A 127861-nucleotide genomic window follows, 5' to 3' on the forward strand; every position below is an offset into this window, starting at 1 on the left:
GGCAGGAATCCGACAACGACGCTCGACGCCATGCTGCCCCACGTCAGTGACGAGGAAAATCTTGACGTCGCTAGCTATCTACAGCGCGCCGAAGAAGCCCGACAGCTCGCCCGCCTGCGGATCAAGAACCAGCAGAGGACCGACAGCCGACACTACAACCTCCGACGACGCTTTGTCGAGTACCAGCCCGGTGACCGTGTTTGGACCCCTATACGCCGACGAGGACTGAGCGAGAAGCTTTTGCGTCGCTATTTTGGACCGTACAAGATCATCCGATGTATTGGTGCACTGGACTACGAGGTCGTGCCAGACGGCATTTCGCTGTCACAGCGGCGCCGCTCACGACCTGAAATTGTCCACGTTGTGCGGCTCAAGCCGTACCACCAGCGTTGACGAACTTTGGGACTTCGCGTAACTGACCTTTGGACTTTATTTCTTTTCGTTGTTTTGTTACTTATGTTTAATAAATGTCCCTTTGTGTTTCGCTCTCTTTGTAGCATCGGGACGATGCTTTTTAAGAGGGGGGTATTGACACGTGTATTTATATTTATCGGGCGACCAGGTTTCGCCGCCTAACAAATCTTATCGCACATCGCGGGACGCGCTTGCATGTATCCGAAGTTTCCGGAAAGTTATCGATGCTTCTATCCGCAGTCTGTTGTCGCCGAACCTTGTGCTATCTGATTTATTCGCCTGACGCGAATGATGTAGAACTTTATGGAAAGCACGCGGGTCCCAACGATTAGTCTGGAACATTCGACGATTGTGTAGAAAAGCCGACGCGCTTAAACCGCTGATCCGATTTTCGACGATCGCCGACCGTGTTCGCCGCTATCGTTGTGCTATAAGTGTAGCCTGTTTTGTGGGCACAGGTTCGCCCAATAAAAGATAGTTTTGTCCATCACAGTATTGCTACTGTGTTCTTAACGTCACCACCACGTGACAATATAATTGGAAAATATTTGTTTGCAGAGCTCTTTCCGAAAGAATGTTTAATGACAATGTCTTCGCTCGGCTAGATATTCTCGAGCACGGGCTCCAAACTAATCATTTTTTTTAGCCCTTTAAAATCAATACTTGAAATTATCATTAACGTAGCTTAGTTAAAGACGCACACAGCGTCTCAACTTATCCGTATCTAGAGGTTCACAATATGAACATTCGAATGTTAAAATGATCTCACCAAGACCTATATTTGTTGGTATTTTTATTGGGTACAGTTACAAACAACCGGCATATTGATAGTGTAGTAGGCTTCCTATGAAGCAAGTGTGAAAGCATGGACAGGTTTTCTTGTGGAAATCAGGTTCGTGAGCTTAAAGCACGTGCCCAGCCATGCACTTCTGCCTTTACAATGTATTTTTCTACATTATGCAAGAAGCACCTCAGCGCTACGGTATATCACAAAAGGTGTGCGAGAACATTGTGTGCACTCCCAATTGCATTTCTGAGCGTTGTTGGCATCAGGATTGATTTCCTGGTGTCATTAGGAATAAAAAGTTAGTGCACGCTTAAGCTTTACCTTTAAGAGTGGAAGGCGATATCATTCTAAGATCCCCGATGGCTTCGGACGCTTCCCGGCAGCTGTAGCTTATGTAACTGTAATGTTCACCGGGAAACGCTGGCGGCGAACGCTATCCACGAAGGCGAGCGTTCTGGTAGAAACGCGGCCTCATGCGTGGGCCGATCCCGGAGGCCGTGCACAGCCGCGCCAAGAAAATTACATCATTTTCAGTTTTAGAAGAAAGGAACGATGAAGGAAGGAAAAGGAGAGGCAGAAGGCAGAAAGGTTTACCACAATAATATCCGGTTCGCTACCCTTCACCACGGGAATGGGAAAGGGGAAAACAAAGATGACAGGGCGAGAGAGGAGGGAAAGAAAGAAGAAAATTAGCGGTGAGTTTGCTGATGCCTGTGATCTAATAGTAATTGCACTAATAGTACCAGCAGACGTTCACACAAGCCCGTCGTCCACCTGCATGGATAGCGCCTGGTTGTCCAGTTTTTGGAGAGCGTTAGCAAGTTCTTGTCTTTATAAGGCATATCGTCGACAGTGGCACAGTACTTGTTGCTGGGCGAGTTGGTCGATATCTAATGAACACATTGTTGCGCCAAAAAAGGAAAATGAAGACGTGGGAAGGAAGAGTACGAAACGACAGTTTGAGCGCTGAACTTCAATTAATTTTATTCTTACAGCAGGGCAGGGAGAATGAACAAATGCGTTTGTGTACATCAGTGCTGCCTAGAGCGATTACAGTGAAGTTTTAACACTTGCAACTCATTTTCGAACAGAAAACCAGGCGTGTCACTAGTAGAACTCGTGCCTCTCTCTTTTATGTGATATGCCTCCAAAAGTTCTCTTGTTAACGTATCACCACTCCTGCCAAGTATCTTTATCTCACGCAGTAATCACTAGCATGTTCCTTCCAGGCAAACGTGGAATGCGCTGGTAAATGCGCATTACCTTTGTTGATTACAGACAATTCATGCTCCCGGGCCCGGTCATTAACACATCTCCCCGTTTGTCCAACTTGGGCGTTCCCACATTTTAGTGGTATCTCGTACATGACGCCCGTCTCACATTTCACGTACATTCGAGTGTGCTTTTTCTGGCATCCTGACTTCTTGTCAACGCGGATTATGCGCGGACACAGTCCAGCCAACTTGCGTGGTGCCGAGAAAACAACTGGCACACCAAATCTAGTGGCGACTTTCTTCATGTTGTGCGAAAGCTTGTGGACGTATGGCACCACTACCATACGTCTACAAGCTTTCCCACGATTTGAAGAAAGTCGCTGCTAGGTTCAGTGTGCCAGTTGTTTGCCACACTAAGGAAGTGGTCGCACGTCTAATCAACGCTTCAGTGCGTGCCGCTGTAGCTGTGCATCTATGGCATCGCTCGACGTCGTGGTTTCGATTCATCATCATCATCATCCTGGTTACGCACACTGCAGGGCAAAGGCCTCTCCCATACTTCTCCAAATACCCCGGTCATGTGCTAATTGTGGCCATGTTCTCCCTGAAAACATTTTAATCTCATCCGCCCACCTAACTTTCTGCCACCCCCTGCTACGCTTCGCTTCCCTTGGAATCCAGACCGTAACCCTTAATGACCATCGGTTATCTTCACACCTCATTACATGTCCTGGCCATGCCCATTTCTTTTTCTTGATTTCAACTAAGATGTCATTTACTCACCTTTGTTCCCTCACCCAATCTGCTCTTTTATTATTCCTTAACGTTGCACAAATAATTCTTCTTTCCATAGCTCGTTGCGTTGTCCTCAATTTAAGTAGAGCCCTTTTCATAAGCCTCCAGGTTTCTGCCCTGTACGTGAGTACTTGTAAGCCACAGCTGTTATACACTTTTCTCTTGAGGGATAATGACAACCTGCTGTTCATGATCTGAGAATGCATTCCAAACGCATCCCAACCAATTCTTATTCTTCTGATTATTTCAGTCTCATGATCGGGATGGGCGGTCACAACTTGCCCTAAGTAGATATATTCCCTCACCACATACAGTGCCTCGCTACTTATCGTAAACCCCTATTCTCTTCCAAAATTGTTAAACATTAGTTTAGATTTCTGCAGATTAATTTTTAGACCCACCCTCCTGCTTTGCCTCTCCAGGTCAGTGAGCTTGCATTGCAATTTGTCCCCCGAGTTACTCAGCAAGGCAATGTCATTGGCGAATCGCCAGTTACTGATTTTTTCTCCATTAACCCTTAACCCCAATTGTTCCCAACCCGGCCTTCTGAATACTTCCTGTACACACGCTGTCAATAGCATAGGAGCGATCGTATCTCGCTGCCTGACGCCTTTCTTTATTAGGATTTCGTTGCTTTCTGTATGTAGGACTATTCTGGCTGTGGAGCCGCTATAGATATCTTCCAGTATTTTTACATATGGCTCATCTACACCCTCATTCCGTAAAGCCTCCATGACTGCTTAGGTTTCGACTCAAACGCTTTCTCGTAATCAATGTAAGCTATATACAAGGGCTTGTTATATTCCGCACATTTCTCTATACCCTGACTGACAGTCTGAATATGGTCTATTGTTAAATAGCCTGGACGAAATCCTGCCTGGTTCTTTGGTTGACAGAAATCTAAGGTGTTGCTGATTCTATTTGTGATTACCTTAGTAAATCCTTTGTAGGCAACAGACAGAAGCTGATCGGTCTATAATTTTTCAAGTCTTTGGCATCCTCTTTCTTAACCCGCCGTGCTTGCTCAGTGGCTATGGTGTTAGGCTGCTCAGCACGAGGTCGCGGGAATGAATCCCGGCCACGGCGGCCGCATTTAGATGGGCGCGAAATGCGAAAACACCCATGTACTTAGATTTAGGTGCACGTTAAGGAACCCCAGATGGTCGAAATTTCGGAGTCCTCCACTATGACGTGCCTCGTAATCAGAAAGTGGTTTTGGCACGTAAAACCCCGTAATTTTCCCCCCTTCCTATGGATTAGGATTAGGTTGGCGTTCTTCCAGGATTCCGGTATGCTCGTGGTCATGAGGCATTGCGTATACAGGGTGGCCAGTTTTTCTAGAACAACCTTCCCACCATCCTTCAACAAATCTGCTATTACCTGATCCTCCCCAGCGGCCTTCTACCTCTGCATAGCTCCCAAAGTTTTCTTTACTTATTCCAGCGTTATTTGTGGGATTTCGAATTCCTCTAGACTATTCTCTCTTCCATTATCATCGTGGGTGCCACTGGTACTGTATAAATCACTATAGAACTGCTGAACCACTTGAACTATCTGATTCTAATTAGTAATGATATTGCCGGCTTTGTCTCTTAACGCAGACATCTGATCCTTGCCTATGCCTAGTTTCTTCTTCACTGCTTATAGGCTTCCTGCGTTCCTGAGAGCACGCTCAATTCTATCCATATCATACCTCCTTACTTTAGCTGCCTTACGCTTGTTGATTGACTTGGAAAGTTCTGCCAGTTCTATTCTAGGTGTAGAGTTTGAGGCTTTCATGTGTTGGCGTTTCTTAATCAGATATTTCGTCTCCTGCGGTAGCTTACTGCTACTGCTATAGTTACCACCGACATCTATTGCACACTCCTTAATGATGCCCATATGATTGTCGTTCATTGCTTCGACACTAAGGTCCTCTTCCCGAGTAAAAGCCGAATATCTGTTCTGTAGCTTGATCCCGAATTGCTCTATTCTCCCTCTTACCGCTAACTCATCGATTCTCTTATGTATCAGTCTCTTCCGTTCCCTCCTAAAGTCTAGACTAATTCGACATCTTACCATCTTATGGTCAGTGCAGCGCACCTTGCCGATCACGTCCACATCTTGTAGGATGCCAGGGTTAGCCCAGAATATGAAGTCTTTCATTTCTAATGTCGCCATTTGGGCTCCTCCACGTCCACTTTCCGCTATCACGCTTCCAGGATAAGGTATTCATTATCCGCATATTATTCTGTTTTGCAAACTCTACTAACAACTCTCCCCTGCTATAACCTATGCCATATTCCCCCACTGACTTGTCTCTATCCTGCTTCTTGACTACCCTGGCATTGAAGTCGCCCTTCAGTACAGTGTAGTTTTTTTTTTTACTTTACCCATCGCCGATTCGACGTCTTCATAGAAGCTTTCGACATCCTGGTCATCATGACTAGATGTAGGGGCGTAGACCTGTACAACCTTCAATTTGTAGCTCTTAATAAGTTTCACAACAAGACCTGCCACCCTCTCGTTATTGCTATAGAATTGCTCTATGTTACCAGCTATATCGTTATTAATCAGGAATCCGACTCCTAGTTCTCGTCTCTCCGCTAAGCCCCGGTAGCACAGAACGTGCCCGCTCTTTAGCACTGTATATGCTTCCTTTGTCCTCCTAACCTCACTGGGCCCCATTATATCCCATTTACTGCCCGCTAATTCGTCCAATAGCACTTCTAGACTCGCCTCACTAGATAACGTTCTAGCATTGAACTTGGCCAGGTTCAGGTTCCAATGGCGGCCTGTCCGGACCCAGAAATTCTTAGCACCCTCTTCTGCGTCACAGGTCTCACCGCCGCCGTGGTCAGTTGCTTCGCAGCTGCTGGGGACTGAGGGCCGGGGTTTGATTGTTGTATTCACATTCACTTTCACAATTCATATTTCACTTTCACAATTGCCAATTCATATTCACTTAGATTTAGGTCAACGTTAAAGAACACCAGGGTGTGAAAATTATCAGGAGTCCGCCACTACGACGTGCCTCGTAGTTTAATTATGGTTTTAGCCCGTAGAGCCTTATAGTTCTGCCAACACGTCTGCGGCGATGCGATGTGCTAGGTGAAGGAATGACAATGCTCAACCCTCTCATAAGTTATAAACAATGGCACACAACAACGCCTCAAGCAAACGCGTATCGGTCTGTAACGCTTACTACGCAGACAAAAAGCAGTGGTGCACGCAAGGTAACATTTGCCATCAACTCGCTACTCTCCTATTGCACTAAACGCTGAATAAATTATACATTCGCAGTCAGCATTACCACTAATTATCGTCAATAATAGCAAACAACACAAACGCTCCCCTTACATCAATTTCCACCATGCGTGGGATCCGCATAATTTTTTAAGCTGTGGATTTATATGCTTAAGATTGGCGCTCATTAATACAATATTTTCATTCGCAGTGAGCAAAAGCGGCTGTCGAGTCCACGGTTGAACGGCTTCAATCCCATCACCATTACATCATTACAAACTTCTGTGGGGTCGTAGTCGTCAAAATGGGGTAACTGGGGTTTGGACAGGGAAATCGGGAAGTTGATGAATGGCAAGAAGACAAAAGCTTGCGCAACACTTCAAGAAAAAAAGAATGACCTCTTGAGCAGCATGGTCAGGTGACCCTGCAATTTTTTCAACGTGTTTTAAAAGTCCCCCAAAATATGAACAGAGGTCGACAGAGCTGCAGGCATTTTGGGAAACCTGAACCCGCTGGAAATTTCAGGACAGTTCTAGCTTAAATATAAAAGATGATTTAAAGATGAAAAAACCATAAAATTGGTAGCCAAAATTCCAGACAAATAAATCGGCTTTTGAAGGAGTTCAGCCGAAACCCGATAGTGCGAAATAAGGCGAGAATGTCGCCGAGTGTTGTAAAAAGGTCAAGTAGGTCCTGTGGCCGACGCCAGCGCCCGGCAACTGCAAGGCGACTGCACATATTAACGAGATGCCTGGTCGTCAGCCTTCAGAGGATGATTCGGGTATAAAAGTTTGGGCGCGGACTCCATCACGTTAAATAGAATGCACTCTATGGTCATTCTTCGGCGCCTCGTACCGATTCTCGCGCCATGACGATGCAAACAAATTGTCTCACGTGATGACTATCACCTTCCTCGAACTGCCAACATTCCTTACCCGCTGCTAATCACGAGGTCGCTGGGTTGAATCGCAGCCACGGCAGCCGTATTTTGATGCGGGCGAAATACGAAAAGACTCGTGTACTTAGATTTAGGTGCACGTTAAAGAACCCCAGCTGGTCCAAATTATAAAGGAATCCTCCTCTATCGCGTGCCTCATAATCAGATTATGGTTTTAGCAAGTAAAACCCCATAGTTTATTATTTACCATTCCTTAAGGATGTACTTGGGAGTCGTGCAACGCTTTAATAAAAGTAAGTATCAGGAGTTGTATGCGAGGTCTTTGAGTATGCTGGCAGCCATTTTGGCGTTCGATATCTGCTAGCCTACATTGCAGCTATATTATATAGGCGGGACGGAAACATGGTAAACAGTATGGAGAGAAGACAAATCCCGCATATATTACTGCACATAACCTTAATTAATGGTCTTCTATTACGTATGTGGATAACCGTGAAAGGACAGTACTTTCACAACTAACTGTAAGTACTGTATATGTAATGCGCAAAGGTGTATCTGCAGCCCGGTGGCCAGTAACTGGGACGTAGTATTGTGAGCAACTACGGCCATAGTGTGTTAACGGACCACCACAAAGGCAGTTTCTGTAGTTCTTGAGTCGTGCTTTTTGCTTCAAGGTGCAAGACCAACTTATCCATGTGTTCATCTAAATAGCTGTGCACATCTCGATTTGAAGCTGCTGTGGTAGCTTATGAGTGTGGACAGCAAAGTCGCTAGGGAAATAATTAGGGGCCCCTTAAGGAAAACGATAAGTCAAAATCAAAAGCCGTCCACGATAGCATGTCTCGTAGACGCTGTGCGATGTTCGGACGTGAATAATATGTGCCGACTGAAAAAAGGCTGCTACGGGGTGCTTCCGACGATAACCCTAGCTTGCTTACTGCTTAGTATAAAAAGAAAAAAAAGAAAAAGAAGAACCGCATCAAAAGCCCAGAATCAATCGTCGCTCGTCTCGACTAAACGCTCTTAGGATCATAATTCATCTCCACGCGACGAGCGGCTACGCTTTGTCAAGAACACTGATAACGCCCGCGATACAAGCACTGTGGCGAAGTTCAATGCGCAGGGATAGCTTTTAATTATTTTATTTTTGTTTTGTTGGCGTCATCGCGCGTCACCGCGGGAAGTTTGAAAAGCTTAACGTCAGTACGCGACGTGGTGGCACTCGCGTGAACTAAACCCTCGTGTGCGGAAAAGCTGGATACGTCACGCACACGCGTCACCTACGCGCTGCATCTCGCAATGTTGCGATTAGCGAGGCAGTCGCGCCACACTTCGCTCCGTTTGCAACATGCTGCACGAGTGAGATTGTCCGCGCCTGCCAATATATCGCGCAATGAAAACACGCATAGAGCTGCGCTCAAATTTAACCTTAGGGAGTATCGCAATGGTCAGTGTTTTTTTTTCATTCTAGCATTTTTGTATACATCTTCTTAATCACCTTTTTCTTCCTCAAGCCGTGTCTATCTACCTTGTACCATGACCCATGGAGCTGCTACATGGCGTGCCACCAGGTGTTATAAAAATGTGGAGGACGCTTGAGCTTCACTTTAAGATTGGAACCCGATAGCATTCAGATTGCAACGCGACAGCCTGACTGCTTCCCACGCGTCACGACAACTGCAGCTTATGTAACCATAATATTTACCGTGAAACGCTGGCCGCGAACGCTATGCACGAAGGCGAGCTTTGTCGTGTAGCGCGGCCTCTTGCGTGGGCCGCGATTCGGCGGAGGTGAGCGCCATTAGGAGGTGTTGCAAGGAACCGGGCGCACCGCTTTATCGCGTTCGAAATTTGAACGCCGTCGGAGGTCATGGCAGCTTTGTGAATGATAGAAACGCTGGAAAAAGGTTTCATGTTGTTCGAGTTTCCGCTTAACAGAATTATGTACATTTATTTATTTCCACTCAGTGGCTATTGTGTTGGGCTGCTGAGCACGAGGTCGCGGGATCGAATCGCGGCCGCGGCGGCCGCATTTTGATGGGGGCGAAATGCGAACACACCCGTGTGCTTAGATTTAGGTGCACGTTAAAGAAGCCCAGGTGGTCAAAATTTCCGGACTCCACCACTACGGCATGCCTCATAATCAGAAAGTGGTTTTGGCATGTAAAACCTTATAATTTAATTAACATTTTAATTTATTTCCAATACTGTTCGCTCTTGCTGGCTGTTACAGTGGTGGGAGAAAAAGAATTTTCAACAAACAAGTGACGCCAGTTCTGCAATAAACAAACAATGTATTCAGCAAACATATAATGACAGTTTACGCTCAAATGATTCAGTTGTGTGCGTTCGAATAAATACATCTGCGTCAAGGCTGTTCCAATCGACTACAGTTTTCAAAAGAAAGGAAAATTTGAAGGCATCAACTCGCGGCACATAAGGCATTACAGCACGAGGGTGACCTGTACGTGGGGACACTCATCCAGGGGGACGCAAGTATAGTCTGGAGTCCAAATTGAATTTGTTGGTATACAGTTGGTACAAGAATTTCAACCTGGCTATTTTTCTGCGCGTTGCGAGTTCGGGCAAACCGGCATGAGAATAACGCAGTTGCAGACTGCGTTCTTTGGTAAGCGTTTAAGATAAACCGTGCGGCATGTCTTTGAATCCATTCAAGTTTATTTATCAAGCCTACTTGCTGCGGATTCCAGAGTATAGATGCGTATCCTAGTGTGGACCGTACAGTTGTTTTGTACTCTTTGAGCTTTACCTCGGGTGTAGCGTTTTCCAACTTTCGCCTTAACAGACCGAGTTTGCGTTGAGCAGAACCACAATTATTTTCAATGTGTTCATTCCAATTCAAAGTGTGCTTGATTGTGACCCTGAGATACTTAAGCTTACTAAGATGTTGAAGTGGGCTGTTAATTATTTTCTAAGTAAGAAGCAATGGGGTTTTCTTGCTAGATACAGTCATGTAAGCTGATTTATTCTAGTCGAACAACGAACATAGCACACCAGTCATAAATTATGTGCAAGCATTCGTTCAACAACACTTGATCCTAGACATTCTTAACGCGACCGTAAATAAGGCAATCATCCGCAAACAGTCGCACTTCAATGTTAGGATTCCAGTCATTAGCAATGACATTTATATATAATAGAAACAAAATTGGTCCTAAAACCTAACCTTGCGGTACACCAGATAAAACAGGTAAGGAGGATGATCGTTCGCCTGCTATTTGAACATATTGCTTTCTATTTGTAAGATAGGCATGAATTAATTTCAATATTTGTGTATTAACTCCAAGTTTATACAATTTCTCAATAAGTTTTGTGTGACAATCGATGAAAGCCCTCGAAAAATCGGTTGCTATAGCATTGATTTGCTCCTTGTTGTTAATTGCGACACCGACAGCATGAGACACCACAAAAAGCTGCGTCACTCTTGACGAACGTTGGTGAAAGCCATGCTGCTTCCTGTTAGAATAAGTTATTTTCTATATATTCAACCAGATGTTTCGATATTATGTACTTCAACATTTTACACGCCCTGCATGTAATGAAAATTGTCCGATAGTTTTGCCCCAATAACTTATTGCCCGCTTTACAAATAGGTACAATGCGTGCAAGGAGCCAATCTTCCAGCACACCTTCCATAGACAATGACATTTCAAAAATTCTAGGCGAAAAATGGGATATCCATTCACAAGAACGCCTCAAAAACTCATTGGGTGTATCATCGGGGCCACAATATTTTTGGTATCCAGTTTTAACAGTTCTACAATGCCTTTTCGAGAAATGAAAATGTCATTTGTATCTTCACACGGCAACAAACGATCGCTCGCATTTATGGGGTGCCTATTAATGCCCGGTTTAAATAAAAGTTAAACATACGGTTAAAAGCCTGCGTGATCAATACTGGTTTACTGCAGACATTTCCGTCTACCTTAATTTCATTAATGTTGCACGCAGAACAAGATAATAATTCCAGAATTTTCGAGGCGTGTTTTGCAAATAATCCACCAGCGTTGTTGAAAAAAATGCCGCCTTCGCATCTTTTAATTCCTTTCCGATTTCCATACTGAGACTGGCTATTTCTGCCCATCGCCTTGGCACCCTTCTACATGCACGATTGAGTCACCACTGCAAATTAATAATGTTTCTAATAACCCATAGACTGGCTTTTCTTATGGGTTTCATTTTCTTGGGCATATATTTTTCTAAACAGGCACGAACTGATACAAAGTATGCCCAAACCCTATTTATGTCATTATTGACCAGCATATTATCAAGAGCACGTTCTATGTAGTCGATAACCGACATTTCGTCAGCCCGATTAAAATTATACATATATACAGAGGGATTTTTTTCTAATTGCAGGTTGCCTATGCCTAAAATTGCTACAACTATTTTATGACCTGAAATGCCATCCTCTATGTCGACATTATAATTAAATGTCACGTTAGTCAAAAATAACAAATCGAGCGTAGATTTATTTTGCCGCTGTGTCCTGGTCAGCTCGTTGACGATCTGAACAAAGCTATACCTAATCATGATCTCTAACATTACATCAGCACTAGGCGTTTCCGCTGGCCCCGTAATTCTCGCATCCCAATCGACACCTGGTGAATTAACATCCCCTGCTAAAACAGTTCTCCTTCTGGTATTACTTATATTATTTAAGTGCTGGTCAAGCACGTACAAAAATTCAACAGGGCTTACTGGGGCTCCATAGGTAACACCCACTATCAAAATGCTACTGTCAAAAGATAGTTTGCACCACACACTTTCATACTCGTTCATGGATGGCACAGTTCTGAGTGGTTCATTCGCTTAAAACGCCACGCGACCGCCTCGTGCGGCTCTATCTTTGCGGATTACATTGTAAGTGCTTAGAAATACCTCATCGTACTTCACGTGCAACGACGTTTCTGTTATAGCAATTAGCTCTGCGTCATGAAGCGATGACAAGTGTTCCAACTTTTCTCTTATTCAATATGCTCCGGGCATTTATGTTCAGTAACGTTATTTCGGGCTGCCTTGTGGGTCACAGGGTAATTAATATCTGGCAATGGAACTGTAGGGGATTCCATCGTAAAACGAATGTCCTCCAACAGTTCATTCGGACCCACCAGGAAAAGCCACATGTAATCCTATTACAAGAAACGCTCACGGATACGGTCAGCCTACCGGGCTATAAATCGCATACCCAATATGGCGATGGGAAGAGGGAATCAGCACATTAGTCACCAACAAATGTGCGTTCGTAGCCCACGATCTGAATCTTGAATCCAATAAGGTTGAGCACTCGCTCGTTGAAATCATCTCCAGCGGACAGTTCAAGACAAGTACATTTATACTTAACATATATAGTAGACCCAAAGACCTCAGGCAAAGATTCGCGGCACTTATAAACAAGGCTACAAGCAAGGCCAAGACATTCCCACTACTGGTGGCCGGAGACTTTAACGCTCCGCATCAAGCATGGGGGTACCAACAAGCTAACCACAAGGGCGTTGACCTATGGCAAACTACAGTCAATAATAACCTCACGCTTATAACAGATCCGGCTTTTCCGACCAGGATCGGCAACTCCTGCTCCAGGGATACCACACCTGACCTCTTTTTCATACGGAATGTGGAATCGGCATCTTGGTCCAACCTCCAAGTGGACCTTGGCAGTGATCACAACATCCTGGCCACCTCCGTCAACGTGAGAAGCGGGGACCTCAAAGAGTTCACTATTACAGATTGGGATTACTTTCGCAAGGTTAGGGAAGAGCGAGCACAAACACATGACTCAGCACTTAGCCTAGAGCAGTGGGCTGAACAGTTAAAGGAAGATATCAGCGCGGCGACAAAGAAAATCCAGACTGAATTGGAGGTAGACAGGATGGATAGCCGCCTCGCTCATCTTCTAGAAGCTAAAACGTCACTGCTGAACAGATGGAAAGGGCAGAAACTCAACCGAAGGCTCTGAAAAAAGATCGCGGAGCTCAACAAAGCGATAGAAGATCACTGCCAAACCTTGAGCAGACAACAGTGGGATGAGGTCTGCAATTCCGTGGATGACCAGATGAGAGTTGGAGCTAAATGGAACCTCCTCGAGCATCTGCTCGATGATACCAACACCAAGTCCAACCAAAGACACGTGATAGCGAAGGTTCTACACCAGGCATCACAATCAGAGACATTGCAGACCGTACTCGACAGACTCGCTCGCAAGTATCTGCCACTGGGCAACTAGAGTGACGAAGACTATCCCCCCTGCAAAGGTTCATCTTGCCCCGAGCTAGATAACCCCTTCAAGGCATGCGAAGTAAGGGAAGCTCTCCAGAATCTAAATGGCAGGTCGGCCCCTGGTCCTGATGGCATCCCCAATCGGGCCCCCTCAGAAACCTGGACGACTGCTCTATAGAATGGTTGACAGAGGAGATTAATGGGATATGGGAACGAGGGCTTGTTCCGGAGTCCTGGAAAATGGCCTCGGTCATCCTCATTCCAAAGCCTGGAAGGCCCCCGAGTCTCTCAAACCTCAGACCTATTTCACTCACGTCCTGCGTGGGGAAAGTAGCGGAACATGTTATACACGATCGAATTTCCAAGCACATCGAGAAGCAAGGATTGTTTCCGTACAACATGATTGGCTTTCGTCCGGCCCTGTCAACGCAAGACGTGATGAAGCTTATCAAGTGTCCAATCATTGACAACACCATAAGAGATGTAAGAGGCATCTTAGGCTTAGACCTGGAGAAGGCCTTTGACAATGTATCCCATGCTCACATTCTTAACTCCATCTCCTAGCTCAATTTGGGAGACTCCTTTCACAGATACATTAGCTCGTTCCTACGGGATCGCAAGGCCACCCTCAAAATCGGTAACCTCAAGTCCGACAATTTCATTTTGGGCCCCAGAGGCACGCCACAAGGAGCGGTAGTCTCACCACTGCTTTTTAACATCGCCATGAAGAAACTATCGGAAAGGCTCTCCAACATAGAAGGGATCAATCATACGCTCTAAGCTGATGATATCACAATATGGTGCACCGGAGGAAGCGAAGGAGCTGTTGAATCAGGCTTACAGGAGGCCGTAGATCAAACAGAGATGTACCTGGAAAATACGGGGCTTAGATGCTCCCCGAGCAAGTCTGAGCTCCTCCTCTACAGGCCAGTCAGGAGAGGTCCCAAACCTAGAGGCTGGAAACCATTGTCAGAAATAAACATCAAACTCCACACTAAAAGCGGCTGTACCATCCCCAGAGTAGACACCATTCGGGTGCTTGGCATGTTCATCGAATCCAATGGCAGTAACAATACGACGCTCAACAAGCTCACAGCCAAGACTGAGAACATGATCAGACTTATCAACAGAGTCTCGAATAGGCGTGGAGGTTTAAAGGAAGACAACCTCCTCAGGTTGTTCCACGCCTTCCTCATGAGTCATATAGTTTATGTGGCAGCCACGCACAACTGGTATAACTCCGAGAAGAAACGATTAAACACGTTTATCAGAAAAAGTATAAAAAAAGTACTAGGCATTCCGTTACGGGCGAGTACGGATCTCCTTATGCAACTAAGAGTGCACAACACATTGGACGAGATAATTGAGGCCCAGGAGTGAGCCCAACTGGCCCGTCTATCCTGTACCCCGGCTGGAAAGAAGATCCTGGCGGTTCTTGGGATCAACCCTATCCTCATGGAAGAGCGGAAATATGAAATTTCAGAAGATCAAAGGAACAACATACGAGTTGCACCGTTTCCTCGCAACGTTAATCCTCAACACAACGTAGGCAGACGCAGGGCAAGAGCCCTCGCCCTCCTCAAGCGTACCAAGGACGATCTCTACTCGGCATGTTTTGTCGACGCCGCCCAATATAGACAGTCGTCTAACTTCGCTATTGCCCTCGTTGACCGCAACGGACAGATAGTGAATGCGGCTTCCCTGAAGTGCTCAACACCAACCAGAGCGGAGCAGGTCGCAGTTGCTATAGCACACCTAGATAACAGCAGATCACAAATCTTCACTGATTCGAGATCGGCGGTCAGGGCTTTCGCTTCAGGATCCATCGCTGAGGAGGCTCACAAGATTCTCAAGAACAAGATCATCTCTCCGCACACCATCACGTTTTTTCCGGCTCACCTCGAAGCCCCGCTTGACTCGTTTCCCAATCTTAATGACACTGCCCACTCCCAAGCGCGCGCACTAACCCACCGCGCGGGAGCAGGATCGAGCTCAGACTCCGGGGTCTTCGAGTTTCGGGACACTCTCACTACTTTCAGCGAAATTACTACGCACTATCACCTGGGTAGGAGGACTTATCCTCCCCCTCACAGCAAACTGGCTAGACCTCTGGCGTCCACTTTACGCATGCTTCAGACTAAGTGCTTTCCAAACCTGGCCCTTTTCCACACGATCACTCCAGAGGCTTTTAGCTCTACTTGCCCCGACTGTGAGGCTGTTAGCAATCTCGCACACAAGCTCTGGCGATGCCCCTCGTTACAGGGACCCAATCGCATCACAGAAGACGAATGGAGCTCTGCCATCCAGAGCTCAGACCTTTCACGTCAAACCTGGGCTGTCCAGAGAGCCCACGATGCGGCGGTTAGGCTCGGCCTACCCGTCCCCACGTGGGAGCGGCCCGCAGCTCTGCCCTAGGGCAAAGCTTCTCAGGACCTTGTAATTAAAGTTCTTTGTCTGTCTGTCTGTCTGTCTGTCTGTCTGTCTGTCTGTCTGTCTGTCTGTCTGTCTGTCTGTCTGTCTGTCTGTGCGTCAGTCAACTTTTTCGGCGGCAAGTAATCGTTCATTGCGCAGTCTCACGCGCCCACTCTGCTCAAAGTCCCATGTATAAGCAGTGCTATTGATAAAACGCTTATCGAGATCAAGACGGACCTTTGCGCCATCGCGTTTATTAGTCGGAGCCGATTACCAAAGTAGTCTTCCTTCTGCGTCTGTTTCCGGCGAATAGCCGTCGAAACATTCATTTTTGTTCATTTGAGTTTCTTGAAGGTCTTCAAGATTGACACATTTTCATTGTAGTCGTACAATTTTAGGATAACAGGTCTATCGCGCGATGGTTTCTCTAGACCAAGCCGATAAATTATTTCACCTGATGAAACCTTGACGCCAAGTTTGTCAGAAAAAATTTTTGTACAACTTGCTGCTCGATATTTCCTGCGTTTCGTTTCCAGTCTCAGGAACATCAAATGCAATAGCGTTATTACGTCGTGCCTGGTCTTCCAAATCAATTAGTCGGTGCTGTTGACACTGAACTGTTCGCTGAACGTCTTCAACCGTTCTTTCTAGAAATCCCACCCGAGCACATTGACTCGTAATTTTAACTAGGCTCTCTTCCAAATACGCGAGCCTGTTGTCAATTTGAATTTGCTTATCCAAAATTTGTTTCAGTATTTCTTCCACAGTTGGGCCAGGGTTCGGACCAGGGTTCGCAACGGGCCATTGCCGTTGCGGTGCTGCCACCTCCAGTGAAGGAAGCGGAGTGCAGTGTTCACTTTATATGCCCGCTGCCCGTTGCTGATGTCACTGCTGCTTGACAATCCATTTGCATCATTCAGGAGACGTCCACCGTTACTGAACCGGGCTCCACACTACTGACAATAAGCGGCAGAATCTGTAAGATAAGCCATGCGCGGTTATGCGCCATTGCCGCTTCCGTGACGCCACCTCCAGTGAAGGAAGCGGAGTGCAGTGTTGGCTTTAAATATCCGCTGTCCGTTGCTGATGTCACTGCTGCTTGACAATCCAATTGCATCATTCAGGAGACGTCCACCGTTGCTGAACTGGGCTCTGCACTGCGAACAATAAGAGGAAGAATCTGTAAAACAAGCCATGTGTGGTTATGCGCCATTGCCGCTGCCGTGCTGCCACCCCTCCTCGTATATTCAAATTGCAATCCGATGCTACCATGTCTGTAGTTTGTGTGTAAGTCGTACTTTACGATTTTTCTGAGATATCTTACCTTGTGAAATTCAATTAGCTCAGTAACTTTTCTGCAAGTTTGGGTATGCGTGGTTCGAAATGATTTTTGCCGATACGATGGACGATCCTAAATGCCGACGCCGGATTTTCTGCGACACGGGGCCCTTTCGACCGCTCTGGAAGTGGAATATGTCGAATATACACACACACAGCACGCACAAAGCCCACACAAACAGCCACCGACGCACGCAGACTGCCCGCAATGCAGATCACTCTCAAGATACGGCCGGGCAACCTCGTGTAGCTGCCACATGCGCAGTTGCAGCAAGAGTTGAACGCCGCTCCCCGTCTCTCTCCTACCCCCCACCCCCTGCACTTCCCAACTTTGAGTGCCTCGCGCACAACCCAATAGCGCACCGCCTCCGGCCTGCTTTTCTTTTTCTCGCTCGGGCGAGATTAAGCCGCCATCGTCGGCTCCCCTCGCAAGCTTTCACTCGCACTTACAGCGTATGGCGTGCTCGACGATGTTATTGCCCTTAGACTTTACACGGAACTTCACGGCGATGGCGCCGGCGGAAATACACTTCGAGTGTCCATGTATTTGCTATCGCAATAAAAATCGAGTGTGTAATGACTTGATCTTTTGTAAGCGAAATTCCGTATCGTGTTATTACATTATTGCACTTCAGTATAGGATCAAGCCTGTCTTTCTCACACCCTAAAATGACCCTAGCTTCCTACAGCAGATTACACCGATGTTGCAAATACTCGTCCACAGCTGCCGACGAGTAGCCACTGTAGTTAATATCACTTTAAATGTACACGTGTGAGGAGGTTCACAACCACATCGCACACAGCGGTACAGGAAAAGTCTTGCCTTCTGAATGAAATCCACCATGTGCAAGACCTAGAAGTCTTTCGTACTGTTTGTATTCAATTAAAGGAAAGTACAACATAATATTTACCGTTGTGCATGTCATGCATATATGTATATTGTTATGTCACTTTGATGATCCACATATAAGCGAAACCCATTCTTTTCTTACACTTTTAGTGGCATGTGAACGGGCGGTCTTTTCGTCGCACATCTTAGTGACCGCCTGTTATTGCTTCTGGATACTCCAGAATGTGCGATAAAGTCGCAGTTACGCCCTAATGGTGAAACATGAATTGCGATAGCAAATTAGCAGACAGCTATACGAAGTAAGGATAGTAGTGTTATCCACCATATAGACTTGTAAACATTCGCTTACTAACTAATTAACAAGCATGATGTCAGCGCGCGCAAGCAAACATGAACACATAGCGATGAGCGCGGACACTCGCTGTCCAAACGCTGGTGGGAGCAAGCGCGGCAACAGCAGCGAGTGAAGTAGCCTTCCTGGGGTCTGTCGCTTCAACGCAAGAGCGGCCAGAACACAGGGTGCACACCGGTATGAGCCGTCTGTAGATCCCTTTCAAAACACGGTGTGCGCGACCGTGCAAAATACGGCGTTGTCGATAGCCGTCGCCGCCCCTCCCCCAAACTCCCTCCCGGCCTGCCTACCCGCTTTCCTCAATATATGGGTTGTGCCGCCATCGTTAGTTCCCCAATTGAGGCCAGTCACGAGATGTGCAGTTGCTGCCGGAGCGCAATGCCTCGCCCCTCCGTCCTTCCTATACCAACTTGCCCAAATGTAGATTCTTCTACAGTGCATTTCTATTACATCAGGCTCAGCCCTGTCCTTTGTCTTTCTGCTTTTAGTCGCCTTGCGCGGCCCCTTCAAGGTGATCAACGAATACCGACTCCCCCACCCCCCGCCCATATGCCGATTCCTCTACAGTACCTTTCTATTTGACCTTGTTCAGCGCGGTCGTGTTTCTTTCCTGCTTTTTATCTTAGTCGTCTTGCGCCGTACGGTTGTCGCATGGTTGTCGAAATCGCACCCCTGCAGAGAAGATACTTTCTTTGGAGGCCGACGAAAGCTTTAGGTGTAGAGTGCTGATCCTATTGTCGGATGCCAAGCCCGTGGGCCAGCGCAGTCGCACGAATACAACGACACAATTATCTGGCGGTCGTAACTCTCTACTTTCGACTGAACAGATTAAGAAGCGATGAAGCTACCCACGTCACCAAATTCAGACAAACCTCGGCAAGCAAGAAAGCACAACCTGTGAGGGGGGCATATTTCAACAGGTGAACTTTACGAGTGCGCCTTTCTGCCCATTTCAAGACGAACATTGCATTGTGAGTGATAGTGGCGTCAACACCCCCTGTAACGATGGGCGCTAAAATGAAATGCAGTTATAATAATAACAATAATAAAATTAAATAAACTTGTATTTTCTGCACTCGTCACGAATATATAAAATTGACCAGGAATTTTATTTTCGTTGAATGAATCTAACTGTGTCTCGTTGAATAAAAAAAAAAAACGCTTTTTTCTTTCCCAATGTTTGTTCCATCCAAACATAGTCGCGCTTCAATCGCTGCTCCCATGATCCGCCTTGCTGATGTTGCTGACAATCAGTACTGAAGCGCTTTTCACCCGAAGCTTCACAACCTGTTAGGATCGACCTTGAAGCGAGGGTTAAATGACGCAGATGGTTTATATACAGTAGAACACTAGCTCCATCAGCGTGTACAATGTTGGTAGACGAAATGGCGAATAGAAATAGTACAGAACCGCAGCCGAAACTAACTATATAGGAGCCTCATTCGTTGTTATTGCGTATATTACTAAATTAAAACCCCAGCCCACCGTGCCGATAAATTTACTTTTTATTCCTCATCTGCACAGATACAAGACAAACGCTTCGTTAGATGATATGCTCAACGTTGTCTTTTGTTATACAGGGTGGTTCAGCTAACTTTAGCCAGAGTTAAAAAATATGCCAATGCACTCTAAGACGGCACGACCAAATGCATGTTTCTCACTTTTGTATGTAGTGTGCCACGCTATTTTTTTATATTTTGCTTAATTCGATAATTGGTCAAGATTAATTAACGAACTTCTGAAGCAACGAAGGTAGGAAAAAATTTCAATTAGAAAGTTGCAGAATGGTTTGCAAAACGTCTGAATAAACAGTTTCTGTCTTTCCATCTATTAAGTATCAGTATATTTTAGTTTACTGCGGTTGCCCACGAAATACCAACAAAGCACCACGCGGCATGCCCGCTTGCGCGTCGTGATTGCACTGCTCCCAAGCGTTCCGCGCACAAACGAACACAGCACTTAACAGGGCGTGCTGCCGCTGCGTCTGCTTATCGCTTTCATGAACCGGCGCAAGGGGAGCACATCGATGGCGTCAATCGCACAGCCCACGCGTTCGCCACTGCGCTGTCGCCTCCTAAGCGGCAGCACGCCCTGCGGGATGCCGTGTTCGTTTGTGCGCGGAACGCTTGGGAGCACTGCAATCACGAAGGGCAAGCGTGGTGATTCCACTGTCAAGTGATGTTGCTTTTTGTATTTCGCGGGCATCCGCAGTAAGCTGCAAAACACTAATACCTAATAGATAGAAACACAGCAACTGTTTATTCAGACGTTTTGCAAACCACTCTGGAACATTCCAATTTGAATTTTTTGCCTATCTTCGTAGCTTCAGAAGTTGGTTACGTTCCTTGACTAATTCTCTAATTAGGCGAAATACAATAATAACGTGACATACTACATACAAAAGTGAGCAACATGCATTTGGTCGCTTCTCCTTAGAGTGCATCGGCAAATTTTTAAACTGTTGCTAAAGTTAGCTGAAACACCCTGCATATTGTTTCAAAACGCCTGTTATTTTAAATGCGTTCGACAATTTTAGTGACATTGAATCATAATTATGCGCAAATTTAGCAAGTTCTTGGTTTAAATTTAGCGACACGCGAAAGAATAGTATGGCAGCAGTGGGATTTTAGTATCCAAGTGATGAAGGCACGGCACTAAGCCGCAAGAACTTGGTAGGCTTTTCTCTTGAAAACATCTTCAAGACCCATTGTGAATGAAGGCACTATCGTCACTGGGGGGGAGGGGGGAGGCGGGGGAGGTAGACACAGAAAGTACTAATAAATCTGCCATATACAACGCAATGCGGTATCGATCGCAATGGAAGGGAAGCAAGCAGACGAGCTGTACCTGCTGGTGCCTTCTTTGCGCTCTCAAGTATTGCACGCCGTCTATAACTCACCGGAAAGTGGACATCGGACAGCGAGCCACTTTGCGCAAGGCTCAAGAGAGCTTTTGGCGGACGAAGATGAATGGCAGCGTTCGCTACTTCCACGGCTCCCCTTGCTCACACCCACGCTCGGAATCGGCCACCCCGGACTATCCCCCCATGCAAGACTTCCGTTTGCGTTTACTACCTTTTCTGTTTCTTTCTTTCCGCCCCGTTCCTACCAATCTGTTATTAATTACACCTTTTCAAGTTGCCACGCGCCGCACTACCACCCTATCTTTATCTGTAAGTCGAATCGGTTTACGGGTATAAACACGAATTTAATAACTTTTAGGAAACAGCTCTGATTTTCTCAAGTTAGAGCTTCGTCATTCTTCTACGAGTCTGCTTCAAGTGGAGGCGCGAGCTCACGAGAGAAGTTTGATCCAATCGAGAAACCATTTTTCGCTGCCGCGAACTTTGCACTTATGCGCCCCAGCCAGCACCGAAGCACTACGCCAAGTCAGCCTTGCACTCTCAAGCCAACGATCTCACCGATAAATTCTAGGAAATTATGATAAACTGCCACCTTGCAAACCTGCAATGTTCTTTATTCATTTACGTCACTTAGTCCTCTTCTGCTGTCGACTTAATTCAGTTTCATTTTAAATGCAGTCTGTTACTGAAAATAGTTACCTGAGCCCGTACTAAAAAAAAAACATTTCGCAAGAAGTGTTCGCAAGGGCAGGTAGCAGAAATTAGTCATGTTGGATATGTCATAGCATAACAATTATATGAACATTTAGAGTGAAACCTTGCGGCCGACCAATAGAAAAGCTTTGTGGAATGAGCCGCCTGTTGTACGGGCTAAATCCAGTTTTTCCTCTCATGACATTAGTCATGTGGCCATTACTTTCACGCCCATCCCTTTGTCACTCGCTGCGAAATCCTGAGCCCGAGGTTGCATTGTTGCAGCCATGCGTGTAGCTCTATCATTTGTTTATTAAAAAGTGGTTGGTACTTTGCGAGGAGGGGCGATAACATGTACCGAAGTGTAAGGAAAGGTATGTATGTCGCATCCCCTCACACCTGGCACGATACAATGCAACTACTACATGTCATGACACCTGGTGGAATTCAGCGCAACTGCAATGCGAAATGTGCACGTGTCGAGACTACGTGGCACGCAGATCACATCACGTGACACCTCGAGCGCGGGAACGCGTGCATAAGGCATGTTTCCGCAGCAGCTAGCAAGTGCTGTCATGGCGCAGCGGCAGAGCAGCCGACTCCCGCGCACAGGGCCTGCGTTTGATCGCGGCGGGAACTTCGTATTTGTATTCTAACAACCCCAGCGTTTCCGGGCATCACCTTTAGCTGACAGCTTTTACACCACGTGACGCACGGACCTTCAAGATTCAAATTTCGCGCCATGACATACGCCGTGTACTGACGAAACAAGAATCATGATGATGATGATGATCATCACCATCATCATCAGCCTATGCATATCCACTGCAGGACGAAGGCGTCTCCCTGCGATCTCCAATTACCTCTGCTTTGCGCCAACCGACTCCAAATAGCACCAGCAAAGTTCCTAATTTTGTCACTCCATCTAGTCGTCTGCCGTCCTCTACTGCGCTTCCCTTCTCTTGGTACCCATTCTGTTACCCTAATGGTCCGACGGTTATCTAGTCTGCGCATTACATGACCTGCCTAGCGCCATTTTTTTCTCTTAATGTCTATTAGAATATCTTCTATGCCCGTTTGTTCTCTGATCCAAACTGCTCTCTTTCTTTCTCTTGAAGTTATGCCTAGCATTCTTTGTTCCATCGCCCTTTGTGCGATCCTTAACTTGTTCTCAATATTCTTCGTCAGCCTCCAAGTCCCTGCGCTGTATGTCAGCACCGGTAAAATGCACTGATTGTATACCTTCTGTTTCAATGATCACGGTATTGATGATGATATTAAATATCAATGATAATGAGACAAGAATACAAATAATGAAAAAAAAACTGGACCCCACCAACAGCTTTCCCCGCCGACCGTGAGTCTGGAATGGCTGATCGGATAACCACTGCAAGTATACAAGATGAGCGGCCGGATAGTCGACTGTGAATCAGCAGTTTTGCTCCAATTGATAGGCGTTTAGAGGCTCCGTCGCACTTCAAGGAAGCGGGGGCAGAAAAATTTGTTTATCTGATCAGAATGTCATGCGGCTTCCCCGGGCGTCTTATAAAATCAAAAACTTTCTTTTGTCGCTACACTTCTCGTGCACTCTAAGAAAAATTCCTAATTTTGCGGCAAATCTGCTGGTAATGCGAAACCGAACGCTTTTCCGTAAATAAAGAACGGTCATTTCCGTAGAACGGACAGCCGCAAAAGAGAGACTGTAATACAAAATACGAGTACTTTCGTATCTAGAAAATGGAAGACTGTATCCTGAATCTGTACTATAACCGTTAAAGTGCAGGTGCTTCTTGTATTCAGAAAACGAAAGACTCCATATGCTAAATCTGTACCATATCGGTTAAAGTACAGGCACTTCGCGTATTTCGTCTCACAGAACATATTCAGTGTTTGAAGAATGTCCCATCGGAAACAAAATTGCCCAGGATGCACCAGCATCGACCGAATTTTATTGCAGCACTATCTGCAGGGATCCGCCACGCTAACATCTGCGTTCGGAATGTGCATACGTGACCCATTGAAGTTTCCTGTGGTCTTGAACACAGAGATGCAATTTGGACAAGGCTCGAACTTCCAGGGTTCTTTTGTCCTCGACAGCACATACCCTTTAATGCAAATGTCATGAAGGCAGCTGATAGCCGAAGCAACAGGTCACCATTGAGAAAATTGTCTTGCCAACATGCTGACATAGCTGAAAAATAAAATAACTTGCACGTCGTGATATCAATGCATTGCACAGCATATATACAAAAAGGTGCAAAATTTCAGTCCTCAAGTTCTTTACATCACAGAAGCAACTTTTTTTTTTTTTGTCGATGACACGCCTTGCACTTTTTCCTGGTGAAAGTTGTTCTTGACCCCAAACGCCTTGCAAGGATAAACTTGCTGCTGTTAGGAGAAAAAAATATTTGTGAATTTCCATCCTTAAGAAAGCGGCAAAAGAGGATAATTACAGGAAACAACAAAGCACTAACTTCTGTGTTAAAAAATATGCACGTAGACCAACATTGTTGGCACAAGGAATGGTGCTGTAGGCAACATTTCCATAAAGGTGCTTGTCATCATGGTAGCAAATGTTTTCCTTGGCAGCATTTTTTTGTGCATACCTCACTGGCCGCTACCCTCATTGGGGGAGAAGCTAGGGCATATGAGAGCTAAAGCGAAGCCAAAGATTTAAAGTAAAGGCAGGAAGGGTGCGCTTAGCAGTGGTTATCGTGATGGAGCGGGTAGGGGCACTGCTCTCAGTTCTTGCAAAGAGTAGGGATTACCAAAACAGAAAAAGATTGTACACATGTAATCAATCATTAATCCAGTAGACTTAGCCTCTTAGCCTTCCCAGAAGTTAAAATAGGAATTAAGATAAACTGTTTGTGCATTTGAAAAAAAAAACAACGAAGAATTAAGGAAAATAAATTTTGTATCAAGATGCATGTGGCCACGGTCAGTGTAAATAATAAGTGAAGGCACATTATAAATACACCTTTTGTTGAAAGCCGATGAAAAAAGATATATTGACCTAATATTAAAAATGAGGACTAGAAGTTAAACTGGCTATAACCATAAGATAGTTAAGAACAACGTGTGAAAACATAGGATGGGCAAGATGATAACCTTGTGCAAGATTGCGAAACGTTGAGCGCTGTTCATATTCGTGTCACTGTTGATGGCTTCTAATTTCTATCTTCCTCTCTAACCTTTGTCTTACTTGAACAAGGAAATTCATCATTTCTTAAACAATTCTAAGTTCAAATGCTGTTCAAAGCTTTAGAGTTATTATAATGGAAGAACATGTTATGGGCAGTTCTCTTGGGTGGGCATTCATTAATCAGTAATAGACACAGGTATACGCTCAAAATTTAATGGTCTAAATGGACCTTAGCTCCTGGCAAATCATTAGCTGGTCTTTTTTCAAATACAGATGCCTACACATTATATATGTTGGCAGGAGCGCTAGCAAGAGAGAGAGCAATGACAAGAAAGGCAGGGAGGTCAACCAAAAGAGCACCCGGTTTGCTACCCTACACTGGAGATGGGGAAAAGGGAATAGAAAAACAAAAAAGGGAGAGAGTAAGCACTGAGTGCATGTGGGAGGTACACTATACGCAGAGACACTATAAACGCTCGCTTAGGCCAGTGCATTTCAAGTATTTATGCGACTGTAAAAGTCGCATAAACAATTATCTGTGGTGCAGACAAGGAGAAATGCATATGAAGGTTATGCAACAGTATGCGTTACAAATTACATCCCGCTTCACATTACGATCTGGTAGAGGAAGAGGAGAAAGATACTTTATTTTCTGGCGGAGGATGCATAATCCAGAATAGAAAAAACTAGTGTACCCTAACCATTGCTCTTGCGAATGCCTGTGCACTAGGAGTTACATAAAACATGGCATATCATAAGAAGCGAACAAACACTGACACCAAGGACACATAGGGGAAATTACTTGTGCTTACTAAATGAAACAAAGAAACGATAAATTAATGGAAATTAAAGTGGATGAAAACACAACTTGCCGCAGGTGGGAACCGAACCCACAATTGGTAGAGCATCAATTGGTAGAGCATTGCACGCGAAATGCGAAGGTTGTGGGTTCGGTTCCCACCTGCGGCAAGTTGTTTTTTCATCCACTTTAATTTCGATTAATTTATCGTTTCTTTGTTTCATTTAGTAAGCACAAGTAATTTCCCCTATGTTGTCCTTGGTGTCAGTGTTTGTTCGCTTCTTATGATATGACTAATAAAAATCGGGCCCCTCGGTTAACCCCCCTTCTTCTCGTTTATTACATAACGAGGGTCTGGAATCCGGCAACATTGATGGCTTCAGGTAGCACGTGTGGGTTTATTGACCGGTTGCCTTCACCGAAAAAGATCACGTTCTCGTGACGCCTGCGGCAATAAAGGACGTTCCACGTCCGCCGCCTAGGTCTGTAAGTGGTGGCGCTGGCTAACACTCCCAGGGTTCTCCTAGGACACATAAATGCACAAGAAAGTGGACGGGAAAACAGCGCCGCGGTAGCTCAATTGGTAGAGTATCGCACGCGAAATGCGAAGGTTGTGGGTTCGGTTCCCACCTGCGGCAAGTAGTTTTTTCATCCACTTTAATTTCCATTAATTTATCGTTTCTTTGTTTCATTTAGTAAGCACAAGTAATTTCCCCTATGTTGTCCTTGGTGTCAGTGTTTGTTCGCTTCTTATGATATGACTAATAAAAATCGAGCCCCTCGGTTAACCCCCCTTCTTCTCGTTTATAAAACATGGCAGTTACAATTGTCTTTCCAGAAGCGGTAGTTACTGCAAGCTGCTGCCAGTTTGCCGTTACACAACTGTAATGAATTTAGGGCAAGTTAAAACTCTCTAATAAATTTATCTCACATGAAACAATTGGAATGCAATATTTTGCAAATAAGTGAAGCGCTATGTGTCATTCCATACAATGAAATACCTTCCAAGAACCTGAATCGCCACCTGGGCCATGACAAGGTGAAGCGTGTTCTTTGTAAACTAGTGCACCTGTATATCCTAAAATTGCGGAGAGTGCATTTAGTATGAGTTTGAGGGTTTCTAATTTAAACCGCACACAGCAAAAATCTCTGTGCTGTTTTGCAAAATGCAAAACCCCCGTTTTGCTGTTCAAAGGCAAGGACACGTAGAGCCATAACAAGTACATTATGATCTTCATTTCCAAACAATCAAAGCGAATAGCAGCACCCTAAATGTTATGTGCCTACTGTGTCACATTTCATGTCAAAAATTGTTAGTGTGGGTTGCTGCGGTCGGCAGAAAAACTTATTTCTGGAGCAATATGAAGTATTAAGTACTGTGATTTCAGATCTTCCTCTGTTGTTTAAGCATCATCTGGTATTATAGTAAAAAAATGAGGAATAAGTACAACATGTATATTTCAAGTCGCAACCTTCATGAGGTATTTAATAATCTGCATTATAAAGGATTACACATTTAGATCGGAATACAGATTTTATTCCACTGAAAAAAATGGCATCATGCCAGAGATTCTTGCATTTGGTGCTATAGTTATTTTTATTTATTGAAGCTGGAATCTGTATGTATTGTCAGCGATATCGCTTGTCATGATTTAGATTGACTGTTTTCCCAATTTCGGCAAATTTGTATTCGCAGAGTACCTTGTGGATGATACCAAGAACTTGTTTAGCAGGTATATATCTTTAGCATTTGCAAGATACGAGGCTCTTGAATGCATATCTAAGCCTGGAGTGCAAGCCGCCCGCTTAACTCATCAGCAAGTTTCGGGAAATCATCTACAAGGTTTCTTATGATGAATGTAAATTTGCTTGTAAGAGGGAAAGAGGGAATTTAAACCGGTATATTATGCAGCATAAGAATGATGTCCGCAAGAAGCAATCATCAAGAAGCAGTGTATCACGAAGCACTGTCACTCGACATACATAGACTATGAAACAAGAATATTGGGATTATTTAAAGTTCTGGCAGTGGAATGAAATCTTTCTTCTAGTCTACATCTGAACTTTGACTGTTCAATCTACTAGCACTACCTTCACCAGAAACGTTTATAATTATTATCCTATCTACGCGAAATCATCGTGGCCGATACTCAAGCCTTCATAAGCTGCTTTTTTCACAGTTGGTTCTCTGCGGGAAAGAGGTGTCCATATGAAGACCATACCATCTACTTATTTCCCGTTTTTTGATAAATGATACGAGAAAAATTTCAAACAAACGGCATTGATCTTGAGCAAGTCCCATGCTTGAGGTTATTGATTCTTTTCCTTCTGCTACATTTGAGCAACCTGCTTAGCTAAGTAGCTAGAAAAGCCGCAGGAGAAAGGTGGTGGGTCTGATTTACACTTGTGCCCCAGGGGACCTTTTCACGGTCACTGGAGGAACTGCTTGTTGTCTTGGCTTCTGCAATCAACTGCTGGAGTCTCTGCATCTTTCTTGAGGGCCATGGCCATGTGTAGAGAGAGAGAGAGAGAGAGAAAACATTTATTTATCATCAGTTTGGGCGACTTCCTCGCAGGGTGGAGCCCTTATTTCAGGGCCCCATTGGCTCGCGCCACTCCGCGTGCCCGCCGGATCAGCCGTCGCTGCTCTTGCGGGTCTGAGCTGGTCAGCGCAGTCTCCCAGGAGGAAGGGGAAGGTGAAGGAATAGGGGAGTAGCCCGGAGGGTGTGGGCATTCCCAGGTGCAATGATATACTGTGGGTTTTGCTCCACAATAGGGACAGTATGAGGGATAGTGTGTGGGGTGGAAGAGGTGAAGATAAAAGAGGCAGGGAAATGAATTAGTTTGAAGTTGTCGCCACGCGACGGCATCTTCTCGATTAAGGGAATTATGTGGTGGAGGGAAGTGTCTCCTGGTGTCTCTGTAATATTGTAGAGTTTCAGTGTAGGTCATTGGTTCTGTCGGTGCGTCGTCTGGGTTGGACAGCTCTTCCAATGGCGCCCGGTTAGCGAGCTCTCGGGCTACCGCATTAGCGCGTTCATTACCATGGAGAGAGGCGTGTCCAGGTGTCCAGACGATACGCACCCTGTGTAACGCTGTGGGGTGTAATGATGTAAGGATGCGGTGTGTGTAGGGTGTCACCTTCCCTTGTGCCAAAGTCCTGCAGGCGGTCTGAGAATCTGTGACCACTGTTATAGGTCCATCCGGCGCCGGCATGGTTGAAGCGTGTACGATGGCTAGGGCAATAGCAGCCTCTTCCGCCGTGCCACTGTCCACAGTGTTGAGCGTGGCCGAAGCTCTCAGAATGTCTGCACTATCTAGTACGACCAGACATAGGGCGCGTTTCTGTGGGTAGCGGGCCACGTCGGTGTATAGGACTGGAGTGTTTGATTTGTCATCTCCAAATAGGCGAGCCAGGGCTTGTGCTCTTGCCTTTCGTCGACCTTTATGACGGTCAGGGTGCATATTCCGGGGAATTGGGGCCACGTGAATTTTGTTGCGAATGCTAAGCGGAAGAAGTGTGCGGTTTTCCTGTTGTGGTGTTCTTGGTATTTGGTATCCTAGCCGGGATAGAATGTGGCAACCTTGCATTGTTCGTTGCAGACGTTGCAATTGGCTGTTAAGATGACCTTCAACTAGTTCGCGGATGGTGTTGTGCACCCCCAGCCGTAGTAGGAGCTGCGTAGACGCATGTTGGGGTAGTCCCAGCGCTGCCTTTAGTGCCGTACGGAGGAGGGTGTCCATCTGGTGCATCTCAGTCTGAGTCAGATTATGATAGGGGAGGTGGTAGGTTAATCGGCTAATTATGAGGGCTTGCATGATTCGGAGTACGTCTTTTTCTTTCAGTCCTTGTCGGCGGTTTGTAATGCGATTTATCATGTGCGTTATTTGGGTAACTTGTTGGCGGAGCACGTGTAGGGTATGTGTGGCCTTCCCGTTCTGTTGTATGTGAAGTCCTAGCACACGTAGCCTGTCTACCCTTGGAATAACGTTGCCATTGAGATGCAATGTGATGGCTGGTGGGATCTCGGCCTTGTTCCGTTTTTTTAGTACAAGCAGGAGCTCTGACTTCTCAGCTGCGCATGTGAGTCCTCCGGCTGTTGCATAATCCTGAACTATATTTACGGCTTCCTGTAGTGCATCTTGAATGGCGCCGTCTGACCCTGTGGTCACCCAGATTGTGATATCATCGGCGTACAGGGCGTGCTGCACGTTCGGAAGTTTGTCGAGGAGCGGTGGTAGCTTTGCCATCGCCACGTTGAACAGGGTGGGTGAGAGAACCGAACCCTGAGGAGTCCCTCTGCCGGAAAGTTTTATGATATCCGACCGAATATCACCTAGGCCGATGGTGGCTGTTCGGTCAGATAAAAAGGCTCGGACATAATCATAGATGCGCTTTCCGCATCGGGAGAATGCAAGGTTGTTTAGAATGAGGTCATGTGAGACGTTATCGAATGCTCCTTTGAGGTCCAACGCCAGAATGGCTCTTGTTTGAGCTTTACTTGGACCATCCACAACATCCTCCTTAAGTTGTAGGAGTATGTCCTGCGCAGACAGACCTGGTCGATAGCCGAATAAGGTATTGGGAAAGAATTGGTTCGCTTCGAGGTGAGGCTGGAGGCGATTTAGCACTACGTGCTCGAAGAGTTTGCCAATACACGAAGTCAAGGAAATGGGTCTGAGATTTTGGAGGGACAGTGGTTTCCCGGGTTTCGGAATTAAGGTGATATCGGCGTGTCGCCATTCCTGTGGAAGCGTTCCGTTTTGCCAATTGTCGTTGTAGTATGCAGTGAGTTGCCGTATGGACTGGTCGTCGAGGTTGCGTAGCAGTGCATAGTGAATGCCGTCTGCTCCGGGCGCCGTGTTTCGTCTTATGCCGTGTAGGGCTGCCCTCACTTCTGTCTCTGTAATGTTGCCGTCCAATTGTGTTTCTTCCTCGTGTGGATACTCTTTGTACTCCGGTCGGTGGCCTGTAGCAATGTATCTTTGTTGCAGTGTTTGGAGGAGCGCGTCATCATTCATTTGTTCTTTGTGGATGATAGTGCGGACTGTGTTCGTTGTGTGCGTTTTTGTATGCGTTGGGTCGAGTAGTGCTCTGAGGAGAGACCACGTTTTTGAAATACTTAGTGTGCCATTAAGGCGGTCGCAGAGGTTGTGCCAATTGCTATTAGTGAGGCTGGTGGCGTATTCTTCAGCTTCTGCTGTGATCCGGGCGATTCTTTGTTTCAGCCTACGGTTGTGCCTCTGCCTCTTCCATCGTTTCGTCAGGCCTCTTCGAGCATCCCAGAGATGGAGCAGATGTCTGTCCACATCGGGTGTCTCCGTTGTTGCAGTAATTTGCTTAGTGGCGGCTTTAAAATCTGCTTGTACCTGTTGTGTCCACTCGCGTAGAGATGGCGGGTCGTGTTGTTCAGATTTGGTTCTGTTGCGCCGGAAAGTGTCCCAGTTCGTTATTTTAATTGAACGTTCTGGGGTGCGTGTGGCCGCCAGTTGGACGTCTGTGGCTAGAATGCTGTGGTCACTGCCCAGATTCTCCATTAGGTTGTTCCAGGAGCATTTAGTCAACCCCTTGACCATAGTTAGGTCAGGGCAGGTATCCCTGCTTACACTGTTACCCATTCTGGTTGGTTTGTCAGGTTCTGTCAGCAGAGTGAATTGATGAAGGTTCATGGCGTGTGCTAGACGGCGGCCTTTTGGAGTTTCTGTTTGGTACCCCCAGGCTGGGTGGGACGCATTGAAATCTCCCAAAATAATCAATTTTTTCGCTTGTTTACTGGCGGCCGAAAAAAGCTGTCCGAAGTCGTCTCGTCGCGATTTGGGTGCACTGTAGATATTAAGCAAAAACAAGCTGGTTTCATATCGATTCCTAGGTACAATTTCTAAGAGCACATGCGGGATGTGGGAGCTGTCGAGCGTGTGCTCGACCACTGTGATTTGTTTGGACACAAGGGTGGCAGCTAGTGGTTGTTTGGTGGTGTCATGCTTGTCGGTGTATGTATTGTATCCAGTGAGTGTGGGAGTGCAATGTACTTCTTGAAGTGCTATAACGTCTGGTGGGTGAGGACGTGTGGCTAGGAACTGTGTGAGGGAACCCTTCTTCCTTCGGTACCCTCTGCAATTCCATTGCCACACCATGTGTAAGAAACCTTGTCTCTACAGGCTGCATAAAAAAGGGTAATTTTCAGAGCTAAGTCTTTTTCTTAAAATAACTCATTGAGGTTGTGCTTCTAGCTTTGTGACACAAAAGTGCCGTGTGACTGGCCACTCAAGCACTTTACGTGTGTTCGTGGCCTTTTCTTGGAAAAACACTTTTACAAAGCACACAACGAGCAACAGAAAGTTGTATTATGAGGCTTTCATGTTGCTCTACAATTTTCTAATTGACAATTTTCATCTATTTCTTTGAGAAGTTTATTGACTAATTAGAGTAATTAGAGAGTAATTAGAGAGAGCAGCGGTGGCGTAGAGGAAGAACACCCGCTTCGCGTGCAAGAGGTCCGTGGTTCGAATCCCGCGGTGCCGGCAATCTGAACCTGGCAACGTTTAACGCTAGAACGTTATCTAGTGAGGCGAGTCTAGCAGTGCTATTGGAGGAAATAGAGGGCAGTAAATGGGATATCATAGGGCTCAGTGAAGTTAGGAGGCCAAAATAAGCATATACAGTGCTAAAAAGCGGGCACGTCCTGTGCTACCGGGGCTTAGCGGAGAGAAGAGAACTAGGCGTCGGACTCCAGATTAATAAGCATATAGCTGGTAACATACAGGAATTCTATAGCATTAACGAGAGGGTGGCAGGTCTTTTTGTGAAACTTAATAAGAGGTACAAAATGAAGATTGTACAGGCCTACGCCCCTACATCCAGTCATGATGACCAGGAAGTCGAAAGCTTCTATGAAGACGTGGAATCGGCGATGGGTAGAGTGATAACTAAATGCACTATACTAATGGGCGACTTTAATGCCAAGGTAGGCAAGAAGCAGGCTGGAGACAAGGCCGTGGGGGAATATGGCATAGGCACTAGGACTATGAAGGGAGAGTTATTAGTAGAGTTTGCGGAACAGATTAATATGAGGATAATGAATACCTTCTTCCGCAAGCGGGATAGCCGAAAGTGGACGTGGACGAGTCCGAATGGCGAGACTAGAAATGAAATAGACTTCATACTCTGCGCTAACCCTGGCATCATACAAGATGTGGACGTGCTCGGCAAGGTGCGCTGCAGTGACCACAGGATGGTAAGGACGCGAATTAGCCTAGACCTGAGAAGGCAACGGAAGAAACTGGTACATAAGAAGCCGATCAATGAGTTAGCTGTAAAAGGGAAAATAGAGGAATTCCAGATCAAGCTACAGAACAAGTATTCGGCTTTAACTCAAGAAGAGGACCGTAGTGTTGAAGCAATGAACGACAATCTTGTGAGCATCATTAAGGAATGTGCAATTGAAGTCGGTGGTAACTCCGTTAGGCAGGATACCAGCAAACTATCGCAGGAGACGAAAGATCGGATCAAGAACCGCCGATGTATGAAAGCATCTAACCCTACAGCTAGAATTGAACTGGCAGAACTTTCTAAGTTAATCACAAGCGTAAGACAGCTGACATAAGGAAGTATAATATGCATAGAATTGAACATGCTCTCAGGAACGGAGGAAGCCTAAAAGCAGTGAAGAAAAAACTAGGAATTGGCAAGAATCAGATGTATGCGTTAAGAGACAAAGCCGGCAATTTCATTACTAATATGGATGAGATATTTCAAGTGGCTGAGGAGGTCTATAGAGATTTATACAGTACCAGTGGCACCCACGACAATAATGGAAGAGAGAATAGTCTAGATGTATTCGAAATCCCAAAGGTAATGCCGGAAGAAGTAAAGAAAGCCTTGGGAGATATGCAAAGGGGGAAGCCAGCCGGGAAGGATCAGGTAACAGCAGATTTGTTGAAGGATGGTGGTCAGATTGTTCAAGAGAAACTGGCGACCCTGTATACGCAATGCCTCGTGACCTCGAGCGTACCGGAATCTATAAGAAAGGGGACGCCAAAGACTTGAAAAATTATAGACCGATCAGCTTACTCTCCGTTGCCTACAAACTATTTACTAAGGTAATCGCAAATAGAATCAAGAACACCTTAGACTAATGTCAAGCAAAGGACCAGGCAGGATTCCGTAAAGGCAACTCAACAATAGACCATATTCACACTATCAATCAAGTGATAGAGAAATGTGCAAAATATAACCAACCCTTATATATAGCTTTCATTGATTACGAGAAAGCATTTGAGTCTGTCGAAACCTCAGCAGTCATGGAGGCATTACGGAATCAGGGTGTAGACGAGCCGTATGTAAAAATACTGAGAGCGGCTCCACAGCCACCGTAGTCCTCCCTAAGGACAGCAATAAAATCCCTACAAAGAAACCCGTCAGGCTGGGAGATAAGATCTCTCCATTGCTATTCACAGTGTGTTTACAGGAGGTATTCAGAGACCTGGATTGGGAAGAATTGGGGATAAAAGTTTATGGAGAATACCTTAGTAACTTGCGATTCGCTGATGATATTGCCTTGCTTAGTAACTCAGGGGACCAATTGCAATGCAGGCTCACTGACCTGGAGAGGCAAAGCAGAAGACTGGGTCTAAAAATTAATCTGCAGAAAACTAAAGTAATGTTTAACAGTCTCGGAAGAGAACAGCAGTTTACGATAGGTAGCGAGGCACTGGAAGTGGTAAGGGAATGCATCTACTTAGGGCAGGTAGTGACTGCGGATGCGGATCATGAGACTGAAATAATCAGAAGAATAAGAATGGGCTGGGCTGCATTTGGCAGGCATTCTCAAATCATGAACAGCCGGTTGCCATTGTCCCTCGAAAGGAAAGTGTATAACAGCTGTTTGTTACCAGTACTCACATATGGGGCAGAAACCTGGAGGCTTACGAAAAGGGTTCTGCTGAAATTGAGGACGACACAACGAGCTATGGAAAAAAGAATGATGGGTGTGACGTTAAGGGATAAGAAAAGAGCAGATTGGATGAGGGAACAAACGCGAGTTAATGACATCTTAGTATAAATGAAGAAAAAGAAATGGGCATGGGCCGAACATGTAATGAGGAGGGAAGATAACCGATGGTCATTAAGGGTTACGGACTGGATTCCAAGGGATGGGAAGCGTAGCAGGGGGCGGCGAAAAGTTAGGTGGGCGGATGACATTAAAACGTTTGCAGGGACAACATGGCCACAATGAGTACATGACCGGAGTAGTTGGAGAAGTTTCAGAGAGGCGTTTCCCTGCAGTGGGCGTAACTAGGCTGATGATGATGATGATGATGATGATGATGATGATGATGCTGATGATGATGATGATGATGATGATGATGATCTGTTATTAAATGTGTCCGTCACGTAAAACAATGAATGGCCCATACCCTTTTAAGCGCTTACTTATCATCATCATCAGCCTGGCTACGCCCACTCCAGGGCAAAGGCCTCTCCCATATTTCTCCAACTACAACGGTCATCTGCTAATTGTGGCCATGTTGTTCCTTCAAGTTTCTTAATCTCATCCGCCCGCCCACCTACCTTTCTGCTGCCCCCTGCTACGCTCCCCTTCTCTTGGAATCCAGTGCGTAACCCTTAATGACCATCGGTTATTTTCTCTGCTCATTACATGCCCTGCCCATGCCCATTTCTTTTTCTTGACTTCAACTTAGACGCCATTAACTCGCGTTTGTTCCCTCACCGATTGTGCTCTCTTCTATGGCCCACCCCCTTAACGTTACACCAATGATTGTTCTTTCCATATGACGTTGTATCATCCTCAGTTGAAGTAGAAGCCTTTTCGTAACCCTCCAGGTTTCTGCCCCGTAGGTGAGTACTGGTAAGACACAGCTGTTACACACTTTTCTCTTGAGGGATAATGGCAACCCGCTATTCATGATCTGAGAATGCATCCCAGACGCACCCCACCCTATTCTTATTCTTCTGATTATTTCAGACTCATGATCCGGATCCGCGGTCACTATCTGCCCTGAGTAGACGTATTCCCTTACCACTTCCAGTGCCTCGCTACCTATCGTAAACTGCTGTTCTCTTCGAAGACTGTTAAACGTTACTTTACTTTTCTGCACATTAATTTAGACGGACCCTTCTGCTTTGCTTGCCCAGGTCAATAAGCATGCATTGCAATTGGTCCCCTGAGTTACTCAACAAGCAATATGATCAGTGAATTGCAAGTTACTAAGGTATTCTCCAGTAACTCTTATTCCCAATTCTTCCCACTCCGAGTCTCTGAATACCACCTGTGAACATGCTGTGAATAACATTGGAGAGATCATATCTCCCTGCCGGACACGCTTCTTTATTTGGATTTCGTTGCTTTCTTTATGGAGGACTACAGTGGCTGTGCAGCCGCTATAGATATCTTTCAGTATTTTTACATACGACTCGTCTACACACTGATTCCTAATGTCTGCGTGACTGCCGAGGTTTCGACTGAATCAAACGCTTCCTCGTGATCAATGAAAGCTATATATTAAGATTGGTTATATCCCGCACATTTCTCTATCCCCTGATTGATAGTGTGTATATGTCTATTGTTGAGTAGCCTTTACGAAATCCTGTCTGGACCTTTCGTTGACAGAAGTCTAAGGTGTTGCTGATTCTATCTGCGATTACCTTAGTAAATACTTTGTAGGCAACGGACAGTAAGCTGATCGGTCGATAATATTTCAAATCTTTTGCGTCCCGTTTCTAATGCATTAAGAATATGTTGGCGTTCTTCCATGATTCTGGTATGCTTGCGGTCATGAGGCATTGCGTATAAAGGGTGGCCATTTTTTCTAGAACAATCTGCCCGCCATCCTTGAACAATTCTGCTGTTACCCGATCCTCCCGAGCTGCCTTCCCCCTTTACATAGCTCCCAAGGCTTTCTTTGCTTCTTCCGGCGATACTTTGGGATGTTAAATTTCTTCAGACTATTCCATCTTCCATTATCCTCGTGGGTGCCACTGGTTCTGTATACATCTGTATAGAACTCCTCAGCCACATGAACTATCTGATTCATATTAGTAATGATATTGCCGCCTTTGTCTCTTAACGCATACATCTGATTCTTGCCTATTCATAGTTCCTTCTTCACTGCTCATAGGCTTCCTCCATTCCTGAGAGCATGCTCAATTCTATCTATATTATACTTCCTTATGCCAGCTATCTTACGCTTGTTGACTAACTTGGAAAGTTCTGCCAGTTCTGTTCTAGCTGTAGGGTTAGAGGCTTTCATACATTGGCGTTTCTTAATCAGATCTTTCGTCTCCTGCGAAAGCTTACCGGTATCCTGTCGAACGAAGGTACCACCGACTTCGATTGCACACTCCTTAGTGATGCCCATATGATTGTCGTTCATTGCTTCAACACTAAGGTACTCTTCCTGTGTTAAAGCCGAATATCTGTTCTGTAGCTTGATCCGGAATTCCTCTATTCTCCCTCACACCGCTAACTCATCGATTGTCTTCTTATGTATCAGTTTCTTCCATTCCCTCATCAAGTCTAGGCTCATTCGAGATCCTATCATCCTATCGCCACAGCAGCGCACCTTGCCGAGCACGTCCACATCTTGTATGATGCCAGGGTAAGCACAGAGTATGAATTCTATTTCATTTCTTGTCTCGCCATTCGGGCTCCTCCACGTCCACTTTCAGCTGTCCCGCTTGCGGAAGAAGGTATTCATTATTCGCAAATTATTCCCTTCTGCAAACTCTACTAATAACTTTCCCCTGCTACTCCTAGAACCTATGCCATATTCCCCCAGTGGCTTGTCTCCAGCCTGCTTCTTGGCTACCCGGGCATTGAAGTCACCCATCAGTACAGTGTGTTTTGGTTTGACTTTACCCATCGCCGATTCCACATTTTCATAGAAGCTTTCGACTTGCTGGTCATCATGACTGGATGTAGGCTCGTAGATTTGTACGACCTTCAATTTGTACCTCCTATTAAGTTTCACAAGACCTTCCACCCTCTCGTTAAAGCTATGGAATTCGTGTATGTTACCAGCTACATCTTTATTAATCAGGAATCCGACTCCTAGTTCTCTTCTCTCCGCTAAGCCCCGGCAGCACAGGGCGTGGTGGTTTGTTAACGATTATATGTTTCATTTGTTCTCCTAACCTCACTGAACCCTACTATATCCCATTTAATGCCCGCTAATTCCTCCAATGGCACTGCTAGATTCGCTTCACTAGATAACGTTTTAGTATTAAACGTTGCCAGCTTCAGATTCCAATGGCGGCCTGTCCGGATCCAGAGATTCTTAGTACCCTCTGCTGCGTCACAGGTCTGACCGCCGCCGTGGATAGTTGCTTCGCAACTGCTGGGGACTGAGGGCCGGGGTTTGATTGTTGTATTCATATAGGAGATTGTGGCTAAGTACTGCACCTGGCTGGCCAATCCTGCTCTGGTGAGGGACTGCGTTACCGGTTCTTGACACCGGGGTCAGGCCGCACTCCAGGCCTGTTTGTGCAATTTTATCAACACGTGGATTTTTTTTTAATCCGGTGGAAATTTGTGCGGCAACAGGATTTGAACCACGGTCTCGTCGCACGTGAGACGGATGGTCTACCTCTTCGCCATCGCTTCCACTACAAGTAATGGCTATACCTCAGTAAACGCGGCCTCCACGTTACGACGACGGTCGTTAGTGAATCATTGTCCGTGCCAGTTGTTGTAAGTGCAGCCGAAATGACGATCAAGGAAGTCTTTTTGGAACCTCGCGTTCGCACCTTTGAACTCATACACGTGACCCCTTGACGCTGAAAGCTCATCGCGCCGTTCTCTGACTCAAGCTACGCTTCGCCGGTTGGCGCTAGTCGCTTGCGTGCCGTCTCGCGGTCATCTCGCGTGCCATCTCAAAGAGTGATTGCTGCTGATGATAGTTTTCTGCACAACGGAGCCAGCTGTGGAAGAAGACGATGGTGACGACGAACGCACGGGCATTGGCACGAGTCCCTTCGCGCGGTTGCGCCGAGGGGCGCCACCGAAGAAGACGACGACGCTCGAGCCAGTGATGATGAAGATAATTTGTGCTCGCTGACGCCACAAAAGCACGGATATGAGCCATATATCTAATCATCATCATCATCATTCTATTTATGCGCACTGCAGGACAAAGGTGTCGCTGTGATCTTCAATTAACTCTGTCCTGCGCCACCGATTCCAACTTGCGCCTGCAAATTTCCTAATTTTGTAACCGTACCTAGCATTGCGTGGTCCTTGACTGCGCTCCCCAGCGCAGGGTAGCCAACAGAACTCTTGACTGGTTAACATCCTTGACTTCCTTGTAGCTCTCTCTCTCTGCTGTCGCTTCCCTTCTCTTGGCACCCATTCTGCAACTATAATGGTCCATCGGTTATCATCCATCCTACGCGTTACATGGTCTGCCCAGCTCCATTTTTTTCTCCTAATGTCAATTAGAGTATTGGCTACGCCCGTTTGCTCTCTGTTCCACACCGCTTTGCTCTTGTTTCTAAACTTGACGACTAACAACTTTGATTAGCATTTACTAATCGACAGGAAGGGAGTCGTTAAGGAATTTAAAATTATAGGTCTATTAGCTTGCTTTCAGTATTGACCAAGACAACATTCACCAAGGTAATTTCGAATAGAATGAGGGCAACAATTGGCTTCATTCAACCAAGTGAACAGGCTGGCTTCAGGAAGGGATATTTCACAATGGATCACATCCATGTCATAAATCAGGTAATCGAGAAACCTGCAATGTACACAAAACTACTATATATGGCTTTCATTGATTGTGTGTAGCCGTTTAAGTAGAGATACGAGTGGTCATGGAGGCATTACGTAATGAAGGAGTAAAGAACGCATACGTGAATATCTTGGGAACTATCTACAAAGACTCCATAGCTAGCTTCGTGCTCACATTTCACATTTTGTGTTATTTTTTTACTGTGCATTCGTGGAGTAGTGCGCTCATACGTGTCACCGTTTTTTTCCCACACTCGACTGAATGGGGCCCTGATGGCTACTTCTACTACCGCGCCACTCCTACGATACATGTGGAGAGATGTATAATATGCTGATATTCGCCGTTGATCCTCACTACTAAGCCTTTTCAGGTTTAATAGCTTGAATACTTCTTCCAAGCTTTCAGTGAACAGCGTTGGAGAGATTGAGGTATATGTGAAAAAGTGATAGGTGTAGCACTTCCTGTGTGTGAATAGATATGTTATGTGAAAATTGCTTCTAGAATTTATTTACCCTCGTATTTAGTTGTTCAGTTTGCTCAAGCGCGACGATACCAACATTACGTTGCGGTGCACAGGGCATATGTGCAGAAGTGATAGGTGTAGCTCTTCATCCAGTTTGGTAATACAGATGTTATGTGAAAATTGCTTGTGCATTTATTTACCCTGGTATTTAGTTATATTTACCTATTACAGCTACACTGTACAGTCTTGCGCTTTTGTGGGAATCAAAAAAGGCTGCGTTTGTCTCACGTCACCACATGTATCGCTGGAGTGGCGTGGAAGTAGAAGTAGCCATCATGGCTCCTTTGAGTCGAGTGTGGGGGAGCAAAAAGGTAACACGTATGAACGCACAGCTCCACGAATGCACCAACGAGGAACAGCACGCCCTATACGGCGCTTTCTGTGGTCGGAAAGGAGTCGAACCGGTGGGCATCCACCATAGGCCGCGAGCGCCTCCCGATCCTACGCACAGAACTGATGTGGCGCTATCGGAATACCGTTTCTTCAGATACGTGAAGGAGGCGCTGCGTGGTCATCGGGTCAGGTCGGATGAGGAGGTCCAGCAAGCGGTGCAGATGTGATTTCGCGAACATCCGAACAACCTTCGAAGATGGGATACAAAAGCTGATCGCATGATACGAAAATTGCACTTCGGTGCAGGGAGCATATGTGAAAAAATAATAGGCGTAGCTCTTCTTCCTTTGTGGCAATACAGATGTCATGGGAAAATTGCTTGTACTTTTTATTTACCCTCGTATTTAGTTGTTCAGCGTGCTTATGCACGACGTACCTTAAAGTGAAACGTTCCAAAGCCGACGAAAAATGTTGGACGTACTTCAATAAAAACAGCGTCAGGTCCCTTTAATGTACTAGTGAAGAAAGTTAAAAAGAGTCGTCGGAGGCACTTTTAGCCACTCGCTTGTTAATTTGGTCGCTTATTCGCACGTAGCTTTCTTGTGTTAGTAATTGTCTATTTATAACCGCTATCTTGACCTACGTCAATGTGGTTGGATTTAATGGTTTGTTACAGCGCCTTCAAGAGCTGTTAAAGAATGGCAGGACAAAAACTAAGCCAATCTACAGTAATAAAAAAATCCTTGTTCGAAAACTGCAATATACAGCAGCGCACATGGTGGTTTAGCGGCTCATTGGAATTTATTTCCATTGCTTTTCAAGCGTTGCATGTGCGGGTGGGTGGCACAAGAGAAATGAAATCGGTAAACCGTTTAGGGAAGAGAGAAAGAAGGTGGTGTACCTGTGTCAAAATTTCGACCATTACGATGGCCTTGCAATTTTACAATTTCCTCCGAGCAGTCGAAAGCTGTCGGCACAGCTTGGCTCAAGCAACGTAAGCGTGTGCCTGCGCCGAATGGAAATCGATGCTAATGAGCGGTGATCGGTCAACACACGTTCAATAATACAAAACTTGTCCCTAGCCCGAAAAGCCATCGTTGTAGTGATGTGTTATTTTTCACGTATCTGTGGGTGAGCGGACTCATCGGCTATATCCTGAATTCGTAATTGGTAGTTAGCGTCTTGCCGCAGTGAAACAGCTCTTTTGTCTGGGAGAACTAGTCACAGGGTCGCAGATTTGAAGAAAGACATTTCAAGACGAATAAATGAACATTCAAGCACATTAAGTAGCCGTCCCAATTTATGAACGGCAGGTTATCAAAATCTGCGAAAAAGAAAGTTCATATTTTATTTTCTTTACTAATGCTGCACACTTCCCTGAGATCTATTCGGAGTGAACAAAAAAAGGTGCAATGTCAGAAAGGTGGAAGTACATAACATAAGCAGGATGAAATTATAAGAGAACAGACACATGACTTTACGCCAAATTTTCGAGAAACGCGTACATATATTCGCTGACAATTGCTGGTCATAAATTCCATTCCCCTACAGTCCTGAAAAAGAAATAAACGAATGTTTGTACTGAGGGCGTGCTGGTGGACTAGTTGGTTTTGCATGATTACAACGAAGGCGCGAAATAAAAATTGGAGGACGCTTAAGCTTCGCCTTCAAGAGTGGAACGCGATAGCGTTCCCGTCGACCCGCCAATGGGTGTAAGACAATGGGCTACAGGGCAGCCATCACTTACGAGGCGCCCCGCATCAGACGCGGTGAGCGTCGAGCCATATGGTCGAGCAACGCGGCGTTCGGCGCAGCAACGAAACGTGCGCCTGAGCAAGCGGAGCGAACCAAAGAACTCGGTATCCCGGAGGGGGAAATGATGCACGCCAGCCAAACGCCGTGATCGGCACGGGCAGAGAGATAGAGAGATAGTGATCTAAAGAAAGGAAAGACGCTTGATTCTACAGAGGGAGCAAGGCGAAGCGTTGTCAGGGGAGAGAGTCCGAGCCGCGACAGCTCCAATGCGCGCGTGGCGCGCCATCTGTCGGGGCAGCGCCGTACATGGAAAGGAGGGGGTCTTCTGTGTTTGCCGCAAGATGGCTCGCCGTGTGCGGAAAGCGCAGAAGAAATGCAGCGACACGCACTTCGCTACTCGTGTAATTGCGACTTCTGTAAGTTACATGTTCATAATTACCGATATACACCACAGTATAACTTTCCACGGCTCGTTTCGAAGGCAACACCGCATTCACTAGAGGCGCGTTTACCTTTTGGAAGCATCGAAATCGTGGCTGAGTGGTAGCGTCTCCGTCTCACACTCCGGAGACCCTGGTTCGATTCCCACCCAGCCGATCTTGGAAGTTGCTTTTTATTTATGGAGTGCCTGCCGTGATTTATCGCTCACGGTCAACGCCGCAAAACGCCGACACCGACGCCGACGACACCGGCTTTTCTGCGACACGAGCTCCTTAACGCTATCGCGTTAAAACAACGGACGAAGGAAGGCGATACGGGACAACCACGTAGGTGCCTACGTGGTTGTCCCGTCTCGCTTTCCTTCGTCTGCTGTTTCATTTTGCGCCTTCCTTGTAAAGAATGAATACCTGTAGGCTCTGCTTCCCATGTCTTGATCGAATCCCGATTCTAAGCCAAGGAAACTGGGCATTTCCGATGCATTGTCAGTCCACTCAAAACAGTTGCAGATACACCCGGCTATGACTTAATGCACTAATAGTTTCTGTTTATTATACAGGTCCCACAGGCACACTAGAGACGAGGCCTGGCCAGAATAGTAAGCTCAGGAGTGAGCTTACTGCAATGCTGAAGAAGTTATCAGCATGTTTCTGCTAATACACACTATTAGCATCACATACTCCTACTTATTTATATGCTGGCTTCATTACTTGACTAAAACGAATGGATTAGGCCAACAGTCCCATCATTGAGCATCCTTGAGCACTTATTGAATATTTACGCCCATTTCATAGTTTTTCACAACTGCCAGACGCTTTTACTGAATCTGTTTCGATCGTTTTGAAACGCTAAGATAGTGCATTAAGCACAATCGTCCGCCAACAGCTCAGTGATAACATTGATATCAACGGCTTTCAATGATGTAAATTATCGGAAAAGGGATAGACCGCAAAACTGACTCGGCTTCTTCCGTATGGGTTAAACGACACACGGCGGTGGAGTGCAGCTGTATAGAATCATGGAGGAATACGTCCACCAGCCTGAGACAAAAGACACCCAAAGATTGCCTCTCCTTTTGTGTTTTTCGTCACGCGGCCGTGCGAGACAAATACCAAATAGCGCAAAGGCAGGTAGATCAACCAGACGAGCGTCCGGTTTGCTACCCTACACTGAGGGTAAGGGAAAGGTGGAAGAGAAAGGAGAAAAGAGGAAGGAAGTGATTACTGCGTGTGGAGTGACGCGCTGTGACGCCAAAGTCAAGTTCTATAGCTGGTGACCTGTGTTCATGACATCTGGGACGACCAAAGGGCCAGTGGTCGTCGCACGAATAGGAGGCTGCGGGTGAGCCATGGGGCTTCCTCGAGACTTGCAAGCACTGGATTAAGAGCATCCAGCTATTGCACTGCTCTTAGCGCTGACGGAGGATGCAACTTGCTGAAAAGTACACGAAGCGTATTTATTTATGAAGGACCGAAGCATCACAACCACTTGCTGGTCTTCGGACAACTTATTGAGAGTCGGCGCTGTGGACTCTACCGCAGTGCGCTGTATTCTTTGATGTCACTGTTGTTCCGGCTTTGGCATCCACTGTGGCATCTGTTGTGGCTCCAAGTGTCTTCGGCTGTGGCTTCAACGGTGCCTTCAGCTCGGCGATCGGCTGTAACCCCTGCTGTTGCTTCGGCTGTGGCTTCAGCTGTGGCGGTGGCTGTAGCTTTGGTAGCGCGGGCCAAGCATCAGTATAGATGTTGTCCGGCACGGCCTTGTTAGAGCTGGACTTGACTCAGCCAGGCCCAGGGGGCTGAGTGTCATATGTAAGAGGCATGTGGCACCAAAAGAAAAGAAGAGGACGATGCGTGCCGACCGGTCCGAACGGCACGAGCCCTCGAGGCGCTTGACCCGGGGTGTGTTCGGAGGAGAAGCGGCGCCAAGGTAGCATTATCGACGTGGCTCTGGGCCAAGAAGGTTGGAGCGCCAGCTTCGTACTGGCGGCGATGGGACCCATGGAGGTTCGGACAGGCCCGTGATGCTGGCGACCCAGGGTGTGACCGTCGACCTCGGCGACGTTCGAGCGAGGCTCCCTGGACCTGCTGCAGCCCCCCACGGCAGTGCAGGGCACTCCAGGAATTGGATCCCACTTCTTCGGCAGACCAGCATGGACGATAGTTCCCGGGGCTTCTCGTCGGGACTCGCAGAGGCAGCGGAGGAGCCCGGTGTTAAGCCTAGCCAGGCAGGCCTCATGTACACGTCACCAACATAGTTCGGGACACCGGCATCCGAGACGGAGGAGCTGGCCGGCCGATACCAAGGAATCAAAACGTGCGGAATCCATGGGGGCACTGACGGTGACCAAGAGCCGACGCACATCGGACTTGGAGTGACGTGCGCCAACGGAACCTTGTAAGAGCGTTCTTTTTTTGTTAACGTGCTGCCATAGGCTAGGGTTGCCGGACTTTCGCGCGAAACGCGCTAAGGACGCACGTAGGCGAAGATAAGGGCATTGTTTTCGCTAAGCAAGTGTGGATTTTTTTTTTTTGCCGATTGAGTTTTGACTTTTCCTTTTCGAGTGTGCTTTATCTTGGGTTTGCGCTTAGTAAAATCTGTTTGCTGTGCTCACCTGCGTCTCCCGACTCCATCTCTCCCAACATCTGCACGGCCCCGAGATCAGTGTGACACAGAGGAGTAGGAGTTGTGGGACAAGGCGCGCTCTTCATGGAGGCACTGCGTTCGTCTAAGTCCGACAGAGTGGAAGCATCGCTTCCTAAGGGCGGCAACAGCTTCCCGACGAGACAAGCAGTCTGGCCATTTGCTTCAAGACCTCCCTTTCCTTCCTCATTTCGGAGCAGTCCTTTGAGGTACCGTCATGGTGCCCAATGCAACTGGGGCATTTGAGAACCCTAACTAAATAGTAGTCTGCAGCGTGGAGATCTGCGCAGCGCGAGCAAACTCGTGTTCTCGCACACAGCGCTCACATGTCCCATCTATATGCAATTGCTCCATTGGAGCGCTCTTCGGATAAATGGTCGCACGGGGTGTCTAAAGTGGCCGCCACATATACATGAAGCTGGTGAGGACGATTTCTCATGTCGTGAGGGCCTCCTGGGCGCAGTGGAAAAGGCATATAAAACCTGTCAAGTGTTGTTTATTGAACTTTTAGTTTCATTGCTTCCTTCTAGCTAGTTGTTCATTCGTAGGCACTTTGGAAAAGCTAAAATGTTTTACAGCGGAGCTGTTTATGGCTAGTCGATTCGTCCGTCCGTGCGTCCGTCTGTCAGCCGCCGGTACGCCGAAACCTCATCCGGCGCCACCCCATGCACATGCGTGAAAGAAAGAGAAAGAAGGGCGTGCGCTTAGCCAGCAGCACCTAGATAGCACAAGGCCTTTTTACTCCGATCCTTGACGTCACGCTACCTGGCCTGAGATTTCCATTGACAAGGCTGGCGTGATGAGGCTGGCATCAAAATCACTGTTGCCGACTCGGGAGCACCCCCATTACATTCTATGGCAGTCGGAGACGAATACCTATACAAACTCCGCCCCCTTACACACCATCTACACTGTAAAAAAAATGTGCCTTACTTTACAGAAAATTTGCTGGTAATTTGTGACCGAACACTCTTCCGTAAATTAAGAACGGTCATTTCCGTAGAACGGACAACTGTAAAAAAAGAGACCGTAATACAAGATACGAGTGCTTCTGTATCTAGAAAACGGAAGACTCTGTATTCTGAATCTGTACTATAATCGTTAAAGTACGGTGCTTCTTGTATTCAGAAGACGGAACACACCGTATGCTGAATCTGTGCTATAACCGTTAAAAAACAGGTGCTTGCCGTATTCAGAAAACGAAAGACTCCGTATACTAAATCTGTACTATATCCGTTAAAGTACAGGTGCTTCCCGTATTTCATCTTGCAGAGCATATCCATTCGAAGAATGTGCCATCGGGCACAAAATTGCCCAGGACGTGCGAGAGTCGACCGAATTTCATTGGTGTGCTATTTGCTGGGATCAGCCGTGCCACCATCTGCATTCGGAATGTGCATACGTGACCCACTGTTTTCAGCGGTCTTGAGCAGAAATGCAATTTGGTCAACGCTCGCACTTCCAGGGTACTTTTGTCCACGATAGTACATCTCCTTTAATGCAAATGTCATGAAGGCAGCTCATAGTCAAAGCAGCAGGTCACCATTGAGAAAATTGTCTTGCCAACACACTGACATGGCTGCAGAGATAAAACACTTCGCACTTTGTGATATGAATGCACTGCATAGCATATATACAAAAAGGTGCAACATTTCAGTCCTCAAGTTATTAGATCACAGAAGCAACTTTATTTTCTTCAATCACTCGTCTTGCACTTCTTCCTGGTGAAAGTTGTTCTTGACTCCAAACACTTGGAAGGATAAACTTGCTGCTGTTAGGAGAAACAAATAGTATTCGTGAATATCCATCCTAAAGAAAGCGGCAAAAAAGTTTAATCACAGAACACGACAAAGCAGTAACTTCTGTGTTAGAAAAACATGCAAGTAGATCAACATTGTTGGCACAAGGGATGTTGCTGTAGCCAACATTTCGACATAGGTGCTTGTCATTAGGGTAGCAAATGTTTTCCTTGGCTGTGTTGTGGGATTGTGCATATCTCACTGGCCCCTAGCCTCATTGGGGGAGAAGTAACTGGTGCATATAATAGGTCAAGAGAAGCCAAAGTGTTAAAATAAAGGAAGGAAGGGTGTGCTTAGCAGTGGTGATTGTGATTGAGTGGGTATGAGCAATGCTGTCAGTACTTTCCAAGAGTAGGGGTGACCAAAACAGAAAACGATGTACACATGTATGCAGTCATTAATCCAGTAGAACCAATCTTCCCAGAAGACAAAATAGGTATCAAGATAAACAGTTTGCACTTTTGGAAAAGGAAAACGAATAATTAAGGAAAATAAATTTTGTATCAAGATGCATCTGGTTAAGATTACTGCAAATGGTAAGTGAAGGCACATTATGAATATATATTTTGTTGAAAGCCGATGAAGAAAATACATATTAACCAAATATTAAAAAATAGGGACATTAAAATTAAACTGGATATGATCATAAAACAGTAAAGAACAGCCTGTGGAAAAAAATGGGTAGGCTAATATAACCAGGTGCAAGATTGCAAAACGTCGAGTGCTGTTTATATCATGCTGCTGTTGACGGCTTCAAGTTTCTGTCTTCCTGTGGAACCTTTGTCTTACTTGAACAAGGAAATGGGTCATTTTTTAAACAAGCCAGTTCAAATGCAGTTCAAAGCTTCAGCCGTGTTATAATGAAAGAAAATATTATGGTCAGTTCTCCTGCTCATCTTGAAACTTATTGTGCGCAACAAACAGGGACGAATAGAAGAAACACAATGTTAAGCGCTCGTCCTTGTGTTTCTTCTATTATTCGTCCCTGTTTGTTGCGCACAATAAGTTTCAAGATGAATTTGTTCCAACTAGGCCGACTCGCAGTCTTGCTTCAGTTCTCCTGGGTGTGCTTTCATTCACCAGTTATTTCCACCGGTGTAAGTTCAAAATTTAATGGTCTAAATGGACCTTAGCTCCTGGCAAACCATTAGCTGGTCTTTTTTTCAACACAGATGCCTGCATATTATATGTGTTGGCAGGAGTGCTAGCGAACTACATTATACTTGTCGCCACAACCAAAGTGAAACTTGGTAACAGTGATTGAAAAAAAAACCAGCATTCCACAATACTGATTCAAGTCGTCTGGAAAAGTTGCTTAAGTTAACGTACACCCCCTACTCCACCAGACACAATTATTCACCACACTGACTCTCATGGTGTCAACCATGCTATTACAACACTAGGCATCAAGTGAGGAGAATTAGGGGATAAGAGGGCACAATGCTTTTTGTTAGAACATCAAATGTGCTTTACATAAATGCTACATTCCAACTAACAAAGGAGCAACCGGTTTGTGAGATAGTGACCAATGCATACGAAAGCTAATGACATTCTGTGCAGCAGAATGTTGACGATGAGGTGTTATGCGCACAAGTGTACTCTTTCACACAGAATGACATCCTGCACTCAAACCTTGTGCCAATATTAGAGTTTGAAAAACACCGTAGTGGAAAGCAAACAGTGCTAAATTTGTTGAAAATTACTAAAAATTATTCGATTATTCATTATCCTTACTGTTCGTTAAAGATTCACAGATTGTTCCCTATGGGTGCTGTAAACAGGCACCCTGCTTTTACAGTGGTAGCAACAATGATCTGTGGCACAGACAAGAATAAATGCTCATGAAGTTTATGCAAGAGTATATCCTACAAATTACACCCCATTTCACATTCCAATATGGTAGAAGAGGAAGACGAAAAAAAAACTACTTTCTGGTGGAGGATGCATACCCCAGAATAGAAGAAACAAGTGTACCCTAACCATTGCTGCTGCCGATGCCTGTGCACTAGCAGTTACATATAATATGGCAGTTACAATTGTTTTTCCACAAGTACTGCAAGCTGCGGACAGTTTACCAGTACACAGCTGTAATAAATTTTGGGCAAGCTAAAGCTCTTTAATGGATTTATCTCATATGACACAATTGGAATGCAATATTCTGCAAATAAGTGAAGCGCGATGTGCCATCCCATACAATGAAACACCTTTGAAGAATCTGAATCACCACCTGCACTCTTAGGCAAAGTTACACCCTTTGGAGTGCCCCTTCTGCCACACAACAATAATCGTTATTTGCCTTGATGCGTTTCCTTTCTTGAAGACGCCACGCCCGCTACTTTGTTGTCGAGAATGCTATCATGCTGATAACGCGCATGCCGTTCATTACTGGAAAGCACAGGGCTCGCAGCGTTAAAGAAAGAAAATGCATAAAGGCAGATGACAATTATCGTTGTGTGGAAGAAGGGGCACTTAAAGGGTGTAACTCTGCCTAAGAGTGTGAGCTGTGACGAGGGAAAAGAGTGTGTTCTGTGTAAAGTAGTGCACCTGTATAACCTAAAGCTTTGGAGAATGCATTTAGTATGAGCTGGGAAGGTTCCTAATTTTAATTGCACACAGTGAAAACCTCCATGCAGTTTTGCAAAATGCAAACCCCCTACCTTATTGTTGTTCAAACGTAATGACACGTAGGGCCATAACATGTACATTATGGGTTTCGTTCCCAAACAATCAAAGTGAATAGCACCACCCTAAGTGTTATGTGCCTTCTTGTTAGTGTCGAATGCTGCGATCGGCAGAGAAACGGATTTCTGGAGCAATATAAAGTATTAGGTACTGTGATCTCAGTTCTTTCACTGCTGTTTAAGCATTATCGGCTCCTAAAGTAAAGAAACGAGGAATAAATACATGCATATTTTACGCTACAACCCTCATAAGTATTTAGTAGTCTGGATTATAAAGGATTCCAGATTTACAATGCAGGACAGATTTTATTCCACTGAAAGAATGGCATCATGCCAATGATTCTGCATTTGGTGCTATATTTATTTGTATTTAGTTCAGTTGGAATGTGTGTGTATCGTCAGCGATATCGCTTGACATGTTTTATATTGACTGTTTTCTAAATTTAGGCAAATTCGTATTCGCAAATAACCTTGTATGACACCAAGAACTTGCTTAGCAGGAGTATTTCTAACATTTGCAAGATATGAGGCTCTTGAATGCATATCTCAGCCTGGGGTACACGCCGCCCCCTAATCTCATCAGCAAGTTTCTGGAACTCATCTACGAGGTTTCTTATGATGAATGTAAAGTTGCTTGAATGGGGAAAATAGGGAATTTATAACAGGTGAATTATGCAGCATAAGAATGATGTCAGCAAGAAGCAAGCATCAAGAACTATAAAATGAAGACTATAAAATGCAAGAATTATTTGGGATGATTTAAAATTCTGGCATTGGAACGAAATGTCTTTCAATCTATATATAAACTCTGATTATTCACTCTACTACCACTGCCTTTATTAGAAACATTCATAATCATTATCCTATCTTTGCCACATCATCATAGCTAATATTCAAGCCTTCATAAGCTGCTTTTTTTACTGCTAATTCTCTGTGGGAAAGAGGTGTCCGTATGAAGACCATATCATATACTTATTACCCGTTTTTTGATAAATGATAAGGGAAAAACTTCACACCAAAAATGCATTGAGCTTGAGCAAGTTCTGCGTTTGATGCTGTTGATTCTTTTTTCCCTTTGCCATCATTGACCTACCTGGTTAGCTAGGTAGACAGAAAAGCTGCAGGAGAAAGGTGGGGGTGCCAAACCAGACTTGTGCCCCAGGGGACCTTTTCACGGTCACTGGAGGAACTGCCTGTGGCCTCGGCATCTTCCTTGAGGGCCACGGCCATGTCTAAGAAACCTTGTCTCCACAGGCTGCACAAAGAAAGATAATTTGCTGAGCTAAGTCTTTTTCTTAAAAGAACCCATTTAAGTTGTATTCGTGGCTTTGCACCACAAAACTGACACATGACTGGCCACTCAAGACACTTTATGTGTATTCGCAGGCTTATTCGTTGGAAAAACACTTTTATGTAGCACACAATGAGTAACAGTAACAAAAAAGTGTATCAGGAGGCTTTCATATTGCTCTACAACTTTTCATTGACACATTTCATTTAATTATTTGAGATATTTAATAACTAATTAAGAATTATGTAATTAGGCAGAATGCACAATATAATCAGAGTATCTCCAGGCGATGGCAAACATTACCTTCATTTTGTCTAGTTACATCGCATTTACATATTTCTAAATCTTGGTGCATGATAGTTAAGACACCCTGTAGATCAAAAAACAATATTAAAATTTTCATAATCATCTCTTGCGTGTTATTGGTGGCTATGGCTGCTTCAAGTTATTCTTTCAGTATGGTACAAGCAGTTTTGAAGTGAAATTGTTTTGCATCGAGGGCATGTAATCTAGGCAATCAAGCAAAAGGTCAAGTTGTGTTCACTATTCAGATGTTTAACTAAGAAGCTGCAGGAAAAGGAAACAAGACACAACACCTAATAAACAATGCAAAATTTGAAAATTTAAACTGAACAAGAAACCAGTTTTTGAAAACACAGAAAAAAAGCCAGCAGCTTACATCGAATACACCCTTGCTATGTACTCCAAGTGAAGTTGTTACCGCAATGCTTGGGCACCATATGAACGTAACAATCAACAACTTCGAGCAGAATATTAACACCACTAAATGAACTGGCCTCTGAAGATTCTTGATCTGAAATCCTCAACGAATTGTTCTGGCGTTTAATCTGTCAAGCTCAATCTGTATTCTCAAAAGCTGGCTCTCGGCCATAATTTCTCTAAACGCAACATCAGCTTAAATCTCAAGATAGGGTTGACCTGTAAATAAAGTGGATAATGCATGGCAAACATCATGAAATCTCTTACATGTTAACCAGAGGGTTCACTCATGCAGCCATGAAATTGTGATGCAGACACGATATATTGAAGCTGGTTTTGTAAAATGTTTCATGCTTCCAAGGCTTCTTGTGAAAGCTGTCTCCACTAGCTAAATAAGCGATGAGAATAAAAAAAGAACTTCAACCTGCTCACAATACGTTGGCCATTTGCAAGTAAACAGCAGCCTTTTTGGGCGCCCAGGTTGCCTGGTGCAAATCTACTATGCCACAGTACTTGCGTTACCCAGTACCAGCCACTTTAAAATTCAATGTGTTCAGAGCCTTTTCCCTCTCTTTTTCTGTTTTGGAAACAGTTTAACATGTGTTCAGTAGGCGTCGAGAAAGGGGACAGAAAACACTGTGCACCACTGATTTCTAACATGTTTCGCTGGATGCAGCACACCGCACCGGACGCAGGTGAAGCCAGTGGAAATGCGATGTCATGCAGTCGCTTGTCCTGGAAGCAGGGCATATGGTGGACTAACTAGTGCGTGCGATCAGATAATATTGCTGCCGAAAAACTTTTCTTTGTGGTTTTTCACATTTTAGGAGGTCTCTACATGTCTAGTAAGCACTTTTATGACAATCTGAACCCGTATACGATAGTGTTCTCTTACATCAAGTTTTTTCTGATTTACCAGTGTTTCCATTGCACGCCACTTATGTTAGCGACACTGTAGACACTACAATGGAAAAATTCTGGACACCTCGAAACACTGCTTGGGTAGTTTATGGCACATCAGGCAGGCATGTTAGGGGAAGAAATGCTACACACCCGTGCAACAAAGTGCTGCCGCAAAGTTGTCAAGCACCAACTTCCGGGACAAGGCCGGCTTCAGTCGAGGGCGCTCGATGTGCTGTTCATCCCCTGTAGTAGAGATCAGTGGCGTGGACCCTTTTATACTGGCTGTCTTTTCTGGTCGGAACCTTGGCAACAGCTTCCACCATACTTTTTTTGAACCTGCAACATGTGCAGAGAAAGTCACATCACTGTGCGTTGATTGTATGGCTTTATTGTGCTACACATTCTATCAAATCATTAAAAAATACAGTTCACACATTTTTACTTCTGTATATAGACAGTCTAGTTGCTATACACGCGAAACATTACCATTCCTCTGACAGAATGCAACAATAGAAGCGTACACTGTAAAGCTACACTAAAATTTAAATTGATGTGACACCGTATGAGCATACAGTATGCTTACTGTATGCTTTAGCCCTGTGTCAAGTAAAAGTTAATTGTCAATCATTTATGGTGTATTTCTACTTATTCTGGGTCATCAAACTGTACAATCAATGTTCCAAGTTTACACAATGTTGGCTTTTGATTGCCTATGTGATCCGTTTCCTACTTACGCATGCAGTAATCCCACTGTATTAAGGAAAAAGAGAATAGGAAATGCCGTGATAATCTTCTACATTTGATGAGGGCAGGAGCAATGACCAATAGCATGTGGTTGAAGCTACATAAATACTTAGTTTTCACACAGCTTAATTATTCAGCAAGTAATAAAGAGCTATCCTGTGTACCTCTGCATGACCAATAAAATCTGACTACTTGACACTGCACTAAGGCTGCCGCTTGGTACTGTTCGGCAGTTCAGCTTTGGTTTTCTGATATACAGAACTGTTTAGGTACCAGTAGCTTACTTTGCGATAAAATGGAGCTTGGAGCACTGGTCATTTGCACATAAATAATGCGACAGCAAATATAACACAAGGATAGGAATATGGGTCTCTTGGAAAAAGTACATACACATTATCATTATAATGTGATGTGATGCCACAGTGAAACAGAAAGCAACGCATAGAAGTGGACGGCGCTTCCATGCCACCAAGGTTATTGGACAGACAGTACTTCAGAAGTGCCCGCAACACAATGTGTTGGCGGGCTAGTTGGTGTGAATCCATAAATACTTTGTTAAGCGCAAAACAATGGACACAAGAAAGACGACCAGCACAAGGCGCTACACTCAAGTGACATCACTTTATTGCGTCGCTCCTTTATAAATAGTAGAATCTAGAAGAACATCCGCAGTGAGCACCATGTGCAGAGACCACCAACAACCAATCACAAGAGCGTACTCATGCGACGGGATCCAAAAAACCATATTGAGCACTGCACAAGGTTAAAGAAGGCACACTAATGCACTGTGACCCCAATGACTGTATGAAGAAAGCTTTCGATAACTCTCAGGCAGTGGTATCACAGCACTTTTTCAAAATCGTAGTATCACGAAACATGGCTTTGCACTTCCATATTTTACAATGTTGAGCCAAATGGGAACCTGTGCCTGTTGGTATGGATCGCTTAGGTTCGCAATGTTTCGTGATGCTACGATTTTGAAAAAAGAGCCGTGATACCACCACCAGAGAGTTATCGGAAGTTTTCTTCATACAGTCATTGGGGTCACAGTGCATTAGTGTGCTTTCTTTAACCTTGTAAAGTGCTCAATATGGTTTTTTTTTTGGATTCTGTCGCATGAGTATGCTTTTTTGATCAGATGTTGGTGGTTCCTACACATGGTGTTCACAGCAAATGTTCTTCTAGATTCTGCTGTCTACAAAGGAGGGACGCAATAAAGTGATGTCAGTTGAGAGTAGCGCCTTGTTCTGTCGTCTTTCTTGTGTCCGTTGTTTTGTGCTAAAAAAGCAATGATGTATTCCTTGTGTGTGTTTGAAGACAGCTCCACACGCAGTAGCGTATCCAGTATTACTGCCCAGTGGTTTAGCTCGCCGCAGTTTGAAGTGCGACAAAACATAAGGAGAGAAACCTGCATTATAGTCTTGTTGCAAACAAGAATATAACGTGAAGTGCATTCTGAGGCCAGAAACTATAAAAAAAAATTTCATGATGCACCGCTGTGCAAGGTTTTATAGCAAAGTCAAATACATTTAGTGTAAATATGACACTATGATGGTGCACAATGGTGGTAATCTGTAATAATATAAAAGGTGCCTTAATGTTACAACAAAAGCTGACATTACTTAATAATAGCCCTGTAAAATTTAGCATGCAGGGGCACCGCTTGGTTAAACAACAGTGATGTATTGTCTATGTACACAAGTATTACCCACGCATTTCTGCCATTGTCTAAATGGCATAAATGAATGGGTAATACTTGTATACATAGATATTACATCTCTATTGTTTAACCAAGTGGGTAAACTATGTCTGCCTGACACAAGACTAGAATTAAACCATAGATTATATATAGTCACCCTAACAGTAACACCTCATTTGAACTTCACAGTAAGTAGACGCCTGTTGATGCCAGCCTCCCCCAATGCTAAACTGTGCTGCATGCTCTACAGAGAAATTATAGTGGTATCACTCAACTCTGAAGCAATTCAGGACTGCAGCACTGTAGAAGACATCTACAAATGTCCCATTTCATGTATAACAGCCTGAATTGCTTGCACATCTTACCAAGTGCAAATTAAAATTTCTTTTTGTTTAGCATTTTTGCCTGCTAGACCACAATCCAATGTCATCAATATATTAACATATTACCTCAAAGAACCTAATTTGGCTTATAGATTAACACCTTTGCATACTGCCACAGCTGCACTCTGTCATATGCGTTGCAATCATAAAGGAGTGCTGGTCCACCAGCACTCCAATGTCACTAACAGTGATCACCTACACAGCTAAGTAAACGGTCATGATTCAGGTGGCAAATAGCTATGAGAAAAAAAATCCACTCACCTTGAGAGCTATAATACTGCAATAACTTGAGAGAGATGGACCCATTGCAGGCAGCAGACCTCTTCTCAGCTCCAGCACAACAGCAACTTGCCTTTCAGTAAAAGAAAAGGATTGATTAGTAATGATAAGTTACCTTGTTTTTGCTGAGTATCAATACAATCTGACTTTCATGCATATCCACTCTCTGCTTTAGTAATACAACTGAATTATTCGTCAAATAAAAGAGTCCATGATGATACCATTCGCTTCTCTTGTATGTCCAAATTTTTTCGCACTGATACCCCGTTTACTGCTTGCTTAGTGGCACGAATGCCTTGACTGCCCAGACATCATTCGAAGGAACACGTCTTGCTGCACCGCAAACGGTGCAGCAAGATGTTTTTTTCTGGTCACAATTAAAACGTGCACCCAAGCAAGAAAGTAACGATCACAGGTAGTGAGCGACTGCTATTGCCTCGAACGTTTATTTCCGTATTTTAACAGAAGTTCTTGTATCGGATACAGTATGCTCTCAAGCCAATACAAGCGTCAATACAAGAGCTCAACTGAACGCAGTTTTATTCTACGCTTTTAACACGAGTGAACAAAAGGTTAGAAGTACCTCACGGAAATTGCGATCGAGCCAAACGCGCTACGACTGGAATCGATCTGAAAAGATAGGTTGATCCCTTTCCCCATTCATGCGTGATTTTTGCCCTATGACGTTGCAAAGTGGTCTTTTGAAACAATATTTCTGTTCGCGACACCGGCTTACCACACATCATTTTAACACCTACGTTATGCAAACCAAATAAGATTAAAATGGGCTTACCTCATGAGCAAGTTACGAGCGCGCGTAGACTGTTGAACACCCGTTGAGAGCAAGCAGGCTATCCGTGTCCAAGCGCATACGTGCACCCAAACACAGGACAACTTCTTCGATGCCGCAGTGAGCAGAGTTTTGTACACGAAGTGAAAGACATCCAGTGCAAATATCTCCGCGCGATGACGGCAAATAACGAGCGCACAAGCGTACACAACACAGCAACAAATTCGGAACTTTGCCAATTCGAACGTGCCGAGACCCAAGCAGCGTAACCATCCATCGTTTCTGTTCTTCGCTCCCGATGCGTCAATCTCTCTTCCTTGGGGTCTTGCTCCACCCTTGAGTACAAATCAAGAGATATTTACGGCGAATTAACAACATTTACAACACGACTCGAAAAATGCCGGCTGACTACACATGTGCATCTCCGTCTGCCACTCCTAACCGACGCGCAGCGCGCGCTGCCCCCTGGTGCCGCACTCTGAGCGCGGAGAACCGAACAGAATCGGTTTCGTTTTCGCATTTGTGCTCTAGTTACTGGAACTGCAATATAATTGCTTGACAATTAATTGAATTCTAAAAGAGGAGAACGCTTTCTCTCCCACAACTTAGTGCGTTTTATACAAAGGGAGAGAGAATTCAAAAGGCAGAAAGGCAGGGAGGTCAACCAAAGCATTCGCTACTGGCGATAGCAAACCCCTGTGCTACAATGAAGTGCAAAGCAGTGCACTGCGATGCGTCCATAAGCTCGAGTACAGTGATAATTTGGGCGGGTTGGTGCATGTAATGAACGGGTAAATAATGAGTTGTGTCATAACATTACCCATGCATAAAGCACGTGGAACTAATGGTGTTGCATTCTAGGTCAAAAAGAAATGACGCTTGAATCGTTACATCTCGACACTGGGCATTCTTTCTTTCCGAAATATTTTTTTTCTTCTTTTTGACAGTATACACAGTACTAGCACGGTAATAGGTCCTTCATCTTCAGTCACCTTCCAGTAGTTTACATACATGTCGGTGCATGTTCGCGTTCTTTATTCTACCGTACAAGAACGAGCGCGCTTACCGGTCTTGTTTCAAGATGAAGCGCCAAATGTTTGCGATTACATCTTACCGCAAGAATTAACACATGAACAGTGAAGATTATGCGTAATCGATTTGTCTCAATGAATGGGCAGTTATTGTCAGAGACGAGATATTTTGTAAATATCATGGGAATGAGTTCAACCAACTACATTGCAGTTCAGCAGTGCCCCTTTGACACTTGGGTTAATTGCTTGCCGCAGTCGAAAATTTCCTCCGACCGTTGTACTTGGATCTATAGGCCGCCAGTCCCCTTCGAGACCATTTATTGCCAAATGTAAACGCAGTTACGGTCATTATACCACTCCCTGCGTTTCGGTACTGATTTAGAATGCGCACAATTTTTGGCGTATAGAGCACCAATGTCATTCCCAGTGCACCAGCACCTGAGTGCCGCAAGCTTGTTTACGTATGCACGTATGTCCCCGGCTCTTCATTCACTTAAACATATATGCTGCGTTATTAACTACAAAGCGCTTAATTTGAGAACATTGCGAGAACACGCATATATTTGCGCATATGATCAGCGTTACTAAGCCCATATGCGCGGCAAACTGCGACCGGAATAGAAGATGCGTATATATATTTATACGATCTGTTATTGCAGCTTTTGGTAGAAGGCTAGCTCTCACATTTTGTACGCAACTTCATAATGCGTACAGTTTGCGTGTTCAATAAAGTATTGTTAGCTGAAACTTTATGAGTACGAGCGCTCATTCAGACAGCTTAAATTTTCTCACAATATACAGATGTTCTCATAACAAAAATACGGAATTCTCTCTGTTTCGTCCAAAACAGTGTATAGCCGTTATATGATTACAGTGAAAATGTCCGTAAAGCTGAATACGGAGAGCACTTTCCGTATATTAACGGCAGATTTTGCCGTATTTTTGAAATATGACATACTTTCCGTATTTTTATCTGCAGTTCTCCGTATAATGACAGAAATCCCCCGTAAAATTACGGAAATTTTTTACAGTGTACCCGGAAGTCTACCCCGACAATGCGTGACCCTCGTGCATGGGTCAGGGCGATACTCGCACACGTGCTCTGGGAGTGCAGAAACGGTCCGCCGGACTCTACCTCCGACAAGTGGGAGAAGACCATACGAAGCCGACTACTACAAGAGCAGCAATGGGCCGTCCAGCAAGCTCGCGCAGCAGCCGTCAGGTACTCCCTGTCGGTCCCTGCGTGGGAGACGCCCACTGCGTGCTGATGTGCGTCCTGTAGGACTTTTATTAAAGTTTTTGCAATCCAATCAGGCCAGGTAACATGACGTCATGGGTCGGAGGGAAACTGCGTTGTGCTATGCAGGCGGTGTTGGATAAGCGGCGCCACTAGTGACGTCGTTGCTGTCTGTCCCACCCGAGTGTGCGCAGCAGTTTCTCTCTGGCTTCCAATTGGATGGTCAACGCATCATACGTACGCCTTAGGAGCAGACAGCTTTCGATCAGCAGCGCCGCGAGCAGAACCGGGATGGAGCTCGTCTATACCGTGCCGATGCTGCTGCCCAGGCACAAGAAGAGGCGCATGCAGCCGAGCGCAAGCAGCAACTGTGTACAGAGGATCCGGCAGCCTATCATCATCATCATCATCATCATCATCAGCCTGGTTAAGCCCACTGCAGGGCAAAGGACTCTCGCATATTTCTCCAACAACCCCGGTCATGTACTAATTGTGGCCATGCCATCCCTGCAAACTTCTTAATCTCATCCGCCCACCTAACCTTCTGCCGCCCCCTGCTACGCTTCCCTTCCCTTGGAATACAGTCCGTAACCCTTAATGACCATCGGTTATCTTCCCTCCTCATTACATGTCCTGCCCATGCCCATTTCTGTTTCTTCATTTCAACTAAGATGTCATTAACTCGCGTTTGTTCCCTCATCCAATCTGCTCTTTTCTTATCCCTTAACGTTACACCTATCATTCTTCTTTCCATAGCTCGTTGCGTCGTCGTCAATTTGAGTAGAACCCTTTTCGTAAGCCTCCAGATTTCTGCCCCGTAGGTGAGTACTGGTAAGACACAGCTATTATACACTTTTCTCTTGAGGGATAATGGCAACCCGCTATTCATGATCTGAGAATGCATCCCAGACGCACCCCACCCTATTCTTATTCTTCTGATTATTTCAGACTCATGATCCGGATCCGCGGTCACTATCTGCTCTGAGTAGACGTATTCCCTTACCACTTCCAGTGCCTCGCTACCTATCGTAAACTGCTGTTCTCTTCGAAGACTGTTAAACGTTACTTTACTTTTAACGCGATAGCGTTAAGGAGCTCGTGTCGCAGAAAAGCCGGTGTCGTCGGCGTCGGTATCGGCGTTGGTGTCGGCGTTTTGCGGCGTTGACCGTGAGCGATAAATCACGGCAGGCACTCCATAAATAAAAAGCAACTTCCAAGATGGGCTGGGTGGGAATCGAACCAGGGTCTCCGGAGTGTGAGACGGAGACGCTACCACTCAGCCACGATTTCGATGCTTCCAAAAGGTACAAACGCGCCTCTAGTGAATGCGGTGTTGCCTTCGAAACGAGCCGTGGAAAGTTATACTGTGGTGTATATCGGTAATTATGAACATGTAACTTACAGAAGTCGCAATTACACGAGTAGCGAAGTGCGTTTCGCTGCATTTCTTCTGCGCTTTCCGCACACGGCGAGCCATCTTGCGGCAAACACAGAAGACCCCCTCCTTTCCATGTACGGCGCTGCCCCGACAGATGGCGCGCCACGCACGCATTGGAGCTGTCGCGGCTCGGACTCTCTCCCCTGACAACGCTTCGCCTTGCTCCCTCTGTAGAATCAAGCGTCTTTCCTTTCTTTAGATCACTATCTCTCTATCTCTCTGCCCGTGCCGATCACGGCGTTTGGCTGGCGTGCATCATTTCCCCCTCCGGGATACCGAGTTCTTTGGTTCGCTCCGCTTGCTCAGGCGCACGTTTCGTTGCTGCGCCGAACGCCGCGTTGCTCGACCATATGGCTCGACGCTCACCGCGTCTGATGCGGGGCGCCTCGTAAGTGATGGCTGCCCTGTAGCCCATTGTCTTACACCCATTGGCGGGTCGACGGGAACGCTATCGCGTTCCACTCTTGAAGGCGAAGCTTAAGCGTCCTCCAATTTTTCTGCACATTAATTTAGACGGACCCTTCTGCTTTGCCTCTCGAGGTCAGTGAGCATGCATTGCAGTTGGTCCCCTGAGTTACTAAGCAAGGCAATATCATCAGCGAATCGCAAGTTACTAAGGTATTCTCCATTAACTTTTATCCCCATTTCTTCCCAATCCAGGTCTCTGAATACCTCCTGTAAACATGCTGTGAATAGCATTGGAGAGATCGTATCTCCCCTCCTGACGCCTTTCTTTATTGGGATTTTGTTGCTTTCTTTATGGAGGACTACGGTGGCTGTGGAGCCGCTATAGATATCTTCCAGTATTTTTACATATGGCTCATCTACACCCTCATTCCGTAAAGCCTCCATGACTGCTTAGGTTTCGACTCAAACGCTTTCTCGTAATCAATGTAAGCTATATACAAGGTTTGGTTATATTCCGCACATTTCTCTATAACCTGATTGATAGTGTAAATATGGTCTATTGTTGAGTAGCCTTTACGGAATCCTGCCTGGTCCTTTGGTTGACAGAAGTCTAAGGTGTTCCTGATTCTATTTGCGATTACCTTAGTAAATACTTTGCAGGCAACAGACAGCAAGCTGATCGGTCTATAATTTTTCAAGTCTTTGGCGTCCCCTCTCTTTTGGATTAGGATTATGTTAGCGTTTTTCTAAGATTCCGGTACGCTCGACGTGATGAGGCATTGCGTATACAGGGTGGCCAGTTTCTCTAGAACAATCTGCCCACCATCCTTCAACAAATCTGCTGTTACCTGATCCTCCCCAGCTGCCTTCCCCCTTTGCATATCTCCCAAGGCTTTCTTTACTTCTCCCGGCGTAACCTGTGGGATTTCGAATTTCTCTAGACTACTTTGTCTTCCATAATCGTCGTGGGTGCCACTGGTACTGTATAAATCTCTATAGTACTCCTCAGCCACTTGAACTATCTCATCGATATTAGTAATGATATTGCCGGCTTTGTCTCTTAACGCATACATCTGATTCTTGCCTATCAAGCCGTCGTTAACCCAGTGATAAACCCAGTGATTAACCAAGTGATTAGCCCAATTATTGGCCCAATGATTAACCCAATGATTAACCCAGTGATTAACCCAGTGATTAACCCAGTGAGAAACATCGAGGCCGCCCGTCTTAGCTTCGCTGGTTAGCCATCTGTACGGGGTCCTTGGGTGGTGATTTTTGTATTAATAGGTTTGATAACAAACTTAGTGAACTCTGGATGCTTTGCCGAAAGAAATGCGCGAAATGCGACCCACTCAAATTAACACGATTTATCACAGGTCTTCTGGGTTTTGAAGGGGTCCGCGACACAAATTAGGCATCTAGTTTCTATCGTTAATTCTGGTACCATGGAATGCGTCAATATTGTTGCGCCCAGGGGAATGCAGTTAGCAAATTATTCATTATTGTATTTAATCGTAGAAACCGCTTTGTGCCTCGACCACAGTTACACACAACGGCGATTTTTTAATTTTGGCAGAAGGAGTGACATATGGTACATGTGACACTGACGTCAGAGGCTGAGAGAAAAGACGGGGAATGCGGGAGATGGAAATTCAAGACGATGAGCAAAACGTGAACAAGGTGAATGCAGGAGCCAACGTTTCGACAAGTGGACTTGTCTTTTTCAACGCAGCGTGGCTGTGCCTTGTGATAGGCTTCACACGCCAGATCGCAGGTAACATTCGTATAGTACAAGCTCAGTACCACCATAACACGCTTCGACAAAGGAAAACATCATTTACACTTTTGCAACCACAAAATGATCTCTGATTTTAATTTTTAGCGGTTCGCACCGTAGTACGTTTCAACGACAACGCTACGAGCGTCATCAGAAGGCCCTCTAGGCTGTGGCAATTGCGCATGAACCCCCGCTCAAGAGCATTGCAGACGATGCCGCGTATTCCTGTGCGCTCCCACGCCGCACTCCAGAGAGGAGTTTCGTTGTAATCAAGGCGACAACTCTGTCGAAAAGATATGCGTGTAAAAGCAGCCTTGAGGCGAGACTTGCAGTATATCTCTATAATAGGCGCGCAGTGGTTGCAAGCAACCAGGGAGGCCACTAGGAGAGCCAAATGCGTAAGGCAAAAGTTTCCTTCATCATTTGCTCAGGTCTTCAACTTCGAAGACGAAAACCTTCACTTCCCATGCGCCAGTTTTTAAAACTATCTTTGCCTTCACCTCGGTATTCTATAACAAATGCAATCCACTGCTACAAAGGGCAGCCCAAAAAACTATTGAACCATCACTTTTGGCCTTCCGCCGTTTTGTGTCACGGCGTGAAATCCCCGATACCATATACTCGAATAACACACTGTCTTTCCACAGCTGTCCAGGAGTGTTTAGGGCCATTCTGCCGGCTCTGCAAGAATACGCTGGTGATGTCAAATCGAATGGAAGTTCATGCAGATAGAGCTCCGTGGTGGGGTTGCTGGTGGGAGCGCCTCCCCAAATCGACAAAACACACATTGAGAATTTCACTGGGACTATGGCTCGGGTCCTTATTACCCGACAGCAGGGCCTCTATTAGTAAAACAATGAACTTTGTTGTTTTGTTATCATCGTTATATTTACCGACACTGCACGTGCATAGATGAGGTGCATTAACACGGAAAGTTGGGTCTTCTCAACCTCTTCCTTGCAGCAGAGGCAACAAGCGTGTGATGAGCATTGTACACGCGCAGCCTTGGTACCGCGGAACGAAATATCTATAATTGAACATTTTGTGCATTCACAGAAAGGTGGCTGATACTCCAAGATGAATTTTTTCTTGTATATTGCTTACCATGAGAGTATAATTTTGCACAAGACGGCTTAAGGTTTACGCAATGCAATTATTTTGTGGAAATATCAGTTATTTTAGCGAAATGTTGGTTCAGAAACCTCTAAATTTAAATTTTCTGCCGTAAAATGTTGCTTTCTCAAGAGCAATATAAGGTCTGCAAGTGGGAGAGAATAATGTGAGAGTTGGCTAGACGGGTTATGAAGTACGAAACCGAAAGAAAGTGCGCCAGGACTAAACATTGGACATGTTTATGGATAGAAGAAAAGGTCACTGTTTCGCCCAAAACGCGAAGCATCGATTGCGAAAGCAAATTAGTGAACAGCTACACAAAGTAAGGAGAGTAGTGTTATCGGCCGTATAAACTGTAAGTATAGGCATACCAAGTTAGCAAGCATGCTGGCATACGCGCACAAGCTAACATGAACACATGTCAATGAACGTGGAAACTCGTTGTCAGAACGCTGCACTGAGGAAACGCGGCAGCAGGAGCGAGCGAATTGACTTTCGTACAGCCGCTCACATCAACGCGAAATGAGTCACGAAAACGCAGCGCAGCGGTGACGGTGCGCGTCTCAGATGGTTTCGAAAACACAGTAGCATAGCCGGGCGAGCGCAGCCGCCCGTAAAACCCCTTAAACTTCGTAAAGTAGCGACGCTCTCCTCCTATACCTTCACTTCTCCTCGTTTCTCCTCTCTTTCACGCTCCCTCCGCGACCGTGGCGCCGCGTACACTGCTCGAGCGTAACAACGGCGCCAACATGCGCTCCTCGCCCCTCCGTAGATGCTTCTCGAGCAAAAATGGCGCTGATGCAGGGCGCGAGGGCCCACGTGATGCTATTAGGCCAATAGGGACGCGGCGTCGGCTTCAGCCATAGCGCGCCAGGAGGAGGCGGCATTCATCAAAGCGTGGCACTACTTTACGAAGTTTAAGGAGCTTCAGCCGCCTGTAGTTGGACGCGGCCTACCTCCATAACCTCCCCCAAGGCCTTGCACGCGACAGAAGGTGCCGCCCTTCCTCCCCGGTGTCATGCGTTGCGTGCGCGAGATTGAGCCGCGATCGGCAGCGCATCCTCGCAAGCTTTCACTCGCACACACAGCATGCGGCGACAATTTTATCGCTCACGGAACCTCACGGCGACGCCGACTGCAGCAATGCGCCTGGAATGTTCATTGATATCCAAATAAAAAGCGGTTCTCGACTAGCGGGCATGTGCTTCTTGTATGTACTTGTTTTCGTGGGTATGATTTATACCACCTATTTCGAATACTTACTAAAATACAAGTACTTAAAAGTCACCGCTCCTTTGTGCCGCCTAGTTATCTCATTCTTCGTCTGTTCGCGCTGTGAAATGTGCCCTATGGTATGCAATTCCACTGGCAAATCTGAAAGCTACTAAATCACCACTCTCTATTATTCACCATACATTTAAGAAGCACTTGTAATGCTTCTTAAGAGTGTTCATTGTCTACTTGTATTGCGATTGCAATCATATAGCCACTCCAAGTGCATTTCCGGCGTTGGCATCGCCTTGATGTTCCGTATCCTGCAACAAGTACTGTGTTTTTTACGCGCAGTACTACGTAAAACTACAGCATTAGGGCGGTAGTCCGAAAGAGCGTCCCTGCCTCGTATTTGTGCGTAGCGGAAGATACTCGGCGGAAGAAGGAAAAAAAAAAGAGAAGAGTGAAGGGTCTGCTCCGCCGGCGGGTGCATTTGCCCGGACAGTGGCTGTGCGCGCCTGTAGACGCGAAAAACGCGCTTGCTCCTCTCGTCGCGGCACAGCGGCGCGGCTCGCGAGGCGCACGAACACACACACAAAAAAAGAAAACGACACTTTGGCACGAGTGCGGAGGCGGCGAGGTGGACCTGGTCGTCGAGACCCGCTAATACTCGCGCCGGTGCGAGAGAGAAAATTTAGGAGCGTTTGGTCTTTGAATGTCTGTCTGCCTAGGGAAAACACGGAGAAGGCGGGAGACGGAAATTCAAGGCGATCAGCAAAACGAGAACAAGGTGAAGCAGGAGCCAACGTTTCGACAAGTGGACTTGTCTTCTTCAACGCGACATATGCTTTCCTCGCCACAGTAAATATAAGTGGGGTTCTTCTAAGCAACGAGCGAAGGCGTGTTAGCGTGCGAATTGAGAATAAAGGACTGGTGTGCACAAGGCCAGAGACCCGGCCGTCTGTCAATCACGTCTCAATGCCCGTGTGTCAGCAGGTGTGTCAACGGCGCGCACAGCAGCCATCAATTACCTGTTTCACAGGTGGCTTTAGGCTATTGTGTCTCTGAGAGAGATAATAGAAGGAGGGGCAGAAACCAGTGCTCGAAAAAAAAGAAGAAAAAAGGAAAATACTGAAATGGTATCAATAAATAAATAAAGGGGGAAACGGAAAGAAGAACGAAAAAAAAAGGAGAAAAAAGGGGAGAAACGCTAAGAAACTAATGTAATTGTTGCCTATAGCTTGAAATTTAGCATAGCGAATAGATTCTAAAGCTCCCTTTGAAAGGTTTATGCCTATTGGTTGCAATGTGTTGAACATATGGATATGATTCTCTGTATTTTCTTTCTCGTTCTGAACGGAAGTTTGACTGCAAGATGTAGAGTTTAAGTTCATCAAAGTTATGAAATGGTTGGTTGCAATGCTCGCCGACGGATTTGGGAAGCTTTTTAGCTGTGTCTACGCGATGTCCGTTTAATGTGACATTCATTGATTCTACTCTTTCACCGATATATTGTTTCTTGCAGAAGGAACATTCAAGCATATAAATTACATCCGAACTTCTACAAGTGAAGCTAGATTTGACTTCGTGGGCACAACTATTTGCCGTGCTTTTAATTTTAATGTTACTTTGAAGGTGCCTGCAGGTTTTGCACCTGGGGCGACAACATGCTTTTCTTATGGGGGAATGCTGTTGGCTGACTTTTGCATCCAATAACATGTCTCTAAAATTCCTGTTGCGGCGATAGGTAACCCTAGGTACATCCGGGAAGGCTTTTCTCAGACGCTTGTTACTTGATAATATTGCGTGGTATTTTCGTAGGATGTTGTTTAAGTGTGGGAGTGCATTAAAATATTTTGTTATAAAGGCCGGCTGCCTGTCAGATTCTGGTGTGAACTGTTTCTTCACAAATTCCGTCTGTCTCTCGAATCTTGACGCGACATCATAAGCTCTATCGAGAGCAGTTTGGGGATAGTTCCTTTCTGCTAGCATTGCTTTGAGGCTATTAGGTGGTGGATATAATCGTGGTCTTCGCTGAAGTTTTTTCTTATTCGTTTCCCTTGTCAGACAAAAAAGTGGCTGTGGCTTAGGTAAGGTTAAGCCCAGGATGCGAAGCATACTAGCCTTTATTTTAGTTGTTGAACCACTGTTTAGCCTGGTGAACTGCTGTTGCTTGGCTATATTTGGTTCGACTAGACGAAGAAACAACTCATGCGTTACTCTGCTTCGCCTTCAACAGTGGAACGCGACAGCGTTCCCGTCGACCCTCCATTACAATGGGCTACGGCGCAGCGACTACGCGCCCCGCATTGGACGCGGTGAGCGTCGAGCAACGCAGCGTTCGGCGCGGCAACGAAATGTGCGCCTGAGCAAGCGACGCACGCCTGAGCCTTAGAAACAGCTCGTTTCTAAGGCAACACCGCATTCACTAGAGGCGCTTTTGTACCGCTTTGAAGCATCGTACTCGTGGCTCAGTGGTAGCGTCTCCGTCTCACACTCCGGAGACCCTGGTTCGATTCCCACCCAGCCCATCTTGCAAGAGTTGAGCCAAAGCCACTTCTCCTCTGTCGTAACGTCACGGTGTCACGTGGTATTCAAGGCGACACCGCCGCGCCTGAGGAGCTGGGTTGAGCTCTCGCAATATGCTTCGCATAAAATTCCTTACTTGCAGTGTCGCGGGTGATGACTGTTGTAGTCTAAATATTGCTGGCTATTCGTAGGCTTCCGGTAAAGTGTCGTTCCCAATTTTCCGTTTTCTATGTACACCTATCGTGTCCAGGAAGTTGATATGACAAGAAGAGTGGTGAGTATTAAATTTAATACTCAGGTGAAAGCGATTGAAATGGCTAATTACGTCGGTTAACGCGCTTGTGCCTAGTTCCCATATTATAAATATGTCGTCAATGTAACGAAGATAGGCGTGGGTTATTAAAGGGTAGGAATTCAACAGGTCTACTTCAAGCTGTCCCATGAAAATGTTCGCATACGTGGAAACGAATGGTGTTCTTATGCACCTACCGAAAGCTCGCAGATAGTGAATGGAATTGAATTCGAAATAGTTTAGGGTGAGAACTAACCTAAGGGCCGACACGTAAGCTTCAGGAGCGTGGGCTTGGGGATTGATTGCGAGGGATTTCGATACGGATTTTATTACATCACTCTGGGTACGTTAGTGTTAAAAGCAGAAACATTCAAAGTGACTAGAATAGCATGGTGGGAAAGGATTTGGTTGGCGTTGATGCCGTCGATAATTCGAAGGAAGTGCGGCGCGTCTTGAGCAAAAGGTGGGAAGGTGGTGGGGATGTTTAACAGTGGTGATATAAGAATTTAGATTGTGACTCAGTAGGTGTGTTGTTATTAGACACAATAGGCCGACTTGGGATTTACGCTGTATTTATTTCTTCGCCCGGAACATTATGTATTTTAGGAAGAAGATAAAAGCGGCCTGCTTTTTAGTTCTTGGGCATCATGAAGCGATGTTCAGATTGCGTAATTAGTTCCCTAAACAGGAGCTGCGCTATTGTGTTCTTAACAGTATTGCAGTAATCTGAAGTTGAGGTAAAGTCGAGCTTTCTGTAATGGGTGTGGTTGCTCAGTTGTATGGAGGCCTCATTCTCGTACTTTTGTATAGGCCAGATTACGATACTGCCAGTTTTGTCAGCTGGTTTTATTGCAATATCATTCCTTTTCGCAAGTTCTTTAGAATTCTGGTGTTGAGCAGGTTACAAATGTCTGCGTTTTCGGCAATGCCGCGCTGACTCTAGAATTTCCTTTGATATCAGCTTTATGTATAAATCCAAGTCTGGGCACTGTTCGGTTTGCGGTGTCCATGTGCTAGGTGGTCTAAGAGAGTCTCTGTCTTGTTTTCCTATGTCTGGTCGATCGAAAAAGAACTCCTTGACGAGTATGCGTCTTGAAAACTCTGTTATATCTTCGTGGAGTTCGCATTCGTTTACTGCGTTGTTCATCGGACATAACGTTAGACCACATTTCAGGAGATGAACTTCCTCGGGACTTAGACTCTGAAATATGTCTACTACGTTGCTGCAGTGCTCTGGATGCTCGCCAGTAGGACTATCGGTGTAGCTACCTGCTGCAGGGGTTATATTAGTTTCTTTGGGTGGATCTGCAGCTCTAATATATTTATGCTTCCGTTTGTGAGTGTGTATTTACGATTCGCCTATGAATAATTTTCAAGCAGCGTTACCTACGCTGATATTATGCAACTGCTGGTGAACGTGCGCTGTGTTTTTCTTAATATTCCTTGCGTGTTGATTTTTCGCTCTTAACATGCTCAGTCTCCGTCCACATTAAATTACGGACGACTCTTTGTATTTCAAAAACTGAGCTCACGTCCGTTTTTTTACGCAGAATTCCGCCTTTTCTCATGAAACTGAAGGGTCTATGCAATTTTTACGGTTTGACCGTAAATTTACGCAAATTTTCTTTAGTGTACCTCCGAAATCGCCTATTACATTTCTGTCGTCTATACAGATGCAAAGCGGCCAAGGCACCCTCCCTGGGAACGCATGCCCTGTCGCCTATACGGACGTATAGGCGAAAGCATCCCGGAAGCAATCCCGGAGAGGTAACTGTCTCTGGGATCGGTTCACACATGCATGTCGCCTATACGGACGTAATCCGGCCACGCACCCCTTCCCCACCTTAGGAATGCATGTTCGGTGTGACACTATCTCCAGTATCGGCTAACACATTTCTGTCGTCTATACGGACGTAGCACGGCCAAGGCACCCTCGCTGGGTACGCATGCCCGGTATGTAACTATCTCTGGGATCGGTTCACACATGCATGTCGCCTATACGGACGTAATGCGGCCACGCACCCCTTCCCCACCCTAGGAATGCATGTTCGGTGTGACACTATCTCCAGTATCGGCTAACACATTCTGTCGTCTATACGGACGTAGCACGGCCAAGGCACCCTCGCTGGGTACGCATGCCCGGTATGTAACTATCTCTGGGATCGGTTCACACATGCATGTCGCCTATACGGACGTAATCCGGCCACGCACCCCTTCCCCACCCTAGGAATGCATGTTCGGTGTGACACTATCTCCAGTATCGGCTAACACATTCTGTCGTCTATACGGACGTAGCACGGCCAAGGCACCCTCGCTGGGTACGCATGCCCGGTATGTAACTATCTCTGGGATCGGTTCACACATGCATGTCGCCTATACGGACGTAATGCGGCCACGCACCCCTTCCCCACCCTAGGAATGCATGTTTGGTGTGACACTATCTCCGGGATCGGCTAACACATTTATGTCGTCTATGCCAACACAACGCGGCTGAAGCACCCTCCCTGGGAACGCATGCCCGATGTGCCACTATCTCTGGATCGTTTCACACATTCCTGTCGCCTATTAGCCCCGAGAACGAACGCGAGCGGCGCTGCGAGCGCCGCTCGCGTGACGTCAGGGCACGGACTCGCGCCTGTCGTCTGCTACAGTTCGGTCGTTGACCGGGCGCTTACTGCGGTGTTTTCGTTTGTTCGCCCTCGTACTCTCTGCTTGTATACTTATGGTTGTCACCTCAAATATATTTTTACGACGTCTTCCTTTGCGAACACTTATTCAAAGAGCTAATTTCTTAGACAACAATGCAGCTCTCGAAGGCAACGCTACTGTGCCAGCCGAAGCGACGCAGACCAGCCCATTGCGGGTTTTTCATACGCGGATAGACAATCGCAAAAGCATGGCGCCTATAGGAATCCAGTTATGATACCATACCTGCCGCGGTGCAACAAGTATGTCACAAAGCTGACTATATATGACTTCTACAGCAGTTACGTTGATTTTATTCCGCTAAAACAGGTTTGCTCACGACGAGTAGTTCATGGTATAATATCGAATTTTTGCATTTCCTCACAGAAACGCTCGGCAGTAGCACGGGGACTTAACTAATACTGGAGCTTAGATTCTACACGCCTCACTTGCTTCTTCAACTGCTTGTCAACATTAGGCGGTTCTTCACGTGTTATTTTTTTTAAGTGGCGGAAATTTGAAGTAAAGTTAATGAAGGCTTACAGCTATTTACAGAGTACAAATAGGAATGTACCAATATATATTCCCTTTTCCGTGCTACACGTTCAACTCACCTCTTTAGAGCGCGTTTGTTAATGATTAATAATGTATGTTATGTTCCTCTTTTTTGTCTATGTTACCAAGTGTATATCATTTATTTATTTCAATGCAGCAGTGTGTTTTGCATTGTTATTGTGGAAATATTTCACTTTTCTTTCATATATTGTATAACTGCAATGTTTTATGGCCACTATATAAATGTAATTTATATGGCGCTTGATGTGTTACCCCATGCAGCCATATTGTACCTAAGGGGGCGCGGTTACCTCAACCCGCGTCTGTGCGGCTTTTTTCCCTCATCCACCTCCATTTACCACTCCTCTGTACATGTGTGTGTGTGTAAATGGAAATTAATAAATCAAATCAAATCAAACTCACTTGAGAAATTTACTGGTGCTTGTTGCTTGAGGAATATACATGACGAATCTGTTTGGCGAACTGACACAGGCTGCTCGGCCCAATTGTTTTAGTGAAGTATGCCTGCTGGACCGCATAGCTGCAGCCAGAAAGAAGTCGAAGCGTCAATGACTACTAGTATGGGACATATTGAAGATATAGGCCCGTATTCAGAAACAGAACTTAAGTAGGGCGTCACTAAGTGCGGGAAAAGTACAAGTGTTAGGTAAGTTTTAAGCGAGTACTTAAAAAACGACACTTAAGTATCACTTTCGAAAGTAACACTTTTCGAGTCAAGTATGTCGTCTGGTGTCGAGGATACGTAAAAATTTTACGTCTACGATAGGTTCAATGGCAAAAAAATAATTTTTGCAGCAGTGTAATGTGGATACAACTGTTGCAGTGCTTGCCCACGCATTCTTCTGAGTAAAATACAAGGAACGGTTTGGTTTTAGCTCACGAGGGTTGCAATGTGGGCTTGTTGGTAATGCATCTTCAAGGGGAGTATGGTAGCGCGATTCAAAGACGGGACAAGAGAAGACACAAAGGGACACACACAGCGCTACACACAGCGCTACACACAGCGCACTGTGTGTCCCTTTGTGTCTTCTCTTGTCCCGTCTTTGAATCGCGCTACCATACTCCCCTTGAAGTTGGTTTTAGCGCCTTACTCAAACTCGTCTGGCCACAAGTTCACGTTGGTTCTCGCAGCCACTGCGGTTCTGTGTGTCGCCGTCCCGACTTTTTTTGGTTTTGCTGCTGAAAACTTGGGGTGTTCTTGCGCAGAGAGTGTGTGTGCGTTGCGTGTTTTCAACCCGCGCGGAAGATGGAAAAAAGGAAAACAAACTTTTCCGAAGAAGAACGCGTCGTGCTCCTTGAGTTCGTTTCGCGCCATTGCAGCCTTTCGACAGCGAAAAACCTCCGCGTCGTCTCCTCCGGGACTTCTGATGGGTACATGAGTGCAGTAAATGCACCTGCTCACACCAGGAAACCATGCAATGGTGTATAGAACTCCTCCATTACGTATGCCAAATCATTAGCATCTGGCAACTTCACGAGCTGCGGGAACAAAGTCTCGTCAATCATTCTTGACATTCGTGCAATGATTCGAGACACAGTTGCTTGCGAAACATTAAGGAGGTTCGCGGTGACAACCTGAAATGTTCCGGCGCCGTAGAATCGCAGCGCGATTAGAAGCTGGAGCAGAGGCTACCCGGGGTGACCGCGTTCGTTGTCTTTGGGGACCAGTAGCAACATTTCCAACAGCCGTAGCACCGCTTGCTTGGAAAAGTGGTACCGCCACGAGAATTCCGCGTCGTTCCATACTTCCGTGGGATTCTGTCGATCCTTAAGCCGTAGCCCTAATGGCCACACGTATCGGTATGCCTCATCCTCCATAATATTGTGCACACGTCCGGCGAGGTCGTCAAAGTCGTCGAGGCTGCCGTAGCAGGCGGCCATCTTGCTTGCCATGCGAGAGTAGCAAAAGTCGCACTTAAGGTTGCCAATGACCGTACTTTACTTTCCGGCACTCAAGTGTCCATTAAGGTTTACTGTAAGTACAAGATTTGTCTATGAAACGCGTTAAGCATCGACCGGCTACTTAAGTCATAAGTTAAGGGTAAGTTCCGTTTGTGAATACGGGCCATAGAAATTCCCCCGGTGGAGGGTCAGAAATCAAGTGAAAGTATATGCAAGGCTTGTGGTGCTTTCTTTATGAATGTTTGCGATCGGATTGAAGCAAACTTAATTTAGCCTGCAATGTTCTCTTTTATGTACCGACGAAGCGAATAGTTATCCGTTTGTATAATTAAATAACGCTGGATCGAGACATCGTGAGAGAGAAGGTGCTTGAATTTTCCTTTTCCAGGCAATCTAAGCTGCGCTGTAGTAGCTCGAGAATACTTTAGCCATGCCAGTTGGCGCTGTAAAAAATACTTTATGGTTTCAATTCGAAATTGTAGTGAACTGATGGGTTTCGCGAACATAGCGTGCCTCGCCATACGGACAGTCGATTGCTACCGTTACGTGATCAGGGGTGTGCCATATTGTCGATAAAGGCTACTGAGGGCCACTATGAAACATATTTCATCACTTTCAATTGAGTGACTCTCGATCTTAACAACGAAACTTTTCTCTCATGTGATTGCTACTATGGTGTTTGTGAATTAACTATGTAAATACTCTACATGACGCACCGTCATGTTAACAGCCATGAGCAATTCGTTTTTTTGGAGGGCTGTTTGAGAGGGGGATGAAAATAGCAGCAAACTTTTTCATAAGAAATGCGCGCCTAACTATTTTTTTACGCATTAATGAATGGCCATATTTGAATAGAACAACACCCAGAGTAATAGGAATCATGATGACAGCTTCGCTGGGCAGTGTCTTTCTAACATCGGATAACATGTTGACGCCAATTACCAAATTTTTCTTCCACGTAAAATGCAATGCCTCTCATAGCTAAATACTAAAGGAATGCTAAGTGTTTAGCGAAGCATCATACACAACTTCGCGCGTTGAATTCGCAGATATTCTTTTTTTAGTCAAAATTTACCGATAGACACGGCGCATATATGCATTGCAAAACCTAGTAGGCCCCTTTAACGCTACCTAGCTTGCGATATCCAAGCCGCAAAGTTTCTCGACTCACATGCTTTTGAAGAAGAAACTGTGGTTAAGGCATGGCAGCTGAAAGAAGCCGACGTATTCTTCAATACGTACGGGTCGAGCCGCCCATACCCCAAGCATACACGAAGGGAACGAGCGCGCGCGGCAGCCAAGCGCGAGCCGGAGCGAGCGGCGTCCTGGCCGTGACGTCACTCGCGAGAGGGCGCCACTCCTAATTCTCGCCGCTAATACGGACGAACCCCGGCCACGAACCCCACCCCCACCCTTGGAATACATGCGCGGTGTGACACTATCTCCGGGATCGGCTAACACATTTATGTCGTCCATACGGACGCAGCGCGGCCACGTCACCCTCCCTGGGAACGCATGTCCTGTATGGCACAATCTCCGGGATTTGTTCACACATGCCTGTCGGCTACACGGACGTAACCCAGCCATGCATACCTCCCACCCTTGGAATGCATGCTCTGTGTGACACTATCTCCAGGATCGGCTAACACATTCATGTCGTCTATGCCGCCGCAACACGGCCAAGGCACCCTCCCTGGGAACGCATGCCCGGTGTGTTACTATCTCCGGGATTGGTTCACACATGCCTGTCGCTTATACCGACGTAAGCCGGCCACGCACCTCGTCTCTTTAAAAATAATAAATTTATAGAATCTCTGAACCGTAGCTACGCGGACTCTACTACCTTGTGTGGGTACATGAGCATCCTGTCATAAAACAGTGTTCGCAACGTATCTAGGTTGTCCGAAGCATAAGCCTAGAGTTATTTATAAAAGGGGATTAGTTTCATAGGTTGTGCCAGTGGAAAATATTACGTAGCCAAATTCCAATATGGGCCTAACATACCGTATTTACTCGATTCTAAGCACCCCCTTTTTTTCACGATCGCGATGCCCAAAGTGAGGGGGGGTGCTTAGATTCGAAAAATCTAGAATGACCCCCCCCCCTCCTTCTTTTCACTGCGACATCACGACGAGACGGGCGCCAGAAATAAGATTTTATTTTGCAAACATTCAAAAGAAAAATCGGTGCAGAGTGTGAACCCACCGCTTGTGTCGGATGCTCAGTCACTATTACTGCCACTCGAGTTCGTCGCACCGCTTGAACCACCGCTCTCGGTATCCCACAGCAGGTCGTCTTCCGCTCCGTCGAAGTGGTTTGTGATCGAGCACTTCTTAAATGATTTGACCTCAACGTCCACTTGGACTCGCTTCCAAGCGTCCGAAATCCACTTTGCGATGTTTGATGGGGACGCTTTCTGCAGCTTTCACCATACAGTCCGGCTGTACGGCGTACGCGCGCCGCGGACGCCGTCCCACCTCGGGACTCCGACAGCTCCGGCTCGATGACAGAGTGAACAAGCGCACTTGGCGGCCTTGGCTACGCGCTCTTCCTAACAAATTGGGGGGTGCTTAGATTCGCATGCAAACTGTTTTCCCAATTTTCTCGCGGAAATAGAGGGGGGGTGCTAAAAATCAGGGGGTGCTTAGAATCGCGAAAATACGGTACATCCTATACGTCATTAGGAGGTTATGCCTGCGTATTCCAGATTGAAGGTGACGAAGCCGTCGAGCATAGCTAGACCCTTCATTGTATTATGTGAAATGTGACTACGCCAGGCGAGCTTGCCATAATGATAACAGCAACGTGCTTGACCGAGTCAACATGAGGAATGATGTAGTGGCGGTATTGGAGAGATGCATGTATCTGTGCAGTTAGCAGAAATACTGGCACCATACCTTTACAAACATTTAACAACATGCATAACTCGTCTAGCCATGTCTCAGGCCTTCATAAGTCTGTAAAAAACTGGTGTAGTGGGCGTTTATTAGTTGCGGATGTAAAAAGTGCGGTATCGTCCGCATTCACAGAAACGTGTACTCCCGAGACAAAAAGAATTGAGCTTACCAAATCTATAAATAAAGTAGGAGGAAGAATGGCATCCTGCGGTACACCTCTTGTCTGCTTGTAGTTAGGCGTCGAAGGACCGTGTTGATAAAAAATAAAACTCCCTATCTCTCATAAATACTTCGGGAAATGCACAGCTTACAGTTTGTTGAACAGAACACGAATTTGCACACTGTTGTATGCTTTTGCAACATCTAGTGTCACCAAAGTGACACGCTTTCGCGTCCGGCGAGCAATTTTCATGAGGCTCTGTATATCTACCTGGGCGCACCATAGCGAGTACCCAGGACGAAATCCGATCTGACAAGGACGGAGAAGTGTATCACCCTGTATAAAATTTGTTATGCGGCCATGAAGAACCCTTTTTAATAATTTTAGGACACTTGAAGTAAGAGAAATTGTTCTTATGTTTGGTAGGTCAAGTCTAGCTGATTTATTAATTTTTCACCAGTGCTAAACGCTTTAATCAGACGACTTATAAAGGCTGCACTAGGACTTCCCATCAGCACGGCTAACGATAGCTTATTGCGCCTAGGGCTGCATAACACACTAGAAGAGATAGCTGAGGCTCAGCAGGTGGCCCACCAGGAGAGACTAATGGGGACACGACCTGGGAGGGCGCTACTTGAAGAAATTGGCGTAGAAACTAACAACCACACCAACGAAGGAGAATTATTAACACAATTGCAAGCGGGACTACGAGAAACAATAAAGACGACCCCGTTCCCTAGGAACATGCACCCGACACATAACTTCGAGAGACGAAAGGCAAGGGCGAAGGCACTCCTTCAAGACATAGATCAACATAAGCAGCAGGCGGTGTTCGTTGACGCTGCCTGGGTTAAAAATAAGGATGCGTATACCTCCGTTGTTGTAGACACTGAAGGTAACATACGGGATGCCATCACCGTCTATACCAAGGACCCAACAGTAGCAGAACAAGTAGCAATCGCCTTAGCCATTCGGGCTAATCGGTGGACACATATTTACAGCGACTCTAGAACAGCCATACGCAACTTTACCAACCGATATGTGACATGGATAGCAACAAAATTACTAGAGAAGGTCAACAGTGAGAGGATTGAAATCCGCTGGTTTCCTGCACATCTGGGGGTAGTGGACGGAGCTCGGAGAAACCTCAATGAGGGGGCAAATGAAGCAGCACGAGGACTTTCTAGCCGTGCTCTTCAAGACCGAGCAACTTACACTTCACCCGGGGAACACAGGGATCGATTATTAACATATAACGAAATCACGAAGCATTATTATTAAGCAGAAGGGAGTACCCATTGCCACACGGTAAGCTTTGCAGAGCCCAAGCGGTCACATTACGTTTGCTACAGACTAGAACATACCCAAGTCCAGATTTTATTAACAGGATCTATCCTGAGAGGGAAACTCAAATCAACTGTAATAAGTGCAATGGCATCATTACTCTTGACCACATGCTTTGGCAGTGCCCCGCGGTCTTCACAGACTGTGGCAAGGAAGAAGAATGGTGGCGGCAAATGCTACACAGCGAATCACTCTCTGACCAATTACGGGCAGTCCAGAAGGCCCGCGATGTGGCTTTAGGGCTCGGCCTGACAGTCCCAACGTGGGAGCGGCCCGCGTCAACCTACGGTTGACCTTCAGGACCAAATAAAGTTCTTCATACCATACCATACCAGTGCAATAACCTTACCTAGTCTGCACTTTCTGGCAAAGCAGGTATTCTTGTGAGAAATAATAAGTATAATAAGTAGGTCCTAAGGCGCATAATTAAAGAAATCGTTCGGAATTACTGTTCTAATTCGATCTGGCCTTGGTACTAACGCCAGACACAATCTAATTATGTCCGCTAAATCTGTCGATGTTATTTTCAAGGCTGTCTCCCGTGGAAGGTTTCGATAGTCCTGTTGGCATTTTATGCGTGAAACGCAGCGCTAGAGCTTGACCAGTTTTCTCAGGTGACTGATAATTCTTCTGCTTATAAAACGACAGAATTGATATTCATTGGCAACGGCTTAACATTACGGGATCGAAGAAGCTTAAATAGCGCTTTTTAAACCTAGACATCCAAAGAAATCTGTAGTGTTTTTAATCATAATCGCCCTGAACTTTTAAGACAGTTCGCTCAAATGTGGCAGCTACATATCTATAATCAGCCAAATTACCAGGGCATTGGTTGTACGCAAAGTTTTTCCGTGCAGCTTTTCAACGTTTAAAATCTCGGTCACTGTCAGAATTCCACCAGGGACCATATGATCCTCCCTTACTGGAAGACACTGAGACTGCTGATAATTGTTTTAAACTGATCCTAGGTTTCTTGCGTTAATATCCCTCTCCATGTCTTCGCGAGAGTTTAAAGCCGATGTTAACGAATCTTGCTTCGCGTCGTTGTTGTTCTTTTTTTCCTATACATTCGGGTTATCATGCTCGCGCGCTTCACCAAGGACGTTGGACAGGCCGACTTTGATGGGGGGTCTTCTCTACTCCATCTCACATGTAATCCACAGCACTGCCGAACGTGCGAATCTACACAGGCAATTTCCTAGCTCAGCAAACTGTAGTTCCCGGTGTTACTGTTCCATTAACTGCGGAATTAGATATTTTAGTTTCGCTTGGTAGATAATATGCTCTAGCGATACTTGCCGTGTCAGGCACTTCGCGCATGCACGTCGTATTCCACGAATGACTGTGGCAGTTAACGTCGGTAACCGTAATAGCCAACCCAACTGTGATTACGCAGCAACATGGCAGCGCCCATGCAGCTAACGCCTTTCACTTTGACGCAAATTCATGCTTGTTGCTGGCTTTCTGCTGTGAGAGCAAGTAAGCAGCGGTAGAACTTGTCATCGCTTTGTCACATCTAACGCTGAGGGCATAGCATTACTCATGTTTTGTCGTTTTATTGAGATCAGCTGTTTGTTCTAACAAAGAGGCGGCGCAGAGCCGTAAAAGTGGTTTGATTTCCAGTAAGGCCGATGAAGCCACAGAATTAGCACTAGTGATGCCTAAACGATGTGGAACCCTATAAAGACCCAATTGTTCACTGCCTCATTAATCTACTACTCCACCCTAGTACGGTACGTGATCACGGTGGCGCGAGCAAATGCCAGATAGACGCCGAGGAGACGATGCGGCGTGGTTGAACATTCGTAGGGGCGTTCGCCCTTACTAATGGTTAAGAAGACTGCGACGAACTGCTGAGAAACCGTACAGGTAATGCGAAGCACCGCTGTCGCGCCCATGTGAACGCAGTTTCTGGTTACAACGCCAAAAGACAGTGAGTCGACGAGGCGCGCATGAATATATGTCAGGTGCATTCGGCATACCTAATGGCTGAACAGTCCTGCAGCTTTCACAGTGTTGCAAGACAGAGAGAGAGAGACAAAGAGGAGGAAAGACAGGGAGGTTAGCCAGTGTAAGTTCCGGCTGGCTACCCTGTGCTGGGGAAAGGGGTAAAGGGAATAAAATCAGAAAGAAGAAGAAGAGGAGAAAAAAATAAGGAAATTCACGCAGTAACGCAATACTACGCGATGCAACACTCAAAGGCGATCGCACAATTCGCACGTCCTTAAAACCTTCAGCAAAGCCCTTAAGGCCTTGAGTGCCGAAGCCCGTCTGGACCAATGTCCTAAGTGCTGCAAGAAACTACTGAGATAGAATATAGTATCCAGTGGGCAGTTTTTACCTGTTCTTGTTGGAGGTTTGTTCAAGGGTATACGTTGGATTCACCTGGTAACAACGGCTCGGCTCGATTCCAGAATTTTTGTTTAAAGATGGCTTCACCAGATGTCGGCAACAGCGCTGCAGCTCCCGTTGTGACGTAACGAGCAGCAAGCATAGGATGGCCAGTAAAAATCATGCGCTGAATATATAATTACTTGCGGAAAATATGCTCAACCATCAGTCACGCTATTTAACGTACATGACAGCCCCCAAATTGACACCACACAAATCGCGCTTAGATCGGCGGACCTAAATCTCCCTGCCAAGAGCCACGTAGCCAGCCGCCGAAGAAGAGGAAGGAGCAGCTATGCAGGACGGCCGGCGGGAGACCGCGGACCGCGGCGGCGAGGAGCACCGCTGCGGCGCGAAGGCCGAGAAGAAGAGGGCCGAGGTGACGCCACTGGTCGGCCTGCGCGCGTCCAGCCGAGGCGCCGTGGACCTGAGGAGGGAGGCCGCCAGGTGGGTCACAACAGGCACGGTGCAATCACTGCGCTTAGCAGAGCCGCAGATACCACGTTTCCGTCACATTTTTCAGCTCAGCGTCGTCCGGTGTCAACAAGAACAACGGGGCGACGCTCGCTCGCCGCGGAAGTCTGTCCATGCCCGATCGTGCCGCCGATGCCCGACGGCGACGCGTGAAAGGCGCAGAAAATACGTCGAGAACTTGTTCGGTAGAGCATATGGCGTGCACGGCCAGTGCAAACAGCTCGCTCGTGTGTTTCTTTTCATACAGGACGATCGTGAAGAGTTAAAAGGAGGGGAAGTCACCTAACAAATAAAAAAAAATTGGAGGACGCTTAAGCTTCGCCTTCAAGAGTGGGACGCGACAGTGTTCCCGTCGACCCGCCAAGGGGTATAAGACAATGCGCTACGGCACAGCAATCACTTACGATGCGCCCCGCATCGGACTTAGCGCCCACCTATCACGCGGTGAGCGTCGAGCAACGCAGCGTTCGACGCGGCAACGAAACGTGCGCCTGAGCGAACGAAACGAACCAAAGAACTCGGTGTCTCGGAGGGGAAACGATCTACGCCAGCCAAACGTCGTGATCGGCACGGGCAGAGAGATAGATAGTAATCTAAACCGGGAGCACGGCGAAGCGTCGTCAGGGGAGAGGGAGTCCCGCGACGCGCCTGGCAGCGGTCCCAATGCGCGCGCGGCGCGCCTCCTGTCGGGGCAGCGCCGTACATTGAGAGGAGGGGGTCTTCTGTGTTTGCCGCAAGATGGCTCTGCGTGTGCGGAAAGCGCAGAAGAAATGCAGCGGAAACGCACTTCGCAACTCGTGTAATTGTGACTTCTGTACGTTACATGTTCATAACTACCGATATACACCGCAGTATAACTTTCCACGGCTCGTTTCGAAGGCAACACCGCATTCACTAGAGGCGCGTTTGCACCGGTTGGAAGCATCGAACTCGTGGCTGAGTGGTAGCGTCTCCGTCTCACACTCCGGAGACCCGGGTTCGATTCCCACCGGGCCAATCTTGGAAGTTGCTTTTTATTTATGAAGCGCCTGCCGTGATTTATCGCTCACGGTCAACGCCGCCGACGCCGACACCCGACGCCGACGACACCGGCTTTTCTGCGACACGAGCTCCTTAACGCTATCGCGTTAAAATGCAGAACGATTAACTCCTGCAAGCCGTTGTTATAACATGCGAAATGATAACCAATGAGCCATATAAGCAATTTGTTTTCCTATCACAGCTCTCACGCGCCCGTTCCTACGGCGACCGTCGGCGGCGTAGCCGAGCGAACGAGCACAGCGAAAGATGAAAGCGAACGCGAGCAGGAAACCGGACGTGCAGCGGAAGCGGAGAGGAGGATAACGCAAACGGGTGAGAGGAAAGGCGCAGTGCGGCTGCGAGATGGCACCCGAGCAGCGCGCGCCATCTGTCGGCCGGCGGCGTGTCCCGTGAATCGCGCGCTGGCTCTCGCGATCTCCGGGTGGCAGTCGCGCCGCACTTCTCTCCGTTGGCAACGCGCCGCACGAGGCAGACTGTCCGCGCCAGTCAATATATCGCTAAATGAAAACACGTATACAGCTGCGCTCAAATTTCGCATAGGGGAGTATCGCTATCGTCGGTGAATATTTTTGTGTATGCACTCTACGAGCTCTCACTGGCATGATACGCTTCTTTAATATGATATTTCTGCATCCATCATTGTCATCTGACAATCCATGACAGCGCATGTACAAGGTCTAAAATGACAGAAAGCTGAGCTAGTTGGTAAGGATTCATTATGCAAAAAAGTGAGGCGTGCAGACAGGACACAAAAGAAGTGGACAACTAGAATGCCAACACGAACAAGGTGTCCCGACTATCATCCACCGAGATTTAAAGATAGGCAAATGCCACGTAAGTGGACAGAACCAAGGTAATGTTTGTGTCGCTTGCAGATACTCGAATTATTTCTTGCATTCCGCCTAACTGTATAATTAAGCATAACTATTTATAAACTTCTAAAATATTTCAATTAGGTGAAAAGTGTCAATGAGAAAATTCTAGAGCAACACGATAAACTCCAGATAAAGCTTTCCGTTGCTCTATGCGTGCTGCATAAACACGTTTCTCAGAGCGTGAACTAAGCCCGCGAATGCACGCAAAGTGCCTCGAGCGGCCAATCGTGCGGCAATTCTCACACATCGCACCACTTTCGACGAAATATTCATTCCCAAAGCGGATGACGAAATACATCCGCGTTTCCGTTACTTTCGTGCTTCATTGCAAAACAGGCGTTTTATTAAAAACGTTTCTAGACAAAAATTCTCTGTTGCGCCCGAAAGGCGAAGCACCGATTGCGATAGCAAATTAGTGGATAGCTGTGCCAGATTTATCGGTCGTATCAACTTGCAAACATTCGCTTACTAACTAAATTAACATTTGTACAATGCGTGAGTGTGACTCAGTGAGAACGCATAAAGAAACAGACACACGGAGACAGCGCTGCCTTCGTGTGTGCTTCTTTCTACGTCCTTGTTCAGTCGCGCTTAGCCATACTATTATGGATTCAAACCAACTAGCCCGTCAACGTGTTTTAACTAAATTAACCAGTATGGTGTCGCGTGCGCACAGGTAGAAATGAACGCATCTCACTCGATGACAGCGGAAACGCGCTCGAGTTATAGAGTCGCGGCAGCAGCGGCGAGCCAATCGGTCTCCGTGCATCTGTCGCTTCAGCGCGAACGTCGATAGCACAGCGCATGGACCAAATAGTCCCAATCTACATTAATACACACTAATCCACCTCTATCAAGTCCAATCGCACTCGATGGTCCCTAATCCACCTTAATCTACACTAATCCATCCTAATCGCTCTTAATCCTCCTTTATCAACCATAATTCACCTTAATCCAGATTAATCGACTTTAATCTTTCTTTATCCACCTTAATCCCTCTAATACTTGTTCGAGCACCCTAATCCACCCTAATCGGTCTTAATACCATTTCATCAACCCTTCACCTTAATCCTCCACCACCCAGCTTAATCTTTATTCATGCATCTTAATCCTTCTTAATGCACTCCAATCAACCTTAATCTTCTTTAATACACTCTAATCAACCTTAATCCTCCCTAATCGACCTTATGTCAATCACTAATGATTCATTAACTAACTTGGGTAATCATTCTCTTATACAGGGGCGGACATGCTTTCGGTCACCTCCGGCCTTCCTTGGCTCACGTGATACTTCCAATTTACGACGCGACCTTGAAACAGAGATCGAAAGGCTTCCGCCTTAAAACTTAAAAAAAACTCAATGTTGACTAGCTAACGCTTATCACCTGCAATACCACGGGTGTACTTGCCGCTAATGTTTTCAGGGTGCAAAGCAGAATCTATAATGCTGCACTTCCGACTGAATAACAACAGTTAGCGACGTGCGAGATGATGGAGCCGCCCCAGAATATTAAGAATATTAAACAACAGAAACTTTGGTGAGCAGGCCGGAAGAATGAAAAAAAAAAAGCAGCATTACGAGATGCTTTGCTACGAGCTATAAGAAACGCTTCAGCTCGCAAACAGCGCTAATCTTTGTCGGAACAAAGTTATTTCGGCCAATGTCATGCAGCCACTGCTTCCTGCACAAGCCGTCACGCTTTCCTTGTGGTATCATAAAAACAACATAACCATCTTCAGGCTTCTTGCTGCAGTTATATGAGCAACAGCCCGGCACAGCGCTAGCACATAGAGCAGGAAACACAGCGTACAACGTTGGCTACGCCGAGGTAAAGCGCCGAGCCAGCCGTGCTCAGGAGGAAAATGGCGCGAACGAAAAAGAAAAACACAAGCAAAACTCAAGATCCGCGCGTTTCCAAGAGGCACGGCAGGGAGACGCAATCATCGTGCAGAAAAACGGGGGCAAAACTGGTTGCCGCGGGGGTAGGCGCAAGGGGCGAGCAGGAGGCGAGGAGGTCGCGCGGCGGCGGCGGCAGAGTTCAAAGGGTGTCGCTATTTTTAAATCATCAAGGGAGTTTATTTCATCCTAGACGCCAGCGCTCGTTTCTCCCCTGGCAGAACGATTTCAACTCCAACGGGTGTAGGTTTCCGCCGCCGCTTCCCTTAGCGGGCTCGCTCGCGTTCAGTTCGCGCTGCGCGCCGAACCTCTCGTGTTTGCGACGGCGCCTTTTCGGATGACCGGAAATTATTATTGTGTTGTTAACTGTCACGACAGCAATGTAAACACGAAAGGGTTGATGCCACCAGTGAAATTCTACCCATTCACAAGAAAATGGGACGAAGAAAGCAGACGACAGACATGGATTACTGCGGTGCGCCGAGCGAAGTAAACAACTGGCAAACGAAGCGAGCTCGTTCATTGATCACTCCAGTGTGTAGGACGGTTTTTGTATGTAACCCACATGAATTTAATAATTACTCGGTACATAATCCTTTTATTCATGTAAACACTAAGTTGTTCGACGAGCGCTTGTCCTGTCTTCTTTCTCGTGTTTCGTTTGTGTGTGCGCTGCCCAAGAATGGAAACCACTTCTGTTGTATGCGCTAGCAGTGGCCGAAGTTCACGCGTGCCGAGCAATTGAATATGTGCAAGATGCATTGAACATTACCGGAGTTCATTCCCGCTTCACCACTGCACGGATCGATCGAGTTACTGGACGATACACGCCCGCGTCTTGGTCGCGCCGGCATTGCTGAAGCAGGAATGATTACTAATACTTTCAACTTCCGTCTCTTGAGCACTGTTAAAAAATGGCCAAGCTGTCTACATTGCTGCCTCTATTCCATATTGTAGGGGACGTCCTAGTTAAAGTTGTGTGCGCATGTTGTACTTGTGCGATGCAGCGATATATTTTGTTTATTTCCGCACAGTGTAGATGGAAGTCCGTTGTCGCTATCAGAGACAACACGGATTTGTAGCAAACATATTGTGAGAAACTGCAAAAATGACTTTAGCTCCTATGTGCCGTATGTATGTGCCGCATCGTATGTGCTGACGATTTTTCCCGTGGCACTTATGATGTCGTTTCCAATTACCTGCTCAGCGTCACTTACATAATTAAGCAGACGCTGCCCTTTACCCGCATTGCAGCCATAAAAATAATTGTCAAGAGTACCGATCTTCTTAAAGGCAAATAGAAGCGAGAACAGTCTGTTTCACACGTAGGGGAAAGCTCGGAACCTATTGCATCGCGATGCGGCAAGCATTGTAGTCGTGCGGCGGCAGCAGCTCGAGCAGGCGCAGACGCTCGAGGGGCGGAATCGTGATCTGCGTCGTCTGCTATACGGCGGCGCGCGCTGGCCGCATTGTCGGGAAGCGTGCTACTGTCAGGGGCGGTGCACCGATTTCATCGGTACTGCGGGAACTGTGCTGGGGTTGTTTACTAAACGTTGTGCAACACCAAACTCTGAGCCTTCATTGGCGATAATGGAGTTCCACAAACTTCTTTTGACAGCATTCTTCGTTTGTTCTTTCGAAAGGCCGGGGTACTGAGCGCGTGCACGTATATTTATTCACTGTGTGTGCTACCGTAATAAGCAGCGACAAGACGCTCCAAGACGTGCGCGCAACGTGCTCAGTCTTTGTTTGACTCGAAAGGAAAACGAAGCACTCAACAATAACTATGGGGGTCGAACGCAATGAAACAAACAGATACGATTAAAGGAATTTTTTAGTCTAAGACAACGAGCTGGAAGTGATTTTTTCTCGACAATCATTCACTACACTAGACAGATCCTGCCCGCCGGCGGGGAATTGGATACGTCACGCTCGGAACTTCACTTAGTATCTCGTCATGTCCCCAGCGGCAGCGATGACAGCGCTGATCCTGGAAGGCAGTGAAGTGTAGAGTGACTTGATCAGGGACGTGTTCATTCGCAGCACGTCTCAGTCGCTGACAATGGTGGATCGAAGCCTATCCTCGGGCGTCTGATAGAGGGGATGTTGCGCCAGCGATACTTTCAACGAGCCCCAGACATTTTAAATGATGTTGGCGCCCGGGGATTGAGGCGGCCACTCCAAGAGAGTGACGGCGCGCTCTTCCAGCAGTTCTTGCACAACACGAGCAGTGTGGATTGGCGACCTATCGCGTTAGAATATATAGTCGCCTTCCAGAAACGGGTCGTCAAGAATGTATGGAATCAGTACGTCGTCTATGACTGCCCTGCAGCGATGAACTTACCTTCGAGACGTATCAGTGGGCGTCGCACAACGCTTAGTAAAGACCACCGGCTCATTTCACGCAGTAACGATGAGATCGGCGCCCTGCAACTGACAGTAGAACGTTTCCCGACAATGCGGCCAGTGCGCGCCGCCGTAGCAGACGACGCCGTTCAAGACACCGCCCCTCGGGCACCTGCGCGAGCTGCTGACGCCGCCTAACTGAAGCGCTCGCCGCATCGCGATGCAATGCGCGCCAAGTTTTCCCCTAAATGTGAAACAGACCGTACATCGCCCTTCGAATGAAATGTCCACGCGCATGCACGTAGGTACACACAGCGCGCGGCACGAAACCTGCCCAAACACGCGCAGTGCAGGAGGCAATCAAGGCGGTGCGAACGAGAGGTGGGAGAGGGGTACCACCCGCTAATAGAATTGTGCCTCGCATGCGGCGCTCTCAACGCCGGCGCAGCAGCGCCGCTCTCGGTTCCGTTCTTGTCCATACGAAGCTGCCGGCACTACGCGCACTTTGCAAAGATCGCAGATGGCTTTGAAGATGAGGCCCGCGGGGGCGCGCACTTTGACCACATCGTAGGTTGCTTTCCAAGACGCACGAGCGTCAGCAATGCGTCCCTACGACGACGCAGTAAAAAAGCGACGTCGCGTCTCCTCCGCCAAAAGCGACGCGCGAGAAGAACATCGAGACACCCTGGCAGCCGCCGGAGAAGAACGCCCGGCCTCCCTCCCCTGGCCTCACGCGCCATAGGAGGGGAGAGTTATTAGCAGGGGAGAGTTATTGGTAGAGTTTGCGGAACAGAATGATATAGAAGATAATGAATACCTTCTTCCGCAAGCGGGATAGCCGAAAGTGGACGTGGAGGAGCCCGACGGCGAGACCAGAAATGAAATAGACTTCATACTCTGCGCTAACCCTGGCATCATACATGATGTGGACGTGCTCAGCAAGGTGCGCTGCAGGGACCATAGGATGGTAAGAACTCGAATTAGCCTAGACCTGAGGAGGGAGCGGAAGAAACTGATACACAAGAAGCCAATCAATGAGTTAGCGGTAAGAGGGAAACTAGAGGAATTCCGGATCAAGCTACAGAACAGGTATTCGGCTTTAACTCAGGAAGAGGACCTTAGTGTTGAAGCAATGAACGACAATCTTGTGGGCATCATTAGGGAGTGTGCGATAGAAGTCCGTGTAACTCCGTTAGACAGGACACCGGTAAGCTATCGCAGGAGACGAAAGATCTGATCAAGAAACGCCAATGTATGAAATCCTCTAACCCTACAGCTAGAATAGAAGTGGCAGAACTTTCGAAGTTAATCAACAAGCGTAAGACAGCTGACATAAGAAAGTATAATATGGATAGCATTGAACATATTCTCAGGAAAGGAGGAAGCCTAAAAGCAGTGAAGAAGAAACTAGTGATTGGCAAGAATCAGATGTATGCGTTAAGAGACGAAGCCGGCAGTATCATTACTAATATGGATGAGATAGTTCAAGTGGCTGATGAGTTCTATACAGGTTTATACAGTACCAGTGGCACCCACGACGATAATGGAACAGAGAATAGTCTAGAGGAATACGAAATACCACAGGTAACGCCGGAAGAAGTAAAGAAAGCCTTGGGTGCTATGCAAAGGGGGAAGGCAGCTGGGGAGGATTAGGTAACAGCAGATTTGTTGAAGGATGGTGGGCAGATTGCTCTAGAGAAACTGGCCACCCTGTATACGCAATGCCTCATGACCTCGAGCGTACTGGAATCTTCGAAGAACGCTAACATATTCCTAATCCATAAGAAAGGGGACGCCAGAGACTTGAAAAATTATAGACTGATGAGCTTACTGTCAGTTTCCTACAAATTATTTACTAAGGTGATCGCAAATAGAATCAGGCGCACTTTAGACTTCTGTCAACCAAAGGACCAGGCAGGATTCTGTAAAGGCTACTCAACAATAGACCATATTCACACTATCAATCAGGTTATAGATAAATGTGGGGAATATAACCAAACCTTATATATAGCTTTCATTGATTACGAGAAAGCATTTGATTCTGTCGAAACCTCAGCAGTCATGGAGGCATTACGGAATCAGGGTGTAGACGAGCCGTATGTAAAAATACTGAGAGATATCTATAGCGGCTCCACAGCCACCGTAGTCCTCCATAAGGAAAGCAACAAAATCCCTATAAAGAAACCCGTCAGGCTGGGAGATAAGATCTCTCCATTGCTATTCACAGTGTGTTTACAGGAGGTATTCAGAGACCTGGATTGGGAAGAATTGGGGATAAAAGTTTATGGAGCATACCTTAGTAACTTGCGATTCGCTGATGATATTGCCTTGCTTAGTAACTCAGGGGACCAATTGTAATGCAGGCTCACTGACCTGGAGAGGCAAAGCAGAAGACTGGGTCTAAAATTTAATCTGCAGAAAACTAAAGTAATGTTTAACAGTCTCGGAAGAGAACAGCAATTCACAATAGGTAGCGAGGCACTGGAAGTGGTAAGGGAATACATCTACTTAGGGCAGGTAGTGACGGCGGATCCGGATCATGAGACGGGAATAATCAGGAGAATAAGAATGGGTTGGGGTGTGTTTGGCAGGTATTCTCAGATCATGAACAGCAGGTTGCCATTATACCTCAAGAGAAAAGTGTATAACAGCTGTGCCTTACCAGTACTCACCTACAGAGCAGAAACCTGGAGGCTTACGAAAAGTGTTCTACTTATATTGAGGACGACGCAACGAGCTATTGAAAAAAGAATGATGGGTGTAACGTTAAGGGATAAGAAAAGAGCAGATTGGGTGAGGGAATAAACGCGAGTTAATGACATCTTAGTTAAAATCAAGAAAAAGAAATGGACGTTGGCAGGACATGTAATGTAATATAATGTAATGTAAGGAGGGAAGATAACCGATGGCCATTAAGGGTTACGGACTGGATTCCAAGGGAAGGGAAGCGCAGCAGAGGGCGGCAGAAAGTTAAGTGGGCGGATGAGATTAAGTTTGTAGGGACGTTAAGTGGGCAGATGAGATTAAGTTTGTAGGGACGACATGGCCACAATTAGTACATGACCGGGCTTGTTGGAGAAGCATGGGAAAGGCCTTTGCCGTGCAGTAGGCGTAACCAGGCTGATGATGATGATGATGATGATGATGATGATGATGATGATGATGAAATGTATATGTTTTTAATTAAATGCCTAAGCATTCCTATGTGTCGGACCTCGTCACGGAGGAGGCGACGTTTACAGTGCGGGATCGGCTTATTACCTACTACGACATCTGCAGACATTACCGATCAGACCGTTTAACCTTTCCGCCACTCACGGGAAATCCCCTCGCAGGTGTGAAGTTCTGTGGCGACAGCTGCGAACTCACACCTTTCCCTCCCCTTTCCTCCTCCACCGCATTCATCCTTCCATTTACCTTTCTCCCGCTTGCAAATTCTGCGCCTCTCCCAAAGCAGACTTAAACCACATCATGTGGGGGTGCCCTAACGACCCCCTTCCCCATTTCCGCAAGCAATGAATAACTGGTGAGGAGCAGTGGGAGGCCGCATTGCGCAGCTCGAGGCCCTTCCTTCAGTAAACCATCCAGGAGTGGGCTGAGCGGATAGTGGAGGCCTACTTCAAGTAGTTCGTTCCCCACCCTCGATTCCGTTACCCCCTTCCCTTTAATGAGGGATAAATAAAGTTTTTCGTCATGTATACCCAACAAGAAATTTCTCCGTCCATCATGTAAGACGAATGCAATGGCTCACACCCCCCTAAACCATGGCTCATACCCCTGCACTAGGGTTTTTGTGACCGGACCACGAGTGTTTCGCCTAGGTATATACAGCTTCATTGTAAAAAGAATGAACACCTTTCTGCTAGAGACCAAGACGATCATGAGGCGTACTAACAAATGAAAGTTTATTGAACATGCCGAGTAAATGCTGGTTGACAAGCAATAAATCGAAGTGGCACAAAAAGCGTAATCGAAAACTGATGTGGGCCTATGCAGATCCCAACAGGAAACGCATCCATCTCTGAAAGTATAACAGAGGCCATGCTGACACAAGATTCTCCTAGTGTCTTTGCATCTACAGCTTGCATAATTTCTCTAGGCAGCCGATCTCCACATAATGCTAGCTTCTTCCTCTATAATGCATTCCTGACATCTGAGCCTGCATTGTAGAGGAAGATGCTAGCATTCTCTGCAGATCGGCTGCTTAGAGAAATTATGGAAGCTGTAGATCTAAAAATGCTTGGAGAATTTTGTCAGCATGGCCTCCGTTAGAAATGGATGCATTTCGTGTCAGGAAACACACATTCATTTTGGTTCGCCTTTTTGTGTATGTTCAGTTTATTGCTTGTCAGCGAGCATTTACTCGGTGTGTACATTAAACTTTTCGTTGTTACATCATTTTGGTTTTCTTGTTCGCCCTAAATGTTTTCTGGTGCCGTTTGCAGCCAGGCTATTCTTTATTTTTTTAGACTGCAAGTCCCTTTAATGGCCATTATGATACTTCTGTGTACCTTATAAAATCTCTTATTTGGCCAATGTAGCAAGAATGTATAGTGTGAAGCAGTAAGAACAGGGTACGCTAACTTCTAACTGTAACGGTTAATTTGAAAATGCAGTGATTTATAAAGGTTACCCGAAATTAGCATAGCAATACAACATCATAAAAACTAGTGCACGATGAAAGCATATATATATATATATATATATATATATATATCCAGGAAAAAAAATTGTGATCCCCAAGCGCGCATGCGGCTACTTTCCGAGAAACTCATTTTTTTTTTTCCAATGGCATGGAAATGGAAGAGTATGCTTGCCTAAGCAAGCTGTCAGTCTGCCTATTGGAATAAGAACACTGTTATTTGAAAGGCGCTGGCATGCAGGATTGGCAGTTGTAATGATTTTTTTCTGCACTTAGAATTTTTCTGTATTTTTTACTATAGAATTTTTATTTATGTTTGGCTGCATCAAGCACCAATTTTTATCTGGCCTTTAACGATGTCTTTTTTTTTGTAATTTGTATAACTCACCACATTTTTACAATGAACCTTAGTTGAAACGTAGTCCTCACCTATCTCTAGGGTCATCCTACTGATATTGCTTCATGCTATGCACCCTTGCACCAGTTGTGTATGTGCGCGTGCGTGCGTGGACGCATGGATTTGTATGTGAAATCGGGCCCGTTGGCGGAGGTATCATTCTTTTCCTGTGCAGCCTTATGAATTCTTTAACTATAGTGCAACAGAAATACGATGGACAAGAACGAAGTGAAGACACAGAGCGCTTCATTCTTGTCCATTGTCCATCTGTTGCGCTTTAGTTCATAATGAATACACACCAACTCGTCTAGTCTTCAGTTCTTATGTTGGGCTTATAAGCCCGATTGTGTCCTGGAAGGTCTGCATGGCTATGTATCCTGTAATTTAATTTTTGGCCTTGTGCTTGCAAATCGCGTGTCAACCTCCTAATTTCCCCGACAATCTCGTGTGATGTGCATGCCCAGACAGTTTATGGTGAATCGATGCAGGTGTGCAGATTGTTTTGCAGGATGTAAATTGCACTACAAGTGCTGCTTTGATAGCTTTTTCAGTTCAGCTTTTCTAGGTGTAGGATGACCTGGAATGGTACTCACTTATATGGTGCGTAATTTTATGTAGTGTAATGCTACTGTTACACTGCTATTGCCGCATCAGTGTACTATATGTGCCTGATGTTTGCTTACATCTTCATGATTAGCAACCTCCTCTGTATGTTTGGCAGTTGCATATAGTCTCCTGGCCTAATTGTTTGCCGCCATATTGTACGGTATGGGCCTGTTGTGTTTCAAGTTCAGGTGCTGCCGAGGTTGTGCCCGAGGGGTAGTCGTCTTTGCATCTCATATGCTAGCTGGCATAGTATCTTGGGACCAGTTTATGAGCTCTTGAGGCAAAGAATTTGGGCTGCGGGCTGCAACTCCACTCTGTCTAGGTGCTTGTTCGTTTGCTCTTTCTCATAGAGATCTTCAAGCATGGTAAAGTTATAAAGACCTGTTATTACCCGATGCCTGTGCTTGATGAGCTGTCTTTCTTGTGCGCTGCAGGTAATTCATACCGTACAATACCTTGGACACAAGCACATCAGCTGCGATTTCCCATTGTATCCACTCGTCCACCCCACATGATTTCAAGATTGTTCTTTTCATCGGGTGTTCAATTTGCGTCCAGGCATGGCGTAATTATTTCACCCACGTGCTGACTCTGCCGTCATGGTCTCACACTAGCTGAAGATTTGTGAATGTTGACTTGCGGGTATGTTTCTCCAGCTATGTGGAGCACAGTGTGTAATCTAGGGTAGTTATTGATTCTAGTCTTCTTTCCGATGTCGAGGTCAGCTTACTTATCAGAAAGCGAGAGGTCAGACTGGCCAAGAAAGTCTGCAGTGTTGTCGAGAGCTTGTTGCATCATTCTTGATTTCTGTATAAGATAGCTGTCCCATAGACTGTAGTACACCATAGGCTGTAGTACTTCTTGTAATATTCCTGTGTTGTTGGTGTGGGTGGGCCAAATGTACCCCTATCACCTGGAATTTTCTGTCTTTCAGAAATTTCCTGTTTAATTTAAGTGCTTTAACAAAAATTTTTCGCTCATCGTTCCTCTGTTTAGAGCAGCATGAGGTACTGCTGTTAAAAACCTCTTCAGTATCTTCATTCTTTCATAAGCGGTATTACACAATGCCCTGCAATAATGTTTCTGCTGCTTATGGGCCTCTAATATCTGCGAGAAGGGACAAGTCTTGAAAACGGTTTTCTTTGTGCTGTGTGTGCGATGTAGTTTGAGCATTTATGTCTTGACATTTATAAATCTGTAGAACCAACTTCCTGACAGAGTACTTGCTATACCTGAATATGCTTATTTGTGCAGTGCTGTTGAACAATACATATTGATGCAAGGAATGTTTACACACTCGAATTATTACGAAAGATGGTTGTTTTACAATTGTGCCATTTGCGTTCGATTGGTGTTAGATTATGCATAAGCATGCCCCCCTATGCAATAGTATTTGGGAGTTTAAGGGTTCAATATAAGATAATGAACAAAATCTAAGTGCAAGAGATTTTTTTTAACCTGCGACTCCCACCGAAATGCGACTTCCATGGCTGGCAATTCAACCCCTCGCCTTGTGTTAGCAGCAGAATGCTACAGCCACAGTGGCAGGCGAATAAATTGAACAATTTGTCTGCAAATGTTTTTTTTTTCTTGGCTGTATGTAGGTAAAACTTGCAATAAGCGGGTCATTGCAAAAAAGCAGTTTGTGGTCCTTTATTGAATGAACCACATATTGTGTATAGTGAAAATGCAGAAATTTGTTGTAAAATATCCGGGTGATATGTTCTTGCAAGTCGCATGGTATTTCATTACTTATAAACATAGTAATCACAGCGGAAATCGTTAGATGGGTTTACACACAATATATGTGATCACAAACTTATTATAAACTGTTATTAGAAACATGTAAGACATTAATGTTTATGCACACTTCATGAGCTGTGAACGTGCAAGAACTGCTTGTACTTAATATATTCAAAGTTTCACAGGAAGGGATACAAATGGCTCATTTTACTGCGCAGTTTTGATTTACTTTTCTTTAACGTGTTGTTTTCTACTGTTTTATCCCCACAAAAACAGGCTGTTTGCCTGCTTTTCGCATTGTTGCACGTGATTTACATGACGGTGCACGTGGATACGTTGTCACTGTGCCACTACAGCAAGAGAATAACTTAATTTACTAGCTGTAGAGTTAACCTTTCAAAGCAAATGTTAATACAGGTCCAGTAAGGACAGAAAGTTCCCAAGCTATTCAGTGTTTATTGGTTTCCGTGCTAGAAAAAAATTCTCCAGAAGAGGTCCAACTTAACATGCATGTAATATGCGAAAACAAATTAACGACGCTGTTTCTTCAAGCCACGGATTTAATGCTATCATAGAAAATTCATTACGATAGTCTACACTTTTGCTCTGTGAAATTTAATAAGTGAGGTAAGATAACCTTTCAAGATGCATCCAAAAATTCACGCTTGAAAACCGACAAGAAAATGCAACTGAACGATACCGCGTTCCGCCCAACGTGGAAACTTCGGGCACTTTGCTGTCCGTAATTTGCTCTTGCTGAGGTTAAAATTATTGAAGCGGCTCCGTACGCGTGATTTTTCCATGCTATTCAACAAAAGAAAATTGTGGAGACCCCAAAAGACCATGTCGTCTTGTGGCAATTCGCAAAGGTGTACGATGCAAAGGTGAAAATGCACTTCATTTGCTGCGTAGCGTGTCACCGAACGCGTAGAAATGGGAGAATGGAATCTGCGGTACAAGTTTTTTATTCTCCCTTCGCGTACGAAGCGAATTCGCTAATCCACGCCTCCGCGCATTGCAATTGTTGCTCCTGAAATTTGCTGAAATTGCGCACGTAACGCAATGGGGATGTTTGTCAGCGAGTTAATGCGCTTCTGCCACACTATTTACTTACATGCTATGTCATGCTGCACTTGCTAAGTCAACGGGCTCATAATGCACTAAAATCAATAATCTCCACAAACTTCGGCCGCCAACATTCATGCGCGCGAATAAAATACAATCGCAGCTCTGCACACGCACGTGTATACTTTCTCTCGCACCTTCGTTTCGCTCTACGTTACTTTCCTAGCATAGTCGTGCAGTTACCGACGGTTCAGTCTTTCCGTCCAATTCTATGCGACCACATTTGTCTTCTGGTTAGGTTTTGTTTGCCGCGTGGGATGCAAAATAACTTCTTGCCCTCCTTCGTCTGATCTCTGCATCCACCCGCACGGCAACAAGGCATTTCGCATCCTAGGTCACACTGAGCTATTCAGCGGGCTCACAACGAACTAAAATAAATATTCACCACAAACTTCGGCCATCAACATTCATGCACGCGAGTGAAATACTATCACAGCTCGACACACGCGCGTGTATACTTTCTATCGCACCTTCGTATCGCTCAACGTTACTTGCCTCGCATAGTCGTGCAGTTAGCGACGGTTCAAAGTCCTTCCGTTAAATTCTCTGCAACCATCCTTTTTTTCTGGTTAGGTTCTGGTTGCCGCGTGGGATGCAAAATAACTTCATGCCATCCTACGTTCGGTTTCGGCACGCAACCGCACAGCAACAAGGCATTTCGGCCCTTCCGGAACGAAATTATCGCAGCAATGGGTATAGCACAACAGGCGAAACGCGCGCACTTCGCCCGGCGCGCAGGTACTTTCATGGCGGCAAAGGGGCGGAGCAAGGTCATATGTCACCGTTCAGCCTATCACTAGCGTCGTCGGCCGGATCAAAGCCTGTCGATACTTTGAAATTATTGAGAGATTTTAGGCGCTGCTCCTATCTTGCGCCATCTGGTCAATCACCCACCAGGGAGAACCCAACCAGCAGTGCACGGACTCGAAGATATTAATCACTGTCGGCTCTTGTAACGGTGACGCAGCGGTTAGCACGCTCGGCTACGGAGCGGTAGCGGTGGCGGTGGAGCAGAGATTGAATTCTCAGAGGGGCCGCTTTCCTTTACGATTATTATGGCGTAATTTGTCTGCCGTTTTTCTGCCACGGCTTTCTGATGATGGCGGGGACACACAGTGAGCCAAGTAATGCTCTCGCATTAGAAGTACAAGGAACATCAGTTCAACGATAGCATAAGGGCTAAAAGGGCATAAACAAATACTTCTACCAGTTCAACCCCACTGGGCGAACGCCATCATGCCCCTCCGCAATACTCTGTAGGTCCCTGGCAAGCTGGCGCCACCTGATGGACTCAGAGGGCGAGTTCTCGGGGCACGTTGAGGCCAGTGGGCACAAGGTGCAGCGACAGAACCTAAAACCGGTGGCCGCTCCAGATCCCAGCGTCGCTGGCACGAGCTCCATAATGAACATTTTCCAGAGAGTGTCCGACATCGAGGTGAGTAGCATCAAACATACGCGCGGCTGATTCGCATATTTCACCATCATCATCATCATCATCATCATCATCATCATCATCATCATCAGCCCGGTTATGCCCACTGCAGGGCAAAGGCCTCTCCCTTACTTCTCCAACAACCCCGGTCATGTACTAAATGTGGCCATGCCGCCCCTGCAAAGTTATATGAACCTCCTATATGAACGCATATTTAACAATATGCATATCGCGATGCAAAAAAAAAATTGTGGCAATCAGTTTCCACCGCACATGTTTATTCATTATGATTATCACAATTAAACACGTACCACAAAGGGTGATCTGGCACACCTGTGTACGATCCTAAAGGGCTCCCAGATTTGTTTCTCTGTGCGATATTATTATTATTATTATTATTATTATTATTATTATTATTATTATTATTATTATTATTATTATTATTATTATTATTATTATTTCGAGGAGTGATCTGGAAGAAATTATTCTCGCTTTCCGTCCTAACGAGCCCACTGGATATGACGGAATATATTTACACACCACCAGGAGGAATTTCAATGCACTGCCAGATATTATCCTGCTTATACTGAATGGTTTTTCGGACGGTTACGAAATTCCAGAATGCCTAAATATGCCAGTTCTAACACTACACAAGTCAGGGAATAAAGATAATATTGTCACGTAGTAGTGACCGTAGAGAAGGCAGCAAAACTGTGATAAACGAAACCAGCCTTCTAGTGGGCGAACTTGTGCCCTCAAAAACAGGCTACACTCAAAGAACAACGATAGCGGCGAACACACTCGGCGATCGTCAAAAATCTGATCAGTGGGTCAAGCGCGTCGGCTTTTACACATCAGTCATCAAATGTTCCAGAGTAATTGCTGGGACCCGCGTGCCTTCCACAATGTTGTACACTATTCACGTCGCGCATACATGCAGATTACACAAGGTTCGGTGATAGGCAGCGGATGGAACCATCGATAACAATCCAGAAACTTCCGATACGTGCAGGCGCGTTCTGCGCTGTGCGATAACATTTCAAGTACACATGTCAATACCCCCCTCTTAAAAAGCATCGACCCGATGCTGCAAATAAAGGAAAGTAATAAACAAAAACACTCGTAACAAAGAGAAAAAAACAAGCAAGTTCCACAGCGCGCGTAAAAAATCTTAAGACGCACCACGTGGGCCACTTCAACTCGTGCGCGGCGCCGCGTGAATGCGAAATGCCGTCTGGCACGACCCCATAGACCAGTCCGCCAATACCTCGGATGACCTTGTAGGGTCCGAAATAGCGTCGCAACAGTTCACACTCAGTCCTCGTCGGCGTATAGGGGTTCAAACCCAAACGCGGTCTCCAGGCTGGTACTCGACGTGTTGTAGTGTCGGCTGTCGGTACGCTGCTGGTTCTTCATCCGTAGGCGGGCGAGCTGTCGGGAATCTTAGGCGCGCTGTAGATAGGTAGCGACGTCAATATTCTCTTCGTCGGTGACGTGCGGCAGCATGGCGTCGAGAGTCGTTATTGGGTTCCTGCCATAAACGACCTTAAACGGCGTGATCTGTGTTGTTTCTTGCACTGCCGTGTTGTAAGCGAATGTTACGTACGGCAGGACCGCATCCCAGCTCTTGTGTTCGACGTCGATGTACATTGCTAGCATGTCGGCGAAGGTCTTTGTTCAGGCGCTCCGTGAGAGCATTCATCTGCGGCTGGTAGGCAGATGTCCTCCTGTGGCCTTTCTGGCAGCATCGCAGAATGGCTTGGGTGAGCTCTGCTGTAAAGGGCGTTCATCTGTCGGTGATGACGACTTCTGGGGCACCCTGTCGCAGCAGGATGTTTTCGACGAAAAACTTCAGCTGAGCTGTCTTTCCGTAGAGCTTTAGTTTCACCGAAGCGGGTGAGATAGTCCGTCGCCACGACGATCCACTTATTTCCGGATGTTGACGTCGGAAACGTTCCCAACAAATCCATCCCGATCTACTGAAATGGTCGGCAAGCAGGTTCGATCGGCTGTAGTCATCCTGCTGGCCTTGTCGATGTTGTCTTGCATCGCTGACAGTCTTGGCTGCCTTGACGTAACGGGCCACGTCGGTGGTCAGACGCGGCCAGTCATACCTTTCCTGTATCCTCGCCAGCCTCCGGGAGAATCCGAGGGGCCCAGCGGTCGGATCGTCACGTAGGGCGTGCAGTACTTTTGGACGCAGCGCTGACGGAACAACAAGAAGGTAGCTGGCGCGGATTGGTGAGAAGTTCTTCACGAGCAGGTTGTTTTGTAGCGTGAACGAAGACAATGCACGCTTAAATGCCCTAGGGACAACGTCGGTGTTCCCTTCCAAATATTCGACGAAGCCTTTTAGCTCGAGGTCTGCTCGTTGCTGTTTAATGAAATCTTCCGCGCTTATTCTACCAAGGAAGGTGTCGTCGTCCTCGTCGTGTTGGGGTGGGGGATTTATGGGGGCGCGTGATAGGCAGTCGGCGTCAGAGTGTTTCCTTCCGGACTGACTTGTATATTACCATGACGTCATATTCTTGCAGTCTGAGGCTCCACCGCGCCAGCCGTCCTGATGGGTCCTTTAAGTTAGCTAGCCAACACAACGCGTGATGGTCGCGGACGACTTTGAATGTCCTGCTTAGAGGTAATGACGGAATTTTGCTGTAGCCTGAATGATGGCGAGGCATTCCTTTTCAGTCGTAGAATAATTGCCTTCCGCTTTTAACAGCGACCAGCTAGCATAAGATATCACCCGTTCAAGTCCGTCTTTCCTCCGGACTAGGATGGCACCGGGGCCTAGGCTAATGGCGTCAGTGTGGATTTCGGTATCGGCGTATGCGTCGAAGCGTGCAAGTACCAGCGGTGACTGCATGCATCGTTTGAGTTTTTGAAATGCGTCGTCCTGCGGCGTTTTCCACTTGAACTCGACATCACATTTGGTAATATGTGTTGCCGGCTCAGCGATGCGTGAAAAGTCCTTGGCAAAGCACCTGTAGTAGGCACACATGCCAAGGAATCTACGCACTGCCTTCTTGTCGATGGGCTGCGGGAACCTGCTATGGCAGCTATCTTCTGCGGGTCGGGGCGAACTACAGATTTGCTGATGGCGTGGCCTAGGAACAGAAGGTCATCGTAGGCGAAGCGGCACTTTTCCGGCTTCATAGTGAGCCCTGATGACTTGATGGCCTCTAATGCTGTCGCAAGCCGCCTAAGGTGATCATCGAAATTTGTGGCGAAGACAACGACGTCATCCAAGTAAGCAAGACAGGACTGCCATTTGAATCCTCCTAACACCGTGTCCATGACGCCCTGAAACGTTGCAGGCGCCGAGCACAGTCCAACCGGCATAACCTTGAACTCGTAGAGGCCGTCTGGCGTGATGAAGGCGGCCTTTTCGCGATCTCTCTCGTCGACTTCTATTTGCCGGTAGCCAGACTTGCGGTCCATCGACGAGAAGTATTTAGCGTTGCAGAGCCGATCCAATGCGTCGTCTATACGTGGAAGGGGGTATACGTCCTTCATCGTGATCTTGTTCAGTCGACGATAATCGCCGCAGAAACGTAGGGTTTTGTCCTTTTTCTTCGCTAAAACAACAGGAGACGCCCACGGGCTTTTCCACTGTTGGATGATGTCGTCGCGCAGGATTTCGCCGACTTGTTGCCTAATAGCTTCACCTTCTCGCTTCGAAACTCGGTACGGGCTCTGGCGGAGTGGTCGTGTGTACTCTTCGGTTATTATGCGATGCTTTGCAACTGGTGTTTGTCGACTCTTCAATGGCGTCAAGAAGCAGTCTTTGTAACGTCGGAGAAGAATTCTGAGCGGTTGCTGCTTACTCATGGGGAGACTTGGATTTACGTCGAAGTCTGTTTCGGGGACTATGGTCTTCGGGGTACATGCGGCAGAATCCGAGAGGACAAAGGCATTGCTGGTTTCCGCAATTTCCTCCATGTACGCGATTGTCGTGCCCTTGCTGATGTGCTTGAACTCTTGGCTAAAGTTGGTTAGCATCACTTCCGCTTTCCCTCCGTGGAGTCGAGCGATCCCTCTTGCGAGGCAAATTTCACGGTCGAGCAGTAGATGTTCGTCACCCTCGATGACGCCTTCTACGTCAGCGGTTATTTCGGTGCCGACGGAAATAATAATACTGGAGCGCGGCAGGATGCTTACTTGATCTTCAAGCGCACTCAAGGCGCGGTGACTACGAGAGCTCTCCGGCGGTATCGCGTGATCTTCCGACAACGTTATCGATTTCGACTTCAGGTCGATGATTGCGCCGTGTTGGTTCAGGAAGTCCATGCCAAGAATAACGCCTCGTGAACACTGTCGGAGTATAACGAAGGTGGCAGGGTAAGTCCGGTCATGAACGGTAATTATTGCCGCGCATATTCCAGGCCGCGTAATTAGGTGTCCTCCAGTGGTCCGAATTTGACAGCCATCCCACGCAGTTTTAACTTCATCTGGGCGGCGATGTGCCCACTCATTACGGAGTAATCGGTGCCTGTGTACACTAAAGCGGTGACCCCGTGGTCTTCGAGAAGCACGTCGAGGTCGGTGGTTCTTTGTCTTCCGTTACAGTTAGGACTTGGCGTCGTATCACGGCTGCGTCGCGTTGACCTGTGGCAAGTATCTGGCGTCGTCAGGTCGTCTTTCGTCGGCGTATTCTTTTCTTCCAGACTTCGTCGGGGCGGAGGTGTGTCGTTGTTATGTCGTCGAGGTGGTCTCTTCGTTGTCTTCGTCGGCGGCGGAGGATCTTCGTCAGTTCGACGAACAGCAACCGCACCTCCATCGGTTGCTGCTTTTAGGTTTCCGGATATGGGCTCGCAGACCGGTCCCGGGCTTGGCCAGTGTATGGACGGCGCTGCGGCGACAGGTAGCTGCTTGGTCATGGCGAACGGGACGGTCGTCGAGGGTTCCATTGAGTGGCGGCAAGGTAGTCGGCGATATCGCAAGGTCGTTCGCCTATCTGTGGTCGCGGCGCGTTGACGGCGACCTCTCGCAGTCCCATCTCCCTGTATGGGCATCGGCGATAGACGTGAGCCGCTTCTCCGCAGTGGTAACAGAGCGGGCGGTGGTCAGGGGCGCGCCAGACGTCTCTCTTCCTTGGGTCGCTTCGCTGGACGACGGGTGGGCGAGCTGGCGGCGGCGGACGGCGGAACTCCGTCGTTACAGCGCTCGGGCGCGGGCGCGGAGTGTTACTTTGACGGCAGGCGACGGCGGCGTAGGTCACCGCTTGAGGCTGGGCCTGTGGCGATTTGGGCTGGCCTTCGGCAAGTTACAGTGACCGCTCGATTTCATCTTTCACGACGTTCGCGATCGACGTAACCTGAGGCTGGGATCTTGGGAACATCCTTTGAAGTTCATCTCGCAGTACCGCTCTAATGGTACCGCGTAGGTCGTCGGCGGTCAATGATTGAACTTCGGCATAGTTTGCTGGGCTTGCGCGGCGGTTGAATTGACGGTTCCGCATTTTCAGAGTTTTCTCCATCCTGGTAGCCTCGTCAAGAAACTCTTCGACGGTTTTCGGTGGGTTTCGTATCATTCCGGTGAAACGTTCTTGCTTTATGCCACGCATTAGTAGGTGAACCGGAAATTTCGGGTTCGGCGTGACGGAACAGGCGCGTCATCTCCTCGGTGAAAATCGCTATGTTTTCATTGGGTAGTTGTGCTCGGGCTTCTAGCATAGCTTCGGCCCTTTCCTTAGGCACGACGCTCGTAAAGGTCATCAGGAAGGCGCTACGGAACAGGTCCCACGTTGTCAGGGTCGACTCCCGGTTCTCAAACCACGTCCTGGGGGCTTCTTCCAAGGCGAAGTACACGCGCCGAAGCTTGTCGTTGGAGTCCCTGATGTTGAAAGTGGCGATTCTTTCATATGTCTCGAGCCAGGTTTCTGGACCTTCAGACGATGATCCATGAAAGGTTGGGGGTCTCTAGGTTGTTGCAGCAGAATGGGGGACGCTGGCGCAGCCATTGGGGTTTCTACATTGGCCTTGATCCCTCTGGTCTTCTCGGGAAGAGGTCCATATTCCTGTCGCAATCCTTGCTGCCTACGGCTTGCTCGCTGGTCCTTGGCGACGTTGGTGTTGTCATTGGGTTTCGGGCTTTGATCGCGGCTTTGCGGGGGTGTTAGGTATATGAACGCACTAGCACCTCCACCAGATGTCACGTAGTAGTGACGGTGAAACATGGCAAAACTGTGATTTGCAAAACTAGCGTTTTATTGGGTGAACTTGTGCCCTCAAGAACACGCTACACTCGTGAACAACGACAGCGGTAAACACTCTCGGCGATCGTCAAAAATCTGATCAGCGGGTCAAGGGCGTCGGCTTTTATACATCAGTCGTCGAATGTTCCAGACTAATCGCTGGGACCCGCGTGTCTTCCACAAAGTTGTACGCTATTCGCGGCGCGCATACATGCAATCATATTACACAAGGTTCGGGGACAGACAGCGCCTGGAGCCATAGATAACATTCCAGAAACCCGACACATGCAGGTGCGTCTTGCGCTGTGCGATAACATGTTAGGCGGTGACAAATGGTCACCCGGAAAAGATAAACAAGTACACGTGTCATTATTGAAAACTATTGGCATATTTCTATATTGCCGATTATAGCTCAGGTCTTAGAAAAAGTTCTTTTCCACACTGCCTTCTTTTCGAAACAAATTTTCTATCCTGACTGATCGACAGTTTGGCTTTGTTTCAGCGTATGGTACAGTGGCACTGTTTGAGGAATTTTCAGATGAACTGTTCTCGGCATTCGATCAGAATCTTTTGACGTGTGCGCCGTTATATATAGCGAAAGCGTTTTACAACCTGAATTATCAAATCTCCTTAAGTAGACTGTATTTTTTTGGGATATCCTGGGTCGTTTTACAACATTCTCGAAAATTACTTGAGGAACAGATTTCAAGTGGTCACTGCCATTGATAAGGGCGTTTTTAGTTCTGCGCTGTCGCTGAAAGTTCCGCAGGGGTCCATTTTATCGCCATTGTTGTTTACCATCTTCGTCATTGACTTGCATTCGGCAATTTCCAAATGTTCCGTGTTCAAGTATGCTGACGACACGGTGTTACCGGCAAAACATCTTTCTTACAAAATGTCCACTGAAATGTTGGAAAGAGACGTGTGCAATTCAATGCTTTGGTTCACAAATAATGGAATTGTTGTTAATACCCAAAAAACACAACTTGTTTGTTTTCGATCTCCACTCAAAACTACTCTAATTAACATGCCTCTCTACTTACATGATTCGTACTGTATTTCATGTAAATATGCCCCTATTCCATACGTGGATTGTGTGAAATATCTCGGAATACCTTTTCGATAGTGACTTATCGTGGCAACATCACTTATCAATTGTTTGTTATAAACTGAGGTCAGTCGCTTGGCTGTTGTTTAACATCAAATGGATTGCACCCTTGTATGCAAAAAAAAAATTATGGTGCATGCACTGGGTTACAGCGTGTTGAGATACAGCATTAGAGTCTTCGGCTCCTGTTCGGATCGTTGGAGATGCTGGGGAGACAGGATTATAAAAAATACCCTTTAAAATGTTGCCTACAACTCCCAATAGTAATAGCTGCAAATATCTTCTGTGAACTTGGTCTACTGAATTTTCAATCATTGCTTATAGAAACCGTTGTCGTAAAACATTTTTTTTTAATTCCGTATACAAACAAAAAAGTGCCGCCACAAGACAACTTAGGAAACACGTCCCTTATGCAGTTCCTCGTTCAGCCACAAGGTATGGTGCGGCCAGGCGCTGTGCATATGTGCCCGACATCCTTAACAAGTTGCCAAGTGAAATCTTTAATGCCACATTGAAAAGCACGCTGGAAGAAGTAATAAAGGAGCTATGGTGAAATTAAGCTCCTCCAGAATATTTTTCCACCGTATTTACTTCTTCAGTTGCCTTTGTTTTAAGTAAAATAACCAGATGTTATCGTGTTCATTTCCATTGTTTTGCCATTCATTTTATTTCTTTATTCTACATGTCTCCTCAATCTATGCATTTTTTTCGTCTTGTGTATTATATTCATAGGCACGCTCCTACAAGCCAACTAAGGTATAGACCGGCCTATTTGAGTTGTTCTTGCATTTTTGGTGGAAATCAACGTTATTATTATTATTATTATTATTATTATTATTATTATTATTATTATTATTATTATTATTATTATTATTACTACAACATATTTTCGTTGGTATCTACATATATATTTAACAACTCTCTCAATTTTTCCACATTTCCATGCATATGGAAAACCGCTTGTGTTTTCCCTTATTTAAGTCTGTTTACAAGACAGATGTATCGAACTACATGCCGATTTCACTCCTAACTGCCACATCCACGATTTTTGAGCTCGCCCGTCAAACCATAGTGTCTTATAGTATAAAGCGCTTGTTAACTTCAAACCCACATTTCTCAGTGGTCGCTGAACAGTCACCAGTTTTGCGACCTTGACGACACAGGTCTGTACGCTAGCATTCCAGAGGAGGCAATTGGATGGCCGCGTACAGCTACCTCAGCCAAACGGTTGATGTGCTCAGCCATCCAATGCTCCTCATAAAGCTTGCTGGTCATGGTGCTGATGCTTCAGTTGTTGCTCTCCTTCGCAGCTGTCTTATGGAGAGGCCTTGTTTTGTTAGCGTTCTGTGCACAAGGCCATTAGCGCTGTCCCTGAAAGCTCCGTCTTAACACTACTCCTGTTCTTGGTATTTCTCAATGTTTCTTTGCGTTATTCGGAAGTCGTCTGTTCTTCAGTCTGACGATGATATCAAGATTTCCAAAAATACTCACACTATTGATGACTGTCAAATTCTTCAGTCTGACATATGGTGCCTATAACGCAAAGCTATTTCAAATAGTTCCTATTGCATTTCTGCAATAAATCCTGCACGATTGGCCAGACATTTTTCGGGCCACCCCCACTTCAGCTGTCTGTCACGCGACAAGAAAAACGCGAACAGCCCCCCCCCCCCCATCTGATATGACGTATACATACTGTTTGTGCATGATTAGACCGAACAAAGGAAAAATATTTACTTCCGATTACGCACCTTTTTCTTTTGTCATTGGCCCTCCTCTATTGGCCAAAGATTTTGGGCTGTGCAAACTTCTCCTGTCCGTCATGTGACCTCTCAAAATTGCGAAACCTCGCCAAGTGCAAGTGATGTGTACGCAATTAAGAGCCACTAGTTTGCCAAACAGAAGTGACTTTTTTTTATTAGCCGGAGGCTGCCCCCTTTCCACAAACAATATAAAACATCTGCCTACCGTTTACTCCGACAATGGAACTCGGACCTGCCGCTAAGCATGAATTTATTTGCGCGCAATTAACATTTTCGCATGGCAGTATATCGTTGTCGAGCCATCCCGGCACGTTTATGACATCGCTCTACCTACTCCTCCTTGCTCAGGATGCATTTCAGTGCCATTTTTATTCTTCCATTGCACACCGCTGCGATTTTCTACCAGCCACCGTAATCTAAGCAAGAGAAAGCGGGCAATCGCCGACGCCGGCACCACCCTCCACATCCGGTTATTTACTTTAACTGCGCTAGCTCGGCCACACCGATACGCTCTCCACAGCTGCGTTCTTCTCGCCTTTTTCTGTACCAATTAGATGTGTCAAAATAGGCAATGCTATTTGTTTGGAAAGCAAACAAAAGCAAACCAGCTATGAACAAGGAGAGCGTTCGAATGGTCGTTCAAACAACGCTGCGGATCACCGCCCGATTCTTGCGTCGGCGGCTGCGAGAATTTGACGCCAGGAGATGGTGATAAAAGCAAATCGGAATTGTTTTAGATTATAGGGCCCTTAGTTGTCGCTCGCCGCATGGTGAAAAAATGATGGTCTCAGCCTCAACGACTGTAGGTCCAAAATTATGACCTTTTCTCGCAAAACAGAAAGTATTCTGGTCTGGTATTCTCTGTATTTTTTTTCCTTTGAGTGGGGCTTCTGAAGTCAGCCATGTCGGATAGCCTCAGAGCCAGCAGACATTACAGTAGGGAACGGTAAGAAAAAGAGAAAAGAAAACTGAAAAAATTTATATTCAAAAAAGCAGGGCAATGTTTTTGCAATAATAGCTAATAGTAGGTATTTTAAGGTCAGCTTTCAATAACGTGATGCTCGGGATTGGATTTTAATTAGAGAGTATAAGAGGCAGTGAAATATTTGCACTATTTCCACCGAATGTGCCAATTTATTGATATCGATCCCGAATGGATGGTCCCAAGACTAAGTGTGAGCGCGTATATAGCATCAGTTTGAGAGACGAAGGTGATTTTGCGACGTTACGACGAAGGAATCCGAGCATACGATCAGCGGTACAGACAACATGAAAGTCATAAGTGTCCCATGCTAGATTGCTACGAATGCGAACTCCGAGTTACTTAAATGTTGAACACAGGCTGTCTAGTTGTGCATTATTTAAGTGATCAATGGGATCGTTAGTAATCTTCCTAGACACAAGCATAAATTCGCATTTCTGAATGTTTAATTCCGTTGACCATGTTTTACATCATTAAAAGACGGCGTTAATGTAAGATTGAAGAGGAGCGCCGTCGTTAGGCCCTGTTATTTGTCGTAAAATTACACAATCATCACCGAACAAATGAACAGATGAGGAAAAACAAAGTAGTAAATCGTTAATATAAATGAGGGAAACAAGAGGACTGAGTCCTGGCGTGAATCAGAAGTCACTGCGTATCTTTCTGAATTAGTACCGTTAGCGGAAACAAACCGACGACAGTTAGCAGGAAAACGTTCAATCGAGGTTAAAATGCGAGCATCAAGCTTCAGTAGTCGTAATTAATAAATGAGCAGGCTGTAACGCTTTGTCTAAAGTTTTAGAAAAGTTAAGGAAAAGGAAGTCAGCCAAGGACCTATTATCCAAAGTGGTTTTTGGTTTGTGTACAAACAGTGTCAATTCAGTTTCACAAGCGTGCAATTTGCGATGTCCATGTTTGATGGTGCGAAACATGAAGGTGACTCAAAAAAAAAAAACAAATTCGCTACCTGAGAAGCAAAGATATGCTGTGGTATCTTGCAGGATATACTAGTGAGCGAAATTGGTGTTTAATTCAGAGGGGAATGCTTATTGCGTAATTTAGGCATTCGAACTACTTCCCGATTTCCCACTCGTATGAAAGTACACCGTCGTTCAGTGACTGCTGAACATTTTTGGTTAAGATGATTGACATCTCCCATACTGTGCTTTGCAAAAATTTCACATTAATATGATCACTGTCCAGCGCAGAAGATGCTTTTAGCGATATAGTGGTTCTCGCGACATTATAAGAGGAAACATTTCATATTGTTTACATGGTCGCAGGTAGGGGGGAAGTGGTATGGCAGGGTAAAAAGGAATATTTTGAGAAAACTTACTATTCTGGCACACAGGTCGGTCGGCATAACGGCACCAATAAGTTTATTGAGTGATATTGTAATATCGTGTTCAGAATTAACCATCCGCCAAAATGTTTAGAGTAAGTTTTAAGCATGGAAAGTAAGGTGCTGCCTGGGAAGCTATCTTTGGCGGCTTTTAGGGCCTGCACGTATTCATCAGCTCTCTGTTTGTGGGCTGCCCAACGAGCATTGCTATGGTCTAGTTTAGCTGATTTAAACAGACGCTTTATTTTATTAGACGACTGTTTTTGCTGGGCAATTTTATCATGGTATTTGTTAGGTTAGAGGTGATCATGTAAACAGGAGTGTGCTCATCTTTTAATTCAATAACATTACGATGGTAAAGTTCGCGTAAGTATTCATCGCTGAATACTGCGCGTTCTTTGTTAATTGAAAGAACGTCAGCCTTGTCATAATTTCCAAATGCCTTGATTTTTTTATCGGTTCAGGTCGCTCGAGGCAAGCGACATTTTCGACTGCCCATACAATCTCCAAACTGGATATAATGTTAATGCAATCTTAAGGTAGCCTTTTATTTATCGGCAACAGTACACCGCCACCTTGGCGTGTATGGTGATCACAGCGATGCACAGAAAAATTTCACGAGTTGGCGAATAATTCATGGCCTCCGATTTGTCGATAAAGCCATGCTGCTCTTAAGACCATAATATCACGTACGCATCTATCGATGGCCGATTTCAACGCAACATTTTATTCATAATGCTTCGAGTAAAGAAAGGGTGTATTCAGCAGGCTGCATTTGCTGACCCTGTCACGTTCCTATCTCACAGTGGAAGCAATAGATGCCGACTGCCTAAACGCCCGTGTACTGTGAGTTAGGCTAAAGAATTATTCCGGAGCCCCTCAATACGGCATGCCTCGTGATCGAATCGCGCTTTTCGCACGTAAAACCTCACAATTTGTTTTTTCTAAACGAGGGCTGCATCCTAATAGGTGCGCGCCCAGGCGCATACTCTCTATTGTCTGCAGCTCTGGGAAATCGTGACGACTGGTCGTTTTTGACACAGCGGCTTATCGGACCGAAGACATATTGTTTTTCATTCATGATTAACTTTTTCTTGCGCACATGGCGGACGTGTGCGCCAGGTTGGGGATTAGCATAGTGTTCGCCTCGCTTCACGTGAGGCCACACAAATGTACTGGCTAACGCTTATATTTTTCTCTTTAAGTGTTGCTCTTACAGAAAGCACTTTCACTTTTCAAGTCCTACGATTTGACAATGATAGGGAGGCATTTGCTTTGCGAATGCGATCCTAAGCGATGAGCGCACTCGATCACGCTGTCTGGCAGGGCATCAAGCTCGCCCGTTATCATGTGTACATTTTCCAGGATTCACATCGTTCCCACGATTCTCGATAACCTCGAGTGCCTCGAAGAATTATGTTGCCGCGCCGCGAACGGTCATTTTTCTTGTTAAGACGGGACTTGAGGCGCTCAAGGTGGGCGTGAACTCAGTCGTCTATGCTAACAACAGCATGCCCTAGGAGCTCAATATGTTCAGTTTTTGATTCAAGGCATTGAGCCTCTTCTGGATTTATCCAGGGAAAACACGGGGAATGCGGGAGATGGAAATTCAAGACGATGAGCCAAACGTAAACAAGGTGAAAGCAGGAGCCTGTTTTCAGGCTCCTGCTTTCATCTTGTTCACGTTCTGGATTTATCTAGCTTGAGCTCTGATTTTCTTTTTGCTCGTCCCTATATCCTTGACGCCGATCGCTGACTCGTTCTAGACTTTAGCTGTGTTAGTCGAACGCGCATTAAGGTCTTATTTGTCCATTATTACTGGTCAACGTAGAACACGCAGTGCTATGGGTGGCCGGCGCTTTCTAGCTTCTCCCACTGCTTTCCTGTATCAGGCTAAACGTTTTCCCCAACTTGAATACACATCGGTGGTGTGCAGTGAAAACATCTACATCACAGATACTCCTCCCGCGAAGCTACCGTTTTTTTTTTTCCTTGATTGCTTTTCTTTTTATGCACCACTGCGGTCGTGGGCTTGCGTATAGTCAGCGTTATGTGTCGTGGGTTTCCTGTAGAACCGGCGTGATGCATTAAGAGCAAGCTTTAGCTCGGGCCTGTCTCCGATGCCGGCTGCTCAAATACATGTAAAACGCAAGAATGCTTTTATGAGAAAATCTGTCAACCAGTTTGAATGAGAATTGTTGCGCAAAGAAAGCTAAATCGCAGTGATTGCAGCAAACAGAATTTTAATTTAGGCCATGGCATTTTTTACAAGAATTGCCGGAAATCAGTAAATCTGAAAAAAAAATAGAAGTAAGAAGTTTAGAAATCTGCAACTCAGCATCAAAAACAAATATCGCATTTCTATAAACTACATCCGTTTTAGCAATTAAATAGGACAAATTTCATGTATGAATTTACGACTTATGGGAATTTAGCCCGTCATGTGAAACCACAAAAAGGGTATTTGAGGTACCAATAAATAAATGAATTTGTTAAATCTTTGAAAAGATTTTGCAAATGTAATATTCAGAAGTTAAAGGTATATTTCAGGGTGGCATATGCTACATCATTTTTGTCTTCTTTAGATGAAATATTAGGTGCAGCTTACAGAACTGCGATATCGTTTTTATTTGCGGAGGTACAGAGCTGCATACTTGAAGAAGTCTTCTTTCATGAAATTTCGCAATTTTTAAGAATTTGGAGGGAAAAAAGAACCCAGCCTTAATAAAAAATAGGCTTTCTGAAATCACAACATTTTAACTGTTTCCTTTAAGTTCAACATAACTGATCAATTTCGGTGCAGTGACTGATCAGAAGTAAGGATTGCCGATTTCTCATGTCAGAGCCCCGGAGATGAAGCTTCCCCTTAAGTTTCATTTATAATAATATATTTGTTGGTAGGATATGTTTGCACAACAGCTTTGGAAGGAGAATAGACACTCGCCGTAAACTGCAATATTTTAGCCTCTGTATTTTTTTATTCTTGTTTTCTCTCTTCCAAATATAAGACCCAGAACACAAGCGAAATTAGATCGCTATAGGGGGATCACATAGTGTAGGCAAAGCAGATGTTTGCGCCTGTCAATGGTGATGACTGGACGACGTGCACTATACCTTCACTTACGCTTGGGCCACGAGCTCCGCTGTTCACGTTTCATTTGACGCAGATAGTACATGCACTGAAGTGCAACGTGCTCGGATACCGCGTTACGGTTTTCCTCTTCAGTACACAACGCCGGAAACACCGAATTGACAGTTCACTAAAAAATATGCGGCAAGAGGGAGAGAGAGAAAAGAAGAGGGAAAGGTAGGGAGGTTAACCAAGGCCTTGCTCGATTGACTACCCTACGCTTGGGCAAAGGGAAAATGAAATAACCGATAAGGAGAGAAAATAAAAGTTCTAGTCAGTCATTCACAGTCATTCACAGCGTTCACAGTCATTCACAGTCATTCACAGCGTTCTTACAATACAGTGCCCTTCAAGAAACGCAGAAGGCCTTTTTGACCTTTTGCATGGAAGAACGCATAGGCCATGGTCCAAGGTCTTCTGAGAGCGCTCTATTGTCTAGCAGGTTGAGTTTCGCTTGTAAAGTACGTCTTTGAGTGTCAGAGGATGGGCAGTGACACAGAAGATGCTCTAGAGTTTCATCGCACCCGCACAAATTGCACGCCGCACTGTTGGCCATTCCTACCAGGAATGAATAGGAATTTGTCAATGGGACGCTCAACCACATGCGGCACAGTGAAGTTGTTTCACGACGGGAGAGCCCAGGTGGCAGGCGAAGACGCAAGTTAGGGTCCAGAGAGTGCCTACCTTGATCCACGACTGTTGAGGGGGAAACACGTGGGTCTTGTTCTCCCATAAGATATGGTGCGGCGAGAAGATGTGCGCGTATACCTGAAATTTTTGATGATTTATTAGGAGATTACTTTTCTGTTTTATTAACAGATTTCTGTTACTTTCCAAAAATAAAGTGTTGAAAAAGGTATTCGCATCTTGATGATTTACGTTTGTGTAGGCTATTCTTTGGTAGGCTCGCTTTAGTTCTCTTTTCTAGTTTTCCTTATTGCGTTGCCTGTTGACGCATTATATTAAGCTTGTCGAGTCTTGAGCACCGTGAATTCTTTTTTTTCCTTTTGACTGTATATCACCACATCGCTGTAGCCACTTTCCATTTTCGCCCTAAAGGCGAAGCATCGATTGCGATAGCAAATTAGTAGGCAGCTATACGAAGTAAGGATAGTAGTTTTATCGCGTGTATAAACTTGTAAACATTTGCTTATATTTAAATTAACAAGCATGGTGTCACGCGCGCACAAGCAGAAATGAACACATCTCAGTCGATGATCGCGGTTGCGAGGAAGCGCGGCAGCAGCAGCGAGTGAATTCGCCTTCGTTCTGCCCAGTGAGAACTAAGCGGCGAAAACACAGCGTGCGCGATGCTATCGGCACTCGGCGCAGGTTCCGCATCGTCTATAGGTCGCTCTCAAGATAAGGCCAGCGCAACTGCGCCATACGCAGCAGCCGCCGTGGTGGAACGCGCCTCTTTCTCCTCGCCCCGGAGGCTTGCGTCATAGAGAAAGGGATTGAACGAGAGCGGACACTCGGCGAAAATTGGAAACACGTCACGCTGTACTTTTAACATCGACGAATTGGGGCCGCGAGCATCGAGAAAAAGAAGAATGTGAAATAAGATTAACAGAAATTGTTTTATTTTTTTTATTCTTTCCCGGAAAAATTAAAAATATCTGCGTATAAATTAAGTTAAACTTTGCGGCTTTCTTTCGTTGCGTAGCGACAGGCGAACCGGTGAATGACGAGCCAGATGTTTGCGTCATTCGTCAGACACGCCGCCGAAGCGAGAGAGAGCGGCTGCGCATCTGAGCGTTGGACTGTTCGGGCGCCCGTCTGCCTGTTTTTCTATTTTGGTATTTAGCCTGGTTTCGTGGCCTCCCGGCGAATTATTGCGTTCATTCGGAACTTCGACAAGGCAGCACTGCACTATTGGACTACGGCAAGGTGAGAAACTTTGTTCGACAGTCTGCGACGCACTTCAAGCAATTAGGCTTACTGCCCGGCAGCTAGGCTAGACTTGTGACGCAGTTAACGAAAAACAGCGTGGCCGTCGTGGAGCAGTTAATTTGAATTAAAGAATCGCACTGGGAGATGTTTGCGACGCTTCCTATAAGCCCCAATATTGTTTTAACTAATTTCGGTAGTTTTTGGGCACGCTAGTCGCACAGGGTGCTGTGGCGCAGTTTCGCGTGTACTGAATTTTACTGTGACAAGTCTTGGCGCTTTCTCTGACTGCCAACATTATTGAAACTAATTTCATAGCTTTTTGGGCTACCTTTCGAACGCAGTGGGCGCGCCTGGCGCTGTGACTCGGTTAGCGAAAATCAGCTCGGCCGTGGTGCGCGGTTTCAAGCTTTAATGCACTGACAAGTTCATGGCGCTTTTCTTTCTCTGACGCCCAACATTGTTGACAATTATTTTCTTTACTTTTATGTTATGAGGCCCGCTCGCCGCGCCTGTTGTGACGCAGCGAAAAGCAGCTCGGCCGTGGTGACAGTTAGTTTGGCGCGTACTGAATCTGATTCCGACAAATTTGTCGCAATTTTTTATGTCCCCGCAACAATTTAAGCCTTCTTTCGGTACCCACGCTTGTCGAAAACGCGACGAGCAATCGTCAAGAGTGATAACACGGGAGTGCGTTGCTTGCGCCTGCAGAACGCGCAAGAGATAATCCAAGGAGCTCAAACGCCAGAAACTAGTAACTCGAAAATTCTGTCTTCTGAACGGCACCCACGCATTTTGTCTTGAGTGCGAGTAGAAGGAATTCTGCGAGCGTCCAGCATGCTCTGATTGAGAGCCTGTGTTGTGGCCACCTCTGTGTATTCGTATAGCGTACTATCGCGTCGGTTGTTGCCAAGTTCGCGAAACGCGCCGTTGCCCGCGCATTCTTGCTATTAAAGTGCGGGAAAGAAGTATTGGGAAGAGGGGAATGCTTGGAATTAGAATGTGTTTGTGGGATGTACGGTATTGCTTGGGATGAGTCGGGTATTTACTACGCCGTGTGTGTAAATACGAACTGCTTTTGTTCGTAATGCCGCCCACTCACCACTTTCGCACGCTTCGTCTCTACAGGCATTATTCTTAGATGTTAATACCAAAATAACGCTTGTAATTTTTTCAGCTCACATCGTCTGGTGGAGCTTCCTGCGGAAACTACTGCTGCCTACCTGGTGCCACAACGCTGGACGAATGCAAAAAAGCACGCGACGAGCATTTACAAAGAACAAAATAAACGTTAATTTTTCAACATTTCACAAGGTGTCTTGCGTGTTAATGAAATTGCACGTGTCACATATTCAATGGAGGCTTGTGAAGATCGTTCGCAATCAATTTTACTTACTAAAATAATTTGCAAATAAATATTTATTAACTAAAAAATATGTAAATAAATATCTGCTGCAAAAGCAAAAAAAAAAAAACCGGAGCCGGCGTGACGCGCACCAGCTAGAATTCAAAACGCGCGCGCACAAAACCGAAACCGGAAGTGTGATTCAGGTTCTAACATCCACGGCTTGGTGCGCTGCTCTTGTTGTATTGCTTTCTCTATGCTTGCGTGCGACGACCCGCGTTCCTCCCTCGTTCGATTGAGCCGCCATCGTCCGCTCACTCGCACATGCATGATGTTCCGGCGACGATGCCATCGCCGGAACATCACTTTTACGCAATGTCACGGCAACGCCGATGGCAGAAATGGAGTGTCCATATAATTCCTACCGCAACAAAAGCGGCAGCTATACTTTTTTAATACAGAAATATTCCCCATAAAAGAATGGATATCCTCATAGCTGAGAATATATCTTGATCAAAATTGCGCATGTACCTTTGTTTGACTGTTGTGCAACACTTCCGAGAAAACCAATGATATGCATAGAAAACGTTACAGAAAACGCCCTACATGACCGGCGCTCACCATTTATTATTGGATTTTCAGGTATATATGAAGATAGGGAGGTTAAAGATTATACTGAGTTAGTAGGAAATAACTTTCAAGCAATGTGTCCTTATGTTGACATACAACAGAAATGCAATAACGCGAATTCGAGGGGTAAGAGAGAAAATGTTTCAATAATAGTCCTGGCATTATACAGCCCTTCAAAACAGTGCAGGAAAAAAAGTGCAAGAGAAGACTATGAAAACAGTTGCACCCTTTGGGTTGTATATTTTTTCCACAACAATAACAATCATCTGCCTTTTACATTTCCGGCCATTCCGCCCGTCGCAGGTGACAGTGCGCTCTTCGATTCGATATACATGTGTAGTACAGTTAAGTATGCAAGTTTTCAGTACTCCTTTACTCACTTCTTTCAAGTGCAGGCGTCATATGGGCTAGTTGGTGATAAATAGCTCGTGCAGTGCTCAAGAACACTGACACAAGGAAGGAAACCTGAAGCAGCGCTGTATTATGTTGAGTCTGTGTGTCCTTGTACTTGAACACTGACAAAAAATTTGTTTGAAATATGGGCTCCCTGTGCAATGACTAACAGAGGACCTGCGTCACAAAACTCCTATGCATGCAGCCGCGTAGAGACCGTTTTTTCATGGGTGCCACCATATTGCTAAGCAGTGGCGCCATCTATGGGCAGTCGGGATGCTGGCTTGGGCGAGCGCACCGTTTTGCATGGCAGGTATACGCTCGGCGGTAGTTGCTGGCGTTTGTTTTCGCGCTCGTGCTGTCTATTTAGTATGACGTGCGTCTTCTACGTGATAAAGTTCCTGTGAGACGTGTTCAAGTGGTTTCAGTCGGCATGGCCGCAGTTTCAGCTGGCGTTGAGGCGGACGGAGCCCCCAGCGCGATGTGTGCGCGCATGTTCGAGCCTACAATCAACGTCGGAGATCAACTGTGTAATTCTCAAAGTTCCATTCACTAATGTGATCTTGTTGCAGTATTATCCTCTCGTTCTAAGCTGCAGTTTAGGAGCAATGAAACTTACCCGACTATCGTAACAGCGTAGGTACCGTTCTGGTACTATAGCAGCTGTGCTGTTATACTTTGACAAGCGTTTAAACTGTTAGCTGCAGATTACACTGCATGACGACTTGGTTCGGTGGATGAGGTTACCGCTCATAAAAAAGATAGCTTTGGGTACTGATGACAGCACACGTTAAAGTGTGCATTAAGCTTGTCCAGCAAAGCAACCGTTTACGAACTGCGCGAGCATCCTAAGCAGTGGTAGGTCTTCTGTATAGCACATGGTCCAAGCAGACGGCATCAAGGTTTTAGAGATCTAAAAACATTGGGCGGCATGACTTTGCGAGGTCGTATTGCGGCGTTAGCCCGTTTTCTCCTTTTTCGAGAAAGAGGATTATAACGGTTTTATTCTTCGGTTGTCTCCGTTCCGTTCTTTACAACGCAGTCACACATATTGCGGAAATTTTGTCCTCAAAAATAGCCATCGCATTCTTTTTATGCGATCCCTCTGATCTATTATATCTTTACAAGGCAAAAAGGAAAGGCCGAAGCACATAGCTATATATGTATCATGCTGGCTCACCAACCGCAATGATTGCTGTGTTGAGCAGCGCCATCAGCGCCACGCAAGAGTCTAATCTAGACGTACAATGATGTGAAGCGTACTATACTTGATATGCGTGAGAACGATGCCGTTGTATCACAAATATTTGATAGCGACTGCCGCTCAGGTACTTCGTGGTTGCCTTAGGTTGGTCGTACACAAGCATGCGCTCTTATGTTTTAGTCCCTACGCCATGCGGTCAGATGGTGAGCCGATTTACCATTTCATGCTAGTAATGCTGAGACACCAGTTCTCTTCGTTCAATCAAAATCGATGTACGCAAAATAGTTCACAACCCATACACACACCGCGGCTGAGAATGCGCGTCACATGTTAGCGCCCCCATGAGATATTTCCCCGTACCGTAGCTACCGATGCACCGAAAGGCTGCCCTGACGACCTTATATGAACGGACATTGCGTAAATTTTACAAAGTACGATCTAAAACGTCTCGAAATCGTTCCGCAGCACGCGACAGCAATAGTTTCAAGCACCGCTGCGCTGGATCGCCCAAGCCAGAGAGGAGGAAAGGCTCGCCGCGCGCCATTTCCTCATCGCCCGATGAAACGGTCTATACTAGAATTGCTTCATTGCCTGCGTAAGCAGCAGCACGTTCTAATTTAATGAGACTTTAATGCGCGTTTTATCTCGTTTTTCCTTGATTTGAAGAGCGGATAGTGTGAGTGTGAGATGTGCGGGAAAGAGGAAAATGTGTCATCAGTGCTTCGAAAGTGCAGTCAGTATGCTTGAACTGTCCAAATCTTTCCATCTTTCATTAAACTTTTTCTCGCTGCCATACTATAAACGGTACTCACGTAAAAGGTTAACCAGAAAGCGAGTTCGTAATGCTTCTTCGCACAATGTCAATTATTACCGAGTTAACACTTGCACCGCAACATTATGCTGATACGGAGCGGGTGCGCATGAAATAAATACGTTGTGTAAAGGATTAAGTGCACGAAGCAATGAGAAAGGAATAGAGGACAGCCAGTTAGAAGTAAAGCAGGCGTTCGGCGAAACGGCCTCTTGGCTTGTCTCGCTTATTATGGTGCAGTTGACAGGATACGCAAGGAGATATGTCGTGATCCGTCGAAGCCACCTACTCGGGGTTCATTGCACTATAGTTGGCCGAATGCACAGATGTTCACCCCCTGCTGAGCGATTTGTCGCTGGTGGAAGCCAGTGAGAACAACACCGCTGAGGTCATTATTATCAGAGACCTGCCCATACAGACCAAATTTCCCTATTAAAAACGAAAGAGACGCAGTTATCGGTGTAGACGCAGCTGTCTCTTCCTTCGAACAAGGAAAAGCTCGCTCTGCCGCCTTGCCAATATGTGGCCACATCGTCTCTGATTGACGTCCCAGCTTCTGAACAGGAAAGGCCCTCTGATCCACTTTTGTGCATGGACGGCTTGGCAGCATGTCACATTTTGTCGAGATCAGCTAACTCAAGCATATCGGCTAGCCGTTGTCCGTCGGCGTCAATGCTGTTAAGACCCACGTGACGGCTGGGCAGATTGCCTCGTTGTTTGCACGGACGGAACATCAGTTGTGAATGCTTGTTTCAAGACTTATGCAATGGAATTGTCTTTCCTATATTTACGCAGAGGATCGTTGTGATGTGACTGCTATGATGTTTCTTTCTGCGAGATTGTTTGCCGCAAGCTGTAAGGAGACTGCTGGGAGATGTTAGTAGTACACGCCGGGAATTTCTCGACTGCTGCATCACCTGTACACAGCACCGCAAATTAGGGTGGGAGCTGCTAGGGACACTCTGTGCACGTTGACATTAGCTGCCGTTATGCGTTAATAATGCTTCGTTTATGCATAATTAATTATGCATTTATGCATCTTGAAGCTGGTCTATCGACTTTGCAGCTGTTGGTGACGTCCTCAGTGTTTTGCATCTAATTGAGGAGACTACTTGAACTGCTTGTAGCATCAAAAAAAAATTGGATGCACATGAAAACTGCGGTCCCATGACAGCGTTCTGTGCTTCCTCAGTTTATGCTTCTTCTTCTTCAATTTGGTAAACTTCTCTCGGTTACATGTCATTCACTGCTAATTTTCAATTCTTCCATGCCCTCCCATAAACTTGCCAAGTTTAGTCTCCCAATGTGTCTTGTACATGATGTCGTCATGATGCACCTTTGTATTTGAGTCCTGCGATGGTATTCTCGGACGCTTATTTTCTGCAATACTTTCACTTTTCGGAACGTAGTACAAGGCACGTGAGATGATTCGAGTGGTTTTGCTGAACCAGCGAATCAGCACGGACTGAACGTGATACCTCCGAAAGCGATCATCTTAGAATACGACCCCTGGGTTGCATGAAAATTTTATTGCTGGCAAATCAATTCTGCTGAAGCCCGAAAAGTGGATGCAGGTACATAAAAAGGAAACAATACTGTTTTTTTTTAAAGTATGCCGAATGGTTCTTTTATATAAGACTGTGGTATAACATAGTGCTTTGAAGTGTGTAGTTTATTATTTAAGTTCAGTAACTTTTCTTCAATATTGTTCCAGCGTGACAATGCCTTTTTTTAACCTGTGAATAAAAAAGTGCAGTAAAACGCTATGTCTACTAGTATGCATCGTGCTATTAATCCTGAAGTTTAATAATAATTGGCCAACTTGTCAAATGCTGCGCAATAAAGTAATACAAAACAACAGTGATTGCGTGGCTCACAGAACCAATTGCATGTCTTTCTCAATGAAGACATCATAGTAGACTGATAAACTGCGAACAGCATGGTATCTTTTGTGTGTTGACTCGACGTGTATAAATTGTTAAAGTAACCTGTCTGATACTTTTTTTAGATTATGCGATGAGCAGCCACCGTACATTTCTTAGGACAGCATCGCTCAAAAATTATGTCTAAAGCTTTAGTTATGTATTTCAACGCTTGAAAGCAGAAATATTCTGGTTGAAAGTATAACGCCATGTTGAAAACGGAACTTTTTTTTCCAAAACCTAGACTTCTTGTTTTTTGCTTAATTCAACGTGCGACTTATAGCAGAAAAGCTTGCAGCAACAAAATTATGGTCGTGCACAGCCTCTTTCAAAAGTCGTAGCGGAGCTTGTAACCCCACACAGCGTCCGTGAGACGGAAACTTAAGATGCCGGTTTCATGCATATCATAAGGATGCTAGGATTGTGTGACATTTTCTACATGTTTTAACGGCACTATTATGTTCCATGAAGTAATAGGGCTTCAAAAGCATTTACAGCATTTTTCCACCTGTGATACACGCGAACTCTCAGAAGGGGGACGCACTATGTTTAAGCCATGATGTTTACGCTATCCTGCCGTTTTATGCGTTAAATAAATGTAAAATTGCCTTTCTTTGTGGCGCTTACACGCTGTATTTGTCTAATTTGTGCTAATAGGTAGTGTATGGCAAGAATCGGAGTGCAAAGGTGAGGCAGACAAAAGTTTCTCGGGAATCAATACACGAAAGTCGCCGTGCGCAAAGGGCTCGGTGACAGAAGCACTTCGAAAGGTGCGTATAAAATTGGCAAATAATGTGTAGTGTGCCTGAGATAACCTGGAATACGTCTCTACATTGGGAGGAAACAGATGCAGACCTTGGTGCCCTTTCACACGTTGTCTTACCCTGATTAGGTGCTTCAATATTATGAGTTGGCAAAGTGCAACCAAACACACATATCTGTACCCTCCACTTCTATAGTTTGCGATATCTGATGGTCTCTGCCATTTCATTAATGTCAAGAAAGAGGGGCTTGACATGTTGAAGCCAGCTACAATGGAACATGACCCTTGCACAGTGAAAGCTTTTCCTACAATTTATTAGCCGCTCAAGGTGATGCGCTCTCGCTGCATTATTGATGTTTCAAAACAACCTGGAAAGAACGAGGGGCTTCACGGGAAAGTTTAGGCAAGAGCAAGAATCAGCAGGAGAAAACTTGGACTTTGGGGAGCTTTATCTGTTTTAAATGTTTTTCTTCTTGTGTGTGAACGCTAGCATTCTTTTAGTTTTTCTCAGAACACTTTTTCGCGTTTCTTGCGCACGTCAACTATCATAACTATATTTCTAAGAAAGTTTTTTCAATGATACTATGCATAACTTATTTCTTGCATACTTGACTGCAATGAGCCTCCCAAAAGCAAATCTTACGACAGCTTCTGATATGGCTCTTGCTATGATACGGCATGGTCGGCGCAATGCGATGGCGCCGACTTGGTTATCTCGCCGACAGACGACGGCGTGAGCATAGAACGCGAGCGCGAACGCTGATGTCATTGGCTTGTGCACTGTTGTTACTTCAAAGGCAAAAATAACTGTAGCAGTAGGCGTAGATTCATTAATACAACCCGTTTTCCTTTATATCGGCAAAAGCATGCAGATCACTAAGCTCAGTTTGCAGCACGCTGTTTCAGCCGTACTTCCGTACTTCAACGATTTAGGAAAAAGTGGTCAAGCAACAGTGCACCGCAGCCAAGGATCGAGCGTCGGCGCGTGTCTTGGCGTGTTCCTCCAACCGGCGCGACGCGACGCATTGGCGCGTCAGCGCAGGCCGACGCGTGCCATTGGCTTGACGCGTGACTTGACCCCATGCGGTGCCTACGGGATTTGCCCCGTATGGTAGCAAATGAATTTCTAGATAGAACTGCCATATGAGGCCTACTATGTATAAGCGCTTTTTTTTCCATAGCGGAGGTAATATTGAATACAAATTCGTTTAATGCTCTCACCTAAAGCACTTCCGTTCTTTCTCCTGCGGAAAGGTGCGCGTGGATTACATTGACAGCGCAATCCTGGACCCCATCAAGCTGCACAATTGGCGGAGCACCAACGAGGACGAGTCGACAAGCGGCGACGACTTGCGCAGAAACCCATAGGCACGCTTACAGCAAAGGAAACCTGCACCGTCGCTCATCTCTATGGCGGCAGATATCGTAAAAAGTCTTCGGTTCAGAAAACTCCGCAATTCTTGGCTTTTCAGTGCGAACAAAATGTAAGCGCAATAAAGATGCCGTTAGGCAGTCACGTTCGTTATGATAAAAGCGTTTACAAAATTTATTTATCATCATGTGCATGTCATTTACAATGTTTTCTCACATTAACGTGATGTGTACAGACTGCTCACTCACTACACTTACATGCAGGAACACTTGGGTTTGTTTATTAATCAAAGCATTAAAGAGTATTGGATTGGTACAAATACTGGGCCGAGTTTCTTATATCACACGCTGTTGTCACGAGCAACTAGCCTGGTTTTTACTCTTCCTAATGACTCGATCACTGGACCAGCGCTTTTTGTGCGATTCAGTGTATTATGCCCTGCTTTTACCTCCTTTTACCACTCCTTTTTATAAGCATAATTGAGGACTATCGCCCATGTTCACGTCTCTTAAAGAGCCCGGAGAGGCGATCGCAATACAGCACCTGTACAGGGATGAACGTGGGCGGCTCACGCGATGCATGGTACTATGAATTACTTTGATACAACGTCGCTGCACAAAAGTAGTGGTCGCGATAGCAATTACCCCACTTTGATGACCTTCAAGCTCCGCCAAAAAACACGCGAGGGAAAACTCTCAAACTTCTCTCAACTAACTTTGCGCAGCTCTCTCGAGCAACGGCTTCTGGGAATTTAGACACAGAGCAAATCATGGCAGGGACATATACCTGTACCTCAAAAAATATGAGGTCCCACGGTATCAAAGACGACTTGCATATTAGAGAACGCGAAAGATAAAGCAGGTAGACATCGCGACTCCCTGCTTCTTTGGCGCCGTCTGCATGCTATCGCAATAATAAGTCTGCATCAATGACAACACGCTCAACTGGTATAAACTCTGTCTGTACCACCTGTCTCTTCTACTCGTCATTAAATTTATCCGCGCATTAGCATGCTTCGAGCGATTTCACAAAGATCACGAAAGAGCCCTGGCCGGCAAAACGAGCTTCACCGTTGTATCGCTTTTGTGCCCAGACCACGTTATCGACCATGTGGAGAATGTTTCCCTTGTTCGCATAACTACTTGCACTCTCAACTGATTTTCTTACGCTTGTCTTTTGAGGGCGCTAAATAAAGTTAATTACAAAATGCCCGTTTTTGCATGGCAACGATCGTATGCCTACCACACGTTTTATCACGCGAAAGCCAGGACGCTCTCATCGCAAAGTTCACGTCGTTGTGTTTCAAGAGTTAATACGGCGTGTTCGACAACAATAAGGCTACTTGAACGGATCGGTTATTTGATAGCAGCTCCGGTTTCCAGACTACCGAAGTGGCTATCAGTGAATACTTGCAAGCATTTGCTATAAGCTCCTACTCTACGCACATCCACGGGTGCAATCGTCCTTGCCCACCAGAGATGGATTAGTTATATCAAGAGCTGCCGCGCAAACTATCAATGCCTTGCGCTGTTGCCCTTTAATTCATCATCATCATCATCATCATCATCATCATCATCATCATCATCACCATCATCATCAGTCGCAGCAGCCTGGTTACGCCCACTGCAGGGCAAAGGCCTCTTCCATACTTCTCCAACCACCCCAGTCATGCACTAATTGTGGGCATGTCCTCCCTGCAAACGTCTTAATCTCATCCGTTCATCTAACTTTCTGCCGCCCACTGCTACGCTTCCCTTCCCATGGAATCCAGTTTGTAACCCTTACTGACCATTGGTTTTCTTCCCTCCTCATTACAGGACCTGCCCATGCCCATTTCCTTTTCTTGATTTCAACTAAGATGTCATTAACTCGCGTTTATTCAATCACCCAATCTGCTCTTTTCTTATCCCTTAACGTTACACCCATTATTCTTCTTTCGATAGCTCGTTGCGTCGTCCCCAATTTAAGTAGAACCCTTTTCGTAAGCCTCCAGGTTTCTGCCCCGTGCGTGAGTACTGGTAAGACACAGCTGTTATACACTTTTCTCTTGCGGGATAATGGCAACCTCCGATTCATGATCTGACAATGCCTGCCAAACGCAGCCCAGCCCATTCTTATTCTTATAATTTGAGTCTCATGATCCGGGTCCGCGGTCACTAAGTCATAGTCGTAACTTGTCGCGACAGCGTAGTTGAAATCCACTGACCCTGCCACTAAGAAATACGTGGCGAGGAATGGCTGATGAATAATTAATTGCAAAGATTGCATTTCAGTAAACGTTCGTTACCAAGAACTGCGGGTGCTTATACTAGCGCAAATGACGGATGCTTGGCCGTGACTCCTATCATTTACTCGCCACATCACAGATCTACACTAGAATTCAACTGGTTTCACCAACTCTTGCTTATATTCTCTCGCCCCTAAACTGCGACTTCGCCTGACACCCGGCCTCCAGCTTTTCCTATTTGTCCCCCGCTTCTTTCCCAATCTGCTGAGACGTGCTTCCACTGATGCTTGGTCTTCTTTTTTCTCAATAAATGAAGGCATTCATTCATGCTTTCCTATGTTACTGCGGAAAATAGCGTGTCTTTATCTACATAACCACCCTGTCTCTCACCTGGACTCTCCAATCGCAAAACAAAGTTGCGGTGTTGCAAATGACTGGGCGTCACATATACAATTTTCTAGGAATGGCCAGTAGCACGGCGGGCAATTTTCGGTGGGTGACGAGACAGTATATAGAACACCTTCTCTGCAATATCCACACTCAGTGCTCTGCTTCGTGAGCTACTATTAGCCGCTACTACGAAGTACGAAATGAAAGAAACCTAGTTGGGCTGGTCATGGACAGCTCTTTTAGGATTCGTAATGCGTCGATATAAAATATATATATTTCGTATATAAGCCTAAATGACAGCGATATAAGCGAGGTGAGTTACGCTAGCTCGTTGGTTTTGACTAACGACGCTCTTCGTGCAGCACTTTCGTCTTATGCGTGTTTGCGAACGGGAATGAAAGACAGGAGGGTAACACGCCTTCCTGAAATTAAACATTCGAAATAACTCTTTGTTTGATGGTTAGACATATGTTGAGGGCCCCCGATACGAACCACCTGCAAGTCTGTATCAGCTTGCAAAGAGGAACTCAGATTAAACGTTGTCAAGAGGATAGGCTTTTAATTATCATAAAGATATCTTTATTGAAATTCCTTACCATGAGGTGAAAGCCGACTAATAAGCATTTATATTTTCTGTGTTATTAAAACGTCCTGTTAATAAAAGGTTGCTGTGCTTTACAGCCTCCTAAATTATGTTATAAAAAATAAATTGATGCGGTAAGTGTGTAAACGCAGACGCAAGAAAAGGCCTAGTCCGTTTCCAAGTATTCACTCAATGAAGATGGAGCGCCTCTATATTCTCACATTGTAGGGATGTCAAGAACGAAACACTTCCAAAGAGTGAGTCACGAATATAACTCATTATAAGGTGAGCTTGCGCTGGAAAAGAAAACGCTCAAAGCGCAACGATGGCTGCGCGCAAAGTGCTTCCTCTGATTCCGATCTACGGATCGAGGCGTCAGTTCGTCATACTGAAAGGGTCGTACATTGCAGCGCAATCTCGGGTCCACAAATGTGACGGCGAATGTAGGCCAGTATTCGCTTCACGCGCGCAATCTGATAAGATAACGCTCTTTCGCTATTGAATCCGTGACAACATACTGGATATTAGAAACACATGCAGGCGCATCTTGAGCTAACTGATAACTCTGGAACTGTGGTTAGACGCTAAAAGAAAGCCTCCCCCCTAAAAAAAGAATACAGTTGTTTTCAATATTAGCTGAAAAATAGTGCTTGTCGTTTAAAAAGGGCCTCCAGCACTGCACAGCGGCGCCGACATACATGAAATTCAAGCGCGAACTATCAAGCCAGCGTATCGTGGTTCAATGTATCCCAATAGTCCAGGGGCCAGTTACACCACGGGTGCTGTGTCGGAGCTCATATTTCATGTCAGCATTAATTGTCACAAAATCACAGTATTTTTTCTTTAGATCTTATCATTAGACAGCTAAAATACATCCAGCGAAATCCTCATCTTAATATTTCAGTACTTTTCGTTCTAACGTACACATCCGTGCTTATTCATATGTTACAAAGTACTGAAGATGTACCCTATGCTTTCCTGCAGGCAGCAGTTTTTATTCCATATGATGCCAGGAAACCGAGCCTGATGCCACAAACGCTCAGGAACCTAATCGGGAGCGCGCACAATGTTCTCGCACACCTTGTGGGATGTACCGTAGAGCTGAGGTGCTTCTTGTATAATATATGAGAATCGGTTGTAAAGGCAGTCCTGCAAGGTTTGACACATGTGCTTAAGCTCATGAAGTTGATTTGTGTCAAGATAACCTGTCCAAGCTTTCACACTTACTTTATAAGAAGTCTACAACACCATCAATATGCCGGCTGCTTTTAACTGCACGAAACAAAACTATTGAAATGATACAAACAATGTTAACAGAATTTTATCATTCGAGTGTTCAGATTGGTAATCTCTAGATGCGGAGTAAGTTGAGAAGTTGTTTGCGTAATAAACAAAGCAACGTTAATTAAATTTTCAGTATAGGTTCTTACGTGGCTAAAGAAAATGAGCAGTTTGGAGCCCGTCCACGAGATTATGCAGCCAAGCGAAACACTTTCTACTAAACATGCTTCTGTAAGAGCCATGCGAACAAAAATTTTCCAAGTAAACACTCTTGGAAGGCGTAACTGACGCAGAAATCGAACATCTGTAAAGCCACAGAAAGAACAGCAGTTCACGACGGGACACAAAGGAGGAACCACACACAAACTGCGCTAACATCAAGCGCTGTTCTTTATGTGATAATGAAGCAACTAGACCGTCAGTCATTCCTTCCAAACCTGTAAAGTCAACCTGACCACATCTAGCCTTTCGGGATGCTGTCATCAATAGTATTGCCCCGCGAACATATTCCCCGTGGCCTTATAGTCGCGTTCCATATTTATTCATGCTGTTTTCTCGAAAGCAAGCAGTTTAAAGTTTTGGTGTCAATGCGGCAGTGTACGTGTGCCGCCGAAAGCTTGCTTGGTCGCAGGAGCGATGCATGACGCAATGATGGTGCAAATTTAGCACGTCGCTGGCATCAAGACAATGCGCTACCGCCGAGGCAAGGAAGATAACGAAAGTGAACAACCTTGTAGCTGCTCACGGAGCCATGCCGATGGGGACGGTGCCATCATGACGAAATCTGAGCCGGCGATATTGACGGCTGCAGCGATCTTGTTTTCTTTTATTCTTTTTTTTTACAGCGACGTCGTTAAGAGGAAGCTTTAACACGGGCCCTACTCCGACTCGGCCTATTCAAGTAGATGTAAAACGCCGAAACGCTTTTCTTAGATAACCCCTGGGCCGATTTTAATGAAATTTGTTGGATTCGGGAGAGAAAGGTAAATTCTAGTAACTATTGGAAGCGGAATTTCTATTTAGGGCCTGAATTTTCGTAAAAGATATTCAACAATTCGAAAGTGCGAAAAGTACACAAGCACGAAGTTTACAAATTATTAACTCCACATCAAGAACTGATATCGCGGTTCTGTAAACAGCATCCATTAGACAATTCCAATATGCCGATTTATGTCTTACGTGAAGTCGTTACGTTGTGAACAAGGGTTGTGGTAAAGCTGTATTTCCATATTACTAAATTCTTTGAGATTCATGCGTAATATATCAATTTTGTCTGCTTTAGATGTGCTGTTAGATGCAATGTGCATAATTTTGATATCAGTTTTCATTGCCGAAAGGGAGTTGTAAACTTGATCGTTTCGTTTTCTTAAAGTTAGCAATTTTTGACAATTTTAATAAACAAATAATGACCTAATTCAAGAATTCGAAACCAACAGACACTAGATTTTAAGTTTTTGTTTTAAATGCACCAAACCTTGTCAAATTAGATGCAGTGGCTGCCGAGAAAAACGAATTCTCCTTTTACATTTACTTAGATAGGACCACCAGAGCTAAAGCTTCCTCTTAAAGGGAAGCTGAAGCGGTTTTCAATTTCCATGAATTGCTGGGATTGGGAAGAACAGACCTAATAATTTACGGTTCTGAAATTTTTTTCTTCGTTTTGTTAATATAAGGGGCGGAAATCGCTTTCTAAATCACCCCCGCGGACACGCCCCCATCGCTTCCCGGAGCGCCGGGTGAGGAGGTTACCAGGGGAGAGAACCGGCGAGAGTGACGTCACTGGCGGGGACCGAGCTGCCGGACCGGCGTGCTGGCATGCGCTGGCATGCCTCTTTCCGTCCTGCGCTTTACTGAACGACGCTACGAGAGATTTGCCGCCGCCGCCGCTCACGTTTGTTTTGCGATTTTCGTAAACTGTTCTTTCCTTCTGTGCTGCGTGAGTGCCTACAGCCAAGGGCGCCCAACATGCCCTCGTTCTGTGCAGCAATCGGCTGCGCGAACACAGGCGGGCGAGACGATGTGGTGTTTCACAGGTTCCCGAAGCACAAGAAGCTTGCAGCGCAGTGCGGTGAGGAGAGATAAGTTCGTGCCGACGAAATCAACTGTGCTGTGCTCGGACCATTTCCGCGATAGCCGGATAGCCTTACGACAAATGCGAAAACGCGTTGTTTCTAGCGTTGCTATACTCCGTTTCATACGTCAGGTGC

At 45.9% G+C, this 127861-nt stretch overlaps 1 protein-coding gene and 1 long non-coding RNA gene across 2 annotated transcripts; one reads left to right on the forward strand and one right to left on the reverse strand.

The window, feature by feature from the left end:
• Window positions 1–51058: 51058 nt before the first annotated feature.
• Window positions 51059–57236, reverse strand: LOC139057064 (uncharacterized). Its single transcript, XR_011512560.1, has 4 exons — window positions 56759–57236; window positions 55948–56038; window positions 53011–53196; window positions 51059–51201 (listed from the first exon to the last, which is right to left on the reverse strand). It is a non-coding gene; the product is annotated as an uncharacterized lncRNA (long non-coding RNA).
• Window positions 57237–79875: 22639 nt separating this feature from the next.
• On the forward strand, window positions 79876–121350 carry LOC139057065 (uncharacterized). Its single transcript, XM_070534858.1, has 3 exons — window positions 79876–80194; window positions 96154–96328; window positions 121056–121350. The coding sequence occupies exons 1-3, from the start codon at window positions 80043–80045 to the stop codon at window positions 121167–121169; spliced, it is 441 nt and encodes a 146-aa protein (XP_070390959.1). The 5' UTR covers window positions 79876–80042; the 3' UTR covers window positions 121170–121350.
• The last annotated feature ends 6511 nt before the right edge of the window (window positions 121351–127861 follow it).

This window comes from Dermacentor albipictus, chromosome 1 (assembly GCF_038994185.2).
Source record: "Dermacentor albipictus isolate Rhodes 1998 colony chromosome 1, USDA_Dalb.pri_finalv2, whole genome shotgun sequence".
Lineage (NCBI taxonomy): Eukaryota > Metazoa > Arthropoda > Arachnida > Ixodida > Ixodidae > Dermacentor > Dermacentor albipictus.

Coding starts and splice junctions, on each gene's coding strand:
- LOC139057065 (XM_070534858.1), top strand. CDS start 80,043: ATGCAGGACGGCCGGCGGGAGACCGCGGACCGCGGCGGCGAGGAGCAC. Junction 80,195..96,153: donor CTGAGGAGGGAGGCCGCCAG/GTGGGTCACAAC, acceptor AATACTCTGTAG/GTCCCTGGCAAGCTGGCGCC. Junction 96,329..121,055: donor AGAGAGTGTCCGACATCGAG/GTGAGTAGCATC, acceptor TCCTGCGGAAAG/GTGCGCGTGGATTACATTGA.